At 56.9% G+C, this 125,204-nt stretch overlaps 9 protein-coding genes, 3 long non-coding RNA genes and 1 other non-coding gene across 44 annotated transcripts; 7 read left to right on the top strand and 6 right to left on the bottom strand.

The window, feature by feature from the left end:
• Window positions 1-5,665: 5,665 nt before the first annotated feature.
• On the top strand, window positions 5,666-7,278 carry ID3 (inhibitor of DNA binding 3). The gene is made up of 3 exons (XM_015883754.3): window positions 5,666-6,135; window positions 6,225-6,296; window positions 6,582-7,278. The coding sequence occupies exons 1-2, from the start codon at window positions 5,815-5,817 to the stop codon at window positions 6,279-6,281; spliced, it is 378 nt and encodes a 125-aa protein (XP_015739240.1). The 5' UTR covers window positions 5,666-5,814; the 3' UTR covers window positions 6,282-6,296; window positions 6,582-7,278.
• Window positions 7,279-12,402: 5,124 nt separating this feature from the next.
• Window positions 12,403-19,427, top strand: E2F2 (E2F transcription factor 2). Of its 2 annotated transcripts, none has more exons than XM_015883767.3 (6): window positions 12,403-13,105; window positions 16,638-16,725; window positions 17,002-17,221; window positions 17,307-17,465; window positions 17,628-17,742; window positions 17,949-19,427. In XM_015883767.3, exons 1-6 carry the CDS (start codon window positions 12,854-12,856, stop codon window positions 18,417-18,419), a joined length of 1,305 nt encoding a protein of 434 aa, XP_015739253.2. In that variant the 5' UTR covers window positions 12,403-12,853; the 3' UTR covers window positions 18,420-19,427. The 2 variants fall into 2 exon arrangements, with proteins under 2 accessions (XP_015739253.2, XP_085374529.1); XM_085518403.1 differs by lacking the exon at window positions 12,403-13,105 and adding an exon at window positions 15,855-15,950.
• Window positions 19,428-21,210: 1,783 nt separating this feature from the next.
• On the top strand, window positions 21,211-35,880 carry ASAP3 (ArfGAP with SH3 domain, ankyrin repeat and PH domain 3). 2 transcript variants are annotated; one of them, XM_085518399.1, is made up of 26 exons: window positions 21,211-21,598; window positions 24,249-24,321; window positions 24,617-24,762; window positions 26,391-26,465; window positions 26,625-26,674; window positions 26,914-27,040; window positions 28,117-28,202; window positions 28,845-28,920; window positions 29,004-29,090; window positions 29,768-29,877; window positions 30,148-30,217; window positions 30,733-30,820; window positions 31,056-31,104; window positions 31,197-31,384; window positions 31,457-31,590; window positions 32,017-32,111; window positions 32,308-32,488; window positions 32,610-32,695; window positions 32,780-32,895; window positions 32,969-33,036; window positions 33,136-33,243; window positions 33,559-33,799; window positions 33,898-34,207; window positions 34,427-34,553; window positions 34,719-34,841; window positions 34,973-35,880. In XM_085518399.1, exons 1-26 carry the CDS (start codon window positions 21,473-21,475, stop codon window positions 35,045-35,047), a joined length of 3,015 nt encoding a protein of 1,004 aa, XP_085374525.1. In that variant the 5' UTR covers window positions 21,211-21,472; the 3' UTR covers window positions 35,048-35,880. The 2 variants fall into 2 exon arrangements, with proteins under 2 accessions (XP_085374525.1, XP_032304861.2); XM_032448970.2 differs by having other exon boundaries at window positions 32,607-32,695.
• A 388-nt stretch (window positions 35,881-36,268) lies between these two features.
• TCEA3 (transcription elongation factor A3) lies at window positions 36,269-42,138 on the top strand. Of its 2 annotated transcripts, XM_085518401.1 has the most exons (14): window positions 36,269-36,711; window positions 38,062-38,124; window positions 38,254-38,359; window positions 38,484-38,649; window positions 38,765-38,833; window positions 38,977-39,045; window positions 39,136-39,210; window positions 39,397-39,474; window positions 39,558-39,712; window positions 40,064-40,125; window positions 40,609-40,758; window positions 41,152-41,298; window positions 41,388-41,459; window positions 41,675-42,138. In XM_085518401.1, exons 1-14 carry the CDS (start codon window positions 36,643-36,645, stop codon window positions 41,681-41,683), a joined length of 1,290 nt encoding a protein of 429 aa, XP_085374527.1. In that variant the 5' UTR covers window positions 36,269-36,642; the 3' UTR covers window positions 41,684-42,138. The 2 variants fall into 2 exon arrangements, with proteins under 2 accessions (XP_085374527.1, XP_085374528.1); XM_085518402.1 differs by lacking the exon at window positions 38,765-38,833.
• A 6,277-nt stretch (window positions 42,139-48,415) lies between these two features.
• On the top strand, window positions 48,416-56,982 carry OPRD1 (opioid receptor delta 1). Of its 2 annotated transcripts, none has more exons than XM_015883527.3 (3): window positions 48,416-48,861; window positions 52,033-52,382; window positions 52,947-56,982. In XM_015883527.3, the coding sequence occupies exons 1-3, from the start codon at window positions 48,644-48,646 to the stop codon at window positions 53,477-53,479; spliced, it is 1,101 nt and encodes a 366-aa protein (XP_015739013.2). In that variant the 5' UTR covers window positions 48,416-48,643; the 3' UTR covers window positions 53,480-56,982. The 2 variants fall into 2 exon arrangements, with proteins under 2 accessions (XP_015739013.2, XP_015739012.2); XM_015883526.3 differs by having other exon boundaries at window positions 48,418-48,861; window positions 52,944-56,982.
• Window positions 56,900-57,375, bottom strand: LOC107323943 (uncharacterized). The gene is made up of 2 exons (XR_001559373.2): window positions 57,176-57,375; window positions 56,900-57,017 (listed from the first exon to the last, which is right to left on the bottom strand). It is a non-coding gene; the product is annotated as an uncharacterized LOC107323943 (long non-coding RNA).
• Window positions 57,376-59,225: 1,850 nt separating this feature from the next.
• Window positions 59,226-66,281, bottom strand: RCC1 (regulator of chromosome condensation 1). 6 transcript variants are annotated; one of them, XM_085518393.1, is made up of 14 exons: window positions 66,251-66,281; window positions 66,046-66,092; window positions 65,413-65,457; window positions 64,600-64,671; window positions 64,181-64,337; window positions 63,366-63,608; window positions 62,765-62,952; window positions 62,340-62,519; window positions 62,149-62,245; window positions 61,506-61,628; window positions 61,133-61,279; window positions 60,779-60,898; window positions 60,321-60,473; window positions 59,226-59,835 (listed from the first exon to the last, which is right to left on the bottom strand). In XM_085518393.1, the coding sequence occupies exons 6-14, from the start codon at window positions 63,433-63,435 to the stop codon at window positions 59,660-59,662; spliced, it is 1,254 nt and encodes a 417-aa protein (XP_085374519.1). In that variant the 5' UTR covers window positions 63,436-63,608; window positions 64,181-64,337; window positions 64,600-64,671; window positions 65,413-65,457; window positions 66,046-66,092; window positions 66,251-66,281; the 3' UTR covers window positions 59,226-59,659. The 6 variants fall into 6 exon arrangements, with proteins under 6 accessions (XP_085374519.1, XP_015739008.2, XP_085374521.1 ...); XM_015883522.3 differs by lacking the exon at window positions 64,181-64,337; XM_085518395.1 differs by lacking the exon at window positions 64,181-64,337 and having other exon boundaries at window positions 64,600-64,666.
• LOC116654362 (small nucleolar RNA SNORA73 family) lies at window positions 65,762-65,967 on the bottom strand. Its single transcript, XR_004309558.1, has one exon. It is a non-coding gene; the product is annotated as a small nucleolar RNA SNORA73 family (small nucleolar RNA).
• Window positions 66,282-66,528: 247 nt separating the features above from the next.
• PHACTR4 (phosphatase and actin regulator 4) lies at window positions 66,529-99,292 on the bottom strand. Of its 17 annotated transcripts, none has more exons than XM_085518383.1 (16): window positions 95,348-99,292; window positions 94,128-94,174; window positions 92,577-92,647; window positions 86,649-86,957; window positions 78,452-78,628; window positions 77,968-78,048; window positions 75,547-75,711; window positions 75,072-75,431; window positions 72,127-72,706; window positions 71,253-71,479; window positions 70,655-70,805; window positions 70,051-70,106; window positions 69,285-69,346; window positions 68,579-68,716; window positions 68,063-68,139; window positions 66,529-67,753 (listed from the first exon to the last, which is right to left on the bottom strand). In XM_085518383.1, exons 4-16 carry the CDS (start codon window positions 86,887-86,889, stop codon window positions 67,738-67,740), a joined length of 2,331 nt encoding a protein of 776 aa, XP_085374509.1. In that variant the 5' UTR covers window positions 86,890-86,957; window positions 92,577-92,647; window positions 94,128-94,174; window positions 95,348-99,292; the 3' UTR covers window positions 66,529-67,737. The 17 variants fall into 17 exon arrangements, with proteins under 17 accessions (XP_085374509.1, XP_085374510.1, XP_085374508.1 ...); XM_085518384.1 differs by having other exon boundaries at window positions 92,577-92,631; XM_085518382.1 differs by having other exon boundaries at window positions 99,249-99,292.
• LOC116654340 (uncharacterized) lies at window positions 78,628-82,046 on the top strand. Its single transcript, XR_014935280.1, has 2 exons — window positions 78,628-80,060; window positions 80,289-82,046. It is a non-coding gene; the product is annotated as an uncharacterized LOC116654340 (long non-coding RNA).
• On the top strand, window positions 86,092-86,862 carry LOC146758130 (uncharacterized). Its single transcript, XR_014935281.1, has 2 exons — window positions 86,092-86,217; window positions 86,679-86,862. It is a non-coding gene; the product is annotated as an uncharacterized LOC146758130 (long non-coding RNA).
• Window positions 99,293-100,558: 1,266 nt separating the features above from the next.
• SESN2 (sestrin 2) lies at window positions 100,559-110,456 on the bottom strand. Of its 4 annotated transcripts, none has more exons than XM_085518068.1 (10): window positions 110,324-110,456; window positions 104,459-104,524; window positions 103,610-103,807; window positions 103,186-103,368; window positions 102,786-102,995; window positions 102,517-102,667; window positions 102,318-102,433; window positions 102,009-102,199; window positions 101,745-101,889; window positions 100,559-101,631 (listed from the first exon to the last, which is right to left on the bottom strand). In XM_085518068.1, the coding sequence occupies exons 1-10, from the start codon at window positions 110,441-110,443 to the stop codon at window positions 101,545-101,547; spliced, it is 1,467 nt and encodes a 488-aa protein (XP_085374194.1). In that variant the 5' UTR covers window positions 110,444-110,456; the 3' UTR covers window positions 100,559-101,544. The 4 variants fall into 4 exon arrangements, with proteins under 4 accessions (XP_085374194.1, XP_015739206.2, XP_085374195.1 ...); XM_015883720.3 differs by lacking the exon at window positions 110,324-110,456 and adding an exon at window positions 106,624-106,818; XM_085518069.1 differs by lacking the exon at window positions 110,324-110,456 and adding an exon at window positions 105,235-105,297.
• FAM76A (family with sequence similarity 76 member A) lies at window positions 108,910-124,008 on the bottom strand. Of its 4 annotated transcripts, none has more exons than XM_015883685.2 (10): window positions 123,824-123,942; window positions 121,810-121,874; window positions 120,969-121,023; window positions 120,273-120,425; window positions 119,312-119,469; window positions 118,754-118,840; window positions 117,973-118,104; window positions 113,819-113,954; window positions 113,250-113,351; window positions 108,910-110,916 (listed from the first exon to the last, which is right to left on the bottom strand). In XM_015883685.2, the coding sequence occupies exons 1-10, from the start codon at window positions 123,902-123,904 to the stop codon at window positions 110,830-110,832; spliced, it is 1,056 nt and encodes a 351-aa protein (XP_015739171.2). In that variant the 5' UTR covers window positions 123,905-123,942; the 3' UTR covers window positions 108,910-110,829. The 4 variants fall into 4 exon arrangements, with proteins under 4 accessions (XP_015739171.2, XP_085374197.1, XP_015739172.2 ...); XM_085518071.1 differs by lacking the exon at window positions 123,824-123,942 and adding an exon at window positions 122,027-122,395; XM_015883686.2 differs by lacking the exon at window positions 117,973-118,104.
• Window positions 124,009-125,204: the final 1,196 nt, after the last annotated feature.

Genomic DNA, 125,204 nt, shown 5'->3' with positions numbered 1-125,204 from the left:
TGGGGGGGGACAGGGATGGGGATGGGGGCAGACAATGGATGGGGATGGAGATGGGGACAGGGATGGGGACAGGGGTGGGGATGGGGATAGGGATGGGGACCAAATGGGAACAGGGATGGGGATAGGGATGGGGGCAGATCATGGATAGGGATGGAGATGGGGACAGGATGGGGACAAGGGTAGGGATGGTGACACTGATTGGGATAGAGATAAGGACTGGGATGGGGACAGGGATGGAGACGGGGAAAGGGATGGAGACACTGACTGGGACAGAGGTAAGGACTGCGATGGGGATGGAGATGGGGATAGGATATAGATAGGGGACCTGCAGCCTGTATGTGCCCCCAGCTGGTGGTGGGCTTATGGCACACGGGGTGACAGATGGGGCTGGAGGATCTTTGTCTGTCAGGGGGATGGGGGGGACCAAAGGGACTCAGCCCCCACCCACTGCCCCTCACCTGGCACCTGCTGGGCCGGATGGAAACTCTGCGTCAGAGGAAGCAGGGAGGGGGGACAAACCCAATGCCCCCCCCAGCCCCCATCACCCCCCACCCCCAGCCCACCCGCACCATCTCCCCCATCTCTGCCTCAGTTTCCCCGCCGGGGGTTGTGGGGTGGGAGGAGGAGGAGTTGTGGGGAGGGGGATGGGGGGCCGGATGAGCGCAGTTTGGGGAGGGGCCACGACGTTATTTATACCGAGAAGGGGATGCGAAGGGTTTTCAGTGCCGAGAGAACGAAATAACAATTCAGGTTCGAAAAGAGCCGAAAACCACACGACAGGAAACCCAAATTGTACAAATGCAGATGCGAGTGGAAAATGCTCCGAGCCGGGCGAGCTGCCTTTCACCTCTGCTATAAATAAAGCTGCCTCATTAGGGCCGATGGGGCCGCGATAACGCCGTGCTTTTGCCCCGTCTTTTTTTCCATGGGACGAGGCTTTTTTAGGGGGGTTCGGCCCTTTTTGGGGTGGATTTGGGGCTGATGGAGGGGTGAGATGGAGGTGGGGTTTGTTTGGTGCCTCCCCTCCATCAGCCGGGCTGGGGTTGGGGTGATTTGAGGGTGGGCAGCATGGGCCAAAGGGTGGATGAGGTGGGGGGGGAGGGTGTTTTAAGGGTGTTTTAAGGGTGTTTTAAGGGTGTCTGTGGGTGGAAGGAGGCAGAGCCACATCCTGGGGCTGTGTGGGATCACAGGTGGGAGCTGAGCATAGTGGGGATGGGGAGGGTACAAGCAGAGCCCCCCCCCAGTTCTGCCCGCCCCCTTGTCATGCCCATCCCTCTGCCTCAGTTTCCCCACTCAGAGCTGCAGAGCCCCACATGTGTGGGGATGGATGGGGGTTATGGGGCAGGCGGTGCCCCCCACCCCCACCCCACACCTCCCTGGGAGGATATCGTGGGAGGATGGTGGCAGCGAGGCCTGTGAGTCACCCATGTCCTCACCCCACACCTGCAGACCCTGCTGAGTGCACCTGCACCCCCCCAGCCCCCCTCACTATTGCAATGGGGAACGATGGGCAAGAGAAAAGGGAAGAGAGATCCATGGGATGCAGGTGGGGGGTGAGTAGGGGGGATTCTGCTTTTCCCTATGTGCCACAGCACAGTGGGACCCCCATGTAGGGCTGCATCAAGGTGGGTTGGGTGGCACAGAGCACGCTGGGCTCCACTGAATCCAGCTCCACCCCAATTTTGGGGCACGGGGGAGCCACAAAAGGGTGTAGGATGGGGGGGAATAAAACACCGCAGGGGATGCAGATGGGAGGTGGGAAGGCTGCAGTGGGGTCAGGCCCAGGGTGGGCATCTGGGAGGGGAAATGGGACCCTGGGGGGCTCCGGTTGGCCTTGGGGGCTGCCGTGAGAACAGTGGCCAGGCCTGGGGGGGGGGAACAGTGCAGGAAGCAGCTGGGGGGGGGGGGCTGCTCCCAGCTCCCCCAGATGTGCCCGTGAGATAGGGCGGCAGGAAGCAGCTGTGGGGAATCCCGGTGCTGGGAACGGCTGCTGAGGCCCTGCAGGGCTGTGAGAACCCCCCCAGAGACCCACCCCACCTCCCAACCCCCCCCTGCCCCCAGCCCAGTGCTATGGGGGGGGGTTGGAAGGACAAAGCTGTCCCATGCAGCCCCCCTGGGAGAGCCTGCGCTCTTCTCCTTGCCCATAAAGGTGATGCATCCCCGCGTTCACTCTGAACCCTAATGATGGTTCAGTGCTGTGTGCTCCAGTTCGGGCTTCCCTTGGGGAGGAGAGCCCCCAGTTTTAGGTGCTGGGGAGCCCACCCTACAGCCCAGCCCCAATGGGAACACTCCAGAATTGGGGCATTGGGAGCCCCAATTGCTCCCATTGGGAGCAGGGAGGTTACCAAACCTTGCCGGTGTGGCTTCGGGTTGGGTCCAGCCCTGGGGACAAAGTGGGATGGAGATTGCAGAGGTTAAGAAGTGAAAATCCTTTCTTCCCCTTTAGCATCCACCTGAGTTTCTCCTCCAACCTCCTCCTGGTTGCAACAGCTCAGGGTGTGAGCTCAGATGTGTTCAAAGCATCCCCAGAACTCGATGGATGGAAGGAGGGATGGATGGAAGGATGGAGATGGAGGGATGGATGGAGGGATGGATGGATGGATGGATGGATGGATGGATGGATGGATGGATGGATGGATGGATGGATGGATGGATGGAGGGATGGATGGAGGGATGGATGGATGGATGGAGGGATGGATGGAGGGATGGATGGATGGAGGGATGGATGGATGGATGGATGGATGGATGGATGGATGGATGGATGGATGGATGGATGGAAGGATGGAAGGATGGATGGATGTGGTTGCTTTGTATGCTGCTGCTTGTGTCCCCTCCAGCCCCTACTCATGAATTAGGGCTGGTTTCAAAGGCCCTTCCCAAGACCATGGGGAGATGGGATTTATGCCCTGTCCTTGTCCCGAAAGTGGATCCAGATGACCACTGGGGAAGAGCTGCTCTTCCCTTTGTAGCTCACTTGGGTGCTTGCCACATCTCTGGCCCTCCCCTCTCCCATCCAAATCCCCTCCCCTGGTGGATCCAGCACTTCCAGGCCTCAAAATTTGAGAAATTCCCCCCAAATCCCCTTAGTTTGGGAACATTGGGGTCTCACCCTCCCTTACCCCCCCATATCCCTCCATTTCCACCCCTCTCTGCCTCCTGACACCTGCGTGTCCTTCCTTAGGGAGCAATCATCCCCATCAGGACCCTAAAGAACAAGAGCAGAAGGTGATGGATGTGTTTGTGGGGACGGGGTTGTGGGCATCCCCTATAAAATACCCGCAGTGCTGGACAGCTGCAGGGCTGGAATGGAATGGGATCAACGGGGTGTCCTGTGCTGGGAATGGGAACAAGGGGGAAAGGTGCTGGGCTGGGGGGGGGATACACACACACGGGTGCCCCCCAGCTCTGCTTTGTGCCCACTCTGGGGGGGGCTTTTAACCCTTCTCCCTCCCACTCTCTGAGCTTCCAAGTCTTGCTACTTTTTTTGCCCCTTTTTTGGGGGTTATTTTTCTCTTCATAAAACACACAGTGTGGGCCCTTTTCAACATGAAATCATTGCACTCTGGAGCATTCCCTCTCCCTTCCCCCCCCCCCCTCTACACACACACACACTTTTCCCTCCTCCGAGCCAAGAATTCCTCCTCCCATCCAAAGGAGGGCAGGGCTGGGGGTCGGATTGATGGGGTGGGGGGGGGGGATACAAAACGACCCCCCCCCATCTCCAACACAGACCCACCCCCCCGCTATATGGGGGGCCCATCGGACGGCTGGACGACGGAAACGTCCCCTCGGTGCCGGCTGGGCTCGCACGCTCCGTGGCCATGGCGCGGGGAGGTTGCCTTGGCCACGCATCCCTATGTGAATGCATGACGTGCACAGGGCTGGCGCCAGGCTGTCTGGGGCCGGGAGTTAGATCAACACAGCTGGAGGGCCCGGGCCACAGCTGGGCAAAGGCAGCGGGTCCCGCCGCCCCGTTCGGGCCTGTGGGAACGGCCGCCAACAAAACCCCCTGCAAACAAAAGCAACCCCCCCCCCCCAACCATCCAACCTCCCACCCCCCACCCTCTGCTTCTGCCCTTTCAACCCGCTGGGAAACAGGGGTGTCACCCCCCCCCCCCCTACATCCCCATCCCCCATCATTATCACAGCCCGGGGATGGGAACAGAGTGGGGACCCCCACAACCCCACATCTGAACCCCCCACATCTGAACCCCCCACATCTGAGCCCCCTCCCTCTCCCTTCACTCCGCCCCCCCCGGGAAATAGTTTGGGGCATCTCAACTATTTGATTGTCTTCTGCTTTTTTTTTCTTGCTTTTCTTTTGCTTTTAGCTTCAATGGGGGTTATCTGCTGCTTCCTACGTGCCCCCCCCTCCCCGCCCCCCCTTTCCCAAAGCACATTCAATAGGGGTTTAGGCAGCTGGGGGGGGTGGGGGGGGCTGCTTTTGCTTTCTCCTATGTGCACTGAGGTGATTTCCCAGGGAATTTGTAAAGAGGGTGAGATGGGGAAACAACCCCCCCCCCCATCCTAACCCCCCCCTTTCTGCTCCATTCACACCCCCCACCCAGCATTGCTCTGTTGGAAACAAAACCCCGCACTGGGTTGGGGCAGCTCCGGAACAAATCCCTGTTGCTTAAAGGGGGTTGGGGGGCGGGGGGGGGTAGCAATGATTTGCTCCAGGTGCTTCAGCCCCCCACCCTACCCCATTATCTGCATCCCAGGGTGTCCCCTGTGGAAGATCCCCCAAACACCCCATGGATGCACTGGGGGGGGGCGCTGCCCATTGCTTTCACTGGGAGCGGGGGGGGGGGGAACATCACCCCTCACTTTCACAGCCATCCACAACGCGGCTCCCACGGGGAATATCCCCCCCCCCCCCCTTCAAGTGCCACCCACCGTGGGCACACACGTGGGGTCCGCCCCCCCCCCCCCCCATCCACAGCCCTACACCTTCATACTTAAGTGTTCGGGGGGGTGAATGGGGGGGTTTCTCCTGCTGGAATCAGCCCCGTGCCCATAAATCTCCCCCCCCCCCCCACCTCCCACCCCCGGAGCCCAAATCCCTCCCTGCCGCTCTCAGGAGCTCCGTCGTTGACCTAAATCTGGTTTCTCCATCGTAACCTCAGCTTTACCGCAATTAATTTTTTTCTTCTGGTCACAAGATAATTCCTGACGCCAGAAAGTCTGGAGGTCATATGAGAAGCGAATTGAGGAACAGGGCGGCACTAATTTCCTACCAGATCGCCCGGCTCTAAGTTGTGTGTGTAGGGGGGGGCTTAAAGGGGGGGGGGGGAACACATCGTCCTACCCCAAAACGGGGGGCAAAACCCTCTGTGATATGGGGTACAGATATGGGGGGGGTCGTATGGAGGGGGGAGGGGGGTCTGTAGTGATGGGGGGGGGGTGGTTTAGGGGTGATGCTGTGGGGTGGGATGGGATCAGCGTGGCCGTGTCCCCTTGTCCCTATGGGGCCACCAAGGGTCATCGCGGGGGGGCGGGGGGGGGTGGTGGGAGCGGAGTTCCTTGTGCTTCATTTACATGAAGGGGGTGGGGCGTGGGGGGTCATTTGCATAAAAATGGGTTTGGTTTGATGACATTTGCATACAAATGGGGGTGGCCTATGGGTCGCCCATATTAGACGGCACCGCTGGGCCGCCCCGTCCCCAGTGCTCCAGCGAGATCCGAGTGATCAGAACGGGAGGGGTCGGACGAACCGGGAGCTGAAGGAACCAGGATCGAAGGGCGAAGTTCTCGGTGGTCTCAAGCTCAGCTCTATCAGATCCAACACCCCCCCAACCCCGACCACCCCCAGCCATGAAAGCCATCAGCCCGGTGCGGTCGGTCAGGAGCTGTTACGAGGCCGTTTGTTGCCTTTCGGAGCAGAGTTTGGCCATAGCTCGAAGCAGCAACAACAAGAGCCCGGCGTTGGAGGAACCCATGAATTTACTGTACGATATGAACGACTGCTATTCCAAATTGAGGGAGTTGGTGCCGGGCATCCCGCAGGGCACCAAGCTGAGCCAGGTGGAGATCCTCCAGCACGTCATCGATTATATCTTCGACCTGCAGATCGTGCTGGAAGAGGGGGCCAAGGGGCGAGACCCCTCCTCGGGAGCCACCCTACTGTCTCTTAAGGTACGGGGGGCTTCTTATTGGGGAGGGGGTTGAGGGCAGGGGGCTTAGATGTGCCGCAGTAGCCCTGACCGTGTGCCCGCTCTCTGCAGGCGGCTGAGTTGGCGTCCGAGCTGTGCTCCAAAGACGAGAGAAGTTTGTGTCACTAACGCCTCCTCCATCAGGTGAGTGTCACCCCCACCCTGAGAACCCCACAACCCTCAGCACGGCACCGTCGTACCCCAAACCGACCCGCACCGCTTCTCCCTTTAACACCTCCGTGCCCCAAACCCACCCCGTACCGCTTCTCTCCCCCCCCTCCTTTGGCACCACTGTACCCCAGACCCACCTCGCACCGATTCCCCCTTTAGCTCTGCCGTACCCCAATCCCACACCGCCCCCCCCCACCCCCCCCTCAGCCTCCCCTATTGCCTCATTCTCTCTATAATCGCTCTTTTCTTTTTCCCCAGCGCTAATTAGCAAACACGCACCGACCGTCGGTTCCCGATTCGTTATCAGCCGGAGGTAACGAGCCGCTTCCTGCACGGCGCCGGGCGGCTGCGGCCCCCCCCGGACACCCCCCACAACAGCCCGTGCTGTGCTATGGGGCTGCGGACCCCCCCGTGCTGTGCTATGGGGCTGCACCCACCTCCCCTCACCTCGGGGTGCTCCTTCAATACCCACCAAGATCCAGAGATCGGGAGAGATGCGGCTGTTGCCCCCAACCCGGAGCGACTTATGGAGCAGCGCTCCCCAAATCCCGGCTTTATTTTAGGACTTTTCTTTAGGACTTGAGATATATATTATATATATTTTTTTTCCCCGACCCGCTGATAAGAGACACTTTCTTCTATAGACTGACTGGTGAAGATGTGGTTGTCTGTATATTTTTGGATTATAGCGAGTCCTTTGTAAGGGTGTTTAACGGGCTGGGGGCGGGGGGGGGGGGATGAATATGGAGAAGGGGGGTGGGTTGAGGGCGGTGTTTATAGGGTGGGGGGGTCTTCGGATGCGAACCAAACTCTGGGGCCGAGGCCTCGTGTATTGTGGAGCTCTATACTAGAGTATAACGTTTGTACCTTTTGTGCAGGAAGGTGAATTTCTGCGGACATGCCTTGTATTTGCTTTATCGACTTTTTATAAAAGTTATTGTTTTTATGTAATAAACCTCGTCTTGATGCCTGTGCTTTTTAAGCCCACCCCCCCCCCTTTACTTCCCCCCCCCCCCCCATTTGGCCAAACCCCTCTGCCACAGGATCGTAACTTCTAGGGTTACGGTAGGAATCTCATTAATTGTTTAATAGCTTTGAAATGTCAGCTCAGGTATGGGAGGAATTAACCCCCGGCTGCCGTCTCCCCGCGGAGGTGTCTGCCAGCTATTTTGGGTGCTGCTCTTCCTTATCTGATATGGAAGCTGTGGAGGTTCCCCCCCCCAACCCCCCAAGCATTGCTGAGCCCTGAGGAGCAGATGGGGGGATGCTGCTGGGGGGGCTTTTCTGGGTCTTTTGCCTTCTTCCCCCTCCCCAGAGCAGTGCTGCTGCATCTCCCTGCTGAGTTATCCTGGGGTGGGGGGGGGATTGTGTGACACCCCCCGAAGGAAGGGATGCTCGTGGATGCAGCTGCTTCTGATTAGGGCTCAGAGTTGTGCCATTCCATAGGGGGAGGAGGGGGGGGATGCTGGGGGTGCCCCACATCTGTCCTGGTCCCTCAGGAGGTGATGGGGGATGCTTGGAGTTGAAATGCCTCCATTCCCTGGATTAATTCCCTCCAGCCTCACCCCCCCCCTCGAAGCAGATGTGACCCAAGCCTGGGGCTGGCTCAGCTGTGGGGTGGCTGCAGCACAGCTGGGCTCAATCCTAAATCCTGTTCTCTGGGGAGAGTTCGGGCTCTGCTGCCCAAATATCCCCCCACCCCCATGGCAATGTCATCCTCTGCTCCTGGGAACAGTGCTGGCATTCTCTTGGTGGCACCTGGGTGTCCTTGTGGCTGGTGGCCTCCAGGTGAGCAGGAGAGAGGAAGAGGAGGAGGGAGGAAGGCACAAGGGGCTGGGGGAGGCTCAGGGCTCTTCCCACGAGCTTCATGTCCCCCAGCAGCATCTTGCCAGCGGCAGCTATGGGTGGGGTGACGCAGGGTGACATGGGGTGACACAGAACTGCGGGTGTCCCACAGAAAACCACTGCTGGGAACTGGGCTGGCCTCACGCTGACGGCTAAATATAGGCTCCAGCCAGCCCTGCTCACTTTGAGCTGGGAGGAAAAGCCGAGTGGGGGTGGGAGGGATGTCCCTGTGTTCCCCCCCCCCCAGTCCCCACTGGGGCTGGAGAGGTTGGGACGAGCAATGAGTGGGGTGGAAGAGAAACCCCCCCCTCCAGCTCTGAGCCCTGGACACAGAGGGGCAGAGGTGAAGGAGAGGGGCCGGGTCGGGTCGCAGGCCCCCCTTCCCCCTTTAATAATGGGGGACAAACGCTATGCTGCCCCCCCAGCCGCACACAGGGCTGTGCTGCGGTGCTCTCCATAGAAAAGCATCATGAGTTTTATGTCATTTTCTTAAGATAAAATGCTAAAAATACCCCCCCCACCCCGACCCCCCCCTTCACCCCCAAAGCGGGGTGCTGGGACGGACTGGAGGAGCTCATTCCTGTCCAACCCAACCCCAACAACACGAGAGCGCTGCGATGCGCTCCGCTTTCATCTCGGGGAGTCGGGGATGGGAACGGAGCACCAAAATCCATGAACAAAAAAATAAAGAGGGGGGGGGGGGGATGGGGTTGGTGGTTGGGGGTGGGGGTTGGGGGGGCTCTGGGAACGCTGCCCCGAGCGGTGCCGTGGCCGGGCCGGCTCCTGGCAGCCCTGCAGTCTGATGCAATCGGCGGCGTGACGGGGCCGCTCCGGCGGTTCCCCACCTGTATTTGCCATTGTGTGCCCGGAGCTGTTTGCAGGTGTTTGCTGGCGCCGCGCTGTCTGAGCCGCACTTCCCTCCTCCTCCTCCCTCTGCCGGCCCGGCCAAGGCCTCCCGGCCCGCAGCCAGCCGACAAACAGCGCTGCAGCAGCGCCGGGATGCGGCACACGCACACGCGTGGCCTCGTGAGCGGCTGCACGGAGCCGGGTTGCACACGCGTGGGTTTGCACGAGGGGTTGCGGGTGTGCTCTGTGTGCGTGTGTGTGCTTTTAATGCAGTGTTTGCATGTGTGCTTGCATGCACTTTTCCCCGTGCAAAAGCATGCATCCTTCACACGTGTGCATGAACATATGTGCACCAATGCACTGCAGCACAGCACACACGTGTGCATGCACATACATGCACCAATGCACTGCAGCACAGCACACACATGTGCATGCACATACGTGCACCAATGCACTGCAGCACAGCACACATGTGTGCATGCACATACATGCACCAATGCACTGCAGCACAGCACACACATGTGCATGCACATACGTGCACCAATGCACTGCAGCACAGCACACACGTGTGCACACACCCTTCATAGGAGCACAAACACCACATGCGTGTGTGCACACCCTGTGAATGGAGCACACACACCACATATGTGTGCACAGCCTCTAAATAGGGGCGCACACACCCCATTAGTGTGCGCCCCCCATGTGCACCCCTCCATATGCATGTAGCCCCTATGTATTCATGCACACATGCATGCATACGTGTGCACACACACACACACACGTGTGCACACGTGCATCCAGCAGGGGCAGCTACACACCCATAAGCACTTGATGCCACTGCTGTACTTTGGGCTCCAGCTCTGCCCCCCCAGCTGCCCCCTTCCCCTTCCACCCCAAGACCCCCACGTGCAGCCCCAGCATTTGCAGAGGTAGCAGGGAAGCGAAGGCTGCAGCAGATAAAGGAAGGTTCGTTACTGCTAATTAATAGGGTTAATTGCACATGGAGCTTTATGGTGGGCTCAAGTCCCCTTGGTCACACAGGGTAACCCAGACTGACCCCCCTCCACAATCATCCTGGGGGGTGGCAACCATGCAGGGCCCTGTGGGATGTGGGGATGGGGAGCACTTGGAAGGGGGGGATACGGGGAAGGTGGGCCCCTTTGTGGGCTGGGGATGGCCACAAAGGGCTTTGAGTCCCCCTGTGCCTCAGTTTCCCCATGTGCAGCTTCAGGAAGCACAATGGGACTGGGGAAGGACGCTGCTGGGATAGCTGGGAATGCTCCTGGTGATGCTGGAGCAGCTCTGGGAGTGCTGGCACATGTCCCACATCCCCTGTCCTTTTCCACCAGCCTTCTGGCTCCAGTCTGGAGCCTGACCAGTTTGAGGGACCGACTCCACATTAACCCTTTCACCTCCATGATGCTGCTCTGCCTCTTCCAACTCCCATCCCTCCTCCTGCACCCACTGCAGCCACCACTGATGGGGTTGGGTGTGGGGCCATGTCTGCAGCTCATTGGATGGGGGGACACCCTCAGGCTTCCTGCCGTGTCCCCACTCCAGGACCCCTGGGACAACTGGCAATACATCTCCAAGATAAGCTTGGACTGTTTCCTTAACCAGCCCAGCGTCAAGTTTGCCATGTCAGCACTCATCTTGATCAGTTTCTGGCTGTACTGGAAGGTGAGGGATGTGGCGATCCAGGCAGGAGGGAGACCTGCAGCATCCCTCCATCCCTGTGTCCTTCCATCCTTCCATGTTTTTACCCCATCTCTGCCCCTCTCTGTCTGCCTCCTCGTGTCTCTGCATTTACAAGTCCCTGAGTCCCTTATTCCCCCCATCCCTCTGTGTGTCCCTTTGAGTCCATCCCTGTGTCCCTTTATCCTTCCATCCCTGTGCCACCACATCTTTGTGTCCCTCAGTCCTTCCGTCTCTCCTTCCTTCCATCCCTCTATTATTGTGTCTCTGCGTCCCTGCATCCCTCTGTCCTTCCATCCCCATGTCCAACATCTTTGTGTCCCTGTGTCCTTCCATCTCTATGTCCCTCTGTCCCTCCCTTCTTCTGTCCCTCCATCCTCGCATCCTTCTGTCCCACCGTCTCCCTCCATCCCTCCGTCCTCCTGTCCGTCCTTTCTCTGCCGATCCGGAGCATTTCTCAGCCCTCTGCTGCCGTCTCGAGGGCGAAGAAGGAAGAGCCGCTCAGAGACACGGTTTAGATTTCGGCTGGTGCTACAAGTGGAGCCGGGAGCTGCACTGGGTGATCCCTGCGGATCCCATTCGGGATATGTATCGGTTCTTTGGTGACCCTCACTTGGGGTGGCACTCAGCCCCCTCCTCACCCCACAGCACTACTGGACCCATCTTCCACTTCTTCCTGGTGTCTTATCCTTTTCTGCATCATCTTTATGGCAGGGATGGGATCGACCTTTATCACCTCACTGTTGTCTATGATGATGCATTCCCTAAATGAACAGGAACCCGGCCTGGCTCTGAGCTGGGATTTAAAGGCTGAGAATGAGGGGGGGGGTCCTTCTGTGGGGTACAGAGGTAGGATCACAGCCTGCCAGCCCTCTCCACACCCCACACCCCCATCCCAAGGGCTGGCACCCCCCCAGATGGCCCCATTGGCAGCAGTTGCCATCTCCCTATGGGGGGAAGGTGGAGGTCTGGGTGAGCTGAGCTGCCAAGCCTCGCCGTGCTGCTGGCAGAGGGACGGGGTGTCCCGCAGTGCTGGCAGCTTGGTGGCTTTGTGTGCTGCCCCCAAAGTCCCAGGGCTGCTGGAGGCAAATGGCTGCTCCAGGTTGGATGATCAGGGCAATATATTGGGGGTCCCACTAAGCTGGGTCCCCTGACTGTACCAGGGGCTGGTAGGTGCTTGTGTCTGTGTATTGCTCAGCTTCAGTGGATGTGAATGTCCCCAGCATGGAAGTGGGGTGCAGCAATGATGGGATGGTGGTGATGAGGAGGAAGAGGAGGAGGAAGAAGAGGATGAGAATGTATCCCATGAAAGGAATCCAGTTGTTGAGCAGTCTCAGGATTAAACCGTGGGTCAGTTTGGGGTAAAACTACTGAGATTTGGGATCCTGGGGGTCAGACCTGATGCTGAGGCTCCTGCTGAGCTCAGAGCAGCAGCTGCCCCCCATCCCTGAGCTGCCTTTGGGGCGGGCCCCCACCAGAGAATGGGGGGGGTCCTTAAAACAAAGGATAAAGAGATAATTCACTCGCTGTTCCGATTCCTTCCGCAGACCCACAGCAGGTGTTGCTAATAAGGTCCCACCCCCCTGATTTACATACGACGTACCTCCTCCCTTCTCTCTTTGCGCGGCCCCTTTAAGTCCCCCCCCCCACTCCCGGCTCCGCGGGAACCGGAGGGCGGGGTTTTGGTAGCGATAACCAATCAGCGAGCGGCATTTTCCGCGGGAAATCCGAATTTCGCGGCACGGCGTTTGGCGCTTAAAGGGAGGAAGGGAGAGAGGAAAAAAAAAGAAGGGAAAGAAAAGGGCACGGGAGGAGGGGACGGAAAAAGGGGGGGGGCTGGTACCGAACCGAACCTCCCCCGGGCCCATCCCGTTACTCCGGGCCCAACCGGCTCCATCCGAGCCGAGCGCGGGCGATTTTGGGTCAGAACGCGCCTTTTCCGTCCGGTTCTACCACCGCCCCCCCCTCCCCGCCCCGCCTCTCTCCCTTTTGACTTTCCGGGCTGTTCTTTCTCCGCTCCCATCGCCCCCCCCAGCCCCGAGATGCCGCCGGGGACGTTGTGACCCACATCCCCCCCCATCTCCCATCGGTGCTTTGTCCCCCCCCCCCCCTCTATTCCCGGGGTCTCTCGCACGCACCCCGCCATGCTGCGGCTGCCCCGGGGGCTGTCTCCTGCTGCGGGGGGGGGCACGACCCTCCTGCTCCCCGCTCCCCATCATCGCCATGCGAAGAAGGCGGCGATGGGATCGGCCGAGCAGGGGGAGGCTGCGGTTGTGGGGAGCCCCCCGGTGCTCAGCGCCTGCTGCAGCCGCCCCTACCCCCTCCGACCCCACGCCACCCCGCAGGGACCCCCCCAGCTCAGGACGCTCCGATCGGACTCTGCGGGACGGCTGCCGGTAAGGAGCCCCCCCCTCATTACCCTCATCCCTTCTTGCAGCTTTGGGGTGGGGGTTGGGAAGGGTCTATGGGGCTGCGCACGGAGGGGAGCGTTGGGGTGGGGGGGGACGGGCCGTGTAGCCCCCTCATATGGGGTGTGCGCCCCCCGGGGGTCCCCTCGCAGTGCTGGGTGGGGGTGGGAGCTGCTGGAAATCAGAAGTGGCCGCGAAATGGTGCCGGTGTTGCTCAACTTCCCCCCCCCGCCCCGTCCCGGCTTCCTCTTTGCGCTCTTATCTGCCCTATTCTCTCTTCTGCTGTGACCCCAAACCCCCTCGAACCCCCCCCATGTGCTGAGGGATATCACCCCCTTGGTGCACCCCCCGCCCCCCGGGATGAGGGGCCCTGAATGCTGGGAGGGGGGAGCTGAGCTGGGTGCTGGTATAGGGGCTCTGTGGGGCGGGGGGCGCTGGTGACAGCTGTGTCATCCCCGAGCTCTGGGCTGCGCTGTCAGCCCCGTGCCCCATATCGGGCTGGGTGCTGTCGGGGGCCCCGCTGGCAGCTGGGGTCGGTATTTAATCCCGTCGGTTCCCGGGCTCTCGTCCAGCCCTTTCTGTGCTCCTCTGTTCTCCTGGAGCCATCCCAGGCCCCGCTGCTGCCTTTGGGTTTGGGGTCGGGATTCATCCCCCTCCTGCGGCCGCTGCTGCTCTGTGCCAGCTGGGGACGAAGGGAGGGGGGTTTTCTTCTCGCTGTTCATGGCCCCATGCTGGGTGGGGGGGCTGTAAGGCCACCCGTCCCCTTCCAGCTCTTGGTTGCCTTTGTTTGCAAACAGCATGGGATGTTGAGACACACGGTGCCCCCCAAGCATAAAACACACTGTCCCATTTCCATGTGCTGCTGCAGAGCTTGGTTTGGGCCATGTCCTACCCCCCACACCGTGCCCTATAGGCAGGAGATGCTCAGGTTGCTCCTGTCCCTTGTGTGGGGGTTTGGGTGACACTTGCAGACCCTGATGCAGTGGCTGGTGGCTGTTGCACCTTTGTGTGCAGAGCTGGGGCAATGGGATAAAGAGCTTTTCCACCCCATTCCCTAATAGGGCCATTGCAGCCTCTCCCACCTCCTCATGGGTTTAGTGCCATGTCCATGGGGACACTTGGTCTGGTTGGGGCAGGAGCCCACCCTGGGCTGTCCCACCCCCATGTCCTGCTATGGGATACCAGGATGGTGTCTCATGGTGTCTGATATGGGGACCCTGGGGTGGATTAAATTCATCTCCCCCCCATGAACACACTTATTCCAGAGCCATTCAAGCTGCTGCCAATCCCATCTGCAATATGTGCCATATGGGGTCTCTATAGGGCAGTGTGGCTCCCCTCTGCAGGGGGGTCCCGGCCTCCCCTCCCCCTCTGTGCTGGGAAAAGGGGGTTCAGAGTCCATTGAGGTTTCGGTTCCGCCCGTGCAAAGAGCAAATGGGGGTGGGGGGGGTGAAGGCAGCCCTGGGGCTCTTTCCCTGCTGGGGGGTGGGGAGCTTTATGCTGAGAGCAACGGGGGGACCCCAACTCACAGAGATGCTGGGAATGGCTTTTCCTTATCGGGTCTGTGTGGGATGTGGGGCTTTCAGAGGGGACCCCAAATACAGAAGGGCATGTGACCCCAATGTCACCCCAGCACTGCACAGAAAGGCCGTGTCCCAGGACAGTGCCAGGACCCCAGGGTGCAGCCCCCCCCACCCCATCAGAACCACGTTCCCACGCCCCCGGGAGCACCGGGGGTCGGCGGGGCTGGGCTGGGCCGGGGGGCGGTACCGGGTTGTCGGTGCCGGGCAGGGCCCGGGCAAGCCTGGGAAGGCAGGAGGTGTTGGAACGCAGCACGGGCAGGAGGAGCACCCACAGCCCCCGGGGGGGTTACTGTGATGTTGGGCTGGGTGCTGGGTGCAGCCCTGGCAGGAGGAGCTGGCGGGGGGCCCGGCCCCCTCCCCGACATCTCGCCCCCACGTCGGGCTCCGGATGGAGCTCCTTTTCCCACCCCTAGCATTGGGGTGTAGATATACCCCCCCACCTTCCCCAGGCAGCAATGGGTGTGTGTGGGGGGGGCATTCTGCCCCAGAGTGGGGTGGGTGCAGGGTTTTGTTGGCTGCTTTGCTTCATACTGTGTCCCCCCCCCCCCACTGTGCCTGGCTCAGCTGTCGTGTGCTTAATCCTGCCTGGCCAAGGGGGAGCAGCTGGGATGCAGGAGGGACCCCCTTGTCCATTGTCCTTCATGGTCACGTCCCTTGTAGACAAGAGGATCAGCAGGTCCCCACAGCCCCACAGCTGCCCCTCTTTGAATGGGGAGCCCTGGAAGGCTCCGTGCCTCAGTTTCCCCATTCCCTGGGGGTGATGGTGACACTGACACATGCATGGCCCCATCTGGGAGTGGATGGAGTAGGATGGCCCAGGATATGCCCCTCCCCCCCCCCAACAACCTTCCCTTCTAAATCTCTGGCAGATACTTGAGGTCTGATGTGGGGCAGGTGTTTCCCATGCACCCAATGTTAACCAATGGGGGGGGGGGGCAGAGCTGTGGGGGGGTGCTGGGGAAAACCTGCTGGGGGGGAAGGAAGGAAGGAAGGAGGGAGGGAGGAGAGAGGGAGGGAGGGAGGGAGGGAGTGCATTCCCACAGGAGCTCGGGACCAACCTGCTCCCTGGGGGGGCTGGAAAACAGCCCCTGGCGTTCTCCCGCCGGCCCCCTCGGGTGGGCACGGAGCCGAGCAGCCCAACCCCTCCCCATAGTGCTGGGTGAGCTGTGAGCAGGAGCTGTGCTGAGCTGCTGCGGGACCCCGCTGCCATGAGGGACGTGCTGGGGGGGGCCCTGTGGGACAGGGAACAGGTATTGATGTGGGGGGGGTGGGACAGGGTAAAGGGGATGGTGCTGGGGGTCTGCTTTGTGCTGCTGGGATAAATGACCCCCCTGCACACCCTGGCTTGTGTTTAGGGATGTTGGGGGGTACTATTGTGGGGTGGGGGGTGGTTTGCTGACACCCCCCCCAGCTTCTTTCTGTATCTTTCTGCTGTGCTTTTTTCCCCCAGTTCTGGGGGTCTCTCATCCCCAGATGGTGCTGGGGGTGGTGTCCCCTCTCCAATCACCTCCATGGTGGGGTGTGGGGGGGGATGACAGCCCTAAGGACCCAGTGGGGCTATGAAAGGGGAGAGGGGGGCAAGGATCCAGCCTTGCTGTCCCATCCTGGGAACCCCCCGTTCCCACAGTTCAGCCCCATAGAGCTGTGGCAGCAGCTGGGGGTGAGGGGAAATCCCTGCGGCTTCCCCACACGTGTGCATGGGCTGGAACAGTGGGCAGGAAGCAATTGTGGGGCTGAGATCCCCCCATTTCCCCTTCAACCCACCCCATCACAAGCACAGCGGTATCACTGTGGGAACCCTTCCCAATAAAACCCCCCAAGGTGGTTTTGTGGGTGAGCATCTCCCAGCCTGTGGCTCAGGACACTGCAGTGCCTCTATTGGGGGCAGGGGGGATGTCTGGGGCTGTCCCCATGTGGGGTGTTCTCTCTATCTCCAGGCCAAACGCAAACTGGACCTGGAGGGCCCTGAGCTCCGCACTCCAAAGGGAAAAGGCAGGACGTTGGCACAGGTCCCCAGCCCCAGAAGTAAGTTTGGGGTGCTGGGGAGGGATGGGAGGGGGGCGCAGGGTGGGGGGGCAGAACCCATTTCCCAGAGCTGCTCCATGTCCCCCCCCAGCACTGCCCGAGGTGACCCCTGGGGGTGGTGCTCATTGCAGCTCAGTGTTTCAGTTCACTGCATGGGGTGGGGGGGAAGCAGGGATAATACCTGTTGTGTTTCTCTGATGGATTATGCTGGGTTTAATGGTCCCAGCATCCCATGCTAAGATTATTCTGGTGATGGGGGGGGTTCCCTCCATGCAGCCCCCAAGTCCCCAGGTGAGAAGACACGCTACGACACCTCGCTGGGGCTGCTCACCAAGAAGTTCACCCTCCTGCTGAGCGAGTCCCCCGATGGAGTGTTGGACCTCAACCGTGCTGCTGAGCTCCTGGAGGTGCAGAAACGCCGCATCTACGACATCACCAACGTCCTGGAGGGCATCCAGCTCATCCGCAAGAAGTCCAAGAACCACATCCAGTGGATGTAGGTGGCGTTGGGGATCCAGGGGAAGGGATGATGGGGTGATGGAGGGGGTGTGGGGTGCTTAAGGGACCGTCTCTGCTTGCAGGGGGACGGGGATCTTTGAGGATGCGGCGGTGGCAGCCAGGCAGCAGGTGCTGCGTGGGGAGCTGGCCGAGCTGGGCAGAGCAGAGAGGGCTCTGGACCAGGTCCTGCAGGAGTGCAGCCTGCAGCTGCGGCAGCTGGCGGATGATGGAGCCAACCAGAGATATCCTTTTGCTTGGGGAGATGGGGCTGGAGGGCTTGGGTTGCCTTCTGAGTTCCTCTTTACCCCTTAGCCTCCCCTGGTTGTGTTGCTGATGTTGATGTTTGGGTGGGGAATTGAGCCGTCCTGCTTGTGGCCTTGCTTTTTTCCTATACCTCGTCCCACGCTGGCATACGTCACCTACCAGGACCTCCGTGCCATCAGCAGCTTCCAGGAGCAGACAGTGATTGCTGTGAAGGCCCCCCCAGAGACAAGGCTGGAAGTGCCTGACCTCAGTGAGGTGTGTATGGGCCCTCTGGGGGTCCTATGGGTGCTGCTGTATTGCCCTGAGCAGTGCTGGGGTTTCTCAGTGGGTTTGGGGGGTTGGGTGGTGCTGTGTTGGGGCCATGGGATGGACTTGGTGATCCAAGTGGGGATGCTCTGTGATGCTTTAGGGGTGTGGGGTGGGCTCTAGGCACCCACTGAGCACCCACTCTGCCCACCCAGGACAACCTGCAGCTGCACCTGAAGAGCACCGATGGTCCCATTGAGGTTTACCTGTGTCCAGAGGAGATCCCAGAGGACAGCCCCACCAAGGACCACGAAGTCCCCTCCAGCACCGTGCTGCGGGACACCAGCACCCACCCCTCCGTTCAGAACGGCCCAGAGACCCCCATATCCCTACAGCCGCCTGATGGCCACCGTGCCCCATCCTTATCCCCATCCCCTCCCCTCTCCAGCCCTGCAGAGCCCCACTCAATGCTGGAGGTGGGCACAGGATTGCTGGGCTCCCCCCACCACCTCCTTCAGCAGACAGAGGACCAGCTGCCCTGCACTCCTTCCTACCTGGACTCTGTGCCCTTCATCCCCTTCTCACCCCCCCTGGAGCAGGACGAATACCTCTGGGGGCTGGAGGGTGGTGAGGGGGTCAGCGACCTCTTTGATGCGTATGATCTGGGTGAGCTACTGAAGGACTGAACTTCTGCTCCCCACTGCTCTATCCCTGCCCCACAGCTGGGAAGGGGGGCATAGTGCCCTGGGTGGCTTTGCTGGGGGATCTGAGGGTCTCCATCACCCCCGCTGATCCGTGGGCTGCTGGCAGACCTTTGGGTGCTTGGGTACCCCAGGCCTTTGGGTATGGGGTTTGGGGGTACCCACCTAGTGGTAATGGGGCCCCTGCCAGAAGGAGCTGTGTTGGGGAGTGGGGAGGGGGTCACGTTTTGGGGGCACTCCAGTTGCTCCCCAGTTAAAGTGGTGCTTTGGGGTGGTGGATGCTTGTTTGGAACAGCACCTCCTTGGGCTGGAGCTGATGGTGCTGAGCAGTCACTCCCTCTGCCATCAATGAAACATCCTTAAAGAATAACGAGCTGAGATGGAGGCAGCTTTTCTTCAAGAGGGGGGGATGCTCAACTTGGGGGTGGGGGGCACTTCGCCCTGCAGCCTCTTAATACAGAGCCATGGGCAAATGGAGCATCCGTGTGCTCTGATGGTGCTTAGGGGGATGGACACTGGGGGCTTAATGGGGCAGAGGGGTGGCAGGTGGTACCTGCATGGGGGGCAGGAGCAGTGTCCCAAACTGCATCACCCCCCTCACTGTGGAGGCTTCAGCATCCCTGGGCCCAGCCTGGGGCTGTGCAGGTTTTCCCCTGCTTGGAATCAAGCTGGGTATGGCCATATGGGTTTTCTCCACCCTGGTGATGTGGGGTCGCCGTGGCCCTACTAAGCACAAAGGATAAACCCCAGGGAAGTCCTCCCCATTGACAACCGTGTGTTAATTATTGCACTGTATTTATACAGGACCCACCTCCGACACGGCGCTGTTGGGGGTTCAGGATTCAGTTTTTGAGTGTATTTAAGTTGTCCTTTGTGGGTTTGCTCTGCTGCAGTTTGGTTGGGGTGCGGTGTGGGTGAGATATGTGTGGCACGTGGTGTTCTCTGCCTGGGAGGGGATGAAAGGAGACGAAATAAAAGTTATCCAGCAAAATACCAGCTGTTGTTCATGGTGTGTTTGGGATGTTCGATGTCTGATGACACCCAGTGATGTTGGGTGGTACCCAGTGATGTCTGTTGATACCTATTGATGCCTGGTGGTAACCTGTTGTGTCCAATGGTACCCATCAATGTCCAGAAATACTCAGTGTATGGTACTGCCCTTATGATATTGGGGGGTACCCAGTGGTGTCCAGTGATACTCAGTGTCTGATGGTACCCAATGATGTTGGGTGGTACCCAGAGATGCCTGGTGATGTCCAGTGGTACCCAGTGATGCTCAGCATCAGGTGATGCCCAATGATGTTGAGTAGCATCCAGTGATGCTCAGTGTCTGATGGTACCCAATGATGTTGGGTAATGGTACCCAGTGATGTCCAGTGATACTCAGTGTCTAGTGATGCTCAGTGATATCCATCGGCACCCAATGATATCTGCTTGTATCTGGAGCCACAGCACACACTGGGGTTCATCCGGAGGAGGAGGTGAGTTACCCCACAGCCCCGTTCCCATCCCCGTGTCCCTTTAGCTGCCGATACCGGGCAGTCCCCGTGCCGGCCGGGAGGTGGCGGGGCCACCCCATTATAGGGATGCCGTGCTTGGGGTCCAGCCTCCCTCCACGCCCTGAGGATGCCCGTGTCTGGTATGGGATTCCCAGCCAGGACCCACCAGCACCCCCCGTATTTCTTCCAATACAACAGCCCCACTGGTCCCTAAACCTCAACCCTGTGCCTGCCAGACCCCTGCCGAGGGCAAGGTTACCCAGTGAGAGCGCCGTGAGCTGCCGGGGCCAGTCCTGCCGGTGCCAAAATCCACAGCAGAACCGGTCTGAATGTTTGTTTGCAGGACTGGATGTTTGCAGGACGCTGCAGGTGCAAGAAATAAAATGAGAGCGGGGGGTTGGGGGGAGGTTGTCGGCAGGTTTAGGGGCTGCATGGTTTGAGCACCGAATGGGGCCCAGGGTGACTTGGAGAGAAGGGAATAAAACAGATGGGGGTCTGACCCCCCCCAACCTGCCCCAGGGGAAGGGGGTCCCACAGAGCAGCCTCAGGCTCATGAGCCCCCCCATCATTCCAGGGCAACCAAAGAGGTTGGAGGCTTTTGCCCTTTGTGAACCCCAGCAGAAGTGAACCCCAACCCAGAAACACAGCAGTGAAGGACGTGGGGAATATCCCTTAGTGTGTGTCCCCCCCATGTCCCCTCCCTCCTTCTCCTCCTTGTCCTCATTTCCCGGCAGATTCTCCTTTCTCCTCCCCCCTCCCTCCTCAGCTCTCACTTCTCTGCGAGGACTTTTTTGGATCGAAGCCACGGGGGCAGCGTTGTAAACATGGGGCAGGGTTCAGCCACGGGGGGGGGGGGGGGTTTGGTTGCACAACGTGCCCCCTGCCCCAGGTCCGAGCAGGGGAGGGCAGGATGGGGACAACACTGTGCCTGGGGGGCGAGGCTGGGGATTTAATTGGGATTAAAACACATTAAACCCCAAACCCTCACGCGCTGGGGCTGATCTACAGGGGAAGCTCTGCCCCCCAGGTGGGCAGTGAGCGCTGCAGCCCCGACCCCACGCTGTCCAAGAGTGGGGCGGCAGCCGTACACCCCCTACCCCCCCCCCCCCTCGTTTCCAGGATGAAGTTTCCACGCTTCAGATCCCCGCTGTGTCCGGTGCAGCGCATGAAACCCCCGATACTCTGAGTTGGGACGGAGGGGAAAAGGAGGAGGAGACGGTGGGGGGCGGACGGCGGAACGCTTCGCCTTTAACGAAGCGAGGAGGGGGGGGACGGGCGGTACCGCCCCCGCGATGGCGGCGGGGAAGGAGCAAGAGAACGGGCGGGCAGAGGGAGAAGCTCCCCGGTGCATCCCGGCCGGTGTGCGGGGCGCGGGGTGCTGAGCCGGGGTCCGGCACCCCCGGTCCAACACCGGCACCGGGGCGCTCCGTAAGGCTCCGGTCCCCGCTGCTCTCCCGGCTCATCCCCCGCTGCTCTCCCGGTGCGCTCCCGGCTCAGCCCCGCTTCCAATACCTCCCCCCCGTCCCCCATCCTCGCACCATGCCCGAGCAGCTCAGCGTGGCCGAGTTTTTGGCCGTGACCGGTGAGGATCTGAGCTCCCCCGCAGCCGCCGCCTTCGCATCCAAGCTGCAGAAGTGCCGAGGGGCTGTGGGGGCTCTGGAGGAGGTGAGTGGGGTTGGGTTGGGTTGGGTTGGGTTGGGGGGTGGGTTTGGGCTGTGCTCCCCTCTGAGTGCGCTCCTTGGTTCTTTATCCCGAGCACTGCTGGGTGCTGCTGTAGGAAAGCAGAGCTGAAAGGATTTTGGGGCGGTGGGCTTCTGTTTGTATTGCTCCGAGCACTCGGGGACACCCTCCCACCCCCCCTGCAGAGCTGCTTTGGGACCCTTGAGCTGTTGGCATCCTCCAGCCCATGATTTCCTGAGGCCAAGGGCTGCAGTTTGGGGCCAAACTTCCCTATTACAGCCCAGCTGGTCCTCCAGCTCTGGGCATTGCCTGGGGGCTGGCTCTGCCCTCAGCATCACGGCTCAGGGCTGTAAGCTGCTACACCCCGATGGGTTACTGGGCCTCACTGCTCTCAGAGCCAGGGGGGAGGATTTTTAACCCCCCCCCCCAAAAGCCCCATTAGTATTGGTGGGGCTCAGACAGGCTGCATTCATCCCCCTCTCCCCACTCCTGCCTCCAACAGAGGCTGTTCCCAGCTGGTCCCGCATCCTCTGCCAACTCCTCTTAGCAAAGGAATGGCTTTGAAGGGCAGCCAGTGCTTACAGCCCCCTCCATCCCCCCCCCAATTGCAGCCCCCAGGCTGGGAACCCAGGGTTGGATGGTGGGATGGTGGGGGGGCTCCTGAATTCTGTCAGCATGTGCTCTTGGCTGGCAGGGGGAGGCAGCTTCGAGCAGGAGGAAGCAGCAGGAATTTTGCTTGGCTGCTCAGCTTCCCTGGGGAGGCTGTGATTTAGGGGAAGGGGGATGGGGGGTTTGTTGGGGAGGGGGTTGAGTGGTGGCACTGGTGACGGTGGCTTTGGGGTGTTAGGGGCTGCAGGGAAGGATGCATCCAGCTGAACTCTGATCCACCTCATCAGCACCCCATGTTACTGCTGGCACCTTGGGATGTGGGAGGGAGTGAGGATGGTGCTGCCAGGTTTGAGCCCAGGATGTCCCACTGGGAGGGGACAGCATGTCCCATGAGCATCCCAGTGTGCTGAGAGCAGGATGCTGTGGGGCTGCCAAGGTCCCCCCCCTTCTTCTTGCTTGTCTGAAGCTGTGCCATGCCTCAGTTTCCCTCATAGGCTTACAGTGGGCTGTCCTGTCCCTTTATGAGGGTCTTGTATGTGGTTTTGGGATTGATGGGGTAGAAGCTGCATCCCAAGGGGGCTTGGAGGGAAGAGGGGGTGCAAGGCACAGGGCAGGGGGGTCTGGTCATAGGTCTCTGCAGGGTGGCTGTGGTCACAGAGCTGGTGGCTGCCCATCACAGTGTCAGGGCTGCATCCTGCCTCACTCTGCCCCTCACAGCTGATGGGGGGGGGATGCACCCAGCCCCCAGCACTGCTCCTTCTCCGGGCGGCACGGCGAGGGGGGGCCAAAGAATGACCCCATTGAGCAGCGTGTGCTGGGTGAGGGTGGCTGTGCTGCAGGTGCTGCTCCATCCCTCCCTCCATCCCCATAGGGAATCCCTTGTCACTGATGTGGCTCCGTTCCCTTCTCCACACTGTCCCTAGTTCTTGCTTTGTGCCACCCTGTGTGCCCCATGGGGGGGGGTAGCCCCCATCCCAAAGCACTGCAGAGGCTGAGTCCCCTGGATACACAGTGCCTGTGTGCACCCCGAGCCTCCAGTGCTGCCTCAGTTTCTCCTCCCTGAGGCCGTGCTGGGATGCTGTGTGTCTGTGAGCAGAGCCACGCCTGGGGGCTCACAGGCATCACTGATGCTGTTTGCCCCCCCACCCCAAACCTGGGGCTGCTCTGCATTACTCTATGGCACAATCATGAGGAGCACAGGGGCAGCATCCCCCCCATGGTGTCCCTATGAGAGCCTTGGGGGGGTTCTGCTTCTCCCTGACCCCCCACAGCCCATCTATAGGGGGCCCTCTGTGCTTCCCAGGAGTGGAGCCGGGCTGACCCCGCTGTCAGGAAACGGACCTTGACATCAGCCCCAAAACCTTCACAGAGTGCGAGAAAGAGAGAGAAAGCTCTTTATTGCAATTCCTCTGCGGTTTCATCCCTCGCCCTTCTCACTGTTCACGCCCTCCAAATATTTCCAGCCTGTTATCATGCCTCTGCTACCTGCAGCGCAGCCAAGCCACCCTTAACCCTTTCCTGCTGGCTGGGGCTGCTTGCACGGCTCTGTCTGCCTCTGAGCAGTGCTATGGGGCTGGGGTTGGGCTTGGGTTTTGTTTATGATGCATCTGAACCCATGTAAGAGGAGACTGCAGAAAGCTGCATCCCTGGCTGTGGGATCTGCATTGCTTCTGTCCCATCAGCAGGATGTGGGGCTGGGGTTTGGCTCTGCCCCATGTCCCTGCATGGAGCTGGGGGCCTTGGTGTGCCCCTTATGCCGTGCCTGACCCCGTGCTATGGGTGTGAGTGCTGGTGTGGCAGGAACAGCCTGATGCAGCCGTGCTCCATGGTGGGATACCTTCATTTTCCCCTTGGAGTGAAGCCCTGTGGGAGCTCTGGGGGCATTTTCACAGCTGCTGGGAGCTTGGATCCAAACTAATTGGGGCTGCAGCATCCTCAGCACCAATCCCGCCCTGCTGGGTGCCCCATGTCCCTATACTGCACCCTAACCCCCAGACTGACAGGGTTTGGTGCTTTGCTTTCTCAGAGCCTGGATGGGGACCAAGCCATACTGCAGAGGATCAGGAAATATGTGAAAGCCATCCACGTCTCTGGGCTCAGTAAGTGGTGCTTTGAGGGGGATGTGTGGGACAGTGCCATCCTCCAGCCATGCCATGGGTGGTGGCCCTGGGGACATGGGGACTTGTCACTGGCCTTGTGCTGGGGCTGGAAAGGGTTTAGCAAAGGAAACCTTGGGATGGTGGTTCAAGGGAGCATCGCTGCCATCCTCTGCTCCAAAGCTCAGCTCAGCTGGAATGGATGGGGATGCAATGATGGTGCTGGTGGCACCTCGTAGTGTGGTCTCCTGGGGCCATCCCAGCCTCACTGTGTCCCCTACCCCCACCCTTGGCACAGCCCATGTGGAAAATGAGGAGCAATACAGTGAAGCCCTGGAGAACTTTGGCAACAACCACCTCTCCCAGAACAACCACGAGCTCTCCACCGGCTTCCTCAACCTGGCCGTCTTCACCCGTGAGGTCACCGCGCTCTTCAAGAACCTGGTGAGCACGGAGGGGGGGCAACCATACAGCCCTATATGGCCCTCCCCATCCCACCATGGGGAGGTGATCCCATACAGCCCTATATGGCCCTCCCCATCCCACCATGGGGAGGTGACCCCATACAGCCCTATATGGCCCTCCCATCCCACCATGGGGAGGTGATCCCATACAGCCCAACATGGCCCTCCCCATCCCACCATGGGGAGGTGACCCCATACAGCTCAACATGGCCCTCCCCATCCCATCCTCCCCTCAGGCTCACGCTTACAGGACCCCCATTCCCCCTTTGCTACACTTTCCATCTCCATCCCAGGGTCTGAGTGCTGTGCTTTGCCATGCAGTTGGAGCTGTTTTTCCCCCCAATTTCTTTCTGTTTTTGCTTCTTTTATTTTTTTTTTCCACATCTCTGATCTCGCTTGCCAAGAAATAAATCAAAGCCATGCTGAGCCGTGCAGTGGGGCCGTGGGGAGCAGCAGAGGCAGCTGGAAGGGGGGGGGGGGGGCTGTGCTCAGCCTGGCGTCTCTTTGCTCCAAACCAACTTTCTTATTTCATTTTTCCCCAGCACTGTGAGCTCATGAGAAGATCTGGGAGCCTGTTTTTGTGCTGGGTTGGGAGCTGGCTCTGTGTGCATCCACATGGTGCACCCCATGCTGCATTCTTGCTGCTCTCCTATCCAACCCCTTTTTGAAACCCACCCGCCCCCCTCTTAAAATGGGGTCTGTAGCCTTTGGCTCTGCTTAAGGAACAGACTCGTTGTTGCTGCCCTTCCCCCAGCAGGAATTTCAGCTTTCAGCATCCTCCTTTCCCAGTTACCCCAGCACGGGCCTCTCTGCTCCTCTCCTTCCCCATCCCATCCCATCCATCCCGGCTGGAGCCCCGTAATCCATGGGCTCCATAGGGAACCCATTCAGGGAAGGAGCTGAACCGGTTCCCCGGCCGAGGGCAGCTCAGCACCGCACCCCACGTGCTGCAGCCGTGGGAACGGCTGCCCACAGCCCCAACCCCTCCTGGGGCTGCGGGGTCCATAGCCCTGCACACCTGGAAGGATGCACTTCATTTCCCATCCCTTAGGGACAGATCCTGCCCCTGGAGCTGGGTTTCTCTTGTTCCCAGGGAACAAAACCCCACTGGGAAGCCTTTATAAGGCTGAGCAAGGTTGTTTTGTGGCATTGGAGCTTCCTATCTGATGCCACCGCTGTGTAAAAGTATGTTGGCATTGTATTGAGCCCTGCTGGGTCATCCCGAGCCCCCAGATTGGTCAGAGAAGGGCACTGAGATGGTCCTGTCCCAAGGGGACACCTTGGGAATGACATCTGACATCAGGAGGGCTCTGGGACCGGTGGCGCTGTGGGATGCAGGGGGACGGGGATGGGGATGGGATGGTGATGGGGGGGAGCAGCTCTGGGTCTGGCAGCCGCAGCGCTGATGTGGTTTGTGGGAAGGGCTGCACGTCAGACATCTTGCAGCCAGCTCCAGCAAGCTGCAGCCTGCCCCGCCGGCAGCTCCCAGCCTGCTTAACCCTTCCTGCAGCAGCCGATGAGCTGGGAGGGTCCCAGCTAGAAAGGACCCTGCACTCCGGAGTGGGGACACTTGTAGGGTAACCCTGTGCACATCTCTCCCCTTTCTAGGTGCAGAACCTGAACAACATCGTCTCCTTCCCCCTGGACAGCCTGCTGAAGGGGCAGCTGAAGGACAGCCGCATGGTGGGTCCCCACCGTGTGCTCCTTGGTGTGGGGATGTGGCACAGCCTTTGGTACCTGTGATGCAAAGCAAAGTGCCCACCCCTGGGTACCACCAGGTCACCACTGCCTGTCCCTTCGTCACCTCTGAGGGCTGCTGTCCCCTCTCTCCTTTTGCCACAGGACTCTAAGAAGCAGATTGAAAAGGCCTGGAAGGATTACGAGACCAAAGTGTAAGCGACCTGCTGCCTCCAGCTAAACCCACCTAATCCCCCTCTGCACAAAGGTGTTTTGTCCCATACGGGCCCTGCTCCAGCCTTGCCCAGCTATAGAGGCTTGGGATGCTTCTGCTCTATCTCTGCCCCATCCCAACCCCTCTGCAGCTCCGGGGGGATCCCCATGGTGCAGAGCCATCCCTAAAGTCCCCTTTGGTGCAGGGCTGCCCCCAACCCAGCTGTGTGTCACCCTGCAGGGGGAAGATGGAGAAGGAGAAGGAACGTGCCCGCTTGGCAGGGGTCATCCAGGCTGAGCCATCAGCAGCAGAGGTGGCTGAGGACACGCAGAAGGAGAGGAGGCTCTTCCAGCTCCACATGTGTGAGGTGGGGGCTGCACTGTGGGTTGGGGACCACTGTGGTCAGAGTAGTGTAGGGATACTGGAGTAATTCCCTGCCCAAGCAGGGAGGCTCCCAAGTGTCCCCAGGTACCGATGTAGGACAGACTCAGTGCCACCCCCCTGTACCCCAGCGCTGTCCCCTCCCCTCGGGGAGCACAGGGCAGGGTGCACGGGGAGGAGGCAGCGCCTGCTCCAGGGTCGGGGCTGTTGCTGGGGCTGGGTCTGATGAGTCACTGCTTTGAATAGCACCACTGTGAAATAAATAACAGCACATGGAAATGGCTCAGCTGGGGAGGAGCTTCTTGCAGCAAGTCCTACAGTGAGTGGCTGCATGGAACTGGGGTGCATCTCCCCACAGTGCAGCTGGGAGCATCCCCATATGGGTCTCAGCCTTGCTGTTCCCCCCAACTTGGGACATGGGGAGGTCTCCACAAAGCCACTGTCACCCATTTGCTTCCCCAGCCATGGGGGGACTGTCACCATCCCTCCTGCTCCCTGCAGGTGGGACATGGGGTGCTCCCACTCCCAGGGGCTCCATCCCATTGCTGTTCCCCCATGAAACCCCCCCCCCAGCTGGCACTGGCTGCCTTCCCCTCTGCTCACCTCATAGCACAGGGACGGGGGGAGCCCGGCCCCACAGCTGTGTGGGGCTGCAGCCCAGCTCATAGCAGGGAAGCTCTGCTTTTGGGGCTCATGTGCCCCATTGGCTCAGGGTCTTTCTGCCTGCAGGTGATGGCAGGGTTTTATGCCATTTTTTTTTTCCCTTCTTTTTGTTTTTATCCTCCTTGAACCCAGTTGTGTTTGGGTTATTTATTAACTCCAGAAGCAATCAGCAGTGAGAGCAGCGTGCTCGGCTGCAAGCCCTGGGGCCTGCGTCGCTCCTTCAGCTTCCCAGGGCTTGGAGGCTTTCCAAAGCCAGGTTTATGGGGGTGGTCCATGACTCCAAACCCACCTCGTGGCTCCTCTCCTTGAAGCCCAGCCAGCAATCTAACCCTTCTGCCTGCAGGGTGAGGGCTGCTCCTCATCCCATAGCCTACAACCTGCTGCCTTCTGCCCCCCCAGTACCTGCTGAAAGCCAGTGAGAGCCAGATGAAACAAGGGCCGGATTTCCTGCAAAGCCTCATCAAGTTTTTCCATGCTCAGCACAAGTAGGTGCTCATCCCTGGGAGCGTTTGTGGGGCTCTGGGGATGGTCCCGTCCCCATTGTGGGGACTGAGTGACCCCATAGAGCTGTGGGGAGGATGCTGGGCAGGGCTCGTTGCTGTCTGGTTGGGATTGTTGGCTCGGGGAGCTGCAGATGTGTCTGTAAGGGCTGGGGGAAGGGGCTTGGCTGGGGATGTATGCGATGATTTGGTTTCTGGATGGGTTTCCAGGGATGAGTTCAGCTCTGCTGTTAGCTCAGAGCTCGCAGCATTTGGAGCATGGGAATGGCCCCTCTTTCTTTTCCTGCTGTACCCTGGGGGTGTTGGTGCTGTGTCAGCTTCTCCAGCTGGGAAACTGAGGCAGAGAAGGAGCAGTGGTGATGCCCTCAGCTGGGATGCCACCCCCAGGCCCAGCATCTGATCTCTAGCAGAGGCCAATCCTGTCCCAAACACCCCAACTATTTGGGGGTACCTGGGGCTGGATTTGGCCTTCAGCAGCATCTCTCCATCTCCCGTTCATAGAGGAGCTGCAAACAAGAGCAGCTTCCCCAGTTGGCTGCAGCCATCCTCTGCCACGTCCTCACTAAATAACCTCTTTTTCTCCCTTCTCCCCCATTTGCATCTTAATTGCATGAAACAAATGCCCAGTTTCTTCCAAGACGGCTGGAAGGCTGCCCAGAACCTCTACCCCTTCATCGAGAAGCTGGCTGTGTCCCTCCACTCTGTGAGTCCCCCCACCTCCCATCCATAGGGGATGTGTCCCTGAGCTCCCACCCCCTCAGTGACAGCAGCCACCTCCCATTCCAGCTCCACCAAGCACAAGAGGAGGAGGTGAAGCAGCTGACTCAGACCCGAGATGCCCTCCGCAGCATCTTGCAGCTGGAGAGCAAGGAGGTGAGAGCCAGCTGGGGGGGCTGGGTGCTAAGTGAGCCCCTTTATCTTGGGGACAGGGAAGCAGGAGCTGAGAGACATCCTTGGAGGAGCAGAGCAGGAGGGAGAGCTCTGTGGGAGGAGATCCATAGGAGAATGTTATTAGGGAGGAGGATGGCCATGGGAATGGAGCAGAAGGGATGCTTGGAGGAGGGCATCCATGGGAGGATATCCACAGGGAAGGTAGATATCATTAGGGAGAGCATCTGTAGGAATAGAGCAGGAGGGATGTGTGGAAAAAGGTGGACATCATCTGTAGAAGCAGCACAGGAGGGATGCTTGGAGGTGGATATCCATGGGAAAGCATCCACAGTGAGGAGGGCATCCAGGAGAGGAGGGCGTCCATGGGAGCAGAGCAAGAGGGATGTTTGGAGGAGGACATTGATAGGGGAGAGGATGTCCTTGGGAGCAGAACAGAAGAGATGACTGGGGGAAGGTGTCCATGGGAGGACATCCATGGGGAGTAGGACATCATGGGAGCAGAGCAGGAGGGATGCTTGGAGGGGATGGGGATCTCTGCCCACGTGAGCTGTGGTCTGCAGAGTGAGATCCTTTAGGAGTCTGGCCACCTCTGCCTCTCTCGTGGTGCTTTATAAGTGAGTCTTTTTAATTACTTTTTCTTTTTCCCCTGATGAGCTCAGGAAAACCTGAGCAGGAAGAACTCAGGCAGTGGCTACAGCATCCACCAGCACCAAGGGAACAAACAGTATGGGACAGAGAAGTCAGGATTCCTGTACAAGAAGAGCGATGGGTGAGGATGTTATTTACCCTGACTGTTCTCATGGGAGGGCCCAGAGCTGGGAGACCCCAAGGTGGATTCATTTGGATGAGGATTTTGGTGTTGCCAGCCCCTCAGGCCCTGTCTGGTCTGTTGCTGTGTGCTCTGTAAGGTACAAGAGGCACAACCCCAGGTCCAGAAAGCCATTAAACCTTTGCTTGGGGGCTGCTGCGGGTGGTGTGGGGCCAGATGGATGTGGTTGGGGTTGGGTGATGAGTTCTCACTCCATCTCCTCTGCCTCAGGATCCGCAAAGTGTGGCAGAAGAGGAAGTGTGGGGTGAAGTACGGCTGCCTGACCATCTCCCACAGCACGGTGAGCATCCAACCCCACGGACACCATAGAGGGGGATCTGGGGAGCTGCCGGCAGGCACAGATCCCGGGATGGTGCATGACTGCACACAGTGCATCCCAAACTGAGAGCCCAGCTTGCATCATTTGCTGAGTACTGGTGGGAGTTGTTGCATTATAGGGCTGGAGGATGCCCCAAAGCCATGCAGCTCTCAATGGCCTTTGGGAACGTGACTCCAGGTCTAGGTTTTAATCCATTCCAAGTGTCCCATTTGCACACCACGTATCCCAGCAGCCAGACGAGCCACCAGCCCGTGCTGCCCATTGGTGTGTGTTGGTGGCAGGGAATGGTGTTCTCCATGGGGGCAGCGAGTTGGGCGTTGAGGGTCCAGAGGGGCCTCAAAGGATCTGGGGTGATTTTAGGGACGTGCTGCCCTCTGGCGGTGGAGGCTGCGAACTGCAGCAGGGACATGGTTGTGCACATCACATCCCCCATCAGCTCCATCTCCCCATCCTTTAACTCGCTTCTGTCCTGGCAGATAAACCGTCCCCCTGTGAAGCTGAACCTGCTCACCTGCCAGGTGCGGCCCCACGCAGAGGAGAAGAAATGCTTCGACCTGGTGACACGTGAGTGCCATCATCCCATCCCCATGTGTGTGTCCACTTGTGGGTCCCTGCAGCAGAGCTGGGGCACAAGGGCACGTAGATGGTTGTGAGCTTGGGACCGGGAGAGGTTGGGTTGTGGTGATGGAAAAGGGATGTGCAGGGATTGTTTCTAAAGCAGCCCTTTGCTGCTGACATCCCTTCTTGCAGCTTTGTCCTCTCCTAAACACCCTGCTCCCCTCTTTCCCCATCCCTGCAGACAACAGGACGTACCACTTCCAAGCAGAGGATGAGCAGGAGTGTGTTGTGTAAGTACTGTGAGCGTTAAACGCATTGCAGGGCTGCACCCTCTGCTCCCATCACTGCCTTCCTGCATCCCTGCTCTGCTCCCCCTGCCCAGGTGGGTCTCGGTGCTGCAGAACAGCAAAGATGAAGCCCTGAGCAATGCCTTCAAGGGTGAACCGAATGGTGGGGCAGCCTCAGCAGGCAGTGGGGTGGATGGCAGCGTGCAGGAGCTGACCAAGCTGGTTATCAGCGAGGTGAAGAACATGCCAGGCAACAAGCAGTGCTGTGACTGTGGGGCACCGGGTAGGTTGGGACTGTGGGAGGTTGGGAGGTGGGGAGCCAGGAGGTGATGCTGAGCCCCCCCCAACCCTGCAGACCCCACGTGGCTCTCCACCAACCTGGGCATCCTGACGTGCATTGAGTGCTCCGGCATCCACCGGGAGCTGGGTGTGCACTACTCCCGTATCCAGTCCCTCACCCTGGATGTCCTCAGCACCTCTGAGCTGCTGGTAAGGGGCTCCCTGCACCTGGGGGGGGGGGGGATGTTTGTATCCGCTGGGTATCCCCCTCTGCTTGGGGTCTGGGTGCAGATTTCAACCTTCCTCCTCCCTCTGCTCTGCACCCATTGCTCACAGCTGCCCTCAGTTTTCACAGCTGTGACTTACAGTCCCCCATGTGGTGCTATAGGGATGCAGGGAGCCCTGGGAAGTGATGAGGGGATGTTGGGCCCCCCCCTAGTACCCCCTCCCTCCTCTAACAGACCTCTCCTATGAGACAGGCTCATCCCTGGGGGTGGTGGATGGGGAGATCCTGTGTGGATCTGGTGAACTCTCCTCTCCATGATGAGGAGGGGGCATTGCAAGGGGGCAGGATTGGGGGAGCAGGGGGAGACCCTTCCATGCATCACACTGACACCCTCTGCCCTGTCACCCCAGCTGGCTGTCAGTGTTGGGAACACACGCTTTAATGAGATCATGGAGGCCACGCTGCCCACGCAGGACTGCCCCAAGCCCTCAGCTGGCAGCGATATGTGAGTCTGGGGGAGCGCAGGGTGGGTAGATGGGAAGTTTCCTGCCCCTTCTCCCACCCCCCCAGTCCCTATGAGAAAGCTCAAGGTTGGGTCACCCTGCTGTCCCCACTGCTCTTTGGGTCCTCTCCCTGCTCTGGCACTATGGGAGGAGGCAGGAAGGTGTGGGGGTCCCACTGTGATGCTGCCCTCCCTGCAGGAGTGCACGCAAGGAGTTTATTGTGGCCAAATACATGGAGCGGCGCTTCGTGCAGCGGGGGGGACCCAGTGATCCCCACCGCCTGCGGGATGCCATCCACAACCGTGACCTCCTGGCCCTGCTGCAGGCCTTTGCTGAAGGACACGATCTGACCAAGCCCTTGGCCAGCCCTGAGGGCCAGGTGAGCTGTGTGCATCCCTAAAGTCCCCCCAAAACCCCATCTCTGTGGGTTGGAGCATCCTTGGGTTTGGGGTTCTGTGAGCATCCTTGGGGTCAGCCATCCCACTGCCTCCTTGCAGCAGGACACAGGTGAGCTGGCATTGCATATGGCTGTACGCTGTGCTGACCGATCGTCCCTCCCGCTGGTGGACTTCATCATCCAGAACGGGTGCGTCCCATCGTGTCCCATTGCCACCCTGGATGGTGCTGCAGCATCCCCATAAGGTGCTGAGCTGCTGCTGGCTCTGTGCAGGGGGACGCTGGACCGGGTGACGCAGGATGGGAACACGGCGCTGCACTACGGAGCGCTCTACAACCAACCCAACTGCATCAAGCTGCTGCTGAAGGGCAAAGCTGCCTTTGGGACAGGTATGGGGCTGAGATATGGGGGTGTGGGGTTGGGGGAAGAACCCAGGCTGCAGCCCCCATCCCCTTTGTGCAGTGAATGCAGCGGGTGAGACGGCGCTGGATGTGGCGCGGAGGCTGAAGCACAGCGAGTGCGAGGAGCTGGTAAGGGGGGGACATGGGGATGGGGCTGGTGTAGGGGTAAGGGGGCACTTGGGACCTCCCCCATCCCACACCCTGTGCTGAGATCCTGCTGTGATGCAGCTGGAGCAGGCGCAGGCGGGGAAGCTCTCCCTGCAGGTCCATGTGGACTACGATTGGGAACCACCCCAGGACTACACCTATGACAGCGAGGATGAGCTGGAGGAGAAGGTGGATGTGATGGGGGGCGGGGGGGGAGACACTGTGGGTACAGCCATGGGGTGGGGTGGGGGGCAGGAAGGGGTGTGGGTGGGGTGAGGAGGAGCAGGGTGTGTGGGGGTACAGTGCAGAACTGGGGTGAAATGGTGCACATAGGTTGGGGAGGGGGTGGCTGTAGGGGTGCAGTGGTGCAATTGGAGTTGGGGGGGGTACAGAATTGGGGTGAAATAATGGAGGTGGGTTTGGGGAGGGGGGGGGCTGTAGGGGTGAAGAATTGGAGTGTGATGATGCAAGAAGCCCACCAGCATCTCTGGGTCTGGCCCATAGGTGAGCCCCCTGCAGCGCTCATTCAAGGGCCCCTCACCTCTGGCTGCCAGCCCCCCACCTGCCTGTCCCCCCCCTCCACGCTGGAGCTGCACAGGAATGGACATCACCAACCAGACCTACGAAAGCATCCTGGTGGCCTCCCGTCCCGCACCACGCCGGGCACACAGTGAGGAGCTGCCCCCTCCTCTGCCCCTCAAAAACCCCACACGGGGCGGCCCCCGCTCTAAGCACAGCCCCACGGGTGAGTCTGGATGGGGGTGGAACCTGTGGGATGCTGGTGGTGCTTGGAGCCATGCCACGAGGTCCCCATCACGTCCCCATTGTGTCCCCCCACCCCAGAGCGCCCCGAGCTCCCCCGGCAGACGTCAGAGCCTCACTTTGCTGGTTTGATGGAGACCCCCGCGCCGCGCAGCCTCTCCTCTTCCTCCTCCTCCTCCTCCTGCAGTGCGGGGGCTCTGGAGGGTACAGCTGTGCCCCCCCCAGCTGCCAGCACCCGCAGCCCCCCCGAAGCACGGCGGGCGGCCTATTGGGAGACACGGTCAGAGACGGAGAGCGGAGGCACAAGGAGAGGGATGGAGCTGAGTGCCCCCTCCCCCGGGCAGCCCCCGCCGGGTGCTGTGACCCCCGATGTCACCCCCGTTAAGTTTGGGTAGGGAGGGGTGTATGGGGGTGTTGGGTGGGGGTGCAGCCATTGCATGGGATGCAGGGCCCCACATTGCAGTGTGGAACCCCAGATTGTGCATTGGGTGGGGGGGGGGGTGGAGCAAAGAGGTCACCATTCCACTGCTGGGGGTTGAGAACATGGGAGGGGACAGTGGCAGACAGGGGATGGCAGGGGGGGCTGATGTGGTTCCCAATGTCCCCTCAGCTCTGAGAGCACCCGCTCCTACCGGCGCATCAGTGGCGTGGTGGGCAAAGCCACCCCCCCACAGAGCCCTGAGGACCCCACTCCCAGCAAGGTGCCCCCTGTGCCCATGCCCCGACGCTTTGCCCCGGTAGGTGTCACAGCTTGTGGTTTGGGGGGGGGGTCAGAGGGGGTACAATATATAGGGGAGCATCCTTGCTGCTCTCTTCCCAGGATGAAGGGATTGGGGGGTTCACATGTAATGTGGGGTGGGGGTGCTGCTGCCCCCTCCTCACTGCCCCCATTCCTGGTGCAGGCCAAGGGGAGGCAGAAGCGGGTAAAGGCAGTGGTGGACTGCAAGGGAGACAAGGCACGGGAGCTGACCTTCTCCAAAGGGGAGGTGATCGTGGTGACACGGGAGGAGGATGAGCAGAGCTGGGTGAGCACTGCGTGCCATGGACCCCCCATCCTGCCCCCTCCCCCTGCCATCCTTGCAGGGGGGGTTCACTTGGGTGCCATGTCTCTCCCCCTATGATGCACAACATGACCCCCCCCTCTTTGCACCCCCAGGTTGGCTTCATTGAAGGCGATGGCTCTCGCACCGGTGTCTTCCCCGCCAGCTTCGTGCACCTCCTGCAGGACTGACTGCATCCCCATGGTGGCCCATGGGGGGGTGGGTGTGACCATCCTCCATCCCCTCCCTGCTGCCATCCTCTCCACCTGGCATCGGGTCCATAACATGGCACCGTGCTGAATGCTGCCCACCAGGGGGACTTGGGGGGACCCCCGTGTTGGGAACATCCCCCCTGGATGGTGGCTTTGGAGAGCCCAAGGGCTGCCACCCCCCCCGCAGCCATAAGGCAGAGGATGGACAGGCTTGCTGCACTGGTGGCATAAGATTTGTGGGCTCAGCCCCTCCTGGGGCTGCAGGGATTTGGGGCTGGGGGCTGCCCCTCACCCTCCCTTCCCTCAGCCTCCCTTCCCTTAGGGGGGGATGGAATGCAGCCCCCAGTCCTACTGGGGTCAGTTGCCGTGTGCCACCTCTCCCACAACTGTGAATTGGTTGCGATTGGTAGGAAACAAGCTAAAGCTTTTCTCCATCATTTTAAGGATTTGAGGGGGGGAGTTTGGGGGTTGCAGCTCCAGCCTGCCCCCACCTCCTGTCTCTAAGAGCCCAGCAGGGCTGAGAAATGCCTTAACACCTCTCCAACCCCCCCCCAACCGTCCTTCAGGTGGGTGCTGGTCACCGCCTGGCTATAGGGGGATGGTCTCAAGGTTGGGGGGATGAGGGGTGCACCATGGGGCCCTTCTGCAGCTGCTTTGTGGGACCAACATTCCCCCATCCCTGTGATTTATCCCCATCCACCTCGTTGTACGTCGGACGTTTCATCTCAAAGGAAGAAAACTCTCGCTCGGTCGGTTTGTTTTTCATGTTTTTTCTCTCTCTCATTTCTAATAAAACCATCCTTTTGTAATAAGTGCCTGGTCTACAGTCCCTATTTCTGCCCCCCCACCCCCTTCCTTCGGTGCTGTCCTTCCATGGGGATGGGATGGGATTCACTGCTGGGGATGGGAGGGATGCACCAGCAGCGCCAATGGCTGCGTGTCCCATTGCAGCAGCATCCTTCCCCCCCATCTCCCTGCTCTCCCTTTGCTCAGTGTTTGGGCTCTGGGCCGTGCAAACACCCACAGCACCTCAGCACTGTTGTATCCCTGCAGCTCAGCCCTAACCATTGGGTTTGGGTTCCATGGGGCCGTCGGTGCTGCAGGACGGCGTTGCCACGGGCTGAAGTCCAGGCTCTCCCCACCGTGCAATGTTTGCAGCGACTTGCATCAAGCCTGCGTGGCTCCGGGCAGCACCGAGGCCACGTCCCAGCTCCCTCCCACTGCCAGCCCTGTGCTCCGGCACCTCCTGGAGCCCCCCAGAGCTTCCCGGCCCCGAAGGGCGCAGCGTCCCCATTGCATCGCCTCCCCCCAGCGCTGCAATCTTTGTCCTGCTCCTGCTCCGGGTTATATTTAGCCCTGCCCCGTGTTATTTCGCTTGCCTGGCAGGAGTTTATAACTGGCCGGGACAGCCACACCTCCTTTCTGCTTTCCTCCCTTGCTTTTCCTTCCTTCTCTTTTCCCCTTTTCCTCTCCTTGCTCCGTTCCGTGCCCTTGCCCCATGCCTGCTGCTCCCACCTCGCACCCACCATTTGCTCCTGCAACCAACAAAGCCTGGAACACTGCAAGCAACCAGCATGGGGCCTGCTGAGGAGCTGGTCCGGATTGCCAAGAAATTGGATAAGATGGTGGCCAGGAAGAGCACGGTAAGGCAGGCAGGGCTCAGAGCGCAATGTTTGCACACGTGTGCAGTGGTTGCATGCGTTGCGTTCTTGCACAGGGGTGTGATATTTGCACATGTTTGCATGTCTTGCCTATTTGCACATGGGTGCTGCATTTGCAGGCATGTGCAGGCGTGTTTGGAGGGTGCAGCAAGGCTTGGGATGGGGAAGGGAGGGAGAGCACAGTTCCCCAAGGTGGAGGAGGAGGAGGAGGAGGAGGGAGCTTTGCTCTGCCTGCAATGCTGCTGGTGCTCACTGAGCACCCCAAGGTGCTGCCCAGCCCAGGGCTGTGCATCTGGAGCAGGCACCCATGGGTGCACCCCATTGCTTGAGGTCATGGGGTGTTGTGAAGGGGTCCTGGGTGGGGGTTGGTGGCTCTGAGCACCCCTTGGTGTGGGACCATTGTGGGTGACAGGTGCTTGGAGCCCAGCCACCAGCACCCGGTGTGGGGCAGGGCTGGCACCACCAGCTCAGCAACGTGCAAAGGAAAACTTGATAGGGGGTGGGAGCAGCACCCCAAGAACAGCAGTGCCTGTTGTAGCCATGCAAAGGGAGGGGGCTCCCATCAGCCCAGGACACAGCCCCGCTCCCTGTGCACCAGGTGAGGACCCAGCAGCGATCTGGTTCCGTGGTTGGGGGGAGGAATGGAGGACAGCCCAGCCCTCAAGGTTAATGTTTGACTGTTCCAGCCAGACTTTGCCCTGACAAGGTGCAGGCTGCCCCGCAGGGCTCACAGCAGTGCCATCCTCCCAAAGCCTGTGCATTTGGGGATGCTAAAAGTGCAATAACTCAGACCCTGCAGCAGCCACGTGGGCAGTTTGCTCTTCCTTTTGCAATTACCCTTCTCTGTAGTTTCCCTTACTTGGAATGACCCTGTGGCTCACAGGTGACATTGCCCAGCCTCAGGCTGTGGGTTCAGCCCCCTGACCCTCCTACTTTACCCCACTTTGGGGAAGGGACAGAGCTGAGAGGTATCATGGGGATGGTAGCATGGGAGCTCTGAGCAATACAACCCCACCATGCTACCTGCGCCCTCCGTCTGTTTCTGCAGCTCTAAAAATACCAGGGAGGAAGATGAGCCCATGCAGAGCCATGCTGGGATATATATAACCCCACAGGCACCGTGTGTGCCCAAGGGCCAGGCTGGGAACCTGGTGCCATATGGCCCTTGGGGATGCACTGCTGTCCCCAGCCCTTCCCATGGGCGCAGGTTTGGGTTTGATGGGAGCATCACTGGTGATGGGCACACGGTCCTGAGCACTCCAAGGACCCCTCAGGTGTCCCCACTTTGATGGTAGATCCTCTATGGGGCTTGTGTTCCTCCCTCTGCTGTAGGAAGGGGCTCTGGACCTGCTCAAGTCACTCACTGGTTACACCATGACCATCCAGCTGCTGCAGGTGAGAGGGGTCAGGGGAGCCTGGGTGGGGTTGGTGCTCATCTCAACCTCACCACTGGGGGAAGGTGACCCTATAACACCCTATAACACAGTATAACACCCTATAACACCCTATAACACCCACCCCCAGACCACGCGCATTGGGGTGGCTGTCAACTCAGTGCGGAAGCACTGCTCGGATGAAGAAGTGGTGGCCTCAGCCAAGATCCTCATCAAGAACTGGAAGAGGCTGCTGGGTGAGCTGGGCAGAAAACCACCCCCAAAATGCCCATAGTGGGGTCCTGGTGCCCCCAGCCCCACGTCCCACAGTGGGGTGAGGTTTGGTGTGTGCCGTGCCTGTCACCCCCACTCCATCCCCAGAGTCCTCTGCCACCCCAAAGAAGGAGAAGGACACGGATGGGGAGAAGAAGGAGAAAGAGAAGAGGTTGGATGTCTCTAGTCCCAGTGAAGGGGCAAACCCCCAACCAGTGAAGCACCCCAAGAACCCGACCGAGAAGCACAGAGAGAAGCACAAGGACAAGGACAGGTGTGGGATTCAGTGCCTGGTGCAGTGCCACAGAACCAGGATTTCCCTTTCCTTGTGCCAAAGTGGGGGCTGTTCGGGGCTGCTTGCTGAGCCACCCCACTCTCTCTGTCTGCAGGAAGCCCAGCAAGTCCAGCTCCCACGCAGCACCCCCAAAGGGCCACCCCACTGACCCCAACCCAGAGAGGTACCCACCGACCTCCTCATGAATGCAGGGCACACTGGAGGGGCTGGGGAGCACTTTACTGGTGGGGGTGGGCAGGACCTGGTGCCACGGGGGTGCTGGGAGTTGAGAGCATCCCGCAATTTCCTTTGTGCTTTGCCATGCAGGGAGCCCAGCACCAGGCGGAGCCCCACTGTGCCCTCGAAGAAATCACCTCTGGATGGCAAGAAGGAGAGGTGGGGGCCCTGAGCTGGGCTGGGGGGGGAACTCCAGACCCACCACTTGGTCCCTATTGCTGTGCACTGACACTGGGCTGCTCCTGCCAGGAGGGACTCTGCTGACTCAAGGTCCTCGGCCACATCCTCCTCATCCTCCCCGCAGAAGAGACCCTCAGGAGAGAGGTATGGAGGGGTCACCCCCAGCTCTGTGTCTGCCAGAGATGGCTCAGGGATGGGCACTGTGGTGGTGGTGGCTGCTGGTGCCAACCTCCCCACCTCTGGCACTGCTGGGGATGCTCTGACCATGGGACACTCTTTGCATGCCCCATCGCTGGTGTCACCACTGCCATCCCCCCCATTCACCCCCAGGAGACCCTCAGCAGGTTCCAACCCCTCACCAGCTCCCAGCAGCTCCCGGCGCAGCTCCAGTGACAGCAATGGAGACAGGTAGGATCCATCTGTCCCCCCACCATGAATCTGCCGTGCCCCCAAGCTGTGCTGGACCACAAAATCTCCCCATGTCTCCACAGAGCCAACAGCAGCAAGGGCAAAGTGGAGACACCACGGACCCCCAGCAGCCCCTCCTTCTCACCCAGCATCTGCCTCCTGCCCCCCTGCTACCTGACCGGGGACTCCGTGAGGGACAAATGCATTGAGATGCTGACGGCTGCTCTGCGCATGGATGGTGAGTGGGGTGGGGTGGTGAGGGGCCCCAAAGGGGAGGAAAAGGAGATGCCTGGGGTCTTGGGTGAGGGGTCTGGATGTGGTCATTGGGAGGGGTTAATGACAAGTTTCCATTGAGTTTCCATTGACTTTCCCATTGGGTATCTGTTGGGTGTTCCCTTGAGTGCCCCATTGGGTGCCCCATTGGGTATCCCATTAGGTGCCGTAGTGGGTGCCCCATTCAGTTTCCCATGGGGTTTCCATTGCATTTCCCATTGGAGACTCCCCATTGGATGCTCTATTGGAGCTCTATGGGTGCAGAATGAGGCCCTTCTGGTTCCAACCCCGTCACCATCCCCTCCTCTCCCTGCAGATGACTACAAGGAGTTTGGTGTCACCTGTGAGAAGATGGCATCCGAGATAGAAGATCATATCCTTTGTGGTCCCCGGGCTGCTGCTGCTGCGAGGTCCTGGGGTGGGGGACAGGGACAAGGTGGTGGAAACAGGGACAGGATGGGTACAAGGGGTGAGGAGCGCTGACAAGGTCTGCCTGGCCCCGCTGCCTGCAGAGGGAGCCCCGAGCCTGTACTAAAGGCTGATGCTGAGCATCCACAGGCTGCTCCATCCCACCTGCTCCCACCCTGGTGCTGCACGTCCCCAGTCCCCCTGCTTGGGGACCTGTCTTTCACCTTAGGGAATGAATTAAGCGTCCCTTCCCAGGCCCAAGGCATAACTTAGTGCTGTGGGTGCTGGGTTCTGGTCCAGTGCAGCATCCGGGCTGTGCCATTCTACTGGGACAGGGCCACATCCTGATCACCCCCCAGCTTCATGCTTTGGGGTCTCCCCCTTTGGCCGCGATCAGCCCCACAGACCATTCCTCCTCCAGCAATTTGATTTCCTTGACTGGCCCCACATATCTTCCAGGAGCTGAAGAGCACAGACATGAAGTATCGCAACCGTGTACGGAGCAGGATCAGCAACCTGAAGGACCCCAAGAACCCCAACCTGCGGAGGAACGTGCTGTGTGGGGCCATTGCACCCGCCCTCATTGCCCGTATGACCGCCGAGGTGCACAGAGCTGTAGGGTTGAGGATGGGGTGCTCGATCCCCTGGGTGGGTTTGAATCCCTTAGCAAACATGAAGCGGGATCAGGTTGGACAATAGGAAAAGCCCAATGGCAGTGCATTGGAATAGGCTGCTCAGGGAGGTGGTGGGGTCACCACTTTGGGTTGGGTTGGGTTGGGTTGGACTCGGTCATCTTGGAGGTCTTTTCCAACCTGAATGACTCTACAAGTGGCCACGGTGGGGATGGATTTGGTCTTCATGACCTTACAGGTCTTCTCCAACAGTGCTGGCCCTCTGCTCAGCCCGAACCCTGCAGAGATGGGAGGATGAAGGCCTGCAGGGCTCGGCACCCATGGGTGGTGACCAGTGGGTGCTGACCTGGTCCCCTAATGGCAGGAGATGGCCAGCGATGAGCTGAAGGAGCTGCGCAATGCCATGACCCAGGAGGCCATTCGTGAGCATCAGATGGCCAAAACGGGTGGCACCGTCACCGACCTCTTCCAGTGCGGCAAGTGCAAGAAGAAGAACTGCACCTACAACCAGGTGAGCCCCGCACACCCGTGGGACCCCAACCCATAATCAAGGGGGAACCTTCAATGTCTGCTGACCCGGCCACGTGCTCCCTGTCCCAGGTGCAGACCCGCAGTGCTGATGAGCCCATGACGACGTTCGTGCTGTGCAATGAATGTGGGAACCGCTGGAAGGTGTGTACTGGGTTGGGGGGGATCAGCATCTCCCATCCTGACCCATTTTGGGATGCCAGTCCTCCTTGCTGCCCCTTGACCCCATTGTGGGCACTGATGTGATGTGAGCACCACCATGTGCTCCAGGACCCCAAAGTGGGGGTGGCAGAGCCCCACAGCACTGCCCAGCGATGGGACAGGCTGCCCCCCAACCCTGGGCTCTGCTTCCCTTGCAGTTCTGCTGATGGCGCCCAGTGAGGCTGGAGGGGACGTGGCATGGAGGGGATGTGGTGACAGAACATTGGAGTGGGAATGAGGGAGCAATGGGGTGGCCTCAGCCCCCCCTGTTCCCCATCCCATTGCACTGCATTCCCTGGAGCCTCCCACTGGTTTGCTTGGGAAGAACCCAGTGAATTTGAGCCTTTTGCACCGGGAGCCTGGATTGGTGTGGTTTGGTTTGGGGGGCAGGAAGAATGCTGCCCCATGGATGTGGGGCTGGGAAGGGGCCTCAAGCCCTTCCTTCCCCTTGTCCTACTGAGTGCAGTGGGAGGGAATGGAGGGTTGGTGGCAGCGGTGTCTGGATGCTGCTGCATCCCTCTGCTCTGTGCCATATGAACTGTCTACCTTGGGAAAGAAGAAAGGATGGGAGGAGTGGGAAGAAGGACTCCAGCTATGGCAATAAAAGCACGAGCTGTCTGTAGCACTGAGTGCTTTCTGAAGGGGAAATCAGCTCCCGTGCCTCAGTTTCCTCCAGGTTGCTCCTCTGTGATGGGGAGGAGGTGATGTGGGATTTGGCTCTGCATTGGGTTTGCACAGCCAGAGGTGGGGGGTCCTATGGGCAGAGGGAAAGCACATCCCCAAAGGCTCAAGGATGTTTATTCCCATATTTGGATGCTATTTACCCCCTTCTCCTGCACCCTGGTGGTTCTGAGAGGGGCTGTGAACCTCCACACTGCTGGGAAAACACCTTGGACTTTGGTACTCGTTAGCATATCAAGGTCATTAGCGAGCCAAAAAGGCAATTAGTTCCACTTGTGAAATGTGGCTGCAATTAAGGAATACGGAGGATGAATAAAACATCGGTGCAACTGACAGCACTGAAGAAAGGTCCAAGCAATAGCAAGGAGAGCACAGCCCCGTGGGTAGCAAAGCCCCGGCACCCAGCTGTGTCTGTCTGTCCCACAGCAACGTGAGCAAATGTCCTGGCAGCACTTGGGAGGTTGGGAACAGGTGAAGGATTTATTGCTCTGCTCAGAATTCCTGTGCAGGGCTGTAAATAGCCACGGGCAGCTGCTGTGGGAGCTGATGGATGCAGGGGTGTCACCGGGCAGGGGGCAGTGAGGGTCCCTCTGGCCACGTGCAGGGGTTGATGTGGGCTTTGGGTGGCTCTAGGGGGTGGTACCAGGGTTGAGTCTCCAACCCATCCCATGGAGAGGCTGAGCACACCTCAGGGCTGCACCTGCAACATCTCACTGCTATGCACATTGAGGCCTGATGGCTCCCAAAAAGCACATCTACAGCATCCCTCCCTCCTTCCTCCTTCCATCCCTCCTTTGTCCCTTCCTTACCTCCATCCATCCCTCCATCCCACCTTCCACACCACCTTCCATCCCTTCCTCCATCCGTCTCCCTATCCATCCATCCCTCCATTCATCTCTCCATCCCTCTACCCACCCCTCCATCCATTAACCCATCCATTAACCCATCCATCCATCTCTCCATCCATCCATCCATCCATCCATCCATCCATCCATCCATCCATCCATCCATCCATCCATCCATCTCTCCATCCATCCATCCATCCATCCATCTCTCCATCCATCCATCCATCCATCCATCCATCCCTCCATCCATCCATCCCTCCATCCCTCCCTCCCTCCCTCCATCCATCCATCCATCCATCCATCCATCCATCCATCCATCCATCCATCCCTCCATCCATCCCTCCCTCCATCCATCCCTCCATCCATCCCTCCCTCCATCCATCCCTCCATCCATCCCTCCATCCCTCCATCCATCCATCCCTCCATCCATCCATCCCTCCATCCATCCATCCATCCATCCATCCATCCATCCATCCATCCATCCATCCATCCATCCCTCCATCCCTCCATCCCTCCATCCATCCATCCCTCCATCCATCCCTCCATCCATCCATCCATCCCTCCATCCATCCATCCATCCATCCATCCCTCCATCCCTCCATCCATCCATCCATCCATCCATCCATCCATCCATCCATCCATCCATCCATCCATCCCTCCATCCATCCATCCATCCATCCATCCATCCATCCATCCATCCATCCATCCCCCCATCCCCAGCAGGGATGCTCCCCTTCTCTCCCACTCCTCTGCCCTTTCCTCCTCCCCCCCCCCCCAGTCTTGACAAAGACAAGCAAATAAATACACAAATAAATAAATAAATGAAAACCAGCGCTGGCAGCTCGTTGGTTTCTATGACAACCCCATTTCCTGGTCCTTTGCCCGCTGTCCCCAAGGCTCTGCAGTGCTGGGTGCCCATCTATGGGGTTGGAGCAGAGGAGGGGAAATCCATTCTGTGGGGTTCTTAGGGATGGGGTGGAGCAGTGGGGGCTGCTTTGTGTCCAGCTGTCCCTGCCCCCCCCCCCCCCCAGCGATGTCCCCCAACCCCCTGTTGGCTTTTCTCCCCTCCCAGTCCGTTGTGCTTTGATTTGCAGCTTGAGGCTGGGGACTCAGCACGGCCATAGGGCTGCATTAACACGCACTGCCAGGTCAGGCACTGTGGGGGTTTAGGAGGGAGTGAGGACCGGGGGGGTGGCACTGAGTGGGTGGGGGGGGGTTGCATGCAGTGCTGGGACACAGCTGCTGTTTACCCACAGCAACATCAGCAGTTTATTCTCTGTCCTTAAAGGTCGGGATGCTTCGAGTTCGGGGGATGTATGAGATGAAGAGCAGCCCCCAAAGCTCCCATCCCTGATCCCAATGCAGCACACACTGGTGTGTGCTGATTCCAGGCTTTGCTGACCCCACACAGCCTTCCCCAGGTCTCAGCTTTGGCTCTTCCCCCAAACACAAAGCAACCACCCCCCACCCCTAATCCCCATTGGGTTAAACCCCATCCCTGAGCTTTGCATGGGGGTTAATTGACCTAAATAATAATGGGGGAGAGACTGCAGCAGCGTTGGCTTCCCCACCTGACGCTGTGATCCTCCCCACCAGGAGCTCGCAGGCACTCAGCAATTAAGAGCAGCAGATTGATCTGCAGTGATCTGATGGAGCACTGGGCAGCTCGAGGGAGCCAGGCTGTGTGTGCACCCGTTTATTTGTTAGGGTTTGCCCTGCTCTGGGCTGCACTGCCCCCAAAGCAGCATCCCAGGACATGCCCAGCCAGCACAGCACGGCCCCGTGCTGACCCTACAGCTCTGCTTTGCTCCCCCTGCACCTCTACCCCATTCCCCTGAGCTCTGGATGAGCCCCAGCTGCCAACACGGTGCTGCACCATCCCGCAGCCTCCCTGACTTCCAAAGGCAGCTCAGAAACAGCTCGTTCTGCAGCAAACCCGTTACCCGCAGCGGCCGATTTGCTCCGAGTCTGGCAGGGTCAGCACGCACCAGGTCTGCAAACGTTAATTAATTGCACTCTGCAAAGCAGCCTGGCCGTGCAGGGTGTGTAATTAAGGACTTCACCGCTGCTGCTTGAGGATTGTATAGCTGAGCTCCTGCGTTGAGTGAGGGTGGGGGGGTGGGATTTGGTTTGGGGCTGCATTACTGCGGTCCCAATGTCACCTGCTGGGCCGGCACCCACCTCGCTGCCCCTCCACCTGGCAGCAGGACGTGGCATTTCCCGAGGGCGTTGAGCTGCGTGCGGAGAGGAGCGGAGCTGCTGGAGAAGGGCGATGCGGAGCCGCGGAGCCTCGGGGGGGATCGTGTGCTGATGCTCTTACAGCGCTGCCGCCGCCGTGACTCATCCCGGCCCGCCGAGGATGCGCCTGGATACGGAGGAAAGGAGAAGCACAAGGAGAATAATCGCTCTGTTCATAAAGCACCTCGGCTATGGAGAGGGAAAAGGTCCCCCTGCCGCCTGCCCACGGCTCCAGCCCCACGGCTACGTGCTGCCAGCCCTGGGTCAAGTCCCCCAGTGCCACCAGCCCTCCTCCAGGCTCAGGCACAACTGTCCCAGAGCAGCACCCAGAGCCTGACCCCTCTGTGTGAAGACTCTCTTCCCAGTGCCCAACCTCAGCCTCCCCCGGTGCAACTGGAGGCTGTTCATCCAGGTGATGGGCTGGTAGAGCTGTCCTGCATCAGTGGGTATCACTTCTGTATCAATGGGTACCACCCCTACACCCATGGGTACCACCCTTATATCCATGGGTGCCACCCCTACACCTGTGGGTACCCCCTTATATCCATGGCTACCACCCCTACACCCATGGGTACCCCCTTATATCCATGGGTACCACCCCTACACCCATGGGTACCCCCTTATATCCATGGGTACCACCCCTACACCTGTAGGTACCCCCTTACATCCATGGGTGCCACCCTTATATCCATGGGTACCACCCCGACACCTGTGGGTACCCCCTATATCCATGGGTACCACCCTTATATCCATGGCTACCACCCCTACACCTGTGGGTATCCCCTTATATCCATGAGTACCACCCTTACAGCCATGTCTATCACTCTTGCACCTATAGATACCACTCCTACATCTATAGATATTACTCCTGCATCCATGGATACAGCTCTTACATCTACGGGTATCACCACTACACCTATGGGCATCACTCTTGCATCCACAGGTATCACTCCTACATCTATAGGTACCACTCCTGAATCTATAGGCACCACTCCTGCATTGCATCCATTTATCTGCCCACACCTGAGCTTGGGCATTTTGGAACCATAGAGCCATGGAGTGTGTTGGGCTGGAAGGCACCCAGCTGCCTTTCTGCAGGAGGAAGAGCTAAAAAAGAATGGTGAAAACCCTCGAATCAGCATCATTGCAGCTAAGCTTATGGGTTCCCTTGGCTCACCCGTGTTGCTGGATGCATTGGAGCTACAAGAAGGGCTTTGCACCATGCAATACAGCCTCCCCAAACTGCTGCTGCTGTAAAAGCCAACCGGGATTGCAGGTGCTCCATATTTGTGTCCAAACACAAATCACAGCCAAACACTGCCATGCTCTGACTTCTCCCAACCCCATCGGTGTGGGGAGAACAGCTGCAGGCACATGAATAAATAAAGGGGAGAGCCTGGAGCATGGGGTGGGGAATGGGATGGGAACAGAGAGCAGCGGGGATGGATCTGGGTTAGTGCTGACCTGAATTCCCCACATCAAAGCCCGCATCCCCTCCTTCCCCGGGGGAGGTGGGTGCGTGGGCTGAGGCTGTGGGGACCCAGGAGCCACAGCTGAGCATCCTCGTGTCTGGGCATTGAGGTGGGGAGGCAAAAAGAGAAGGGAATGCTTTGTATGCCTTCCCCTGTGAGCAGGAGGGGGGTGACCCGAGGGTCCCAATGCTGGGGTGCAGTGCACACACCTACAAGTTCAGTGTGCAGCCTGAACAGACATACAGCTGCTGTGATGCCCTTTGGAAGCCTCTGTCCCCCCTGGATGTCTCGCTGCCCGATGAGTCACTCCATGTGAATGCTGCAATACATGGAAGCAGTGCTGGGGAGGGGGGGGGTGAGGGAGGGAGGGGGAGCAGCTCCCCAAATCAGGGCGGCCGCTGCCAGTGTGCAATCAGAGCTCCATTGTGAGCCTGAGGGGGGTGTGAAAATACCAAAAATAAGCGACAATCAGAGAAAAACAAATCTCCCATAGGGACTAATGGGTGTGCGGGGCTGGCAGTGCCTGCGAGCCGAGAGCTGGCCCCGCACCAGTCCCTGCTGTGGGCCCAGGCACGATGATGGGAAGGTCGGGGGCGAAGCAACCACCTTCATTTCAAGCTGATTCTAAGGTGTTTTTCATGGGGCACCCAGGAGATGGGAACAACTTGGGGACTCCGGCAGTATCTGTGACCCCAGCTCTATCTGCAGCATCAATACACCGGGAAGGGGTTCCCCATGCAACCCCCCTACAAGGTGTAACGATGCCCAAAGCCACCGAGCGGGGCAGGGGAGGAGCTCAGCTGCTTTGGACCCCCCTGACGCCGGGCTTTGTTCCCTGCCCCGAGTGGTAGGAGAGAACTCGGAGCTGTTGACGTAGGAAAACAAACGGCGGAGCTCAGCCCGTGTTCCTCTTCAAGCTGAGCGCTGCCGGTGCGGGAAGGGCTCAGTGTGTAAGGTTCTCCTTAATAGCTTCCCTGCAAACCTCAAAGCATCCCGAGAGCTGCGGGCTGTGGGGTGATGTGCTGCTCCTGCCCCACAACCAGCAGAGCTCTGGGGGGAGCAAATATCCGCACCTAAAGGAGCTGCACCCGCAGCTGGGCAGTGCGGGGTGCCTCCATCCCGCTGACCTCTGGGGTTCCTTACACCCCACGAGAGGAGCAGAGGTCCCCCAGCATATCCCATTGGGTTCCCAGACCTGCTGGAGCCCCGATCCCATTTGCAGACCCGATCCCATTCAAAGCTTCCACACCATTTGGAGCCCCGTTCCTATGTCCGTCACCGATCCCATCTCAGAGCCCCCAGCTCCCCTGTTGGGACAGCGGCTGTTTGCCTCCCCCCGTTCCTTCTCCCCTCCCTCCTGCCCCCTCCTCCCTTCCCTCCAAACAAAAGCAAACCGGATCAGTATCGAAGTTTGCACCGAACCCGATGTTCCCCAGCACTGAGACCCCCCCCCCCCGGCATGGTCGGGGTCCCTCAGTGACGGCAGGGAGTGGGATGGGGCAACAAGGAGCGAGTGTGGGGGCTCTGTAGGAAGAGGGGGAGATGCAGCAGGAACCCGGAGTGGTCGAGATGCTGTAGGGACCGGGGGCAATAGGGACACGGTGTGGGGGTGCAGCAGGGATCGAGGCGGGGGCGGCAGGGACCGGGATGGAGCGGGGACCGCGGAGAAGGGTGGGCTGCGGCGGGGGGCGATAAGGACCGTGCTGGGAGGGGTCTGGGATGCAGGTAGGGACGGGGGGGTGCGGGAGGAGGCGACAGAAGGCGGCAGGGCCGCCCCCGGCCCCACGTGGCTCGGGGCACACGGCGGCCCTATAAGGAGACTGCGGGAGGCGGCGGAGCCGGGAGGGAGCGGGACTCGGACCTGCGGCGTTTGGTCTGCGCGGTGCGGGGCATGGAGCTGAACACGGAGCTGCCCACGGAGCCGCCCTCGGTGTGGGATAACGGCACCGCGTGGGATGCCCTGCCCGCAGCCAGCGGCAATGAGACGGGGCCGCCGAGGGCTAAAAACGCCACGTCCATCCTCATCGCCATCGTCATCACCGCGCTGTACTCGGTGGTGTGCGTGGTGGGGCTGCTGGGCAACGTGTTGGTGATGTACGGCATCGTGCGGTGAGAGGGGGCACGGGGCTGCGGGCGGGCGTGCAACGTGGGGAGCGGGCGGTATAAGAGTGCACGGGGTGTGAGTGTGCGCCGTGCTCGTTGTGCTTGAGATGAGCACAGGGTGCGGGTGGGTGTGCACAGGGCACGGTGAGCCCGGCAGGAGCGCTGAGCTGGGTGTGATGCAGCCACGTGTGAGCACAGAGGTGTGTGGGGGGCGTGCAGGGGAGAGGGGACACAGAGGAAGCACAGGCTGTGTGTGTGAATCAGAGCAAGGCTGCAGGAGATGTTGTCTGGGGGTCCCATTCCCCTCCCTCCTGCGGGCACCCTGTAGGATCCCCTTGTAGGTCCTGGGGGGGACCACAGGGGGCCGTGCGTGTCCCACCCTGTTCATACAGATCAGGGCAGCTCTGTGGCCCGCAGGACCCCTGCCAGCAGCTGGGGGTTGTGTGGGATTCCCCATCTTGTCCCATTTCTCCCCCAATCCCAGCACTTCCATTGCACTGGGTCAGCGGTGTGACCTTCCCACCTGGCTCCTGGGACCCTCAGAATCGGTGATGGGAGAGGGAACAGCATGCAAACCCAATGCCAAAGCTCGGAGGAGGGACAGCAGCTGCCTGGGCTTCGGTGCAGCATCACCTGAAGAACAAAGGCAGCTCCTTCCTGCAGCCCCGTGCCGGGCAGGGGGCACAGACACAGCACCAGCAGGAGTTTTACCCACCCAAAGCAGCTGTACAGCCGAACCTGGGGAGAAAAAAAGCAGAAGCGAAGGGGAAACACACAGTGAGGGATGCACACGGTCTGACCCCTCCAGCTGCTTCAGCACTGCGAGCAGGGACGGCATTTTGAGATAGAAAAAGCCTGAATGTGGCAAACAGCATCTTAGTCAGCAAACTCATACGGTCCGTCTGCTGCCCGTGCTGAAGTAACGCCGCCTGGTGCAGCAGTGAGAGCACACAGCCGTGGTTTATGGCCCCCCAGTTCCTGACCCAGATGCTGTATCTCTGATGGGGGGGGATGTGCACCATCCTCTGAGCCCCTCTGATGGTTCTTGGGGGGTTTCCTTGGGGTTGTATGAGGTGGGGGCTCAGCCTCCTGAAAATGAAGGTCTCTGAGCTTTTGGCAGCTGTGTGCATTCAGCAGAAAGCTGAGGATGGAGCAGTTCGTTACATGGGTGGGTTGATCTGTGTTGGGGCACAGGGGGAAAGCTGCACAGGATGGGGCTGTCAGTGGGGCTGTAAGCACAGACTGGGTCCAGAGCACTCTGCAGGGGAGTTTGTGGCTGGGGTGCACCAGCAGGGCTCAGGGAAATGGGGACATAGGGACATGGGGACACGGGGTCATAGGGACCCCATTCCTCAGTGTGCTGTAGGTGCTGGTGAGTGAGCCCATACAGAACCCTTTACACAGCCCAACACCTCCATCCCTCCTCCTGGAGCCCATCCAACCCAAAACCCAAAGCCCAGAGCAGCCAAAAGGGGAGCCCAGAGCCAGAACACAGCCACCCCCCAACAGATCACACCTTCTGCAGTGTTTAAGCCCCCCCTGCAAGCACTGGTGGCACTGGCAGCTTGGAGGGGGGGCTCACCACACTGCACCCCCCCCACTGGGCTGAACCCTGGGCTGAATCCCTCCCAACACCCTCTGGAGGAGGGGGCACATCTGGCAGTGGCTGCAGAAGCGCTTACCCAGCACTGCATGGCCAGAGTCACACATTTGTCCCCTCTGTGCAACAAGCAGAGATAAAAGAAGTGTGAATCTACCTGGAATGGCTATTTTTAACCTGGGTGAGCCAAAACAAAAACTGACAGCAAACAGAAACCCCTCAGGTTTTTGTTTAACCCTGAAGGAGACGTTGCTTTGGTGCGTTCACCAAAGAGAAATGGAAAGGGAAAGGGAAATCTCAACTTCATTTTGTGCTCAAAGAGCAAATCCAAATCAAATGTTCTCCCCCCCCAACCCCCAGGCAAAGGGCTGCAGCAGGAACATGCTCACTGCTGTGCAGAGCCCCATTTCTGCAGCTCCATCATCACAACCTGGGGCTGCATCCCCTCAGTGGGGTCTCATGATGGGTGGTGGGGAAAGCCAAAGGAAATGCAGCCCAGCCTCACCCCAATTTGCTCTGTGCATGATGGAGTCCTTCTCTAAGCTGAGCCCCAACAGCCCCAGGGTCATCTCCCCCCACACCCCAGAGCCAAATCCATCATCCACAGTGCAGCACCCTCCCCCAGTTCTCAGCCTGACCCCTGTGGATGCTGCAAGCAGCTTTATGCATGCACAGAGATGCTTTGCTAAGCAATTAGGGTGCACCTCAATGAGCTGGGAGCTGCAGAGGATGCCCCAAGGTATGGGGTTGCCTGGGAAGGAGAGCATGGAGCTGCAAGCACAGCCCTGACCCCAGCACCCCACAAACAACCCCGAGCACTGTGACCTTGGGGACCTTCAGCTCTCAGCACCAGGTCCAAGCACTGCTCCTATCACAATGTGAACCAGTGTCCCTGTGATCCTTTGCCATGCATGGGGCCAGGCTTCTCCAAAGGCTCCCGTGGAGCAGCTCTGGCCGTGCTGGTGGTGCTGCTCCCAGCTGGCCTGTTTCCTGGGTAATCGATCCAATTTCTGCAGGGAAACTCGACAGGGAAGCAGGCTGGATAATCACGATTTACTGGGTGGAAAATCAGATAGAGGAGGTTTCAGGAGGTAAAGGACATCGTGCAACTGATTCGGGGAAATGGAGTAAATCGATTTAATTGGAAAAGAGACTTATTTGAAAAGCTTTTCGGAGTTGCTTTGATCACCAAGGGAGATGAATAAGGGTTGTTTCCCTGGCCAGGAGCGTAGGAGAGGCTCCTTTGGCTTCACCCAACACAGCAATGTCTCCAGCCCTTCCCCAGATGGGCACATCCATTCATTACAGTTGAAAAAGCCCACTAAGATCATCCAGTCCAACCTCAACCCATCCCCACTATCCCCATTCATAGAATCATGGAGTCATTCAGGTTGGAAAAGACCCCCAAGATCCAACCCTAACCCAACCCCACCACCCTGCCCGCTGACCACCCCCCTCAGTGCCACATTTGCTCAGCGATTCTCTCCAACCCCCTTCAAATTCAATAGGAATTCAAACCAGAAGCATTTCTGGTTCCCAGAGCACCCACCAGCCCCAACCTCTGCCCTCCCCTTCAGGTATACCAAGATGAAGACAGCCACCAACATCTACATCTTCAACCTGGCACTGGCTGACGCGTTGGCCACCAGCACTCTGCCCTTCCAGAGCGCCAAGTACCTGATGGAGACCTGGCCCTTTGGGGAGCTGCTCTGCAAGCTCGTGCTCTCCATCGACTACTACAACATGTTCACCAGCATCTTCACCCTCACCATGATGAGCGTGGACCGCTACGTGGCCGTGTGTCACCCAGTCAAGGCATTGGATTTCCGCACGCCGGCCAAGGCCAAAGTCATCAACGTCTGCATCTGGGTGCTCTCCTCCATCATCGGGGTGCCCATCATGGTCATGGCAGTCACCAAGTCAAAAGGCAAGTGGGCTTCTGTGGGAAGGTCCCATCTGTGCTTCCTGGGGTGACCCAGCTGAGCCACTTGGTCTGGTACCGTGTTTGTGTTCCTCAGTGCTCATCCCAACCAGCATTTTGGTTTTCCACTTTGTTTGCAGAGGTTGGGAACAGTCCTGGGTGTTCACTCCTGGGTTGTGAATCAGGTGCCACAATGCCCAGTACTTGGGTATACTGGGTATATAATGAAGTCCCCAGCTGGCCCATGCCCATCTCTGGCTGCTTTGAGAGCTCAGGGCATCCTGCAGAAGCAGGCAATTCCAATGGAAGGTGACATAGGGACGTGCCCACCACAGGGGCTGGGATGCTGCAGAAAGCTCTGCAGGGAATGATCCCCCGTTTCGTGGCACCTTCTGCATCCTACAAAGCTCCATGGGAATCTGCAAGGAGGTGGCGCTTGTCATGCATCTCCTGGTGGTTTTAGCACGGATGGAGCTGCTCTGCCGCCATGGAGCAGCATCATTCAGCTCCCAGCAGACACCCCATCTGCTCTCCCTGTTTTAATCCCTCCTCCTGTCTCTCTTCCAGCAGATGGAACGGTGCTGTGCACTCTGCAGTTCCCCGACCCTCCCATCTACTGGGACACGGTGACCAAAATCTGCGTCTTCATCTTTGCCTTCATGGTGCCCATCCTGGTCATCACCATCTGCTATGGGCTGATGATCCTACGCCTGAAGAGCGTCCGACTGCTCTCAGGCTCCAAGGAGAAGGACCGCAACCTGCGGCGCATCACCCGCATGGTGCTGGTGGTGGTGGCAGCCTTCATCATCTGCTGGACGCCCATCCATATCTTCGTCATCGTCTGGACGCTGGTGGACATCGACAAGAAGAACCCCTACGTGGTGGCCAGCCTGCACTTCTGCATCGCTCTGGGTTACACCAACAGCAGCCTCAACCCTGTCCTTTACGCTTTCCTGGATGAGAACTTCAAGAGGTGTTTCCGTGAGTTCTGCCTGCCCTTCAGAGCCCGCGTGGAGCAGAACAGCTTCTCCCGAGCACGGAACACCACGCGGGAGCGCATCTCCACCTGCGCCCCGTCGGATGGTCGAGGCCAGCCAGCATGACTAGGCGTGGGTGAGCAGCGGGGAGCTGGGGATGAGCCACGTTCAGAGGTCACCCAGGAGACCAGCACCGAGCTGTAGCCCCGCTGGGACTGAGCACAAACTGACTGCAAAGAGAGTTTTCTTGTTGGTGGAGCTGCAAGAAGATGCCCATTGCGTGCACAGGGTTGTCTTTCTGCCCATGGAAATCCCCATTGGTGAGCAGTGGTTTATTGGACCTGCAAGCCAGCTCTGGTCCCAGAGAGGACTTTTGAGCTGATGCTCTTGCTGTGCTATTGGGACCTCACCGGCAACCCTGCCCATGGGTGCAAAGCTGGCAATGCAAACACAGCATCCCCAGCCCGGCCCCACAGTGACGCTGCATTCCTGCATCCCACAGGGCAGCAGGTGCTGCTCCCATCTATCTGCTGCCAGAGACAGCCAGCCCAAGGAAGATCTCATTACTGAGCAATTGGTGGGGACTTGAGGAGTTTCTCGCAGCACTAACATGATTATGGAGGCGCATCCATCCCTCGTCCTCTCCAGCACTGTCAGTTTATGCACTCACAGCCATGTGAAGCAGAGCCCAACGCAGGGTTGGGGTTTTGTGCTCGGCACCATGCAGATGGATGCCCCATTCCTCTAGTCCCACAGCAGCCATCAGCCCCAGGGCTCTGCACTGCATTACTGCTGCTAAATGGGGACAGATGCGTTCCTGGTGCCGCTCGCTGACCTTCCGTACCCTCCACCTCCTGCAGCAGCTCTGTGCCCACGAGGTCACACAGCCCACGGAGGATGGGGCTGGGAAGGAGCACTAATGGCCTTTATTGGACAAATTGATGGCTCTGGAGGAAGCAGGCGGGCGCGCGGATGCACCTGGGGCGCGTGGGCTGGAAGGAGAGGCTGCCTCCTGGCTCTGGTTTCTTTCCAGTTGCATCAATTGAGCCTAATGAAGGTCATTACCTCTCCACACCAGCCTTACCTTGCTGCAGAGCTGCCGGAGATTGCAGCCTGCCCCTTTGCAAGGCAAAGCTGATGAGGCAGCTGAGACTGATTCCTTCTTCAAAGGGCCAAATGGGGTTGAAATTCCCATTGGGATCTCAAATCAAGGACCATTGGGGCACTGCAATGCTTTGTCTGCATGTGCTTCCTGCTGGGCTGGGTGTCAGCCCAATGAGGGGCTTGGGGTGTCCTACAGGGTTGGGATGTCCCTGTATGATTGGGCTGTCCCTGTAGGGTTGGGGTGTCCCTGTAGGGTTGGAGTGTCTCTGGAGGGTTGGGGAACCCTACAGGGCTGGGATGTCCCTGTAGGGTTGAGGTTTCCATGCAGGATTGGGATGTTCCTGTAGGTCTGGGGCATCGCTGTGTGGTTGGAATGTCTCTGTAGGATTGGGCTGTCCCTGTAGGGTTAGAATGTTCCTGTAGGATTGGGGTGTCCTACAGAATTGGGATGTCCTCCAGGCTTGGGATGCCCTGTGAGGTTGGGGCATCCATGTAGGACTGGGGTGTCTCTGCAGGGTTAGAATATCCCTATAGGATTGGGGTATCATGTGGGATTGTAATGTCTCTATAGGGTTGGGGTACCCCTGTAGAATTGGGATGTCTTGTTGGGTTGGGGTGTCCCTGAAGGATTGGGATGTCCCACAGGGTTGGGATGTCTCTGTAGCTTTGGGATGTCCTGTGGGTTTGGAGTGACACAAGACTGAGGTGTCCCTGCAGGATTAGAATATCCATATAGGATCAGCATGTTCCTGAAGTGCTGGGACGTCCCTGTAGAGCTGGGATGTCCTGTAGGGTTGAGGTGTCCCAGTGTGATTGAGGTGCCCTGGGATCTGAGTACTGCAGCACAAGGGACACAGGGAGGTGACCCCACCACCGCAGCTCCATCCATGAGGACCATTTCCCACCCCACTGGGCCCTGCTGCTCTCTCAGCCTGCTGGCAAACGTGCTGCAGTGCCCTTAAAGTGGGTTAAAAGGCTCTGGGTCATTATTTTTTAAAGGCAGAGCTGGAGCCCGGGATGCAGACAGAGGAGCAACAGAAAGCAGAGGAAAAACTTAACCCTGCTTCCACCCCACACTCAGGATGCTCATGGGGAGGGCACTCTGCACGCTCATACATAGATACATGTACATGGCTCTATCTATAGGCAGACCCCACGTCCCCATCCCCTCTGTTGTGTCCCATGGATGGCAATGGGAGCCCCCAGCCCTCACCTCTCGGTGGCATCGCTGTACAGGAGCTGCATCTTCTGGGAAATAAAAGAGCTTCCAGCGCTGCTTCCATTCCCCAAAGCTGAAAACGAGAAGGGATGCTCTGGGATGGAAGTTAAAGGGGTGGAGAGGGTCTGCGCCCCCCGGGGCTGCCATATGGGGGCACTGAGGCGATGGCACCGATGGGTCCCTCCGTGCTCGTTATTGCAGCGGCACAGCACCCTGCCCCGACCCGAGTAATCTAAATGCAAATGAGGATTTAACGCAGAAGCGGATGGGAAGGGGCCGTCGGAGCCGGCAAATCTCCTCGCGTCGGGTCTTTTTCAAGCCTTTATCTCTTTCTGCCACCTCGGAGCAGCAGAGCCCGGCGGTCCCGGAGAGCTGTGAGGGGGTCGGGGGGGTCGTGGAGGAGCAGAGGCAGAGGGATGCAGCGATGCTACTGCGGCTTCCCCGCAGCCCTCATGCACCCAGAAGGCAGTTGCAGGGACCGGCATTTGCAACCCGAGGAGCCGTTTGCTATTAGAACGCTTCCCTTTTTTCGCCGTCCTGTTGATGAATCCGTTAAGTAACGATCAGTGTGATCGATGACGCGGCCGCCGGGTCCTTTGTCTGCAGCAATGCCTTAATTGCATTATTACGCACATGGCCACGACTTGGTGTGGATGCAGAGCTCTCCCCAGACTCCACCCGGAGCAGCCCAGGCTGCATTTCAGCTCTCAGAGACACTCCTGGCTTCACTTAGGAACCCAACTCGTCGTGAATAATGACTGAGGCTTTCCATTTTGTCTCCCTCTCCTTTCCCAGATGCAAAACCCTGCACAGCCCCGATGCGCAGCAGCAGCACAGCCGTGTGCTGGATGTGATGGCTGCGCTCCCCCCACGCAGGGGGCTGATGGAGGTGATGATAGATGTGCCCTGAGCGCCCTCCACCAACGCTAAAACCCCACGGTGCAAAGGATGCACGTTTCTGCCTCTGCTATTGGGGGCTGTGCACCAAACCCAGACCCCAGCACCGCTATGGGGATGGGGAACGGCTCATCCCCACTCCATCCCACCCCAGTGCCCCAACTCCTCCTCCATCCCCTGCACACAGCAGAGCCGCGTTAATGAGACGTTTCCCTTACCTCAATTACGCTGTTTTCCTTCCCATCCCTTCCCCAAATCCCACACAGAGTCCCATTGAAGTGTCACTCCTGCTCCCAAGACAACGTGTGTTGATTCATCGCTGCTGATAAATTTAAACTCTTTTATTCGTGCCATTGTTCTCCCCATCCGTGTTTTCCTCTTTCTCAATAAAGCCCCCTCACTCTGACAAGTGCTGCAGGCTCCTCACTGACTGGGGGACGTTCCCTGCCCAGGAACAGGACGGGGATTGTTGGTGTTTGTTCCCAAATGGCTCCAGACTGGGAACCACATATGGCAGTGGCACCAGCCCAATGCTGCATGTGCTGCAGTTTGGCCCCAAACAGGGGCTCAGGGTGTCCAAGGTGATGAACTCAAGGGCTCACCTTTCATCCTTCCTTAGAACACTTTCCAACTTGTCAAGAGGATGGCACCTTCGTGGAGGCATTATCCAATATGGGAGGCATTCACACCACCAAGGAATGCATCAGGAATCCAAACACTGGTGACTTAACCCAACTCAACCCATCCCAGCCCAAACCCAAATCCTGCCTCCATTCCAATCCCGATCTCAATCCCAATTGCCTCCCATTCCAACCCAAATTCCATTCTTCAACCCCATCCCAATCCCACCCCTGACTAAAATCCCATCTGATCCCATCCCAATTCCAACCCCAACCCACCAAGACTCCAACCCATCCCAACCCTAAACCCCATACCAATCTCACTCCTAACCCATCCCCAACCTAAATCCCACCCAAACTCAATCCCAACCTCAACTTTATCCCATCAAACCCAAATCCCATTCAACCCCATCCCAATCCCACCCTCAACCCAAATCCCATCTGATTCCATCCTAATTCCAACCCCAACCCATTCAGACTCCAACTCATCCCAACCCTAAACCCCATTCAACCCCATCCCAATCTCACCCCTAACCCATCCCCAACCTAAATCCCACCCAAACTCAATCCCAACCTCAACCTTATCCCATCAATCCCAAATCCCATTCAACCCCATCAAACCCAAATCCCATTCAACCCCATCCCAATCCCACCCCCAACCCAAATCCCATCTGATTCCATCCTAATTCCAACCCCAACCCATTCAGACTCCAACCCATCCCCACCCTAAATCCCATTCAACTCCATCTCAATCTCACCCCTAACCCATCCCCAACCTTAATCCCACCCAGACTCAATCCCAACCACAACCTCATCCTATCGAACCCAAACCCCATTCAACCTCATCCCAACCTCACCCCTAACTTATCCCCAAACTTAATCCCACTCAGACTCAATCCCAACCCCAACCTCATCCCATTCAACCCAAATCCCATTCGACCTCATCCCAATCCCAACCCCAAAACCCACCTCGACCTCCAACCTAAATCTCATCCCAATCCCAACTCAAATCCCATCTGACCTAATTCCAACCCCAACCCCCCCAGACTGGAGCTCCCTCCTTCCACCCCCTTCTTCCACCCCCCCCTTCCCAGCACAGCCCCCGAAGGGTCCCCACGTCTCCCTTGATTACCTCCCTCCACATCTCTGAGCTATAAATAGGGGCAGCCAGGCGACGTGGGCAGACGCACATGGGAAGGATCCACCCCAGCCCTGTGTCACAGCAGTGTTAGCGGGCACAGAGAAGGGCTGCAAAGCACAAAGTGTGTGTGTGTGTGTGTTGGGAGGGGGGGGGAGGTTGCTATTTTTTGCTGGAAGGGGTATAAAAATAACAGCTCTGTTTATGGAAATGAGCCCCTCCTCAGGAATCAGGCCCAAGGAAAGGAGCTGTTCCCCCAGCAGGTCATGCAGGGTGATGGAGGAGCATTGAATGGAGGGTGGTGGTCTCCAGGAGCAGCGTTAGGTTGGGGTGAGCCCGTGTTGATGGTGATTTGTAGGGAATGGGCTCCTTGCTGGGCAATAAGGGATGATGTCTGTGATGTCTGGGTCCAGACACAAACCTGCTCAGTGCTGGTGGGAGAGGAGGAGCAGAGCTTCATGCTCAGCCCTAATTGCACCTCTGAGCTCATCCCTCCCAGCCTAAAACGTGCAGAGCAAAGGGCTGCGGGCAGCGAACCCCACACAGCACCCAACCAAACCCCCAGCCCAAACTGCAGCCTCATTAAGGAACCTGCTCCTTAATTAACACCAAACAAACACCTCCATGATTCAACCCATCAGCTTCAACACTCAACTCCAGGCTCTTCCATTCTGCCCGAGCTCCCAGCGGTGTCAGGGACAGCACGGGGTGAGCAGGACCCCATAGGGACCCTCCCATCCTCTCTGCCACCCTCAGCTCTGCTCCCACTGCTGCCATCCTGCGGCCGAACCCCACAGCTGCACACACACACACACTGCATCACTCAGCACTGAGACCCACAGAGCAGCCCCACAGAGCAGCCCATCCTGCTCAGCACAGAGGGAAGCCCAGCACTTATCAAAACTTATTTATTCCAAACGCCTAGAGATTTTTTTTTTCCCCTCCCCCCCTTCCCTCTCTTCTTCAATCAACCAAAATACTTTTTACATTTGCTTTAAAAAAGAAATTCAGCATCAGCTGCTGTACAGCTCCCAGCCTCCTGACCAGCCCCAAGCACACACAGCTTCCAATTCCCCCCCCCCCACCCCCAACCCCTCACTATTGCTATAACTTAATGTATAAAATCCATCCTCGCAGCATCTCCCTTCCCAGTGCAGGTACCTGGAAGGCAACACAAACAGAAGACGGGGCACCTGAGAAGACACCTCGGCCTTCCCCCATTGTGGTTTGGGAGACAGCAGAGCTGGGAAGCAGCTGCCCGAGGTGGGGCTGATGGCAGGAGGAGGCACCTGTGGGCTCCATGATCCCACTGCGCCCCAATGGAGCCATCAGCTCCGTGCCTTGTCCTTGACCAGCAGGGCTGTGTGTTGGCCTCCACTGGACACAGCCAGGACCAGGCGGTTCTCCAGTTGTTTCCCTGTCATCTCCACGGGGCTCCAGACGTCCTCCTCTTCGCCGGTGCCCAGCTGGTGGTTGGTGCCCATTCCCCACGCGAATGCTCGTCCTGCAAAGGAGGTGATGCAAGTTTGGGATTTGGGTAGAAACAGCATCTGGAGCTGGGCAAGGGGGGAACCAAAGGGTTCCAGAGGGGGGGAAGAGGAGGAAGGAGGCATCTGGGCCTCCCATAGAACACAGTTTCATTGCATGGACTGCCTTAAAGCCAGCAATGCAAACACACCAACGTGCTGCCTGTGCTCACACCACACCAAATCCTTCTTGCAGCTGCAGGCACTGCATACAGCCCACAAAGAGCTCCCATAGAAGCAAGGCCACGGCTCAGTTCTCTGACCAGCCCCACTGGGCTCTGACAAACCCAGTCCAGTGCCCATAGAAACACATTGAGCAGCTGCTGCCCCTGGGCTGGTGCTACCTGGGGGCTGCAGCAGCATAGGGAACGAGCTGGGTCCCAACCCAGTGTGTGATGGAGCTCTGGGAAGGGATGGGATGGGCAGAGCCCTAGGAGAGGTAGATGAGGCCCCCAGCACTCACCATCAGTGCTGACAGCATAGCCGACCGATGCACCACATGCAACAGAAGAGATGTTGGGGAGGTCTGGGATGACAGTGGGTGTGCTCTTCTCTTCTGCCCCTTCCCCGAGGCCCAGCCGGCCGTACTCAGCCCTGCCCAGGCTGTAGGCTTTACCTGGGGCACGACAGAGAGAGCAGGAGTGGTGAAGTGAGGAGGGCAGGGACCACAGGAGGCTGGAGGGCTGCAGACAGACCCCTCCTGCCCCAGGTCTGACCATGCAGGAGCTGGGAGCATCACTCCTCCCTCCCACATCCCTCAGCAAACCCTCGACTCTGGGCTCCCCAGTGAGATACAGAACTGTGGGGGGGACTCAGAGTATTTCAGCATTTCAACCTGACCCCAAATTCTCCCCCATAAGGGACTGGGATTCTAAGGAACCCCACTCTGCTTGGCAGCCCCTCCATCCCACCAATGCTCACCCTCCGAGTCCACGCAGATGGTGTGGTGCTGCCCACCAGAGAACCCGACCCAGGACTTGGTGGAGTTCTTGAAGGACGTCAGGTTCTGTGGGGAGAAGCAGGGCTCGGTGCCCTGGGTCCCTGCAGGGTGAGATGCACAAAGCCCAGCACATCAGGCACTGAGCCACCCTCACAGGGCTCTGACCCCACTCACACAGCCCAGCCCAGCAAATGAAGGGGTTGGGAACCAAACCCAGAGCCTCAAGCATGATTTTCCAGCTCCTGCAATGGGCACTGGGTATGCACAGTAGACTCAGGTCCATTCTGGAGCCCCACCAAAGTAGGGAGAACCGCAGGGATGCAAATGAAACTCACCCAGCTGGTGGTAGTTGGAGAGGCCGAACCCATAGATGTGTCCTTCCCGTGTGATGGCAAAGGTGAAGTAAGCCCCACAGAAGGCATCTTGGAAACGCATTTTGCCTTTGCTTCTGACAGGGACACGCTGGGGGACCAGCAGGCGCTCTGGGGATGAGAAACAAGGCATCAGAAGAGAGCTTATGATTTACACCCTTTTCCTCTCCTCTCAGTTGCAGATCACTGAATTTAAGCAACCAATTGACAAACAAGCCCTCGAACAGCCCAGGAAGAGACAGGGTGTCTCTGCTCCTCAGCAAAGCTCTGCCCAGAGCCCAATGACACAACCTGCTTTCTGCAACCCCAATTGTTCCTGAGCCCCAAAACCACTCACGCAGCCCCTTCCGTCCTCCTCGGTTGGAGAAGAGTGCAGGGACCCTGCCCAGCTGGCCCTGCTCGCCACAGCCACACGTGAACAGCTCACCATCCACCGTCAGCATCACCAAATGGTCGTTCCCTGTAAGGAGACATGGAATATAAGTGCTGCAGTCACCCCGCAGAGCCCACCAAGGGGACATCCCACATCCCAAACCCCATCTGTCCAAGCTTTCCAGGATTCTGTGGCTTCTGGATCACTTGACACACCTCAGATCCCTTCCTGATGGAGGTTCCCCATTGGAAGCTTTCACAGCATCATTCAGAGGCACAGGAAGCCCCCAACCTCACCTGGATCCTGGGCAAACTCCCTGGCTGCTCTGTTTGGCTTCCCTATATCTAAAGAGGGTGAGTGCCCTGACCCTGTGCTGTGACAGGGCAGTAACTGCAAAGCGTTTTCAACCAACCAAAGCTTATATAATAACTCCTAACTAACTGCTAAACGTGTTAATCATTGATCCCATCTGAGTTTAAACCACCACAGGGGCTACAAGAGACACAGCAGCCCATCCTTTCACCCAGCTCAGCACAGCAAATAGGGAAGGAACCCTCCGGACCTTCACCCCTCACCCAATGCTGAACAGTGGGGGTCCTTTGCTGACCTGAAGCAATCTTAACAACGGGCACATTGAGCTCAAGCAGCACAGGGATGGTGCTCTTCTTCATGGGCTCCAGCAGCCCGATCACCCCGTTGTTATCCTGGGTGGAGAAGAGATGATGGGTGCACATATATGAGTCAGTGATACCTCCCAGCAACCAGCAGCAGAGCATCCAACACACACAGCCAACGTACCCGGAATGAACCCCAGATGAACACCCTGCCGTCATCCGTCAGTGCAGCCGTGTGGCTGTCCCCTGCTGAGACCTGCACCACCCTCTCCTGCAGCTCCACGGCTCCAGGGCTGCACTCGGAGCCTTCCTCTGTGGTATCTCGCCCGAGGGCACCTTCGTCATTGCAACCAAAGGTGTAGATCTATAAAGAGAGGGATGTGGTTATGATGGGACATGGAAGCACATGAAACCAGGGGACCCACTAGGCTGAATTACCCCCCCTCCCATACACCCCAATGTTTCCAAGGCACCACAGAGACCACCCAGGAGCTTTAGGGAGGCTGCAGCCCCAGCCATGATTCAACCCCTGCTCCTGGAGCTCCCTATGCTTACAGGGGACCCTCAGCCCCCCACCCAGCCCCCCACATGCCCCCACAGCTCACTCACTTTGCCCGTCTCGCTGAGGCACACGGTGTGCATCCCTCCTGCCTCCACCTGCACCATCAGCTCCGGCAGCTGCACCAGGGCCGGCTTCTTCCTCTCCATCACATCTTGCCCCAGGCCCAGCTGTCCGACGTCCCCCTGACCCAATACGAGCACCAGGCCGGGCTGAGTGCGATGTGACGGGTGGCAGACTGAGGGCAGAAAGGACAGATGGGAAAACAGAGGGGGATGAGGAACCCCCCGTGGGGTTGTGATGGAGGGGGATGAGAAGCCCCCCGTGGGGTTGTGATGGAGGGGGATGGGAAGGCCCCCATAGGGTTGTGATGGAGGGGGATGACAAGCCCCCCGTGGGGTTGTGATGGAGGGGGACGAGAGGCTGCCCTGGGGTTGTGATGGAGGGGGATGAGAAGCCCACCATAGGGTTGTGATGGAAGGGGATGAGAAGCCCCCTGTGGGGTTGTGATGGAGGGGGATGAGAGGCTTCCCTGGGGTTGTGATGGAGGGGGATGAGAAGCCCCCATAGGGTTGTGATGGAGGGGGATGAGAAGCCCCCCATGGGGTTATGATGGAGGGGGATGAGGAGCCCCCCGTGGGGTTGCGTTACCTTTGAGTTTCTTCCTTTCAGGAGACTTCTCCAACACGAGGCTTTTCTTGGCACCACGTTTCGCAGACATGTCGGATGGATGTGAGCAATGAAAGCTGCTCTGTTCAGGCCTTGCCCAGCCCGCAGGGTGCTGAGCTGCAGCTGTTGGTCGGCTGTGCTGGACACAAACCCTGCTTGTCCCCAGCCCGGCTCTCACTGTGTTACAGCACCACGTCCGGACTCAGCCTCCGATCTGTCCTCCAGCTTTAAGAGAACACACATCACTCTCACCTTTATATCCCACCGTGAAACGACCCCACGTGGAGCTGCAGAACGGGGCCATGTCCGGTGTCCCACTATGGTGTCCCACCATGGCTGGGGACGTGGAAGCTCCCTGGGTACATCCCACATCCCGATCCCATCCAGCACCGCACGGTGTAGGGAAGGGGCCGGGGGGGCTGCGAGGGTTAATGGGGCCAGCTTTATGGGGCCAGCTTAATAGGGCCAGTCTAATAGGGCCAGCTTTATAGGGTCAGTCTAATAGGGTCAGCTTTATGGGGCCAGCTTAATGCACCCACCCGCTGAATGAAGCGCCGGACACGCGTGGGGCCGCAGATTCGAACTTCCCGCTTACCTCCCCCCCCCCCAAACTCCACCACTTCCCCACCCCACGTGGTGCCGCGCAGGCCCGGCCTGTTCCAAGCACCAGCGGACGAACCGAGCGGCTCCGGGAGCAGCACGGCCATACGGACCCCTCCCCCTTTTCCCCTTTATCCCACCCCCCTCCCCCAGCCCCATTCCGTGCCCCCCCGCCCCCCCCATATCCGCGCACCCACCTCCTCCGTTCCGCCGCCGCCGTCGCTCCCGGCCCCGAGCATGCGCCGAGGCGCGGCGGGCGGCACAGCGCCCCCTGCTGGTAACGGGCACCGGCGCCGCCTCCTCGGGGCACGGGAGCGGCCCTCCCAGCCCGGGGGGATCTTCGCATTGAGGAGCCTAAAAAGCCCCCAACACCGCGAGCTAAGACCCTCAATAACCGGCCGGTATCTCACCTCATCGCCCCTTCAACCCCCTTTCCACAGGGGTCGGTTCCCCTTCACCCCCCCCCACCAAGACCCCCTTCAACAACCCCTTCCCCAAGCTCCTTCTTCCCCCTGTCCCATTTCCCATCCCACATCCCCCCTATTCCCAGTACTACAGCCGGGCTGCTGCTCCCCGAACCACGTAGGGAACCTTCCCATCAACCAAAGCTACTCACGGTCCGGTTCCGAACGTTCAACGGTCCGATAAAAGCAGCCAACGGGGATAAAAGCAGCCGTTAAGTCCTTCACTTAACAGAGGGAAACAACGCCTAAGTACGCTCAGCAGGAATCGCTTTTTAGCCTTAAGGCCCAACACCCCCTCACCCCATAGAGTCCATTCAGCCCCACAGCACTGCTACCCCATAGAGTCCATTCAGCCCCACAGCACTGCTTGCAAACGGCACCGAGCTCCCAGTACAGCCCCAATGAGGGGTGGGCAACCCAACCACACACAGAGCCCGAAAAACTTCACTTATTCAGTGTTGCTGGAGCCCCCCCCCCCATACACAGGATGACCCACAGCACAGGAAATAACCACACGGCAGCGTTTTAAAATCATTTATTTGGCAGGCACAGATAAAACACAGAAGGAATCCAGAGCTCCCCATGTGGACACACAACAACCCCCCCCCCAGCTGTAGCCCCTCACCCCCCACCAATGCTCCTTCCTTCCTCAGCCTCTCGTTTCTCAGCCCCCTTGATGGCTGCAGGAGCACACACGTTGTATATAAAGACCTGCAGGTCCCAGCTGATACAAGGCACCTCACACCACCCCCAGCTGCAATGAGGGGCCCCCCTGGATCGATCAACACCGCTCGGGGGGCAATGGAGCAGCAGGGAGCAGCACGAAGCACCAAGACCTGACCCCCCCCCCCCCCCCCCCCCCCATTCCACGCTGCTCCAACCTCCACTGAGCAGCCTGGATGCCACTCACATCCATCATCCATCTATTTGTGGTCACTCACACGCTGTGCTCAGTTCATACTCACCATCACAGACTCAGCTGCTGCCGTTTAACTACGGACCTCCAGCATCTGCATTAACAAAAGCATCAAGAAAACCTCATTACTTCCAAGCCCCAAATGGTTTTTACGTGCTCCCATTGCATGTTGCCACCCCCCCAACCCCAGTATTCCAGCCCTCCACCCCACACAGCGCTATGGGGCTGACCCACAGCCCCTCCACCCCTTAATGTGCCCCACAGCCAACCCCCCCCACCCCCCTATGTACCCCACAGCCATCCCATAACCCCCAATGTGCCCCACAGCCAACCCATAGCCTCCAATGTTCCCCACAGCCAACCCATAGCCCCCAATGTGCCCCACAGCCGCTCTGTACGGATGTTTCCTGCATGGTTTATCTCCTCTGTCACTGCCCGACGGGCTCAGAGAAGCAGTAGGAATATGCAGGCTGCAGGCACGAGGCCCGGCTTGTTCTCCAACGATGTGGAAGGGGAATATACGTCTCGGGCCCTCAGGCCTACGCTCCCGTGCGCCACGCGGACAGAGCCGAGAGAGAGCTACTTCTCCGGGTGCCCTCGTTGGGTCCTGGCTGTGTATGTGTGTCATCCCCCCCATCCGGCCCCGTTTCCATCCATACAAGCGGAGCGCAGCGATACTCACAGCGGCAACGGGCGGGGTTAGGCCGCAGTGCAGCACGACCAGCCGGCCTAGGGGAGAACAACGCTTGTGAGGGCCGGCTGAGCCGGGAGTGTGGGCCCTACCAACCATCACAAGTAGGAAATAAAACAGAAAACAGGCTGCATGGACACAAAGGAAAGCAAGGCCAGACTAGGCCGCACCCCGCCCACCTCCCCCTACCACCCACCTGCTCACGCCGCCGTCCGCCGCCAGAAGAGAGCGAGGTCCGCGCTGCGCCGCTATTTATACAGTGAGGGGTGGGCGTGGCCTAATTGCGCAGGCGCAGTGAGCGGAACGCGCGGGCCGTGTGCACAGCGCGGTGATTGGCTGCTCGGTGTGAGCGGGAAGGGCGGGAACGGCGGGAAGGCGGGAAGGGCGGTTGTGTTCGTCTCTACACGCGCTCAAAGATGGTGCCCGAAACGCAACCGGGCGGCTTAAACACGATAAAAAAAAAAAAGCCAAAGCTCCTAAAATACTTTTATTCAATAATTAAAATCTGTTTGAGGAGACAGATATACAACGCGATTGTAGTCTACAGCCCGTTCTGTACACGGGGAAGCTGTGAGGGCCGCGGCCTACCTCAGGCCTTGGCGCAGTGAGGCCTTCCCACAGTGAGGCCTTCCCACAGTGCTGCGATCGTCCCTTCACGCTCAGTGCCATAAGGTGAGTTTGTATGAACGATTTAAGGTCACTTCTTAAAGCTCCCACTCACACAGTGATCAATATCAAGTTTCCAGTAGGTTTTTTGCTTGTAAAAAAAAAAATAAAATGAGACAAGGCAAATTCAACCCTGATTTGGGAGAGTAAAAAATAACCCAAAGAGCTGAGAGGAAGCTGCGATGGAAAGCACTGACTGCTGTCACAGCTTCCCCAAATCAAAGAGTTCTTAAAGGCAACAGTCATTTCTGGGTTCTATGAGCACAATTAACCTCCATGAGATCCATTAACATCACAGCGAGCGTGAGAGAGTGGGGAGGGAATGTTTTATACCTCTGTGTTTTCTTTTTTTTGCTCATTTTTCTGGGTTTTTTTTTACAAAACGAAACCAAAAAGACGCAGCATCTGTTAATTTCTATACAATTCCCTTCCAGGACAACAAACCGTTGGTCAGTAGTGATTCAGGACATGAAAGGTAACAACAGACGGAAGCAAAGCCAGAAAATAACAAGGCTGATGGCAGTTGTCTGCCAGGACAGCGTCTGCACCAGTAACTCTACACACGTGTCTCCTAGTACATCTGCCCTCCATTCCTTGGCTCAACAGCACCAGAGCTGCCAGCTGGTTTTTCTCCTCTTGGTAAGGAAGAAGAATCAAAGGGGTTGCTCACAATATGTGCAGCTGAGAACTGGGCCTGGCACCACAGGAAGCTGGGGAAGGAACCGTTTTGCTTGTGTGTGTGCATTCTGGCAGGGATGCTGGAGCCAGAAGAGAGGCTTACTGCTGAGCTGCACGAGGTATAGTGTTCAGTTCCAGCCTGATGGCACTCGAGACGTGTTTGTTCCAGTGAAATGCTACATTCAGACAGGATCCCCCTTCCCTGGCTGAAAGCCCTTTGCTGGATACGTTTTGAAGGCAAATCTTGGAAGAGTCGAGGTTGTGCCCTCGCTGTATTGCCCAGGTGAGGGATGCAGAGAACTTCCAGGCATCTTGGGTCTCTTGTTCCCTCTTGGAAGGTTATGGTCGGTGGTACCTAAAAGCCAAGTGAAAAAGCCAGTGTCACCCTTGGAACTTGGGTTAAGCACTGATTGAAGCATTACCAACTGCAAAAAAGCTGTTAACATCCAAAGTTTTCATCTCTGCCTTACAAAGCTCTTGTGCTCTGCTAACACAGCTCAGCCATGGGGGGCACGATGCACATTTTACTTCTGTCTTTTTCCTTGATAAGCAGGACATATAGAGCCTAAAAGCAGAATCTCAGCATTCCATGATCCTTGAGGAGGTACAGCACACCCTGCTAAGGTTGGTACTATAGGCACTGTAATGGTATGTGCTCACTCACCGTGTGAACTGCTTGCTCTCCTCATGGACTTCCATTTCACAGCTCTTAAACTCGTTTAGCTCCTTCCTGATGGCAGCCTGCAAGAGAAGAGTGAGAGCTGTAATCTCCTGTTATCTCCTATCCCCCATTTTAAGTGAGTTTCAGATATGGCAGGGAGGCGCTGTGGCTCCGGCATTCCTGCTCTGGGCTGATCTGTATCGCCTCTTGCTGGTAAAGGGAAGAGTTACAGCAGATCTTACACATAAGCCTGAATCCCTCAGTATCTTTTGGTAAAGAAAGAAGCTCAGATTGCAGCAGCCACTCCCACCTTTCGCAGTCACTTCACACCAGGCTGTTTAATCTGCTCCACCTCCTCTGCAACCAGGGCTGGGCAGTCCCCATACCAAACTGGTGGTAGTAAGTGGGGGTGCCAGAGGTGGAAAGAACAAGCAATTCACACCTTGGCTCTCACCCTTTTGTTTGGGACATCTGCTCTAACTCCCTGCCCTTCCCCTGGGCCAGGGCACTCCCCGTTACCTTGTCAGCAGGTGTAAGCTTTGTCCATGGCTTATCTGCTCTCCGGTCATAGTCTTGAGCATCAGTTACTTCCACATACTCGTTGAACCTCAGGATCTTCCTGGCCTGCAGCTCTGCTACTGTAGGCCTTTGGCTAAGCTGAAGACAAGAATGAAAATAGTTTGTGCCTTGTCCCCAGAGCAGCTCAGTACCAGTCACACCATGCACGGCAAAGAGCAGTTCCCTCACTGGTCCTGGGCCACAAAACCGAGCTCCTGCTCACCATGACACTGGCATTCATGGGAAGCTCTTCCCCAGCACTGAGTAACAGCAGTGTGCAACCTGGGCACCATAGCTAAAGCAGCTGTTTCTCTGCACAACTTCTCTCCAGCTGTTTGGAAATGGATTTTGAGGAGCCTGATGTGAACATCACAGCCACTGAATGATAGTTCTATGGACAGGCCGGCATCCCTTTCAAGTACCAGGTGCCAAATTGAGTCCTCATCTAGCTTGTTACACTTGATGCCAGCTCAAATCTGTCAGCGCCAAACCTGTTTGTGGTGCCAAGAGCTCTGACAACCCGCATTCCAAAGTCACCGCGGTCAGAGGGCACTGGGGACAATTACACAACAGCCCCGTGACTTCACCCACAGCCAGGCACCTCACGGCCACCACCAACCCCGACAGCTCTGCCAGATGGCCAACGCAGCACGAGAGCCAGCAGTACCTTTCTGGTCAGCCTGCGTTTGATCTCTCTCTTCTCAGCCTGACGGTCAGCTTCGTTTTTCGCTGCCAAGTGGAAAAAACAAACAAAGGTTGTTTTCCTGTTAGCATCACAGGCTTTGAAAAGCACCTTCCGTTAATACCTTTGCTTAGCAACACCCCGCTCAATGACAGTGGTCTGGTGGGCCTTGACACAGCGTGAATGAGTCATTCTCCCCAGCTCTCTGTGTATTTAAGATTAATGGCCGTACCCTCAGAACCACTTTGCAGATTACTCCTCCCCAAAGCTATTATAGGAAGAGTTTTGAAGAGAAAAGCAGCGCAGATAAATATGTAAAGCTTCCTGAACTGATGTTTCCCTTTCCCCAATATGTTTATTTAAAGCTTTTGCAGTAGAGGGTATGGCCAAAAGAAACAGCGCTCACTGAACAATGAACTTTTTGGATCATGCAGTACAATGCTGTAATGTCTGAGCCACAAAGACAAACAGTCCAAACAAAAACTTTGCTGTGCCATTTCAGAGCAGTCTTAATCAATCTGCACACCTTTCCCTGAGCTGTCAGGGGGTGGACGGCCTTTCCATAACGGGATGCTTTGAACTGGACTGTGTGCTATCCCTGCTATGGCTTTAGTACAGCGATGTAAGCAAAGCGCAGACCTCCATGGCTACATTTCAAGCAGACTCCACATACACTTGGACTAGAATGTCAGATGCAAAACAAGGCAGCTTTTCTTTTACCACTTGGAGCCACTAGAGCTGTGCTACTCACGCTGAAGTATGTTCCTCTGCTCCAGTTCTTCTGCTGTGGGTCTCTGACTCAGTCGCCTAAAGAAAAGCATGACAAGTGCATAATGTGTTATCTGCTCATCCATCAGTCTGGTTCAAAGACCACCAGCCACTGCTGTCCTGCTTCAGGCTCAACTCCCCTCCACTCCAACAGCAGCTCACCCACAGGCCCAAGTGAGGAAGGCGCTGTGGCCCCTCAAAAGCTCAGGGACAACTTCTCAGTGCAGACAAGCAGACAGAGGCTGGAATATCAACAGCCCGAGCATCAGCACGCAGCACACAGCTGTTCACATCTTTATATGTCAACTGTATTTTACAGCAGTGATATTACTGTAGTCCTTGAGATTCTCCCCTCCCAACGCATTTAACATCTGTAAACAGCCCTGTTAGGAGACATTACTCAAGTGCTCTGCTCCAGGAGAGACTTCCAGCCTTGGTAACTGAGGGAAAAGCAGCACTGAGCCTCCAGCCCTGACCCAGCAGCACTGCCCAGCCACCTGCCATGCTCCAGCAGAGGCTGCTTAGACAAGCAGCAGCTCGTGCCCGTGGTTCAGACACACCACCCTCCTCCATTCCATTCCTTGTACCTGATCAGCGTCGTCCCGATCTGCTGCCGAATTTCATTCCACTCCTCTTTGCTTTTCCGAGGGAAGACAATCTTTTCTTCCTGCACTGTGGTGGTGTTCCCCAGCTTCATAGCTAGCGTGTCTTTCCTCTTCACCTTGTTAGCCAGCGTGCCTGCAGAGTGGGAGAGGGATAGGATGGGACTGAAGACTGCAGTGCTTGAGAACAGTGAAAGGAGCCACTGGCAGTTGTGCTTCCCCTAGGGATTGCTTTCCCAGCTCACTACAGCTCCCAACTTGCTGGGTCTGATCACTACAGCAACAGCCAGCATCCCTGTGCAATGCCCTTCCAGCTGAAGGGGTGGGACAGCACAGGTTGCCTGCAGCTGGAGGGGGATCAGCAACCTGCAGCTGGTGTGGGAGCATCTTGTCAGATGAGTGTACAGGTTTGGCTGCCATAGGCTTTGAAAAGGTAGGGGAGAGGACATGCGGTGCAGCATGAAACCAAGAGCCAGCTGCTTTGAAGTGCTGTGTGAACTGCTCTTTGATACCGAGCTCAATACAGCCAGGCACGAACTCAGCAGAGGAAAAAAAAAGGACAGCTGCAATGTCAAAGCCTTACTGTTATGGCTTTCATCTTCTTCCTCATCCTCCTCATCATCTTTGTACAGGATGGGCCCCTCCGAGTCAGAGTCACTCATCCCTTCCTCTCCCTCCTGCTCCTCTGGCAGGACCTGGGGCACCAGCATTGGGATGACGGTGATGGATGGCGTGTCCCCGATATACACACGTGGGCCTGAATTCTGCTCCTCTTCCTGGTCCTCCTCTTCCTCTTCCTCATCGTCTGGACTAACGAGAAGCACATTATTATATTTCTTAGCATACCCCACTGATAATGCCCTGTTGGCTCCACTCAGCCCACTGAAGGCAGGACAGTGGGGAACCCAGGAAGCTGAGCAGGAGGAGCAGCCCCAGCCTTGTGATCCCCCACCATCCCCTCTCCCCAGAGCACAGAGTAGAGGACAGCGACACTGCAGAAAAACAGCCCTCTCACTACCCAGCCCTGGGACTTTCGAGTTCAACTCTATTATAACACACGACGGCCCTTCTCCCACTTCTGTTTGGCAAAAGGAAAGACTAAGCAGGCCACAAAATGGATTAAATCCAGGACCTTGTTTTGTCTTAGTGCAATTAAAGACAGGCCAGATTCCTGGCATCAGCCTACGCTTGTACTCTGGAATACATTTCCCTTTGTGAGTGATGAAATTCCAGAATCAGGGTTAATTTCATGAGAAGATGTATCAGGTTCCTAAGAGACTGAAATGGATTCAGCCAACAGGCAAAATGGCTGCAAACAAAGCAGCCAGCCCAGCACACAGGCTCATACCATCACAGCAGTGAGAGCAGCGTGCCTTGCTGTGAACCATCACTGTGCCTTGCTGTGAACCATCACTGTGCCTTGCTGTGGACCATCACCATGCAACAGAGCTACTCACACTTTCAGCATCTCGATGGTGACCGGTAGGGACCTCGTCCTGCCCAGCGTGCCGTTGTCTTCCCCGAAGCCATCGTTCTCAAAGAGCAGAGAGTGAGCTCTGTGAGAGCCCTCGGCAGGGGGGGTGACGGGCAGGGGACTGGCCAGGGCCTGCTGGATCCGGATGTGCAGAGGGATTTGGGGCAGACGGGGCAGCCCAGGAGGTTCGCCAAAGCCTTGCTCTGCCGTCCGCTTCGACACCTCCAGGGACCTGAAGTCTTTGAGAGGAGGGGGGGCCTCCTTGGGCAGTTCTAGGGAGCGGGGGGCATCCAAGATAGGGGTGGAGTTGGGCAGGGCCATGCGTGGAGGCTCCGGAGGGATGTGTGTGGGCAGCGGTGGGGATGGTGAGGGAGGTGGGTACGTGGGTGCCATGTGCATCGGCAGCAGTGTGGGGCGGCTCGCTGTCACTGTCCGGTCACCTGGGGGCTTGGAGGGGAGCGCTGCCTCCGGTGGGTTGGTAGGCAGGACGCCTCTCTTCGGTGGGAGAGGAGGGGAAGGCTTGGACAAGCCTGTGCCACTGTTTATTGCTTGAGAAAGTTCCGCTGAAAACAAAAGAAATACAAAGGGTGTTTTTGCCAGATTCCATTTGCTAGCGTGGAACAAGCACAGCAAAACACTCAGGTGCCAGAAATGAGCAGATTGCAAGCCTCTAGTTCGTCCTTCCTGCAGCAAAGGTGAGACTTGGGAGAGCAGCCAGAATCAAGCGGGCTGGGAGAGGTCTGGACAAACTGCTGCGTCGGGAAAACAGCAGCAGCCCTCCAGTGACAGCAGATGGAGCTCGACCTGATCCAGCTCAGCCTCAGCCAAGGTACGCAGAGCACTTTGTGGCTGTATTCTGTTTGCAAAGGGATCTGAGACAACCATGGCACCCCAGACTCCACCTGTGTTAACACAACCTTCGAATATTCAACAGCTCTGGGGAAATCTCACCTGAAGGCAAAAGTCAGCAGAGCTGCAGGAAGCAAAGCGCTCTCCTCCTGTCCCCTCACCTGCCAGACCCAGCCCAGGGACACCGACGTGTCAGAGTGGTGGCCCTAAGAAGGGGCTGGAGGAACCACAAGAGGGTGCTGCGAGCAGGGAGCGCTGCGCTGAGATAAGGCTGCATAGCTGCAGAGAGGTGAGCACATTTTTGGGATGTTTTGCATTTTTCGACTTTCCTCTTGTAGATTAAGAGTCAGGTTGTGCAAAACACCGAGTGCCTTCAGCTCCCGTCAGCCTCAGCTCCAGGGCTCCAGTCACTCTCAGGAAAGGAAAGACAGGTTTTGAAAGGGACAGAGTGGTTGGCAGAAGGAAGAGGAGATGGAGAAGGGTCAGGTGCCACTCAAAGCATCCCCTCTATGAGCAGAGCCCCCTGTATCAACCAACAGCTGCTGCCCCAGCTCTGAGCCTTGCTTTCAGCTCCTGCATGCCTGGAGTCACAGCACCAGAGACCAGCAGAGAGCTCCCAAAGCCAATTCTACTGCTGCTGTTGATCCACAGCAACATAACAAGGCTTGCACTGCAGTGACAGCACGCACACTGCAGTTCCTGCCCATGATGCAGGGAAAGCACAGCCCTGCAGAGAGCTGCAAAACCTCTGCATCTGCATTTGCACCCAGGGCCAGCTGCTCCCCTCTTCGCCTCTGCAGCTGGGAGAGGGCTGGGGCTGAGCACAGGTTAGACAGACTGCTGTCTTCAGCCACATTTTTTGTACCACAAGAGCCTCCTGCAATTAGCACCGGGGCATTTCAAATACCACCTCTGATGTGTGCAAGCAGCTTAAAGAAAACAAGAAAGTATTTCATCAAGCTCTCAGGCACGGTCAGACTAATCAAGCTGGTCTGGCATACAGGAGTGTTTAATACCATACCAAGGTTGCTTGTAAAACCTGCTAGAGCAAGAAGCCCCAAAGAGAATGGAGGGATGCAGCCTGTGCTCTGAGCTCAGGCTACTTCACACCAGGCAGGCTCCCAGCACTGCCTCCCCAACCACACCTGGGTAACGCCTCCAGTTTCTGTGATAGCACTGCAGATGTGTCTCACTGATGGGCCCAGGAGCCTCCCTGCTAACCTGCACTAGCTGACCCAGCCCAAAGGTCGGCAGGGCTGTGACACACAGCAGCTTATCACTCAGATTGAAGTTGTCTCATTTATCCCAGCAGTGTTGGCTGCACCTTTAAGGCCTGTAAAACTCCTGAACAGAGCAGGACCTCGCTGTGCTTTAAGAAGCCCTCCCCATACCCTCACTCATCTTTAAGAAGCCCTCCCCAAACCACCTCCTTGGAAAGCTGAAGAATTAAAGAGCTCAAAGTATGAACATTCAGCTTGAATTGCACAAGAGCACTCATCCGTGGGACAGGACACAGGACTCGTGACTGACATGGCAATACCTTATCACAGACCTGAGTATAACCAGTAAGTCTGAACCACCCCGACCCAGCACCTGGCACACCAGCCATAGCACACGTTGCTCAGCATGCAGTGGATTTTCTTTTAACTGATGCTAAAAGCATTGATTCTCATCGACTACAGCCCTGCACAGCCCAAATCTCACACGCCAGCCACCAGTCCCCGCTGTCCACAGATGAATCTCAGCTCTGAGCGAAGCATCAGTATTTAAAGACAATCTTAAAACGGCCTCTCCTTGCACCACCCCAAAGCAGGCAGGGATTCCCTCCTGCAGGTAATGCTGGAGGAGTGCATGTTTGACACACTGGATGTCTTATGGCAGGATGCTCTGCTAATGACACTGCTCCAGCACGTGTTAAACCCTTTCAAGTTCAGGCTGGGCTGCTTTGGGGAAAAACTACCCAACAATCACAACAAATCATCCTCTGCACCACAATAAAACACATTTCCTCGCAAAAGGAAGAGATTCTCAGAGGGAAGGCTTGAGAACGCCCACTGCAGCAGCTTCAGAAGCACTTACCTATCACGGAGCTGCTGTTCCTGTTGGTGGGTTTGGGTGGGGGGACAGGAGGCTGTTTGGCAGGGGCTGTGCTGGTTGTACTCGTAGGAGCAGTAGTGTTGGTACTGGTGAGAACAGGGGGCAGAGTCCTGGGGGCTGGGGAGGGGGCAGCAGTGGAAATAACAGTCTTTGTCACAGCGGGGGCTGCGGTGGAGGGGTCAGTTTTTGCAGTGCTGCTGGCAGGTGGGGGATCCTTTCCCTGCGGTTCATTTGCTTCCTGGGAAGTGGAGGGAGGTCTTTTGGGGGGAAGCAGAGGCTGGCGGGGAACGTGTGGCTCCTGAGGAGGCTCTGATTCAGAACCAGGCTGGCTGCTGGATGAACCTGCAAAGAGATACGGTGTAAGAGACCAGAAAGCAGCGAGGAGGCGAGAAGGATAAGATGGGAATTCAAAGGCAGCACTATAAGAATCCCACTTGGCACGCAGCTGGTTTCTTACCATGTCTTTTCTTCGGTTCCTCAACCAGAACAGACTTCCTAAGGCTGGAGGACCTTGTGGCCTCCTCTTCCTGGCTGTGCAGGTTACCGACCCCAGGACCACCGATGGGCACCGTGTGGCCATTCTTCAGTGCAGACGGATTCACCTTGTCTGGCTCTTCACCATCTGCAAGGGGTGAGAGGAAAAAAGCAAACAGAAAACATTCAGAAAGCACAAGACAGAGGAGACACAACCGAGGTGAGCTGTTATTGATCTGCACCCATTTCTCCCTGGTTTCAGGAACAGCAGATCTTCAGTTTGCCTTCTGCAGAGCAGAGCACAGCAACAGCAACTGGAGCTCTTTGTTTCATTAGCAGCAAGCAGAATGGTGCAGTACTGCACCCCATCAAGCAGGGCTTTCTTCAGCAGCCCCTTAATCTTCCACCTTATTTAGAAAGAGTGCTACCACATTTAAAATACAATGGACTAGGAAGCTGCAATCACTGTTCGCTTCCAGCAGCTTCCACACCAACTCACCTCAGGAGTAATCACACATTCTGTGCTGCAGTCCAAAATCCAACACGAGCCAAGACACCCACTGCACATCAAACAACAGATGCTGACGGTGCCTTCACATGTGCTGAAGCACCTCTATTTTCCTTATGATTCCAACCCTGAATTCAGCACAAAGTGCTGTTGTTCCTACTTCTGACTGACTCCCTGGACCTCCTCTCCTTCCCCACATCGAGGTGTTATGCAGGAGCTGAACACAAAGCCCCGAGCTGAAAGCTCTCCAGGTTTTCTTTTCTGCAACCAAACAGCGTTGGTTCCTGCAAGGAGATGCAGAGCAGCCCTGCCCTGAAATGCAGGAAGCGCAGATGGCAGCAAGAGGGAGTTTCCTCCTCAGCCAGGGCTGAAACTCAAGAGATGAGCTGCAGCTTTTTATAGCAGCAATTGCCTCTGGCAAGCTGAAGCTTTCAGCAGGGGAGGCAGACCAGCAGGATCTTGCTTCCCCTTAGTCATTCACACCTGGCATGCCCTTCTCAGGCAGAGCAGGGTGTTCCTGCTGCCCTTCTCACACCATTTCACCCCGGACTCCACTTCCAAGGCCACCACCAAGCTCAGCAGCAGCAGCACAGGTTTCCTCTCCAAAGGTTTCTGGATTGTTTATTGTCATTACCAACTTACCTAAGAAAACTAATCAACCTCCTAAGAGCAGGTTTTGAAACTGCAATTAGAATAACCTGCCTCCATCATCTTATGACTGCCCCGATGTCTTAAAATCATCATGGAAGTGAGGGATTAAGATAATGTGCTTTCTAATCTAACCCTCCTGACAATATCGGTCGCTCCCTTGTACCTTGGGTTTGTGCTTTATTCAGATCATAATCATCTTCTGTTTCTTAAGCCCGATCAGATGACTGAAAGCAGAAAGTGACCCCCCCCACAGCCACGCTCCTGTTACACCCTCACAGTTTGGAGGGCCTCTCTTCCACCACCACTGGCTGCAAGTTTGTTGCACAAAGCCTTTGATCTCTCTTCCAGTTTCACCCCATGACCTCACATGCTTTTGCACCGCAGCGAGTCCTTCCTGCAGCCCATCACTTACACCCTCGGGTTGCTGTAGGTGGCTTTTATTACAGGGCAGCTGCAAGCAACCCTGTTAGTTTTAACTCCAGCATTCAGCAGCTTGGACTGGAAACCACTTTTTCACTTCCACTTTGTATCTTAGAAGAACCCTGACATTTGCATTAGGTTAACTCTACAGCATGGCTTTCGAGGTAGTTATACATTGCTCTACTCCACAGCCCACGCTGCCACCCAAAGCAATGCCCAACACCCCCAACTCAGCCACTGAGGAGGACAGAAAGCAGGGAAGGCTTCTCTAAGGGCAGGGAAAGCTCAGCTGTGATCAGCAGTAATACCACACCATGAAGGTTCCCATCTTCAGCCCCTGCAGGAAACCCTCCTACCCACGTGGCTCGAAATTATCAGATGGTTTCTTTTTTCCAAACCTGGAGCCTTCAAATCTGAACTGTGAGGTTTGCCTCTCCCGCAATGGATGGAGGGCAGCTTGGAGCAGAGTCAGAACAAAGCAGAGAGGGTGAGACAGTGGTGATGGGGGGCTTGGCAGGATGGGACAGGGCGGCTGGAGCAGGACAGGGTGGGAGGACACAAAGATGGGGGGGACACGATGGGGGGACCCTCCCCACCGGCAGCAGGACAGGTGCTGCACCCTCCTAACTGAGCACACTGCCTTCCTTACCAGGACAGTCAGATGAGAGAGAGTATTGAAAAGGGAAAGACGGACAGACAGGAACCACAACCAGCAAAGAGCCCTTCAATTCATCTCCCGGAAGGGCTGGAGGGTGAGGTTTTGCCAGAGGAAGGTGAGCTACACAGAACACAGACAGGTGAGGATAGGTTTGTTTGTAGACTCACCCTGCTCAGGGTCTTCCAATAGAACCCCTCTTTTTACCAGCTCCTCTCTTGGCTTTCGCATTGAAATCTTTCGTTCTAAAACTGGTATTAAATTGAAAAAGAAAAAAAAATAGCACTCAGAAAGCAGGGCAGGATGATGGGAGGTCAAAAAGATGCGTGGGGTTTATTTTAGAGGGATCAGTCCTGCAGAGTAATAAAAGGGCTTCAGATTTCATTGTATGGCACAGATTGATGAGAGGGCGGAGGGACCTCCTGCTCAGGCCTGAGCGATCCCTCCCTCCTCACAGCAGCCTGGGGAGGTTCCTTCCAGGAAGGAATTTGTTTGTCTGAAACTGCAGCTCCATGGCAAGGTGTTCCGGAGAGATTGCAGGTGCCGGCTCAGCACCGATTCCTGCTCTGCTTCTCACACGTGCCAGCCCTCAGGCCTCCTCGCTACCTGCAGGTCTCCCAGGTGGAAGAAGGGAACCCCCCAACCCCCATTTACCTTCTGAAGTCTCTTTAAATTTATCACTGCTTTTCTTTTTCCTCCACTTCCAAGGTTTGAAGATCTTGCCGAAGCCCGAGAACTTGCTTTTCCTCTTGGTAGGAGGTGTGGTGTCACCCGATTCCAGCACATCGACCCCCATACCCGCATCACTCGGGGGGTGATCCACCTCTTCAGCTGCAGGGAGAGGAGCACAGCAGTTACCCTGGTGCTGCATGCAGCTGCTGCCAGATCCCAGCCCTTGCGCACAGGGAAACGGCGACGCGCTCATGCAAAGAAGGTAGTAAGGTTCCATGCCTTCATGTAACCGTCAGCGATTGGCGTTAGCTCGGGGAGATGAGGGGAGTTTCCCAACTTAACAGCACCAGGGTGACTGACAGGCAGCTTCATAACAAACCAAAGACTCGTGTCAGTCAGCAGCCTGACAGCTTTGCCCAAGGAGCACCTGCAGTTGCAAACCTGGTGCAAGACACATAGAACAACACAAGCATGGATACCTCGAAGCCCATCTCTATCAGCACAAAGCAAAGCCAGCAGCCCCATTGCACCAGCTGCTGGTGCTGGGACTGAGCCTTGCTGCTTTTTCCTCTAGAAACACAGCCAGCACTGCTGGCCAAAAGCAGCAGCTCCACAGGAAAGCAGCACAATGCAGCCTGTGCTCCACCTACGGTGCTTGAGGTCTCTGGAGAGCACCACGAGAAGGACACACAGGCGGGAAGGGATGCACACAAAGGAAAAGCTCGACTCTGCAGCAGAAAGCTCCTAAAGGAACAACCTGCAAAGCAGAACCAGAGCACAAAACCCTGCGCTGGCGGCTGTTAATGGGGTGTCTGATGCACCATAAGGGACTGCTTGCAATCAGCAGAACCCAGCGCTGCCTGCAGTGAACATCACAGTGCACACAAGCAAAGCGAAGCCAGCTGGTGGCCTCAGTTTGCAAAGTGAGAACCCCAGAGCTTCAGCACTGCAGGAGCACCACGCTCCATCCAGGAGCACTCATGGTGTGCAGAACAGACTGGGACTGACTGCACTTCTGCATCTCATTTCGGAGCCTTCCAGTCCAACGCTCGGCAGTTTCCAAGCCTTTTGGGATCACAAAAGCCCTTTCAGTCGGTCTCAGGCAAAGCTTGCATGGCGTGCTGCAGAAAAGACAACACCCCCCAGGCCACGCAGTGAGGTCAGCCAAGAATCCCTTCTCCCAGGGCTAAAAGATTGGGAAAGGAATTCTAGGGGAAAGCCGTGCTGCATGCAGGACAAAGAGCTAGAAACGGATCTGTTATATCACATACATATCCAGCACGGAGATGTGAATAGGCAGCTCCATGTCAGTGCAGGGAAGAACAGGCCAAGGACAGGAAAGAAACCAGGAAAGCCCCAATGATGACGTCTGTTGGAGCACTATGTGCAGCTCTGCCCAATGTGGGATTTGGGGCCCTAGAGGAGACCCCATGCACACCATGCTACGAGCACAGCTGAAATGAAGGTGGGGAAACAGAGGAGCAGCACAAGGAAAACCAGAGGGAACTTCAACACTGGGATCCAGATCCTGTGTGAGCAGCACAGCATTGAACCAAACGGAGCAGAAGAGGAAATCCAGCCCAGGATGCAGGTTGGCAAGGAAGGGCTCCACTGCTGCGAGGAATGGAGGGGAAAAAGGACCTTCAGAGCTGACTGTGACCGTTTCAGACTTTACCTACAGCATTCAATGCTGCCCAGGTTCCTCTCCTCCAGCTCCACATTTCCCACAGTGACAGCTGAGGGCACCTGGGGGAGAACTTTTCCTTTCTCTGTTTTTTTTCTGCTCTTTTATGATGTTTTTTTCTTCTTTTTTTCCCAGCTGGCCCCTATCAGAGCTCACTCAGAGGTGGTAAAAAACCAACGCCAGCCAACTCTTACTCAAAGAAAGATGACCAATGTGATGCCTGAGCTGAGCCTTAAGAGAGAATGGAGGTGGAAAGCAGCACGCACGATGTCAGCCCCAATCCAGGATGTTCTGCAGCTCCACCCTGAGATTTTCCTGCTGGGACAGAGGGTGGGAAGAAGGAAGGACACAAAAAACGCACCCAGGAAACCAAGAATGGTTGCTGAGCCTACAGCCTGTGCCCCAAAGCTCCCGTACAACAACTGCACCCTGCACCAGGAGCAGCTGCACAGAGGAGAAAAGCCCCCAAGTTTAATCCCAAGGGAGGAACCTGCTGCTGGACTGAATGCCAGCTCAGGGTGGAGCTTCGTGCCAGGTGAATACAACAGCCAGGTTTTGCTGTGATGTTCAGCACTGATATCCAACACGTTGGCTTTGGCCTGCCTGCCACGCTGCCCCACCAGCTGGTGGGGTTGCATTCAGAACCAGCTCTCAAACAACATGAAAACACGGGGTTTTGGTGTTCTGTGCTCAGCTCTGTGCCTAACAGCAGCAATGCAGGAGGAGCAGAGGGGCAGACACTGCCAGCGTAAGATCACAACCATTGATACGGCATCTCCAGCCCATGGGGTGACACAGATGCCCCCCAAACCATCCCCCTAACTCTATAGGGATGCATTCTGCTCCATGACAGGGCCAGGCTTCTTCCAGTAGAACCCACAACCCACCATCCCTTCCACTCTTCTTTCTACCATCCCTTAATTACCACACGGACACGGGCTTTTAAAATAGTCTGTTATGATGCAATTATGAATTAACATTCGCTGCTAATTAGCAGGCAGATCAGCTGCTGTAGGTGTGCTTTTAACGATCTGCCTGTTAAACACCCTCATTGTTCAGTGATTGCTCACCACAGTGCTCACACTGCCCTGGAAAAGGACTTTTGTGCCAACCACAGCCCATTCCCAGCTCAAATTCCCACCAAGAGCTGCAAAGGGACATGGTGGGCCTGGCTCTGCTCAGCACCAAGGCTGAAGGAACCTGCCCTACTGCTGTCCCAGGCTGGTAAACCTGTTTTACATTTCTTACAAAGGTTAAATGAGGTCTTGGAGGGTGAAGCTGGCAGCCCTCATTAGAAGGTCAAGAGCTTTCCAATAAGCGGGTCTCACTGTGTCCCCGTGCTGCAGAACAACCCGCTTTAGCCTTTCTGCAACAGCAATATGGAAGTGCCCATTGCAGGAACACAGCCCTGGAGCTGGGGGAGCCCCTTGGGCATCCTGTGCAGGAAAACCTTGGAGTCAAGTCTGCTGCAGTGGTGCATCAGGCCCAGCACTGCCAAGGAGCAAGGAGGGGACTGGGCGCTGCTCTCAGCCATAGGTGGTGCTGTGCAGGGCAGGGGTTGGGCCACAAAAGGTCTCTTCCAGGCTGGGGAAGCCTGTGGTTCCACACCTGCCCCAGCCCATGGCTCATAGACCAGCAGATCCCACCTCCCTGTCCAAAAACAACCTGCCCACATCCTCCCCCACCGCCAGACCCAGCAGGCGGATGGGAGCTGTCCAAACAGCAGATTGGGGTTAACCCAAACACTGAGACTGAACCAAGCTCAGGATCCATCACTAAACATGGTGCTGCTGCAGCTTTCTGCCTCCTCCTGCATCCCTGGGCTCTGCCAACAAGGAGGGATGCAGCTCTCCTCGAGCATGGAGTGGTCCAAGAGCTGCCCAGTGCCAACCCCCCCCTGCACACTGCTCCACTCCTGCAATTAAAATGCCATCGGAGGAAAGCTCTCCTCCTGCTGCACCCCAAGCTAGGTGTGAGCTGTTGTGCAAGGCTGCTCTGCTGCAATGTTTATCCTGGGAAGCAGTGTCAGCGGGAGCAGCTGGAGCCTCACAGGTGGGCTGCAACACGTCATGGTCAGCAAGGGGCTGTGTGCCATCCATTCCCAAAGCTGCCATCAGGCTCAGGGCAGCGACACTGTTGAGGAGAGTGAAGCTTTTCCTCCTGCCATGGTACACAGGCAGCTCTCACAAGCTGGAGTGGCAGAGCTGTGATCTGCAGGGCAGTTGGGAATGCTGTGTTGTTCATGCAGGACATGGCAGCAAGCAGTGATGGGGTCAGCCTTTAGGAAACATGGACAGCTGTATGATGTGCTGATGGCCTCACCACCATCCCAGCCAGAAGGAGCTGCTGCAAGCAGGCAGAGCTGATCCTCACCTTTCAAATCAAGCCCCAGAAGACCCTTTGGCCTGGGACAGGGCTGCAGGATGAAGCTGTTAGGAGGAGGCTGAGAACACGTTGCTTTCCTTCCCCAAACAGAGCCCTGAGCTGCTCTGCCCCCATCCATCCCAGCGCACACTGTTAAGGCTGAAGTATAATGAAGCTCTTTGGCTAAACGATGCTAGCTTCTGAAAGCAGCCTGAAAAGCTTTGTGTCCACTGCCTGAATGGCCCAGGGAAGAGGAGAACCCCAGCCTTAAAGCACTACAGCCACAGTCACGGAGCAGCCTCAGGCAGAGCAGCAGCTGAGGGATGGGACATTGCTGAACACTGAACCCCACAGCACAGCTTTCCTTCCAGCAGCACGCTGCCATAAGGAACACAGGAACCACCTCCTTGTGCTCACAGCAGGAGCAGCTTTGGGCAGCCCACAAGCAGCAGCAGAACCCCCAACATACAGTCCTACAGCAGGAGATCCCCTTCACCTCAGAACCACCAATACTCCAGTGTTTGGGGGAGGAGGAAAGAGCAGATGGGGCTCCTAATGGCCCCCAGACCCAAGGGGATGCTGTTAGCAGCTCCTGACGGCACAGAGGAGGCTGAAGTCCTATTTCTCCCTTCCATTCTCCCTCAGCACCACTTATTTTTAGCAGCTCTTGAACACGACCGGCCGGAGCGACCCGGGGGTGGCAAAGAAGGCACTGGTTTCATCTGAGCCTTAACAACACTTGGGAGGTTCAAAGTTACAACAGCGAAAAAGAAAAAACTAAGTCCCTTGGGAGGGAGAAAGGGGAGAATTTGGCTGTTTCAGTACAAATATCAGCAAATTCCACAATAGGGATCAAAGGGAGCGAGCAGCTCAGTGCGAGGTGACAGCATCGTCCTCGGCTCTGTGCATCACAGCCCTCCAGTGAGGCTGACAGGCACCATGTCGGACAGCAGCCCCCATCCTCCAAATCTCATCCCCTCACTCTCTGAGATGCAGGAAGCAGTGGGTGGGTGGCCGTCGAGGCCCTTCTCCCCCCAGCACTCCTGTAGCTGCCCCCCAAGGGCTGGGAGAGCCCGCACTGAAGGAAGGAGCCCTGCGAAGCCGCTGGGATCCATTCCCACCGTGACACTGGGGGAGTTTCAGCACGGGACAAGCATTGGGCAGACCCTGAGCCATGCAGGTAAGGGATGAGCCATCCCAACAGCAGCGCCTGCAGCCCAGCACTGGGGAACAGAACGGAAGGAAGCGGAGCTATGGAGCTATTGCTGCGGGCTCTTCCCAGCCCCACGTTCCCCCATGCCTGGTGCCCCGTCCCACCTGCAGCCTGCCTGCCTGCCCCACGTCTCCGCTGGTCCCTCACCCTCCATTACTCACCCACAGCAGCTGGATGGACCGGTCTGGAGAAGCGCGGCTGCCCCATGGGATCCCTTCTGAAGCCGCTCTCTGGGAGGCGGCGGGAAGAGAAAGGAAGGAATCCAAACCCTGGGAGAGCAGCGGGGTCCTTCAAATGGGTCACTACACACCCGGGGGGTCCAATGTGGTGTGAGCGGAGCTGCCGGAGGAGAAGCAGCCACAGGGCGGCCCGTGGGCCACGCGGGTCCCGCTCCTCGTTCCCCAGGCACTTGATTCTCATAAATAGGCGCCCATGCCAGCTCCCCTGGCGCAGGAATGCCTGTCATTCCAGAGCTGCGCTGGCTGGGGCTGAAGCTCAGGAAGGGGAGGAGACAGCCACGCTCCAGCCACTCAACTGCACAACCCAAAGCATCAACACCCCTCGCTCCTTCCTCACTGGGAGCATGGAGAGCTGGGGGCTTCGCTACAGCACAAACCTGAACCCAAACCGGCCCACATTGAGTGATAAAGCTTGGCACCATGAGCAACGGAGAGGTTGTGCTGCTCTGAGCTTAAAGGGGATCCCATAAGGAGCGCCGGAGCTGTGACCTACAGCTGGGAGCAAGCAGAGTAACCCAAAGGAGCACCTGACCCATGTGAGGGGTGGGAGCTGGTCCCAAAGTGAAGAAGGAAGGGGACAGCTGTGACATCCGACATCACCTGAGTGACAAACACAACCCCAGCACCTTCAGCCCCTGTGCTGCCATGCAACGTGCTGCCATGCAACGTGCCGGCACACAGCCCGCTATGCTCCCTGCTGAAGCACAGCTGCGACCACACGGGAGGAAGCAGGAGTGCCCCACACCTCCACCATCAGTGGGGCAGCAGCAGCAGGTGGGGGAGCGATGGATCAGCTCACACCGGGTGGGCGGACCAGCAAATTCCATGCACGGAGCTGAAGCGATGCTCCCAGCACGGCTGCTCTTCTCACCCACCCACCTCCGGCCCCATCTCTGTGCTCAGATAGCAGCATGATGAGGACTGTTTCCATTCGCAGTGGGGCAGCCCACGAGCTGGTGCAGCCACAGAGATTCAGTGCTTCAGTGACAATCAGGGCTGTGAGCGCACAAAAGCAGGCAGCAAACCATGGCCACGTCCCTGCATCACCAATAAAGTCTCATGAAGCATCAGTGACTTCACCAATGCTGCTCACTGATGCTTGCAGAGCTCAAGGAGCAAAGACCTGCAGACCTGCAGCTTTGGTTTGAGCTTCAGACACTCGAGGGACAGCAGCTGCAACTCTTCTTTCACAGGGAGGAACAGCAGGAGGAGGACAGCAGAGCACAGAACAGCAGAAATTTGACCCAAAAAGCAGCGTCAGCTTTTAATGTGGACACCTGCCTCAGCACGGCATGGGAGCTGCCCACTGCTCCCCCATTTAGTACAGGACACATCAGTGGCTGCCCATAGACAGCACCATGTTGGACCTGCACAGCTCAGCCCCCAGCCATGCACATCCAGGTGAAAGAAGAGCCACGCTTGGAGCAAGGATACATCACGTAGGTGCTCCCCTCTGAAGCTCCCTTTCCTGTCCACCCAGAGCAGCAGCCCATTAACCCAGCACTGCAGCACTCCCGCTCTGTCCATACTCACTGCAGGAGGAACTCTTCCTGATTGTTTCACCTTAAAAATCGAACGAAACCCGTAATGAGCACAAGTATTATTAGCTGCTCTAATAGAGACACTGTTGTTCACGCTGCAGTTCGCACCCGACGTGAAACACCGCATTCATCTCCAGTGACTCAGGCACTGACGTCCCATGATTCAGCCATGGGCACATTAAGGACTCTTGCATTATCCCACCCCTGCAGACGGAGCCGGTGGTGTGAGCCCAGTGATACTGGGCGTTTTCCTTCCCAACCCATCAGCAGTCACTGCAGGAAGCCCAAAAATGCTCCTGTTTGAAACACCAATGGGAATTCCCAATGCACACAGGAGCGTCTCACCAGGGATAAAGGGAGGAGAACTGGGGACAGCCAACTCTGGATGCCCTCCTTCACAATCTGCTCAATCTCAGCAGGTTGGCAGGGTGAGGAACGAGAATGGAAGCAACACGTTGCTGCCCACAGAGGTGACCATTCCTGTGCTGGGAAGGAGATGTGGAGGAGTTATCCATTACAGCCTGATGATTTGGGCTCAAAGGTCACAATCCAACAACGTGACGTTCTTCCTTTCCCCTCATGCAGCATTAAAGCCATCCCGGTGTGGAAACGGAAGCGTGTTTATTTATAAGCCAGCTGGCACCGCATTGTTCGGGTCCTGTGTGCTTTGATGGAAGCTGCTGCATTGGATGAGGCAGAGCAGTGAGGTAAGTGCTCCCAAGCCGTGTGATTTCCTCCGTGCTTCCTGAGACTTTTCCAAATGGGAAACTCCCATGTTGCAGAGCATTCCCATCCCCTCGGCCCCACTGGTGGGTCAGCGAGGTGGCCATAGGGCTGGCACACCAGGCAGCGTCCTGATGTGCTCCGAGCCAAGGATGCCAGCATCCCATAGCCAATGTAGTCCTATGCCGCCCAGCAGCTGAGCTGGACTGAGAATGAGAAGCCCAGCCAGAATCCTCACGGTGCAGAGGAACAAAAGGAGCACCCACCCATCCCAGGGAGCAGGGAGATGGACAAGGACGTGAGCTCAAAGCCTTGATTCCTAATGGAAGACATGGGAATTGCAATGGGAGCACACGTTGGCCGGCACTGAAAACACACCTTCAATGCCTCCTCACCATTCACCCTAATTACTTACCACATATGCTAAATATTTTCCTGTTTACAGATGAGGGAATGCTAAGGAATGCAGTCCTGAAAATTAAAGATTTGGTCCCATCTCTGCTAACTCCAGGGCTGCAGTGATTCACGGCCAGGCTGTCCTTCAGCAAGGGAACCTCCAGAGCCAACAAATGACTTTTTGGAGCACCTTGAAGCAGCACAAACAGGAGCCAAAGGAAGCACAGACACAGGATGAATTCCAGCAAAGCATGAGGCATCAGCAAAGCAACAGCGTATTCCCAACAGCGAAGTACTCGGAGGCGAGATGCCCATCTGTCACTTGCAGCTATATTATTAGGAAAATGTTCAGCAAAAAACATGGAGAACATTACATTAATTATCCCGTTGCTTAGGGAGGAAATGGTATTTAGCTTAATTTTACCCATTAAAACAACCCTCTCCCTCAGACAACAAAAACAATGGGAAGAACCTGCACCAACCAACATCACCCAAGGCTTCCTATTGCAAAGACGGGCAGAACGCTGCAGCTCCAGTGCAAACACAGCACATCTCTCTCCTATCAGGGGTTGTATGGGGTCTGCTCTGGTTCAACGCCTCCCACACTGACCCAGATGAATGCACACACTCTGCTGGTTGCCTTCCTGGGCAAACCCAATGCACTCAGCATGCCCTGCTCCAACACCTCGTGGCTTTATGTTATGGCAAGCAACCCAGCCCTCTGGCAAAGGGTCACCTGTAAAGCAATGGGATGGGACAGGCCCTGTAAAGCACTGCAGGCTGCAAATGGACAGCAGGAGGGAGCTCTGCTTGCACTCAACACAAGACTCGCCATCCCAAAGCTCTTCTGCCCCTAATCCTTGCAGATGTGCCAGCGAGCAGGGCAGGAGAACCACCATCTTTTCCTCCTCTTAACCTATGGTAGAAGCCTCAGAAAGCAAACTCACCCCTCATCCCCAAAAACCCAAACTGCAGCCCGACATTTCAGCACATCCTCCACCTCACAGGGCTCACTGCAGGCACCAAGAAGCCCAATTACCCTTCAACACCTCCAAGCCACGCTCCAAAGTCACATTTTATCCCCCAGTTACCAACAGGCAGCAGCGGCGCCAGGGCATCCCACCGCCCCTCGCTTGGCTCTGCCCAGGGAGGCTCACAAAAGCCCCATGGTTCTGCTGCTGGGGAACACCCACCATCCACCGCACCTGCTCTGCCCTCGTTATCCACCGGGCCAGAAACTCCTCATTAAAATGCAAGGCGAGTTTGGCACACAATCTCAGCTTCTGATCATCTCGAACAGATTCGGTTTGGAAGAGAAAACCCAAGTTTCCTGCCACGGTGAAGGAACTGGAGGGCACAGCGGGCACATTTGGCTTCGGTCCCTTGGAGCCAACAAGAAAAGGAAGCACTGATGTTGTTTTGCAGCCATGCAGAGCTCTCGTACAGCTGGCCTTGCTTCCTAACACAGCAGTGGGTGCAGAAGCTCCCTGTGAGCACGGTGTGCTCTGCAAGGCGCCTGTAACGACAGGCCTGACCTCCGACTTGCACCAATCTGCCTCCACGAAACAATGCGGATAAATATTTGCACCGCGCAACAAGAGGAACCATTCCAGTTTATCAACTTTGCGATTCACGTTGATACAAGCTTTGTTCTCCATTGAAGCACCGAGATAACACATAGGGAGCTCAGTCCCATAGGGCTCCCAGCGACTGCTCATGGCTCAGAGCTACGGATCACCCCCTTGCTCAGCCCTTTTGTTTGCCCAGAGGTGGAGCTGGATGTGAGCTCTGTGTGCCCCATAGCAGCACAGCCCCACGGCCTCTGCTTTGTGCCAGCACAAGGCAGGGCTGGCAGCACGGAGCAGCCATAAGCGTGGCACACACAGCCCAGCTCCGGTCCCCAAACCCAACGCTGGCCATGCGTCATCTTTGACTCACAGCACTGCACAGACAATGCCATGGCAATTGTTTACAGTGTCAAGGACATTGCATATAATTAAAGGAAACAGCCCAGGATTAGATAATACCAACAGCCCGGGAGGCACAGCTCGTCATCACCTTGCAGCAAGCTACATCCCTGAGGTTGCACTGCAAGCAGGACCCCTCACCCTCCTGATGCTGCTATTGGGGGCCAACACGGCCATCCTGCCTGGCAGCAAATGGTATGATCCCAAAACAGCAGCCAGAAATCCCAAACAGAGACCACCAAGCATTGCTCCTGCACTGCTGGAGGGACAGGAGGGTAAATGCAGACAGGGCTGCTTGCTATGGCCCATTGGGAACGCCTTTGGTCCAGCCCAGCTCCAAGTGCAGCCTGAGCCACCAGCCCTGCAAATATTTGCTCACCTTCTCAACTCGTGCAGCCTAAGAGTTACAGCGTGCTGCTATGCCAGCTATGTGAGATGGGGAGCTCACAGCCAAGCCAGGCAGACTCACTCATTAGGGCCAGTTTATTCATTAGGGCCTTCCTCTCTTCATTGCTGGAGCATCCTGGTTCTTGTGCCCTCCTGCACTGCTGACACAGCAGTGCATCACACAGCTGGCTTAGGGACCCCAAGGACAAGGAATTCTTCCATAGACCCAACAGCAATTGGTGCTGAGAACATCCCCACCTCCTGCAGCCCTTCCCCATAGCAGAGGGCTCCATCCTCACAGCATCCTCATGGCCTCATTGCAGGGCATCCTCCTCACACTGCAGCCTGATGTTTTGGGGTCTCAGTGCCAGGAGGGCACAATGTCCTTCAGCTCTCTTCCTTAGAGATGGGCTCCAGGGATCCACGCCATGGAGGAGGGAATGGCTTCTCAAGGGGAGAGGATGCTCAGCATCAAAGCTGCTTCCTCCTCCAAAAGAAACACTGCAGTTCCCCCCTCAGCAAAGCACCCCTGGGAAGGTCGATCAATGCTGATCAATGCTCCACCCCGAACAGACAGGGAATGCCGGGGGTGCCACTCACTGCAATAATCCCATTACAGAGCTATCCGGAGCAAGCAGCTTCCTCCATATTTGCAAGATAACGGGATTAAGCTTCGTGTTCAACATCATTTCAGCCTAATAATTGCAGCATTGCTTCCTTAGGCCTTGCTGCCACAGACTCAACAGGGGATTCCCACCGCCCCAAACAGCCCCAGCTTTGAAAGCCCCTTCATTAGCATCGGCATCTTAAGTTAATTACTTGGAGACATTTTCCATCCCTCCCCAAAGCGAAATACAACTTAACCCCCTGCAACACGCCGCGCTCAGACAGAGCCAGCTGCTGCTTTCCTTACAAAAAGGCACACTCTGCATCCCCTAAAACCTCCCCTTAATATCTCTCCCCCCCCCAGCTCCTCGCAGTCCCAAATCCCCCATTATTTCCCCCATTATTCCCCCAAGTACCGCCCGCAGTTCCCGACCCACGATCGCCCCCTGGCGGCCGCGCCGCAACACTGCAGCGCCCAGCAGGGAGGAACGGCGCTGTGCCATCTGCAATAGATAGAACGGAGCTCCTCGTTTGTAACGCACAGAGGAACGAAACACCCCCATAACCCAGCTGGTAAATCCTTTAGAAAGCCAGCAAGGACAGCCAGGATGGAGGGCTGCTTTCCCCAAGCTTTCCTCATTAACCTGTGGTTATCATCTGGCCCACACCTGCTCGAAGCTGCCACCAGAAAACAGAGCCAGGCTCCTTCCAATGCTGTGCCAAGAGCAGCTTTGTTCAGCCAGTCCCACCTGCGAGGGCAGCAGCATCAGAGTCAGCATCCCACCCCACAGGGCCGGGTTTACCATTCACCACTGGCATTGCTGCTGTATGACCCAAAAAGCATTAACAGTGTTGGCTTGGTTTCAATGGAGCCCTCGTACCTCTGCTTCCAGGCTTCTCTCCCAGCCCCAGCATGATCCACTGCTGAAATCAGGTGGCAAATTACAGCAACCAGCATTGCAGAGGGTGATGTGAGCCTCAGCTCTGAGCTGGGAGTCCCTCCAGCAGTGCCCTACTTACCCAGCCACGTCCCAGCGAGTCGGCCCGGATTGATTACACGTCCTACATGGCCTTATCTCTCAATACAAGGAAACCGTTCAGCTCAATCTGAGCACTGCAGCAGGTGCAACACCTCTCACTCGGTGCCAGCCTCCACCCCTACCTGGCTCCTGCCAGCCCATCACGCCAGGTATCCCATTCCCACACACCCACAGTGCAGCCAGCGGAGCACGACGAGCTCTGCTCTCCTCCAAGCAGAGAAAGCTGCACAAACAGAGCACCCACAGCTTCACAACAGCCCGGAATGGGGTGCTGCAGTGCCAGGGTCACCTGCAGAGCAATGCAAGCATCCCATGAACCACCCCACGTACCCTGGGAACAGCAAGATGAAGAACAAAAGAGCATCAGGATTGTGTCCCAAAGGATTCTGAGCCTGCCAAGTGCGCTCACCTACTTACAGCAATGCTTTCAGGCAGGTTAGCCAGCGTTCTGTGCTGCACCTCGTTTAAAAGGCAAATGGTCCCAAATGAGATCAGCACAACCCTGAGGTAAACGTGTCTCAGGCACGGTCAGGTTTGGCCTCTCTCTCAGCATAGCACACTTCAGCCGTAATTAAACCTTTCATCTCAGGCACTTTGGCCACTTTGGCTCTTCTATTGTACTGCACAGAACAGTTATACTGCTGTATATGTAATATATGGCATCTCATGAGTGAACTGTGGCTCGTGCCTTCCTGGAGGACCAAACCCTCCCTGCAGGGCATTACCCAAAGGAGCAGCGTGGCTGTGCTTTGAACCAGAGGTGACCTGCAAAGTCATCTCTATCTGCACATGTGATGATCAAGCACTCATTTCCCAAACTCCAGAGCATCTGCTGGCATTTGTTCAGCCAAGCATCCTGCTGGGAGCGAGGAGCAATGCTGATACACAGCAGCACTCCCAGCTCCAGCCCCTTCCTCTCCTCATTTGGAGCCCCAATGTCCAAAAGCAGCAGATCCACACCACGCTGGTTTCCTTATGAGGCTCAGAGCCCAGCAGAGATGCTGAAACAAACTGCTGCTTTGTCTACACAGAGCTTAAGAACTCGAGCAGCATTTCCTATCTTCGCTTGGAAAAGAACTGGCAGAAAAAGCAGCCCAGCAGGAGACGAAGGGGATGAAAGTCGGTCTTGAATAAAGAAAGAACTGCAGAATATTCTTCCAGCATCCATCAACTCCAAGTGTCCTCCTAGAACGGCACATGCAAGAGAGGCTGCTCACATTGCCCAGTTCTCTCAGCAGCTGCCTTCAGTCCCAGTGCCACCAATACAGCTCCTAAGTGGAGCAGTGAAGGCTGAAGGAGAGCAAAGCCTTCCTTGGAGGACAGCACGGAGCCTGCTGGACCAGCAAGCTGCTTATTTTGGAGCATCCTTGTTAGGTCATTGCATCCCTTCCATTGCAGCTGTGACTGCAATGCACGTCCCGATCCCCACGGAGCAGCTGGAACCACCTACAGACACTCACTCAGGGCCACAGCCCAAGAAGCTGCTCCGTGCTCTCCTCTGCGCTTGGATAAATAACTCAGGGGAGAACTGAGAGCAAATTCTAAGCCTCATACCTGCTCTAAAATGTGCACCAACAAGCTTTGAAGCCTCACGGAGACCGCGCTTCTTCCAGCAGCCCTGGGGGGCGAGCAGGAATTAAAGTCTGAAGCCAACAGCACGCTTCATTTTTAATTAGCTGGGGCATCCAGCCAAGAGCAGCTCCCCCACCCACTGTGACCAGCGAAGCCTGACAGCTAAAAAGGATTTCTGCTTGACTGTGCAGTCCCAGTGGCCATTCGAAGCACACCAGCTCTGAACACGCGCCAACGTGGTTAAAACAAAAGCCAGCCATGCAGCATAGGGAGGGCAGTTAATATACAACCAGGTTAAGGACAGCATCAGAAAGCACCAGGCTCTGCAGGAGCAAAGGGCACGGGCTGCAGCTCCTGCACGTAGCTCTGCCTTACCTCATCTCCAGCCCCAGTGCCCGGAGCAACCCCGGTGTCCTGAGCTTAGCAGCACCTGCAGAATGAGCGTCCTTAAAAGCAAAGTAATTACAAATATATATATAGCAATAAGAGTCCCGTTTGTTCACTCTGCTTTGAGCACGGGGCTCTCAGCTCCCAGCACGAAGGACACAAAGCTTCACGGTCAGCTCTGAGTGTGCAAAGATTGAGCCCAGGTTCTCCATCCTGAAATGGAAGCCGTTCTATTTCAGCTGATGAGACACAAGCAGAACATAAGGCCTTTCACATCCCAGGCCCCTGCACTGCTCCCATCAGCAAGCAGAGCTCCCGGCAGCCTGGCAGGCTCCAGCACAGCAACACACAGAGCAAGGAGGGATGTGAAGCTTTGTGACACGAACGCAGCCAGCCACGGGCAGCCCCAGCAGAGCCCTCAGTGCTGCTGGAAGCCACAAAGGCTGGAGGGATGGAACAAGTCGCCCTGCTGCTGCCTGCACCCCAGGGCTGAGCAGGGAGCTGCCATCTGCATCCCACCTTCCCAGGAAGGCTTCACCCAGCATCAGTTTGCCACAAGCAAACCAGAGGGGAAACACCACCACCAATTAAACGGGCACCTTGCACACCAGCAATTAGAGGGCACAGCAGCGATGCTTGCCACCAGGATTATAAGCCTGACGTGTCTTCAGCAATGTGCACTTGGCTCCCTCCAAGCAGGCTGCTGGGTTCCGAGCAGCTCTGCACGAAGGCAAAGCCTGAAACCCTGAGCACCCCACGCTGCTGTCACACACGTGGCTCCTCCAGCTGAAAGGATGGCATCACCCGATTGCACTGGGACAGCCTGGAAATCACATCTGTGCTCATAGAGCTGCACAAGGTGGGAGTCATTGGCTGCCACAGCGTGGTCTGAAGTTGCCTGGGGGGATGATGGGCTGCCCACCATGCGAGACCCACCTCAGCAGGGGTGGAAAAAAGGGTAATGGGAAAAGCAGTGCCTGTCACGGCCCTTCTTGGAACACTCATTCAAGAACATTGAGCCAAAAACCTGCCAGTTTTAAAAGAAACCAAATTCTTGCATTGGTTAAAGCTGGAAGGAAGGAGTTTGTTCGCCTCGGGGCAGGCGGTAAGTAGTGCCTCAAGCAAGAGCTTTAAAGCCAAATCCCAATTAAAAACTTCACATCTTCTGCAAGACAGAGCAGCCCAGGGAAAGAAATCCAGCAAAATCAGGAGCTTCCAGGAGCTGATTCCTCCTCCTGACTTATTGCCTTGCTCCAATCGCACACCAGCTCAATGCTCCTGGCCTCCTCCCTATTAAGAAAGGGGATGCTGCTTGTTTCCAGGAGCCTGGGATATTCAAGAGACCAATTGAAGGGAAGGGAGATTTCAGAAGAGATCCATCAGCTCCAGCCCACACCATTGGAGCAGCTGATGCAAACCATCCCATTTGCTAATCATCCACCTCCAATTAAAGGCTCAAAATGATGAGGTTCACTGCAGCGCTTACCCAAGGAAGAAGGAACAGGTTCACAGCCCATTGTGCAGCACCACAGTACTCACCAGTGCTCTCCTCCATTCCTCCCAACCACCGATGGTCTGAGCGACTCCTACAGAAACAGGAAACAAAAGCGACACACGCATTAGAATTCCAAGTGTGACCAAAGCCTGCACTTGATTTCACTTCCTCACCAGCACAACACAGTTGTTGTGCACAGAACATGGCACAAATCCTATCTAGGACACCCAGATGAGAGCAGCACCGTCCCTCTGCCTCAGAGATGCAGCCATAAGGGGGAAAGGTGAGACAAAGCGCTCACAAAGCTTTGGTCCTTCACGTCTGCAGGACCCACATGCAAAGGGAACGGCACGTGCATAGAGAGCAATGAGAGCAGCACGTGCAGTGCTGGGGAAAGAGGAGCACAAGGAGGAACTGGGATCATGGTAGGAAGCTCAGCTGTTGTACAGGGTTGAGTTCTGAAATGAGCTGTGAGAGGAACTGAGTTTGGGGGAATGGGGACACGCCTGGAGTCCAACAGCTGGACACTCAGATAGGGAGAACGCCTCCATAAAGACATCAGTGCTCAGAGCATGGCTGGGAAGCACAGCTTGCAAACAGCTCAGCAAGGGGAGAGTGTGATCTGTGAGCACTGCACAGCAAATCACCACCCAGAGCATCCCGTGGGGCATTGCAGGGGCAGCTTATCTTGGAGTCACTGGAGAAACACAGGAGAAGCAAAAGCAGACACCTCAAAACCTGCTTCATCCTCAGCAGAGATGACAGCAGCCCTGCTGCTCCCCAAAGCCACCGGGGAGTTTGGCTTCATTTGCCTTTCAAGGGCATTCCTGCACAGTGCCGAGCTCTGCATGTTAGCAGGGCTGTGCTTGTGCCTGGAATACTGATGCTGGCAGTGCTCAGGGCCAGCCAGCAGCTGTGTGCAGCAAGGACGTGTGTCACCGGGTACAGCACGGCTGGAAGCATCTCCACCCCAACCAGGAGGGATCCCTCCAGCACAAGGCTAAACCCAGCACCCAGTTATTAACCTGGTTAGTGCACAGGGAGCAACAGCAGCTGCTGTTCCCACCAGGTGCCAGCACAGCCCTGGGATGCTCATAGCCCTGCGATGCTCACAGCCCTTGATGCTCACAGCTCTCTGCTGTGCCACCCCCCCCTCCTTGTTGCTGCCATCCCAGCCTCAGCTTGCAAGTCCAAACGTTGCTTTTTGCCCTTTCTTTTTTCAGCTTCCTGTACCGATCTAAGCACACATCTATTTTCCACTGACCCCGCTGTGCTCTCATGATGAGGTGATGGCTTCTTTCCAGCTCTGCAGCAGAAATGAGGCAGTGCCACGCTGTGTTCTCAGCACTATCCTTGCAGCTCAGAACCCTTGGATCCTCCATATGCCACCAGCTTTGCAGTGCAGCTCATTGGCTGTGCCACTCTGCCCTCATGCAGGTCCTGATCTCAGGCTGCTCCTCTCTGCTCCAGCAGCCCAAGGAACAGAATCCAGCACTGATAAAGCACCACAAAGCACCCACAGAATGAAAGAAAACAACACGGGGCCCAGAGCAGCTCAGAGCTCAGTTGCAGATAAGAGTTTAAACCCCACAAGGGAAACCTGCCTGGGCTGCAGGGTGCTTTGCTCACCCAGTTATCACCATTCCATCCTGCACCATGGTGGACGTCCCATTGCCTCCACCCAGGACACGACCTGCAGCTCTGCAGCTGCTGGGATGGATGGGCTTTGTGTTAGAAGGGAGCTGCAAATGACTGCACGCAATTAGCACAGCCAACAGCCCAGGTGGGAGAAACCCTCATAGAGCAGCTAAGGAACCCAGCAGCTCCTTGATGCAGATACAGCATTTGATAATGGGCTCCCTGAGGAAGCTGCAGGGATGTTCTCTGTGCTGTGGCAGCTGCCTGCGGGTGGCACAGCGATCCAACACCGCCAGCATGGAGCTGGGAAGCCTTTTAGATGAGAGGAAGACATAGATGAGTGATTGCAGTGGGCTGAACGAGGTAACTGCTTTGCATAGAGAACAGCCCAACCCTTTGCTGCTCCCATTGCAGCACTGATGCTGTGCCCACCTCGGACCCAACCTGCACTGCTGGGCCTTCAACACAAGCAGGTGGTGCTGCAAGCCCTGACTTTGTGCTCAGCTCTCCCCTGTTCCACTGCTGTGTCCTTGGATGTCAGAGCAGGTTTGCTGACCCCCTCATCCCCCCAGCAGTTCAAAGCTGGTGCTCTGCTTGGCACACACAGCCCTGATGGGTGCCAGCACCACCTGGGAGGGGGCAGAGCTCAAGGTGCTCAGCTGCAGCACTTCCATTGCTCTACCTGCATGTGTGCAACCAAAGGGAACAAAGCAACCACTTCTCCTGGCTCTGTGTCACTGAGTCTCCCCTGCAGGCTGGGTTAGCTCTGGGTATGGGCTATTTTACTGCAGAAAGAGCTACTGGGGGGCTTTTATCACAGCTTTAACACATGAGTGTGTGTTCCTTGGGCCAGACAGGCCCAAAGAACCCCAATGCCTTGCTTAGAAGGAAGCAGAGCCATGGGATCCCTGAGCCCTTCCACAGCCAACCCAGGGCAGCAGCAGCAGCAGCAGGCTTCAATCCAGTCCAGCTCCTCAATCTGCTGGCCACGTGGCCATGAGCAAACACTGCTCAGTGTATGAGAAGGGAGTGAATGCACACAGGGCTCCTCCAGCACATGGAGTGCTTGGTGTTGTAACCAAGGGAGCACCAGCTGCAGCCACATGGGGGTTACCAGGCCAGGAGGGCTCTGCTCCCCCACCCCACAACCTCACCTCACCCTGAGCATCCAACATTTGGGCTTCCTTCCTCACCTTTATAGGATGATTTCAGGTCTCCTTCCAAACTGCTATTTAAAGCAGTGCCAACAAACAGCAGCCCAGCTCCGTGCACCCCCCACAGCCCAACATTCCAGTTCTACCAGTTCCCTCTGCCCCTTGTTGCTCCCTGAGGAGCAGCAGCTCTGTGAGCTGTGCCATTGCACTGCACCTGCACAAGGAGAAGCATTTCACCTGGGTACAGCACGTCCTGCCATCTCCTGGATGCACATCCTGCCCCCTGCCCTGGGCAGAGCAGCAGTGAATCTCAGAATGCAATGGTGCACCAACATTGCAATGGTGTGCAGCCTCTGCCTTTCTTGCACGCCCTCCTCCTGCTCCAGGAAGGAAGCAATCCTTTTCCAAAGGAAGCAATAGCCTGGAGAGTGGGCAATAAAACACTCAAGCAAGGAGCCCACCTCCCACCTGGGGCAGGTCTGGCTCTCAGCACCATGCAAGCAATGCTTGACTGCCCACCTTCCATCTACCAGCACCAACAAGGCAGAAAAGCAATGCAGGAGTGATCCCTGCCATCCCATACAACACCCAGCTGATCTGCACAAGAGGCAGCAGGACACTGAAAGAAGCTGCCTGCCAAGCAGCTGCGAATACTCTGCCCCAAAGGGCTGCTTTGAACACAATCAAACTGCAACTGCAATACATTGCAACCCTTTGGTCTGCTCTTTCCAGCAGGTAATGATTTCTGAAGGACCCTTTGCTGTGACAACACTGCAGAAGCAGCTTTAGGAGAGCTCACACCTCCAAAGCAACTGCAGCCACCCCGAGGTGCTAACACTGACATGGTGCTCTGAGGTCAGGCACACGCTGTGCTCTGACAGGGTGTGAGAGCAAGAAGCCAGGAGGCTGGAAAGGCACGGAGCTGCTGTGCTATCTCCATCGTGCAAATCAAACCCCTCTCGCTGCTGGCACTGAGATGGGAGGGTGGGATGGTTGCTGTAAAGTCACCTTGGGAGCAGCAAAGAGGGATTGCAGTGAGGTGGGGGGTTGAAGCAAGAAGGTAAAGCCCAGCAGGGTGAGCAGCAGGAAGGACACAGCACCATCCATCCATCCTTGTGTGATCACAGAACAAGAACAGCAGCAAAACCCACAGCTGGTGATGCTGGGTGCCATGCTCAGTTTGCAGCTATGAGTTTCCCCGTGTGGGTTCTCTATCTGCCTTCCTCCCTGCGTGCTGAGCAGGTAACCCAAAAGCAGATGGCCTCGAGCTACGGCTAATTGCTGAACTCATGGAGAACAGCACAAGCCCAGACAGCCTGACAGCACCCATCTGACAGCACCACCCCTATAGTGGATGCTGCTCTGAGATGGTGCAGCTGAGCAGAGAAATGGCCTTTAAAGATGCCTGCAGTCTCATCGGAGCCTTTTGGGGTCGGTTTTGGCTTTTCTTGGGGGGGTTTAGGGAGCTGTATGGTCAAAATGGATTTGGAATACAAGGTTAAATCAATTAGGAAACCTGTTACAGGGCCAAATAGATGAAGCCCACAGCTGTGCCACTTCTGCCTCTAATCACAGATGTAAGAGACAACCAGCTTCTCATTACTCGTCCTCTTCCAGCATTATACAAGCACCATCCAAGGGAACAAACCCTGATGGAATAACAGGCCAGCAGGAAATGGACCACACTGAACATCCCAGCAGCAGCACAGTGACCTCACAGACACGCTCAGCCAACCCCTCCTCTCACTGCTGACTATTTTCTCCAGGTCCCTGCAGCATAAAGGCAGCTGGGAGCTCACGGTAACACATCACCCATCACAAGGCCTGAGCGGAGCAGCTCCTGGCTGCTCTGCCACCATTTCTCTCCTCCAATGGACTGGGTAAAGCAGCCCCTATTTCCAAGACACCCGTTTGGAACCTCTGCCTACCCCCATGTGTGGCTCTAACCCAGCCAACCCAATCACAACGAGCCTCAATCAGGGGCCACCAGCCCTGCCAGCCCTTCCCAATGGATCAAACACCATCAGGGATGGGGGGCTGCAGTTGTAGGGCCGATAAGTGGGGCAGCAGCAGAGCGGCACCTTCACGTTGTTAATACCCTGGGGGTCACAGCGCTGCACACAAAGGCCGAATAAACGGGAGGAGCCGGCGGACAAAGCGGGGCCGAGAGATGGACTGTGGGGAGGGGAACAGGGGGACGGAGCGGAGAGGGGTCAGGGCACGGCGCTCGGGCCCACCCCACAACCCCACACAACCCCATAGAGCCGCATAGAGCCCCACAGTCCCCCATAAAGCCGCACAGAGCCCCACAGAGCCCCATTGGGCCCCATAGAACCCCACAGAGCCCGGTTCCCCCCGCCGCCCGGCCCTCACCTGCTGAGCTCCGCCGCTCCCCAGGGCCGGCCCCGACGGAAGCCGGGTGGCGTGCAAAGCATGCCGGGAGATGTAGTCCACTTCCGGGGTAAGATCACGCCCACATAGATTAGGCCACGCCCACAATCATACATTAGACCACGCCCCCTTCTGCTTTAGGCCACGCCCTCATTGCTAAGAGCACGCCCCCACGTTAGGCCACGCCCCCATAGGTCAGGTCACGCCCCCCGCGTCAGACCCCGCCATCGTCTGCTTTAGGCCACGCCCCCAAACTGCGTTAGGCCACGCCCACCTCACGCTTAAGGCCTATTTCAAACCACGCCCCCTGCTGGTTGGAGGTCAGGGGATGGGAGCTGGGGGGTCAATGGGGTTGTGAGGGGCTGTGGGTTAATGGGGCTGGGGGTTAGATGAGGGTGGGCGGGCTGTCGGTGCAGCAATGCAGGTTGTGCAGCAATGCAGGCTGTACAGCAATGCAGGTATTGCAGCAATGCAGGTTGTGCAGCGATGCAGGTTGTACAGCAATGCAGGCTGTACAGCAATGCAGGTATTGCAGCAATGCAGGTTGTACAGCGATGCAGGTTGTGCAGCAATGCAGGTATTGCAGCAATGCAGGCTGTGCAGCTCCTCTGTCCTTCTCCACCGAGTGTCGCTGCCGGCCCAGCAAAGCCCCGATCCCCCATTGGGAGCAGCGCAGCCCCCATGGCGAACCCCCCTGCCCCAACCACCCCCCAGTGCCCTCCGTTCCTGCAGCTCCGATCCCTCACGACCCCAATCCCACCGTCCCCATTAACCCCCCCCCATCAGGACCCCCGTTCCCATCCCCCTTTGGGACCCCCCCCCCCATCAGGACCCCCGTTCCCATCCCCCTTTGGGACCCCCCCCCCCATCAGGACCCCCGTTCCCATCCCCCTTTGGGACCCCCCCCCCCATCAGGACCCCCGTTCCCATCCCCCTTTGGGACCCCCCCCCCCATCAGGACCCCCGTTCCCATCCCCCTTTGGGACCCCCCCCCCCATCAGGACCCCCGTTCCCATCCCCCTTTGGGACCCCCATTACTCCCTCCATTGCCCCAGTAACATGCACCCCCACCACACACACTTCAGTCCCCCCCCCCCCCTTGCAGGGCACCCCCTGCACCCACAGACCTCGTGCAGCTGCTCATTGCCCCCCCACCCTCCCAGCTCTTATCTGCAGCTCCCAGGTGCCGCTGGGTGCTGATAAGCACCTGGTGCTGCTGCACGCTGCCCCCCACCCTGTATCGCAGCATGCTGGGGGGGGGGAAGGTAAAAGAACAACACTCAGACACCCCATAATAATAAAAAAAGAATGTATTCCCTCCTTCACATGAGGGCTGCAGACTCCGGGCCCACATAGGAGTCCAAACAACAACCAGAAATAAGTTAAAGTGGAGCTGTGATGCAGCAGAAACAAACCTGGGGGGTGGTGGGGGTCCCCATGGCTCCCCCAGCGACCCGCACTGAGGGAAAGGCACATGGGGTGTGGGATGGGGGGGGGGGGGGGTGAGCATGGGCACCCCATATCCCAGCCCAGCAGTGCTCCAATGGACCCCCCTCCATGGCAGTGTGCTGTGCAATAAAGTGCAGCAGGGGATGGGGGGGTGTTGGGGGTCCCTTGTGCTGCAGGGGGGGCAGCTGCCCTCCTAACAGACCCCAACACCCCCCCCAGCTTTGGAGTGATGGGCAGCGATAGGAGAAGTGCTGCCCTGCTCTTGGCACTGAGCTCCACAGCCACAAAGGGACCTGAGGGGGGGGGGGGGGGATGGCACAGGATGCAACACAGACCTTCAGTGTCACAGAGCAGGCGGGGGGTACGCGGGGGGGTCAGAAAGGCAGTGCAGGTGCTGCAGCCCCCACCCTAATCCCTGCCCAGGGCTCAAGGCACTTCCAGTCCCCAATTGCAGGGGGGTACAAAGGGGGCACCAACACCTCTGTGCCCCTCAGCGCCCTATGGGAGGACAAACATGATGGGGCTGTGAGGGGGGGGGCACAGCAGCATCATTGCTAAGGGCACCCCAGGGAAAGGGGCTCAGCTCCACGGGGCTCCCCCCCAACACAAGGCACACAGCAGCCCCACTTCCAGCCACCCCACAGGGGCACATGGGGGGCACTCAGAGACCCCCCCACCCCAGGATAAGAGGCACAGATACCCCCATCTCCCCCCCATATCTCTACATCCATAAGGCAGGAGGTGACATCCCAACACAGTCCGGCTCCCCACTGCTCCCAGCCCCCCCCACAGAACAGGAGGAGGATGGGGGGGGGGGAGCAGGGGGCTGTCAGGTCATGTAGCGTGTGACAGCGCGCAGTGCATACAGCAGGGCAGCCTGCAGCCGGGCCTCCAGCAGCAGCAGGTTGACGTGGACCTATAGCAGGACAACAGGGTCAGGGCATGGTGAGGAGGGGGCTCAGCCCCAAAGGAGAGGGGAAATAATGAAGGGAAATAGGGAAATGAAGGGGGAAATGAAGGGAAAAGCACCTTTTCGGAGTGTTTGAAGTGCCTCCAGAACTGCGCGTACATCCTCTTGGTTGTCTTCTCTGGGTAACAGGCCACTGTCTTGATGTAAACCTTCAGGCTGCGCTCCAGCAGCTGGTTCACCTCCCCATAGTCATAGTCATCATAGCTGGGGGGTGATGAAGCGAACACATCAGCCCTATGCCACAAGCCCATTGGGGCACCCATATCCAGACCCACATCCCTTTAGCTGGACCCAGGGGATGGGGGAGCACAGGGGGGACCCACCGGATGCCGAAGACGCAGTGCACGTAGTTCCAGATGGCGCGGCGCAGCATGGAGGTGTCGACGCCGCAGTGCATTGCGATGGTGTTGTACGTCAGGTTATAAACCACCTGGAACTTCTCGTCCAGCAGCTGCCCCACGTCGGGGTACAGCCGGTTAATGAGGGAGAAGCCGTGGTCCTCCCATGTGTAATCCTATGAGGGGTGGGGAAGATGGTCACCCCTCCATCACAACTCTATCACCTACCAACGCTGCTGCTTTGGCTCCATCCCAGCCCCTGTTGTTGGTGCTGGGGGGGGGAGTGGGACCCACCTGAGCACGGAAGGTGGGGGGCGCCTGCTCTCCTCGCCGTGTAAAGTCCTTATAGCCGAACTCAGGGTCCTCCACGAAGCACAGCAAGCCGGACTGCAGGGCATGGTCTGTCACATCTGCAAGGCACAACTGTGAGCACCACCCCACAGCCCAGCAATGGGGGCCAACAGCCCCTTTATGGACACAACCCCCTTCTTACCCGATGGGGCCACCAACAAACTCTCAGTCTTCTCCATCTCGAAGCGTGTCGCCATCTCCTCCTGTGTGACGCCCTCCTCCTCCCTCTGACTGTCCCGCAGCAGCTGCATCCGCTCCATCAGCGCCTCCACCTCCCGCACAGCATCCCTGCCCTGCACAAAGGGGGCAGGCTCAGTGCTGCACCCCCAATAAACCCCCATACAAGGGGCCACACTCCATCCCTTGGGTGTTATAGGGAGACCCCAGCAGGACGGCACCCCCAGCTCTTACCCCTGAGCCCCCTGTGCTGTCCTCAGCTGTGGGGCTGCTGTCGCTGTGGGGTGAGGGGGGTCTGCAGCCCTGCCCCCCATCCTGCCCTGCCTCGGGGTTGATGCCGCAGCCGAACACGAAGGAGGCGAGAGAATGGTAATGGGTGAGCAGCACCAGCGCCTGCACCAGCTCTGCCAGCGACCAGCTGTGCTCCCCTGTCTTCAGCAGTGCCTGCAGGGGGGAGATGGGGGGGGACAACAGCATCAGGCCCTGAGCCCCATACATACATCACATGCTCCCAGCCACCGCTCCTTCCCCATCCACCCACCCGACTTATGGCCCCCAAAGGGTTAAATCCAGGCAGCGATGTGGCCCCCAGGACCACCAACCCCCCTTCAAACCCCCTATTGGGGTGTCCCACCTCAATGTGCTCCTTGGTGATGAGCCAGGGCCGATGCGCCAGCAGCTTGTTGATCTCATTCAGGTTCCTGAGCTTCTGTGGGGCGCAGTGCAGCCCCTGCAGCCACGCCGGGTTGCCCCCCGCCTGCAGGAACTCCCCCATGTGCAGCCCCACCAGGTAGGTGCATTGATGCCGGGCTGCAGCCTGTGGGGGATCAGCTGGGTCAGCCCCAACCCCAATACGAGCCTTTGGAGAAGCCACACAGGGACCCCCCCCATCCCCACCACCACCCAGAGGGGTTTCCCTTGGGGCAGCGCTCAGCCAAGGGGGGCTCTGCATCCCAACATCAACCCCCAGGCTGTAAAGGGTGTTGGGTACCCCATAAATGACCCCAAAGTGGTGTTTAGGGGATGGCATCGCCCACTCCTGGGGGTCCCCCGCTCACCATGATGGCGATGTAGTGGCGTTTGTGGTAGGGGAGGGGTCCGTCCATGCGCAGCAGGAGATACTGAGTCTTCCAGAAGCTGCTCAGGTACTGGGGGTGCAGCCCCATCACCATCGTGATGTTGTCCACGCAACCAGCGGACACGAAGGCTTCGATCAGCAGCTGCCGCCGGCTGCTCTCAATGCCGTCCTGCAGGATCTGGAGCCCACAGCCTCCATTTAGGGCCGCCTCCCCCAAAGGATACAACCCCCCCAGCCCCTCTCACCCTAAAGGACGCTCTCCCAGCCCCCATATAGGGCCATGTACCCCAAAAGATGCCGCACAAACCCCTCACCCCAAAGGACGCACCCCGACCCCATATAGGGCCATACACCCCAAATGCTGCCCCCCCAGCCCCCGTTTAGTGCTGCTCACCCCAAAGGCTGCCCCCAGCCGTCCTCCTCCTGCCCTAAACGGGCACCTCCGAGCGTGCCCACCGCCTGGACCCCCATCCTCATGGGGTGAGTTGGGATCAGGGGACCCCATGGCAGCCCCACGCAGCTCAGCACCGGGTTGTTTATGCCGTGGGAAGGAGCTGACACTCAGCACACACACACACCCCCCCCACGGTGACGGCAGCGCAGCGTTATCTCTGCCCTACGAGGATCCAGCTGTGTGTCGGCACTGATAGGGCTGCGGGGATCCCCGGCTTTGGGGTGGGAGGGAGGCACAGCCCCAGTAATACAAGGGGCAAAGCAGACACGTTCCACCCCATATCCCACCCCCTCCCAGCCGGGTACCACCAAGAGCCCCCTCCCCTATTAGCTCCGTATCCCCCCCACCCACAGAGGACGCCCCCTCCCTTCTTACCTCCTCCGCAGGGATGAAGGCGCTGGGCCCCCTCCCCAGCTGGGGGGGCACCGGGATCCCTGTGTCCTATAGGGAATAAAGAGAAGCGATGTCAGCCCTGTCAGCGCCGGGATGGGGGTGACGTGGGGCTGATACCGGATGGTGACTCAGGGCCGTGGGATGACCCCCCCCCTCGGCCCCCCCCAGGCAGGGACATGGGCGGGGGGTGTTGCATCAGGCTGATGAAATCACAGCCGGGTGTTGCTGGGAGGTGACAGCGGGACGGGAACAGCCCCAACCTGCACAGCTATGGGGGGATTCGGGGCCTTCAATGGGGGGAGAAGCACAACTCAGAGCCCGGGGGGCTCCACCTGCACGGGGGGAATGGGAGACCCCAACCTGGGGGTCTGCAGGGCTGGAACATGGGGATGCAGCAGAGCCTGAACCCCCCAATACCCCCATCCCCACCACCCCCATCCTATTATTGCACTGGTGGGAGACATGCACAGCACTTTGGGGGGAGCACCCATTTCCCCTCTGCCCTGGGATGTGGGGCAGCAATGGGGCAGCAGGACCTGAGCCCAGCAATAGGGGCAGGCTGTGCTTCACCACCTCTGCAAGGACTCCTGCAAGCAGAGCATGCAATGGGATGCAGCACACAGCACATCCACACCTTGTAGGGTTGGAAAGGTGGGATTCAACCCATGCAGAGATCCCACAGCCCTGGATGGGACCCCAAAAAGCACAGAGCTCCATTGACACAAAGCTCTGCCCCCCCCCCACAGCCCCCCATTCACCTGTAGGATGTGGGACATGGCACAGCACGTGTGTCCCCCCAGCAGCATCAGCACCCAGACCCAGCACTGACCCACAGCAGGACGGGGGGGCACAGAGCCCACCCCAAATAGGATGATGGGATGAGGGGGGGGGTGACACGGGGCAGCCAGGTGGCAGCTGTCAGTGCAGCCACGCGCTCACAGCGTGATGGGCAGCGAGTCACCATGGGCAGCACAGCCCCATAGGCACCCTATGGGCACCCCATAGGCACCCTATGGACACCCTATGGGCACCCCATAGGCACCCTATGGACACCCTATGGACACCCCATAGGCACCCTATGGGCACCCTATGGGCACCCTATGGACACCCTATGGACACCCTATGGGCACCCCATAGGCACCCTATGGGCACCCTATGGGCACCCTATGGACACCCCATAGGCACCCATGGCCCCAAGAGCATGGAGAGCTCCTGCCCTGAGTCACAGCGGAAGCAGCACTGGGGTGACAGCAGGGCCAGGCTCGTGCCGTGCACTGACTCAGCATCCAAACCACGCTCAGCTCAAAGCAATAGAGAAACCCCATAACACAAAGCTGCACCCCCTTAAAGCAGCCGGGGCTGAGCGCAGCCCTCCCCGCTGTGAGGCTCAGGGTGACCTTTGGAGGCGCGTTTTAATCATTGCTGTGATGTTTTGCTGTGGGAAGCAAAGCTGCTCTTAACCCCCGCCGTGCTGCCGTGCTCTGCAGGTGGGGAAACTGAGGCGTAATGGGGATGCATTGACCCCAAAGCCGGGCTTTAAGGGGTGCGGGGGGGGCTCAGCCCCAAATGGAGAGCTTAAAGGAAGGAGTTAATGGCCGCAGTGCCAAGCTCTGCCCCGTGCTGCTGCCAGGGCTCGGTCAGGTGTTGGAAAATCACTCCTGATAAGGAAAGCTCAAATAAATGCCCTGCAGAGACACTGTGAGAACCATCCCACACCCCAGGGCTGGGGGCTCAGCTCGGCCCCATTGATTGCTGCCCCTATATACAAACAGAGGCAGCTCCCAGATTGGGGCAGGAGACGCAGCAGGAGGGTCCTGTGGAGCTGGGTGGGCAGCCCAGGACTCACTCAGCTCTATGGGACCATTCCCAGCCCTTTGAGCTGCCCCAGGTCTCACATGGGACCCAGGGGGCTGCTGCCCTACACCTGTAGGGTGGGTCAGACCCACCGGGATGGGGACTGAGAGCTATGGGGGGACTCAGCTCAGAGTCACAACAGCTCCATAGGGACCCCATGCAGCCACCCACCATCCCCTATAGATGGGGACGGCCCCATTCATCACAGCGGGCGCTTCCCATACAACCGAACCCTCGTCCAAACGACCCCAGGGAGGGACCCGAACCCCAACCCCCTCCTTGTCCCCTCGTACCTCCTCGCCCCGCAGAGCCCCGCATCCCAAACGCTCCTCCAGCCCCGCAGGGCAGCACTGAGAGCCGGCCACCAGCATGGGACAGTCAGCACGGCTATAGAGCGCTCATAGCCACAGCAGCGCGATCCGGGGCCGTATCGCTCCTATAGGGCCGTATCGCTCCTATAGGGCCGTAACTCTTCTATAGGGTCGTGGGACCCGGAGCTCCCTTTCATAGAGGGTGTGAATGGACTCAGGCCACGCCCCCTCCCGTCTCCTCCACCAATGATATTGAGGGGGCGTGAGCCCGTAATTAACGGGCTGAGCAATTAGGGGCTGATCTCCCCCCCATTGATGAGCAGCTGGAGCTGGGGCTGCCCCAAGTCCCCTTTTCTCTCCCCCCAGCTGGGATCCCAATTGACAGCCCTCCATTCCCAGCCCTAAACCTGCAGCATGGAAGCAACACGGAACACACAGGGGGAGGCTGCAGCACTGGGTGACCCCGTGCTGGGTTGGCCTCATTTGGGGGCTATAGGGGGGGCTGCTTCTCCTTCCCCCATCCCCAAAGCCTGGAGCGCATTGGGGCCATGGGCACACACCGGGCAGGGCCCAGCTGTGCTGCCGAGCAGTTTTAACCTGCGAATCCCCCCTTTGGGGGCTGTGCCCCGTTGGTGCTGTGCACTCACTCAGCAATAAGGAGCTGCACGTCGTTCCCCATCTGCTCTGCAGCTCCGGGCTCGGATGAACCCGACCTTCAATGCAACCTCAGCACTTTTCCTGCTCTGTTTGTGCTTCTCCTTCCCACGCAGCAGCAGCCGGTGGGGGCTGGCAGCAGCTTCCCCCCCTCCAGAGCAGCCTGTCAAAGCCAGCTGCCATGTGGGTATCTCTGACCCCATCCCATGGGGGTCCTGCTGGCAGCTGGATAACACACAGGGGTCCCTCAATGCCCACCCTATGAGCTGATGTGGAGCACCCAGACAGGGTTTGATTCTGCTTTCTCAGTCACCTGAGAGCAAACAGGGGGTGGGGGTGGGGTGAGCTGCCCCTCAGGACCCCAAGGATGGGGGTAGAACAGAAGTGGGGCTGTTTGAGGAGCACTCAGAGGGGACCTCACCCAAAACACAGTGCTCAGCACAAGGATTCACATGGGGAGCCTTTGGACTCATACAGCTCCTGAGGCTTCCTTGGGGAGAAGGCAAAGTGCAGCGAGTTGCCCCCCTGCGTCAGGAACAACCCGACTTTCTGCTGCTTTAAAGGTGTTTGAAGACACAAACTCGCTGCCCCCAGGACATGCCACAAAGCCAACGCTCCCAGCAATTAGACAAGGAGTGTAAAGGAGCGTGTGTGGGGTTAATTACCGGCTGGGGAAGGCAGTTCTGCTGCGGGTTGACTCCTGCTGCAGGTACGTGTTGTCGGGCTGCACAACTGTTTATTCATTCCTATATACGAGCTGCAGATCCTTGCCGAGGGGCCTGCAAGGTTGGCAAGAGGTTTGCTGCAAGCAACTACTTGAAAAGCAAACAAACAGCAGCCAGCCTCTGGGTTACGGCTGGAGAAACGCTTTGCAAGGGGTTTTCAAAGCGCCCTGAAGCTCCACAGCTCAGCACTGCTGGAACTGCAGCCCTTGGGGCTCTGAGGTGTCTGGGGTAGGGAGGCTGAATGGCTGAGTGCTGAGACTGGGATCGAATGGACAAGTCTCCTTTTGGCCCTTTGAAAGCCTCTGTTAGGTGCAGAGCTGGGGGCACGGAGGCTGCGAGCACTGAGCCTTGGGTCAATGGAGCTCTTATCTGCCTCCCTGCCTGCTATAAACGGGGCTAAGTGGGCAGGCTCAAGGATACGGGCAGGTTTGTGCTGTGCTCAGCAGAGATAAGGTGAAGCCCTACTGGCACACTTCTGCTGAGCTGCCTGCTATGGAAACAAGCCCAGATCGCTCCTTGTGCTCACATCCAGCAAAGCTGGGGTGAAAAGCCCAAGGAAGTGGGTTGAAAAGGACCACAATGATCATCTGGTTCCAACCCCCTGCTGTGTGCAGGGTCACCAGCCAGCAGCCCAGGCTGCCCAGAGCCACATCCAGCCTGGCCTTGAATGCCTGCAGGGATGGGGCATCCACAGCCTCCTTGGGCAGTTCACATCTGTACCTTAAAAGCAGCACAGAGCTCTGTTTCCTATGGAGAACAGTCTGTGCTCTGTCATGTTGCTGTGGTTGTGGTCTGACAGCAGCAGTTCGGTCCTGGAAGGGGGATATAACACAACCAAGTAGCACCCCAGTGCTTTGCTTGAAGGCAAAGAGAACATGAGACACACAGCTGGGCATCATGGAAAACGCTTTAACATCTGTCAGAGTTTGGTACAAATCAAAGCATCCCTTTTTTAAAATCTCCCTTATTACAAACATACAAAGAAAACGAGGTGGTTGTTACTACAAATCAGCCGCTACTCAACTTCTCTGTGTCACCATGAGAAAAACAAACCCCGAACAACAGAAAACCTCAATAGAACCCATAGGGCCTCGCCCCCCCCCCACCCCAAGCTGAGTCTGTTTGTGGAGGGAAGCAGAAAGAAAAGCAGAGCCCCCCCCCCCAGGTTAAAAACCAATCCCACCCATGCACCTCATCTTCTAAAAACGAGTGAAGTATAAAATCAGGTGGGGATTTGGCAGCTGTTGCTCTCTGGCAAAGCGTTAACAACCCTTCTGGGTTTTGTTTTCCCCTTTTCCCTCACCTCAGAAATCTCTTGGAAAAGCAAATAGAGAACCAACCCCCCCCCCCCCCCTTACCACCCCCCCATAGATGTGGCAGTGTCGGATGCTGCAGCGCGTGCTCCCCCCGCGGCGGAAGCCAAACACCATCAAAAAGTGCCTTTGAGTCAAGTCAGCTTCAGAGCAGGAATCAAACCCTATCACAAAGTCTAGTCGAAAGCTGAATAAAAAGCCTGGCAGAGCGGGCAGCCCTGCTTCTCCTTTTCGCTACCTGCCCTCAGTGCTGCTCCACACTAAAGGGGTCACCCCCTCCTCATCCTCCTCCTCCGAGCCCTGAGCTGTTTCTTCACGCCCTGCATGGAGCTGGGATGGCAGGGAGCAACCTGCTGCTTCCTCCCATTGCCAAGTGCTTCTTTGCCCCCACCCCGAGGTGCCCCCTCGGCTAAAGGGGCTGTGGGCTCTGCTCACCCCATCTCTGAGAAGCACTGGGAGCTTTCGTAGCCCTTTGATTCTGCTGGCTTTGGGTTGGCAGTGAGAAACGTCCCCGGAGAGCCCCCAGAAATGCTTCCTGCCTTGGGACGCTGCCTCTGTAAGCACTTTCCTGGAGCCAAGCTGGCCTCTGCTTCTACATCTGGAAGGGGCAGATCTACATCAGAGGGGCAGGGGAAGGAGGGGGGAGAGTGTGAACTCAGTGCAGCAAACAGCTGAGCCTTGAACCGTCCTGATGTAAGAGATGGAGTAAAAGCTCAGTCACATCAAGCCCCAGAGGCCACAAAGCAACCGTGGCACCAGGGGATGAGGTGGGTCTGGGGAGGTATCGTTACCCTCTGGTAATAACCCAAAAGCTACAGTAACAAAACCCCAAACCAAGCAGTCAAGTGTGTCAAGCAGACGTCAGGAAAATAAAAGAAGGAAAAAAAACACACCAAATTCCTCCCTCCTCCCCCCCCTCCCCTCCCCAAACCCTCCAAGATAAATACAACAGCCCCCATCTTGGAAGCGTTCTCAAAAGGATGGACGAACCGTTCTCAGCAGTGGCACAACCTTCCAGTAAGAGCTGTAGGGCTGGTGATGGATCGGCTTCCTTTCCAAGAGGGAACAGTTCAGAGGAATCAAGCTCCCAGCACACAGCTCCTGTCTCATCTGCACAACAACTGGCCATGGCTATCGCCTCACAGCAGCAGGTCTGAAACCAGCAAGCAGTCTGTAATGCAGCAGGTTCCTGGTTGCTAATACAAAGAGTTGGCAGTGGTAGTTAACTGGTCAGTTCTTCCAGTCAGCAGTACTTCAAGGGGGGGATATTTGGGGTGCCTGGGACCTCTCCCCACGGATCGCCATGATGCAGCACAGAATTCAGAGACCAGACACACTCAAGCATGCTGTCAAAAGGCAACACACCCCAGGTGCTTCCATCGAGTCCACAGCAGTGGGGTAGTGACAACACTGAGGTTTTGGCTTCCAGCGATCAGGCGGGTCTCCTAGACTCCTTGGCTAATGCTGGGGAAAGCTCCCACACTGTGGGTTTGGTTTTAAGGGGAGGTTATTGCTCCCGACTTCTCAGGCTTTTTGCCCTTGGATAGGGCAGCTGCTTGCTTCAGGAGTTCTCTGTTCTTGGCCTGAAAACACAGTGAAAATGGGTGTTTAATGGAAGGGATCACCGTCAGTTCTTGGTGTCCAAGCAATGCCTGGATAGAACTGCTGGCAAAGAAAGGAGGGAGGTGTTGCTGTGCAGCACCACAGCACACATCAAGAACCTCACTGCTACCACTCCAAATGGGCTCTTCCCACCCCTTCCCCCCTCTCATCCCCCTGCTGTAACTGAGACGTGGGCTGGACCTTAACAGCTCCCATAGAGAAATGTGACAAACGCGCCGAGCCAGCCAAGGACACTCACCAAGGTCAGCAGAGCTGCCTTTCCTTCCTTCCCTTCCCACCAGCCGCTGCGCTTTGGCAGCACAAGAAGCGGTGGAGAGAAGCTGAGAGTGACTCAAGCTCCCATCTTGACTCTTGTTTCAGCAAGTCAAAGGCACAAGTCTCCTATCTCACACACTCACCCACATCCAGAGGGCGAGGAGGAAGAGCTCACTCTGTTCTCCAATTTTCTTTCACCCTCAGCTTGAGGTGCTGCCAATGTCCTACCAGGATTCAGCACTGACTGCATCCCCACAGGGAGCCTTATGAGCACATCACAGCACCAAAACACGACTCTATCTTGTTTGAAACAAATCCCAAACGATGGCAACTCACAAACAAGGCTCTGCAGCCTCTCTGACCAAAGCTCTGAGCTCACCCACCTGCAGCCTACATGGTACATTTATTCTATTTCAGCAGGGAAGGGGAGAACCCGTGCAAAACCAGATACAGCCCTTCTGCACTGGTTTGATTGGACATGCAAACGTTATTAGAGCAATTAAACCCTCAGCTCCAGGGCTGAGTGTGGTAAAGCAGCTCCTTTTGCATCCTACATAATGGAAGAACACAGCCCAAATTGCTTCCCCCCCCATGGAAAATAAACCAGGACAAAATAAACCAGGAGCACATTCAAAAAGTGAATGATGTGAACACTCTGAGGCCCCTCCAGCACAACAAGAGGATTCGAACTTTTATTTTGGAATCGGTGAGGAACGTTTCCAGAGCCTCAGTCAATAGCAGCTGAAATAGAACATTCAGACAGCAGAAAGGAGGAGGTCAGGGCAGTCCCATTGAACTAAGGACAGGACAGCACCATAGGGACAGACATGCAAACCCCTCTCCAGCCAGCAGAGCAGGGTGACAAACCCGCCTGTGGATCTGATGCTTCCTCTTTCTGTTCAGAACTGAGCGTGTTTAAAGCTGCTGGAAGGTGTCTGACAGCCTTCAAGATAAATATGCTCTTATAACTGCAGCAAAGGCAGCATCAGGACATACTCCTCCCTTACACGGGGTGACCAGCACGCCCTGTCTTGGAAACACTTAGGGAAAGTGTTCAGAACAGCAAGCCTTCCTTTGCAGGCCACCCAATGATCTGAGATAGGAGAAGCTCTAGGCTGAAGCAGACAGCACAGGATCAAGGAAGCACAACACAGAGCCAAGGCTTTGGCTGCCATCAGTCCTTGAATCACCTCCCAGCCCCCTGCACACCACGCAGCCATCCCAGCTTTCACACAGTGTGCACTGTGATGGATGCCAGCTCCCTGACAAAAACCGTAGCCTCCAAAACCTGTCGTCTTCTCTAATAATTAACTTGGGTGTGTGCTGATGGAGGAGGGGCTGTTTTCTCAGCAGGAGCATAAGCCTTTTGTCTCATCCCCTCCCACCTCTCATTGCTCGGGCTTGAGATCATTATAAACCCCGGGGTAATTAAAGGGGTGCAAAGTTCATTTCTAAGTCTGACTCTAACCAGCTCCCCTTTGACCCCATCTCTTCAGTGCCTTGCAGTGTATTCATGCTGATAGTCTGTCTAGTGTTTCCATGGCCGTGACAAGAATCCTGCTCTCCCTGTTCCCTCCAGCTCAGGGACTTCTTTATTTGGACTACAGATACAGCGCTGAAGAAACCGCCAGTTGTTTCTCGATCTTTGTTCCCTTTGGTTACTGGTCACATAAATCACATTGAGAGCTACGTGGTGTGAGGAGCTGACAAAGGTTCTGCAGTCTGGAGGAACAGGTTTAAACCTGATTTTGGCAATAAGTCAAAGGAGTTTGACAGTTCCCATCTAGCCCGTAGGGGGGACAGCGCAGCGCTTTACAATGCAGTAAGGCTGAGCCCAAGTAGAGAGCAAGGAGGATATAAGTAGGGGGTAGAGCTGCAGCCTGGTGTAGAGCTGGGGGATGGCTTGCCAGGCACAGCAGAGGCTGGAGGACAGGACTGAGGAGCATTAGCAGAGCTCATGATTTGTTCCCATCAGGAGTGTCCTCAGTCACTCCTGGGTGCAGCACAGCTGAGCAAATTAAAACAAAAATGCTGTCACCTGTAACTGCTCCATGACCTCCTTGTGCGTCTTCTCCATTTGGTTCATCTTTGCTCTCATCTGTGACTCCTGGTATTGCAAGTCAGCCTTCAGCTCCGTGATCTGCAGACACACCAACAAAGAGTGCATGAGATGGAACAAGTGGCTGCTGTCAACTCTGCCACACAAAGGGCCTCTACAGAATTTGCCTGAGACTGGATGAGGTTGGAAACACACTGAGGTAGCAGGGGGAGAGCAACAGGACCAACAGTGCATCACTGAGATGCACAGGGCAGCACAGAAGCACCCAGGGTGCTGCTCTTGTTCTGCACAGAGCTGTAGGATTTCTCTGGGTCTTGTCCCCTCATGGAGGTTTGAGAGAGTGGCTGGAAAATGACCCTGTATGAAATGTTTCCCTCAGGTGGGTCCTGAAAGCCTCTTCAGCTTTGGAAGAGGAGGCAGAATGGAAGCAGCCAGAAAGGCTTCTGCTGACTGCAGTATGAAAAGCTAGACTTGGTTTGAGTGTGATCTGTGTGAACATGCCAGCTGTCAGCGTGCTGGGGGTGGGGGAAGCAAGCCAAGGGCTGTACCTTCTTCTCCTTCTCCAAAATCATCTGATCTTTCTGGTGCAGCATCTTCTTTAAAGTAGCCACCTCCTCCTTCAGCTGGGCAATGATAACGAAGTGGTCAGTGCCAGGAGAATCCAGGGCGAGGTCTGGAGAAAAACTGCAGCAAAGAACAGGGAATAGCTCTCATCACAACCCCTTCTCTTCACTAAGGCAGAGGAATTCCCACACAGACTGCACTCAAAGTAAGAAAGGGAACTGCTCCAGGACACACGTTGTGCCCTGCAAGCACCATCTGGAGGTGTTACCTGCACCCCTGCCCTGAATGCCACAGGGACTTTGGGAAGTGCTTACAAAGACAGGCAACAGTGTGATAAACTGAGCTGTATTCTTGCACAATCAGCAGGGACATGGAGCTGCTATGGTGCACACCAGTTGGCACCTGCAGCAATCAAATGGTAATGATCTATTTTCAAACCAAAGAGCTGAGGACAGCAATCAGAGAGCTCATGAAAGTTTATGCAATCACTTAGGAACTCTCTTAGCTCACAGGCAGTCCTTGGATGTCCAGCAATACTCCTCACTCAATGTAAACAAACACGTTGGCAAGGAGGGAACACAAAAGAGAAACAAACAACCTCCAAGTTCAACTAACAAAGGCAGAACAGACACCTAGATTAAAGTCAGCGCTGTCCTCAGCAGGGGGAAAGGGAAAAAGACACACTGGACTTTTGTATTTTGATCCCTCCATGATACAGCAATGTAGGAAGAAGCCTGGTTACCACTGCAGAGCAGACAGGACTCTCTCCAGGAAGACAGAAATAGCTGAGGATCTGCTCAGAGACAGCCCAGGCTAAACTTAAGCAACAGCTGAAAACCCATCTGGATGTAAATCACCCTGCAAAGGTAATCCAGGCATCTCCCAGTCAGACACCCAGCCATCAGGGCAGCCATCCACAGCCTCGCACTACAGCTGCATTTCAGATGGTAAGATATGATAAGCTGCAGCCACAGGCCCAGAGAGCTCACCTGATCTTTGCCTGCCTTTTGTTCCCCACTGCTGTAATGGTAAGCTTGATTTTTATCTCGTGGCTCTAAAAGGGCAGCACGCTCCCAGCTCCACACACTTGAAATTGCCATGTATAAAAACCGAACAGTAATAAAAGTGACAACAAAGTTCCACCTAGAAGGTTATTTAAAGCCTGCCCGTTATCACACAGCACCACTGCTACAAGCAGCCCGGGATACCTGAATGCTGACATGTTCTGACAGCCTGCAGAGCAGATCAACACGCATCCTGAAGCTCACACTCAGCACTAAAACTGGGAGCTGCATCTGGAGGAAGGCACTGAAGGTCTAAAGGCAAACACAGCCCCCCCAGTGCTGCCTCCCAAGCACCCCCAGGCTCCCAATCCCCAGCTATACAGCAGGACGGAGCACTGGTTACTCACACAGAGGTTTCCTCCAGCATCTGGAAAGAATCCATTTTCTAATTAAAAGCACAGCCTATACTGATTGGAGAGCAAGAATGGAGCAGAAAACCCCTTTCCATCATTGTGCTGGGGGTTTACAGAGGGGAGATGGGCAGCAGCTTCACCAACCTGAAAGGCACAGCTCAGTACTGCAGCACTGAGAGAAAGCTTGGCAAGGGGAAAACCAGAGCTGGGCAGAGCTGTCTGCAGGGGACAGCTTGCTTTGTACAGCTGCAGCGTGCTGACAGCAGAGCCCGCTCCATTAGGATGGTGCAGGTCTCTGGGTTTGCTATTGGCTCGTCACACTGCAGCTCTTGAGAGCAGATGTCCATATGTGCAGGCTGCACGTATGAAACCATGCCTGAGTGCAGCTCCCTGAAAGCACAGGCTCTGTGGGTGCTCCAGTGCCTTTCTAACAGTAGCTTTCACGTCCCACTCAGTGCAAAGGGAGACAAAAGGAGGATGGGGGGGGGGGGGGAAGAAGCAGCCTGCTCAGAGGGCAGAAAACCCTCAGCTCTTCCCCACTGAATTCTTCTGGCCCAAAACAAACTGGCTTGCACTAATCCCTTGCCCAGGCAAGCTTCCCTGCTGCCATGTCCTGGGGTGATGCAGAGTGCTGGGAGGTGCTCACGTTTCCCTTAGCAGCTAAGGCAGGAACAGTTCACTCCTGGGCAGCTTCTATTGCAGCAAATAGAGCCATGGAGTGAGAGTGGCCCTGCCACCCAGTGGAGAGAAGGGACAGAAAGGCCACCAGCCTCCTGCAAAGGAGGGGGAAAAATGCCAAAGGCACATCTCTGCCCTTCTTTAACTATCAGATTAAACATTAAACCAACCAACCGACCCCAGACACATTCTTTCTGTAAGTAAACTCCTGGAGATCAGGGTTGCAGCCCTTTAGGTTTGATTGGAGGGATGTGTGTTCTCCACGTGTGAGCAGCCTAAAATTCATGCCTCTAATTAAAGCAAATTGATGAGCTCCCATTGCTTTCGTTGGAGACGGAGTTAAAAATGGAGCCCTTCCAAAGGCACCTGCCTCTTTCCATTGAGTGGAACAGGAAGCACACTGGCTGCCTTACCCTCAACACCTGTTAAATGAATGAAATTAGGCAAAATACATGCCAAGATTAAAGGTTCTGCTATTCAAGGGGCACAATGCAAGCTGACCAAACCAGCATCCAGATTTCACCAATGACAAAAATACACTCAGTTGTCAAAAGTCCATTCAGGAATCAGCACGACGGGCTGCAGGTGAAACTGGGGTTCTCATGCACGTATGGGGTGCAGGGCTGAAGGGCATGGGCAGAACAGTGAGGTTTATAAGGCAGGATATGCTGGGAGCTGCACCCAGAGCTGCTGCTGGAGAGCACTGCTCGGAGTGAGGCAGGGCTGCTCACTCACAGCCCACCCAGAATCACACAAAGCCACCCATTAAATGACTGCTGGAAAATGCTCAGCCCCCTGAACGTAGGCACTGAGAGCATCCTCTGCTCAGAAACACAAATGCATAGAGCTCAGAAGCAGTTCAGTAGGACACAGAAATTCCCATTGCATCCACAAAAGAGCAACCATTTGGGGTAAGCTGGACCTCACTGAGCCCAGGCGTGCCCAGATTTTGTCTGGCTGAAGGCTGCACAAGGTTGGCTGGAGCCAGAAGCTGAGACACACTGTAAGAACAGTGCTAACAAAGGCAGCCCTGAGCTCCATACCCAGCCTGCAGCTCCAGGAGGGCTGTGGGGTGGAAACCCTCATAGAAAATGGTGCAGGGATGGGGGCTGCTGGGGGCTTCATCCTCCGCAGCTCCACAAGCACAGTGAAGCACCATTATTATTCCACTCAAGAAATAAAGCCAGGGGTCTATTTAAGGCAGCTGCAGCATTTTCCACAGCATGTAGCTGGAGCTCTTTAGGAGTTGCTAAAATTACCCACAGTTTGTTACTGGGATTCATCAGAAAAAGTCTGTGGCAAGGAGCACAGCCTTGGCAGAAGCCAGGCTGACAGCATCTGACACAAGCAAATAGAAATAAAGGCAGTTGGTTCTTCTAATTCATGCTCCTGATTGCAAACAAACGACTGAGCATCTGATGACAGAGCACAGGACTTTTTGCTCCCCGGATATTTTAAGCCAGCAGTGGATTTGTCTCACCCCAGGCTTTAGCAAGCAGGTGAAATCACCTGGTCCTGTCCTACAGCCCACACTGCAGCCTCAGGAGGGGAGCAGGGGGATAACAGGGCTCCAGAGGGAAAGCAGTACAGATGGGCTACACCTTGCTGCAGAGATCTGCCTCCAGTCCCTCCTCCAGCTCCACCAGCATTAAAAGCAGTCAGATGAAGTGGAAGCTCCTAAGCCACAGTTAACTCTGATTTTTGTCTTCCAACTTTTAACTGAAAATTCTGTGATAAATGGTCTCGCAGATTGCTCAGCGGGAACCACTGCCTTATCAAATTATTCTATATCACGTAACAGCATTTTGTATATTAACAGACATTGACTAGATATCAACAGGAGAGACGTAATGTGTGACTGTGGAGAAAAGACCTCCAGTTACCAGCGGTTTAACAGACCCCTTGGCACTGAGAAGCCTGCACCACGCTCCCATCTCACTGCTGTTTGGAAGCAGATCCGTTCAGAGGGATAGTTTCCATGTGTGAGACAGTTCCCAGGGAGGGAGGGCAACAAGGGGGGGAGAAAACAACAGGTGATCTCACTTCAGGATGTCAGTGCCTTGAGAAACAGGACAATGGTGGGCACCGAGACTCTGTTGGGAAGCAGCCCACTGCGCCAACGTGGACGGGGCACTCTGGATAGGGGGGCAAAGCATCTCGGGAGAGGAAGGAACGCTGAGAATCAGAGAGGAAAGGGAGGAATGAAAATATGCATGTACAAGAGCATGAAATAAAAAAATAAAAATAAAATCCATCTCAATTTCCTGTTTCTGCTAGTGCCTCCCATTCTGCTGCATGTGCAGTCAGCAACGACAGCACAAACTGTGACAGCAGAATGGGATTGGCTGCTTTCAAGCAAAGCCTGATTGCTTGTCCCACCCCCAGAAGGCAGGAGGGGAAGTAGGAGGTGGGCTCTGATCCTCTCCTCTGAGGCCATCTCTCCTCTGAGAGCCCAGAAAGCACAAAAACCACACAGCTCAACTGTACGGTGCAGCCAACAGCCAGCCCTGCCCTGCAGCTGCAGCGAAAGATACAGTTGATCGGGTTGCAGTTTTTGTGTCTGCTGGGGAGCTCAGCCAACAAGCAGCTTCTGTTCTAACAGGTACAGGCACTGGGTATTATTTTCCTTTCCAAAGCTGTCTAAGCACTCACTAACGCTGGCCTGTCAGATTCTGGAAGCTGCTAAAGCAGCCCCTAGACATCCCAAAGCCCAAGATCCCTGCTCTAAGCATCAAGTTTCCCACTGTTCACACAGAACTCTTCTATAAAACTTAGCAATTAAGACCACCCGCCCACCCACAATCTCCCCAGATAACAGGCTCACCTGTCACCATTGGCAGATATGGCATCAAACTTGGCTTTCTTCTTTGGGATTTCATTCTGAATAGAAGAGGTGGATAAGGTTTTCTGGCTAGAAAAACAAGGAAACGGTACGTCAGAGCCTGAATGACTTGCAGTCAGAGACAGAGGTGCAAATACACATTCCCACCCACTTTCAGCCTATTAAAATGAGATTTCTTAGTGCAAGAAAGAACAGTAAAAAAAATAAATATCACTCCTTGAAGAGCAGCTGGAGACTAAAAATAAACAGAAAACAACGTGTCGGTCCAATCAGCAGCCAGGTGAGGAACTCATGCTTATTATCTGTATTTCAATTACAACCCAGTTTAGCTTTAATTGTATACAAGGTGAATCACTGAGAACTGTCAGGTCACAAGTCTGCACCACAGTTGTTTACAAAGGAGCGAGGCCTGATTTAGCCACATTCACCCCAACAGCAGCCAACTGCCAAACTGCTGCTCCATGTTACTTTGAGGCCAGGCATTCTCTTTGCTCACCCCAGAGGGAAGCCCTACACAACATTACAGCTTGTGCAGGCTACCTGTTATAATGGCTGCTGCTGCTGAGCCTGCTGTACTGCTCCTTCTCTTGCAGGCTGGTCCGGGAGGAGCTGCTCAGGTGCTTGCACTGCTCTTTGGTCTTCTGTAGGACCCGTTTGTAGGACAGTGTGCATAACCAGCAGAGCAGCTTTCCATCCACCTGGAGGGCATGAAAGAGAGACATTTTTGTCTTGCTTCCTGCCCACAAACAAAGCAGAGAAGACAAGAAGCACCTTCAGGCTTTAAGATCACATAAAAACAAGCAGCAATTCAAAAAGGATCCCTTGAGTGCTTAGAAAGCCACTTGGCATGGCTGGTGCAATGCACTCATTAACAGCAGCTAACTCATCCTAACTTCAGTCTCATTCAAGCTTCGCTTACAGATTGTCTTACAACATCCAGGACATCAACAGGACAGTCTAACTCCACTGGGATTTCTGAACAAGGAAAGCCAAGGAATGGCAGACGACAGGGCAGTCACTGCACTGCACAAGAGCCACAATTTCTGCTCAAACCTGGACAGGATTCTAAACAAAGAGTAGATCTTTATAGCCTGCAGAAAGCAGGCTTTGGAAATACACAAGCAAGAAGCTCTGATGTTGTTTAAATAAAGGATGTGCAGGAGCCACAGGACAGTTGTGGAAGAACACGCTTCCAGCACCTCAGGCTACAGCAGCAGTACTGCTCCCACCCCTCTACCCTGCAGGCCCCTCCTCCTTTGCCCCCTCACTCACCCTCATACCAAATTCAAGAGATCTTTCTCAGAAGATCTGGCAAAGGAACAAAGGGGCACAAAGGCTAAACAGCACCAAAATACAGCTCCCAAAGCACAACTCAACTCCAAAAAGCATTTTACAGTCAAGAGGCATCCCCTTTAGAAACACCAGACATCTGTGAAAGGAGGATAGAGCCACTGTGACCAGCCCCTTTACCTTTTCAGCCTCCTTTAGCAGAGATACTGACCTTCTTTCTGTCATCCTTCCGGTCGAAGGCACACTGCTGCTTGCACTGCTCACAGGAGTGTGGAGGTCCATACTTCTTTTCTGAGTTTGTGCAACGCTGACACTTGTTGCCAATAAACGCTGCGATGATGTTGCAGTACTGGCAAGGTTTTGGCTTAAAGAGACAAGACAGACCAATATAGCAGTGCCTTCTGATGACACTATTGGCATTGCTTTTTCCCCTTCCCCCCAGCTCTTCTTAACGTCTATTTCCCTATACCAAGCTAAGTGTAACACTGATCCAGGAGACATAACTGCATCCAGACCTCAGGTCTCTAGCCAAGTTTATTTAGGCACACAACCTTTATCGAGGGTTAGGAAATGTTCAGAAATATTTATCACCAAAACAGAAACAATCAAAATCTCTGCCTCAGATTTCACACAAGCAGGAAAACAGATCTAGCACTGCAACCTCAGTTTGTACGACCACGCTCTTGTTTCAGTTAAATATGGAATGGTTCGTTTCATGACCTAAAATGATGCAGAGCTGCTCTTTTCCATACTAAAAGAGAAGGTAAAAGCTTCATGCTTGAGATCTGCATATTATTGATCAATCATGCTATTACAACAGAGCCAGCCCATAAAGTGCTTTGGGACTTGGCAGCATAAAGGCGAGAAAGATGAAAGCAGAAGAGGCTGGTGAGCCCCGCTCACTTACTGTGCCATAGAGCTTCACGTTCTGAGCACACTTCTTGCATATTGTGTTGGTTTTGCTGTGAAGAAGAAGGACAAAGCACGTCATTAACACCTCCCCAAAGGAAACAACATCTATGTGGTTAGGATCCCAGGCTCCCCCAGGCTCTCTAGTGGCAAGACTGCATTCAGCTTCACTAGGGACCCTGATACCAAAGTGCATTTCCTATTCCCTTCTGGTTGAGGATAACCTGGCAAAAAGTGGAATTCCTAAGAGGTACCTTTTAATCAAGGCATCCCCACATGACGTCAGTTTTTTGTCCTGACAAATGCATGTGTCTGATCACCGCCTAATTGGCAGCAGGCATGATTCAGCACCGGTGACAGCCTCACTTCTGGAGGAGGTCTGTGCTCGATTACAAGGTTAAGGCAGGTCAGGCACAGAGGTATATTTGCCTAACAAACACAGGAAAGAACAGTCTGCACAAGTTATGCTCATCAGCTCCTGGGTTCACCTACCCTTCCTCTGTAATCTACACAAGTTGCAGAAGGCAGGATCACAGCTAAAGGAAGCACATCCCATGATTTTTAGATACCAGAATCAGGTAGGAGAAAACTCATGGGAAGATTCCCTCAGATCCTTCATTGGAAGATACTGGTGAGTGCTGACCAAGCCAAAAACCAAGCACTAGTGCAAATCTAAGGACACTGTGTAGGCACACTGACTCGTCCAGCAGACGTTTAAGGCCAAAGGTCTCCCCCAACAACAATCAGGCTCAGCCATTAAAGGTGTGGAAACATTACGGTTCGCCAGGTGCATCCGTCCTAAGGAAACCATCATCCTGCCCAGCACATCAGTCATTTACCTTTCCTGCTGGAATTCAGTCCTGCAGTAAGTGCATTTAACAATGGGATGTGCAATCCGGCACTCCTGCAATAATACAGCAGTCTGTGAGGTGCAGTGCTTCTCCCACATGCTGTTTCCCCAATGCCCAGCTCTCCTGCTGACCTCCACTCCCACCACACACACACACACACACTCACACTCATCCAACTCCAAACGGTTCCTCCCTGTACACTCACTCTGCTCTTAGAAGGGCTGAGAGCAAAGGAAGGGTGACAGGAATGGCGTGTGTCACGGGTGACCCAGAAGTAAACCATGATTTGTAACAAGGGCTATTTGTGCCCAACGCCCACAGACAAGGGTCACAGCTGGCCTCATCTCCGGTGCAGAACATGTAGTCCTATCACAGTCATTCACCTCCCTGCTCTCCAAAGCTTCCTGTGCCCTCCAGCCCAGCTCTCTCCCCTCCCCAACACACTGATCTCGTTCTTCCCCACTCAGGTTGTCCCTCAAGATCGATCCTCCCCCTTCAAGATACCACAAAAGCTGCCCCTAAATGTCCCCACAAACACCTTGGGACCACCCAGCTGCCCCACACATCCCCTCTTGCTATGAGCCACCCTCACCAGCAGCCCTTCTGATGTCCCCAAGTCTTCTGACTCAAGTGCCCACTCAATGCACAGCCCCTCATAATCCCCCAACACTACACCCCCAAGCCCCTCATGCTCTCCCAACTGCCCCCTCACCCCTATCATCCCCCAAATGCCCCCAGGACCCCATCCCTGCAGCCCCCACCCACCACCTTCCATTCACCCCAAGCCCCCCTCTACACTTTTCCTTATTAAGCCCCCCCAAAAGCCCCCACTCCATGGCCTCAGCCACCCTAGGAGCCCCCAGGACCTCCCCCTTAGCAGCCCTCTAAGTGCCCCCAATCTCCTCCCAACTATCCTCCCTCAAACACAGCACTCCTGCTGCCCCTTGCCCCCCTCACCTTCCCTCAAGACCCCTCAACTTATCTCCAGAACCACCCCAAAGGCCCCTTACCTCAACACCAGGAACCACTCCCACTTTCCCCCAGTATCCCCAACTCACCTCTTCACTCCCCACTTTCCCTCACAGGCCCCCCAGTTACCCCCAAGACCCCCCCAATTTACCTCAGCACCCCCTCTCTGCTTCAATACCCTCAAACTTTACCTCGGGACCCTCCGCTTTACCACAGGATGCCCTCAGAACTCTGAACCACCCCCACTTTACTTCAGCCCTTTACACCCCAATTTACCTCAGGAACCCCCCTTCAACTCAGGGACACCCCCCCCCCCCCACTCCCTCAGAGGTGCCTCTTTATCCTCAGGACACTCAATTCACCTCAGGACCCCCCAGTTCACTCCAGGACCCCCAATTCACCCCATGACCCCCCCATTCACCCCATGACCTCATCATTCACCTCAGGACTCCCCCCAATTCACTCCTCAATTCACCTCAGGACCCCCCCATTCACCCCATGACCCCCCCATTCAGCTCAGGACCCAGTTCACCCCAAGACCCCCCAATTCACCTCAGGACCCCCCAATTCACCCTATGACCCCCCATTCACCTCAGGACCCCCCAGTTCCTCTCAGGACCCCCCAATTCACCCCAAGACCCCCCAATTCACCTCAGGATCCCCCCCTCAATTCACCTCCGGACCCCCCCCAATTCACCCCATTCACCCCATGACCCCCCAGTTCACCTCATGACCCCCCAGTTCACCCTAAGACCCCCCCAAGGACCCCCCCACTTCCGTCTCAGAGCCCCCTCCACCACAAATCACACCCCCTTTAAGCCAGGCCCCCCCTTTTCCTCCAGTACTCTCCGACTCCACCTTACACCCCCCCCCATCCTCCCCACACCCCATTCTACCTCAGGATCCCCCTTTTACCTCCCCCCCCACCCGAGGCCTTCCCTCAGAGGCCTTTACCTCAGTGACCCCCCATGACCCTCCGCCCCCCATCCCCTCATCCCCAGCCGCTCCCCCCGCTTTCTGCCTCCCCCCGGACCTTGCAGAGCTGCTGGCCTTGGCTGAGCGCTTCGAAGGGGAAGCGCTGGTGGCACTTGGTGCAGGCGTACAGCGCCGCCATCCCGCCGCCGCGCTGACAGGCGCAACCCAAACCGCCTCGGCCGCCCGCCTGATAGTCCCGCCCACCACCGACCATCCCGCGCATCTCATTGGCTGCCTTTTGCATCGCTCACAATGAGCCGGTTTTTGATTGGTCGGCTCAGACGTCGCTCAAGGAATTTCCCTTCCGCGGGCGTTGGGCGGTGGAGCGGTGACGTCACACGGGGCGCGTTCCTGTGATGTAACCGCCGCGGGGGCGCGCACGGGGCGGCGGGGAGGGCGCGCGGGAACGCGCACGGCGGGGGCGGCCCAGAAGGCATTGCGCGGGGGGGGAGGGGGGAGGGGGACCGGAAGCGGAAGTGAGGCGGGCTAGGCGTGAGCCTGAGGGGAGAGGGGAGAGGATAGAGGGAGGGGAGGGCATGGATGGGGTCAGGGCTGAGTGTGAGCACAGAGATGGGATGTGGGCAACAGATTGGGATTGGGATTGGGATTGGGATGAGGGCAGGAGATGAGATGGGACAGGCCTGGACAGGGGTCAAGGCCTGCAGAAGGGGGAGGTTAGGGAGTAGGGCCTGGTTCTCAACATGGGTCTGGGCCTAGGCCTGTCCAAAGGCCTCGAGCAAGGGCTTTGGCTTGGGCTGAAAGATAGGGAAAGGCATCACCAAGCTAGGAGAGGGCTGAGTGGAAGCTATAGCTGTCCTGTGTGAGGATGGGAGGGAGAGGAGGTTGGATTCAGGGTGGAGTGTGAGCACAGAGATGGGCTGTGGGCAACAGATTGGGATTGGGGTTGGGGTTGGGGTGAGGGCAGGAGATGAGATGGGACAGGCCTGGCCAGGGGTCAGGGCCTGCAGAAGGGGGAGGGCAGGGAGCAGGGCCTGGTTCTCAACATGGATCTGGGCCTAGGCCTGTCCAAAGGCCTCAAGCAAGGGCTTTGGCTTGGGCTGAAAGGCATTACTAAGCTAGGAGAGGGCTCAGGGGAAGCTATAGCTGTCCTATGGGAGAATGGGAGGGAGAGGAGGTTGGGTTCAGGGTGCTGAGGGACAATGAGGGCTATAGGAAGGAGAGGTGGAGGCTGTAGGGCTGCTCAGCCTGAAAGCAGAGCCAGGAGGAGGCTGATGGACGCCATAACGCAGCCACAGCTGTGTCAGATGTATGAGCTAAAGGATAAGGAAGGGAGAGTAAAGCAGGAGGTGGCGTCTGCAGCAAAAGCAGAACTGCCTCGCAGGGTTGTTTCCTTTTTTTTGCTCCAAATGGTGGTTGCTGTGAGGGCAGTTGCACGTCTGCAAGCTGCAGGAAGAGCTGAGGCGAGCTGTGATCTGCAG

This window comes from Coturnix japonica, chromosome 17, assembly GCF_054131305.1.
Source record: "Coturnix japonica strain WE chromosome 17, WE-NBRP24, whole genome shotgun sequence".
NCBI classification, from domain to species: Eukaryota; Metazoa; Chordata; class Aves; order Galliformes; family Phasianidae; genus Coturnix; species Coturnix japonica.
This window is presented reverse-complemented; position numbering and strand designations above follow the sequence as displayed.

What these genes read in the sequence shown, in the direction of transcription:
- ID3 (XM_015883754.3), top strand. Translation starts at nt 5,815, where the DNA reads ATGAAAGCCATCAGCCCGGTGCGGTCGGTCAGGAGCTGTTACGAGGCC. An exon ending in CCACCCTACTGTCTCTTAAG is followed by an intron (nt 6,136 to 6,224) that starts GTACGGGGGGCT and finishes CGCTCTCTGCAG; the next exon opens with GCGGCTGAGTTGGCGTCCGA.
- E2F2 (XM_015883767.3), top strand. Translation starts at nt 12,854, where the DNA reads ATGCTGCGGCTGCCCCGGGGGCTGTCTCCTGCTGCGGGGGGGGGCACG. An exon ending in ACTCTGCGGGACGGCTGCCG is followed by an intron (nt 13,106 to 16,637) that starts GTAAGGAGCCCC and finishes CTCTATCTCCAG; the next exon opens with GCCAAACGCAAACTGGACCT. An exon ending in AAGTGCCTGACCTCAGTGAG is followed by an intron (nt 17,743 to 17,948) that starts GTGTGTATGGGC and finishes CTGCCCACCCAG; the next exon opens with GACAACCTGCAGCTGCACCT.
- ASAP3 (XM_032448970.2), top strand. Translation starts at nt 21,473, where the DNA reads ATGCCCGAGCAGCTCAGCGTGGCCGAGTTTTTGGCCGTGACCGGTGAG. An exon ending in AGCTGAAGGACAGCCGCATG is followed by an intron (nt 26,466 to 26,624) that starts GTGGGTCCCCAC and finishes CTTTTGCCACAG; the next exon opens with GACTCTAAGAAGCAGATTGA. An exon ending in TGCCCCGACGCTTTGCCCCG is followed by an intron (nt 34,554 to 34,718) that starts GTAGGTGTCACA and finishes TTCCTGGTGCAG; the next exon opens with GCCAAGGGGAGGCAGAAGCG.
- TCEA3 (XM_085518401.1), top strand. Translation starts at nt 36,643, where the DNA reads ATGGGGCCTGCTGAGGAGCTGGTCCGGATTGCCAAGAAATTGGATAAG. An exon ending in AAGCACAAGGACAAGGACAG is followed by an intron (nt 38,650 to 38,764) that starts GTGTGGGATTCA and finishes CTCTGTCTGCAG; the next exon opens with GAAGCCCAGCAAGTCCAGCT. An exon ending in AGAACTGCACCTACAACCAG is followed by an intron (nt 41,299 to 41,387) that starts GTGAGCCCCGCA and finishes TCCCTGTCCCAG; the next exon opens with GTGCAGACCCGCAGTGCTGA.
- OPRD1 (XM_015883526.3), top strand. Translation starts at nt 48,644, where the DNA reads ATGGAGCTGAACACGGAGCTGCCCACGGAGCCGCCCTCGGTGTGGGAT. An exon ending in GTGATGTACGGCATCGTGCG is followed by an intron (nt 48,862 to 52,032) that starts GTGAGAGGGGGC and finishes CCTCCCCTTCAG; the next exon opens with GTATACCAAGATGAAGACAG. An exon ending in GGCAGTCACCAAGTCAAAAG is followed by an intron (nt 52,383 to 52,943) that starts GCAAGTGGGCTT and finishes TCTCTCTTCCAG; the next exon opens with CAGATGGAACGGTGCTGTGC.
- RCC1 (XM_085518397.1), bottom strand. Translation starts at nt 63,435, where the DNA reads ATGTCTGCGAAACGTGGTGCCAAGAAAAGCCTCGTGTTGGAGAAGTCT. An exon ending in TCATCTGGGGTTCATTCCGG is followed by an intron (nt 62,246 to 62,339) that starts GTACGTTGGCTG and finishes TTCTCCACCCAG; the next exon opens with GATAACAACGGGGTGATCGG. An exon ending in CTATGCTGTCAGCACTGATG is followed by an intron (nt 59,836 to 60,320) that starts GTGAGTGCTGGG and finishes CCTCCTTTGCAG; the next exon opens with GACGAGCATTCGCGTGGGGA.
- PHACTR4 (XM_085518380.1), bottom strand. An exon ending in ATTTAAAGAGACTTCAGAAG is followed by an intron (nt 78,049 to 78,451) that starts GTAAATGGGGGT and finishes ATTTAATACCAG; the next exon opens with TTTTAGAACGAAAGATTTCA. An exon ending in AGAAGATGAAAGCCATAACA is followed by an intron (nt 70,806 to 71,252) that starts GTAAGGCTTTGA and finishes CCCACTCTGCAG; the next exon opens with GCACGCTGGCTAACAAGGTG.
- SESN2 (XM_085518068.1), bottom strand. Translation starts at nt 110,443, where the DNA reads ATGAGACAGGAGCTGTGTGCTGGGAGCTTGATTCCTCTGAACTGTTCC. An exon ending in CCTTCATCCCTGCGGAGGAG is followed by an intron (nt 103,808 to 104,458) that starts GTAAGAAGGGAG and finishes TGTGGGCTCCAG; the next exon opens with ATCCTGCAGGACGGCATTGA. An exon ending in ACAGCACAGGGGGCTCAGGG is followed by an intron (nt 102,668 to 102,785) that starts GTAAGAGCTGGG and finishes CCCTTTGTGCAG; the next exon opens with GGCAGGGATGCTGTGCGGGA.
- FAM76A (XM_015883685.2), bottom strand. Translation starts at nt 123,904, where the DNA reads ATGGCGGCGCTGTACGCCTGCACCAAGTGCCACCAGCGCTTCCCCTTC. An exon ending in AGCAGCAGCCATTATAACAG is followed by an intron (nt 118,841 to 119,311) that starts GTAGCCTGCACA and finishes TTGTTTTTCTAG; the next exon opens with CCAGAAAACCTTATCCACCT. An exon ending in TTTTGGAGAAGGAGAAGAAG is followed by an intron (nt 113,352 to 113,818) that starts GTACAGCCCTTG and finishes GTGTGTCTGCAG; the next exon opens with ATCACGGAGCTGAAGGCTGA.